General features: G+C 44.4%; 3 protein-coding genes across 6 annotated transcripts in view; 2 read left to right on the forward strand and 1 right to left on the reverse strand.

The window, feature by feature from the left end:
- LOC144593470 (opsin-5-like) overlaps nucleotides 1–1,998 on the forward strand; it is a 12,978-nt gene extending 10,980 nt beyond the window's left edge. Inside the window, exon 6 of the mRNA XM_078399084.1 lies at nucleotides 1–1,998. This exon is cut by the window's left edge and continues 3,464 nt beyond it. The gene's annotated coding sequence lies outside the window, so the exon portion shown is untranslated.
- Nucleotides 1,999–13,251: 11,253 nt separating this feature from the next.
- On the forward strand, nucleotides 13,252–45,640 carry vit (vitrin). 3 transcript variants are annotated; one of them, XM_078399086.1, is made up of 21 exons: nucleotides 13,252–13,365; nucleotides 17,130–17,311; nucleotides 18,737–18,796; nucleotides 19,049–19,205; nucleotides 21,343–21,476; nucleotides 23,281–23,358; nucleotides 23,741–23,923; nucleotides 24,598–24,657; nucleotides 24,790–24,852; nucleotides 26,089–26,154; nucleotides 27,222–27,296; nucleotides 28,887–28,955; nucleotides 30,680–30,910; nucleotides 31,278–31,343; nucleotides 31,837–31,893; nucleotides 32,354–32,410; nucleotides 32,792–32,939; nucleotides 33,617–33,720; nucleotides 36,674–36,900; nucleotides 38,777–39,290; nucleotides 40,992–45,640. In XM_078399086.1, exons 2-21 carry the CDS (start codon nucleotides 17,278–17,280, stop codon nucleotides 41,168–41,170), a joined length of 2,562 nt encoding a protein of 853 aa, XP_078255212.1. In that variant the 5' UTR covers nucleotides 13,252–13,365; nucleotides 17,130–17,277; the 3' UTR covers nucleotides 41,171–45,640. The 3 variants fall into 3 exon arrangements, with proteins under 3 accessions (XP_078255212.1, XP_078255211.1, XP_078255213.1); XM_078399085.1 differs by having other exon boundaries at nucleotides 17,175–17,311; XM_078399087.1 differs by lacking the exon at nucleotides 31,278–31,343 and having other exon boundaries at nucleotides 17,175–17,311.
- A 1,144-nt stretch (nucleotides 45,641–46,784) lies between these two features.
- Nucleotides 46,785–119,744, reverse strand: strn (striatin, calmodulin binding protein). Of its 2 annotated transcripts, none has more exons than XM_078399088.1 (18): nucleotides 119,048–119,744; nucleotides 78,473–78,576; nucleotides 72,914–72,987; nucleotides 69,781–69,859; nucleotides 68,899–69,069; nucleotides 67,227–67,377; nucleotides 65,137–65,281; nucleotides 61,407–61,517; nucleotides 57,193–57,336; nucleotides 56,905–57,041; nucleotides 55,629–55,804; nucleotides 53,963–54,010; nucleotides 53,391–53,512; nucleotides 51,866–52,033; nucleotides 51,266–51,403; nucleotides 51,019–51,123; nucleotides 49,461–49,547; nucleotides 46,785–49,057 (listed from the first exon to the last, which is right to left on the reverse strand). In XM_078399088.1, exons 1-18 carry the CDS (start codon nucleotides 119,288–119,290, stop codon nucleotides 48,888–48,890), a joined length of 2,373 nt encoding a protein of 790 aa, XP_078255214.1. In that variant the 5' UTR covers nucleotides 119,291–119,744; the 3' UTR covers nucleotides 46,785–48,887. The 2 variants fall into 2 exon arrangements, with proteins under 2 accessions (XP_078255214.1, XP_078255215.1); XM_078399089.1 differs by having other exon boundaries at nucleotides 65,143–65,281; nucleotides 119,048–119,742.
- Between the last annotated feature and the right edge of the window lie 8,027 nt (nucleotides 119,745–127,771).

Genomic DNA, 127,771 nt, shown 5'->3' on the forward strand with positions numbered 1-127,771 from the left:
TAGATTATATTGTTACTTTTCATTGCATAAGTGGCTGGTTTACACCACTTGCAATTGCAGAAGCATATTAAATCACTCCAGACCTCATCAACCCATCAAGCCAATACCAAAGGACACAGAGTGCTGGAATAACTCAGCCGGTCAGGCAACATGTCTGGAGAACATGGATAGGTGACTTTTCGGTTCGGGACTCTTCTTCAGGCAAACAGTACTAGCTCTCTGCACTTTCTCTGGTTCCTGTAAATAGTTCCTTCTCAAAGATTCGTCCATTTTCTTCCCAGAGTCCACTATGGGATCCCTCCTCTGTCACTGTCTCTGTTGCACTCCCTGTTCGTTAACAGTTCTCCACACAAAGGGATTTCTCCTAATCTTTCTCTTTGCGATTAGCCTCTAATCCTGAGCAAAGTTTAATCCGTCAGACTCGCCATGGTCTGGTCATTTATCTCGTTACTGTTTGTCGATCTCGCTGTGATGTTGCCGCTGGGTTTAATCTTATTACAGCACCGCCTGCATTTCAAATGAGCCTCTGACATTGGCATGCCTTGATGTTGCCCATGGTGCTGTGGAAATTCAGATCTGTCTTGTGCATGAAGGAATTGCAGATGCTGGTTAAACCGTAGACACAAAAAGCTGGAGTAACTCAAAGTGCTAGACAGCATTTCTGGAGAGAAGGAATAGGTGATGTTTCGAGTCGAGACCCTTCTTCAGACTGATCAGATAAGTCTTCTTCCCCGCTCACTCTATAGAAGAAATAGTTTTTTCCTGATTTATCTACACTTGTAATCATTTTCAATTCCATTATCAGACCTCCCTTTTCTGATTGAAACAACTTTAACTATTCATGATAAGTAAAGCCTCATGCCTGCTGGTATTCTTTAATCAGCGGGTGGTGAATCTGTGGAATTCTTTGCCACAGAAGGCTATGGAGGCTAAGTCAATGGATATTATTAAGGCAGGGATAGATAGATTCTTGATTTGTATGGGTGTCTGGGGTTATGGGGAGAAGGTAGGAGATTGGGGTTAAGAGGGAAAGATAGATCAGCCATGATTGAATGGCAGAGTATACTTGATGGGTCAAATGGCCTAATTCTACTCCAATCACTTATTATCGTGGACGAAATCACTGCCCCTTCCCTGATAACAGAGTAAGACACTGAAGACTGGAGACAATAACCTAGCGTGCAGGGAAAAGCTGCAGCGATCATTCAAACCTTCCTGTGATATTCACAGACCAGCAATTCAGACACAAACTGGGTTTTCTTTTCACTTTGCTCACGCTGAGCACACAATAATTACACGTACATTAAAATACTGCACACATAAGCACACGCATGCACTCACGAAAACACAGCAAAGACACACAAACCAAACACAAAAACCACAAACACAGCAAGCACACCTCAGAGACACACACACACGCGTGCACAAAGCAAACACACATGCTCGATATACACCTCACATACACACACACGCGTGCACAGAGCAAACACATATGCTCGATATACACCTCACAGACACACATGCACAGAGCAAACACACATGCTCGATATACACTTCAAAACACACGTGCGCACACACGCACACACACAATCACACTAAAATGGAGTGTTTCAGCAAGTGTGTCGTGTCGGCAGCAGCAAAGATCGGTGACTGAACTTCACGGTGACAGATTACATTGCAGAAACCGTGGATATGTTTAAATGCCTGTCTGTTCCTCTATTTCTAAACGTGCACCCAGCTTTAAGTCATAAAGTTGTATAGCACAGAAACAAGGCCACCAGCCCAATGTATTCAGACATCCCATCAGCCCATTGTATTAAAGTCATCCCTCAGCCTCCTTCGCTCCAGGATATATGTCTCTTTCCAACCTCGAAGGTTCTCTTATCTTGGTTGGATTTTATAGTTTGGTGACTAAAACTGCATGTAGTTTTTCAAATGCAATATAAACAGTTTTGTAACGTCGTAACATGACAACCCATTGATCTATTCAAAATAAAGTGCTGACGGAAAAAAAAAGAGGTTTCAGTTTATTTGCCCACAACCTTCTGTTAGACACGCACAGCATAAAATCTGATGCAAAGAGCTGGTTCCCTGGCTGATTGGCAGCCCAATGGGGATTGAGGCTTCTCCTGCGAGATTGAATTGCACTGTTTGACAATTACTAACCAACGAAACAATGGAAAGACTGAGATTGCATTTCTCACCCATCCTTCACCTTCACACCCTCAGGAAGTCCCAATGCACTAAACAGACGATATTGCTTTTGCATGTAATCAGTCTTGTGTGGGAAATGCAGCAGCCAATTTGTCACAGCAAGCTAATGACCAGCTTTTTGGAGATGTACGGGATAAATATTGACCTGGACTCCAGAGAGAATTTCCCCTGCTGGTCATCAAATTGTGCGGTGGACTTTGTTTAATATCTCACCCCCCAAGGTGTCACATTGTCACATCCAGCAGTTTGACAATGAAAAGGTCAGCCTGAATTATGTCCCTAAAGTGAATCCAAGGACCTTCTGCTTCAGCTTGAGTGTGGGCTGGTGCCTCAATGTTCAATGGTGCTTTATTGTCACACGTACCCTGGTACTGTGCGTCCTTTTTTTTGCATACAGCTCAGTAAAAATCTTACTGTACACAGGCGCAATTATACTTAAGTAGAAGAGTGTAGGAATGCTGCCATACTCCACCTCACCGGTGAAGAGCTGCCGCAGGGGATCCCAATCCTCTACAGAACTGACGGTGGCTCTTCAACCTTAATAGGTTAGAGGCCAAGAGCAAAGTCAGCAACACCGCCATCATGGAGCTTCAGTACGCGGGCGGCTGCGCCATCGCAGCACACTCTGCACAAGACCTCCAGGGCATCCCGAATGCCTTTGTCAAGGCATACAGAGCCATGGGCCCAGCCTTAAACCCAGGTCCAACATCACCCGCCACCCAACCAGCCGTCTACCCAGCACACTGTAAAAGTGGACGACACCACTTCTGAAAACATTCATCACTTCCCCTACCTTGGCAGCATTCTTTCCTTAAAAGCTGACGTCGACTCTGAGGTCAACCATCGCCTGAGTTGTGCCAGTGGAGCCTACGCCAGACTCAGGAAAAGAGTCTTTGAAGACCGAGACCTAAAGGCTCAAACAAAACTGCTGGTCCACAGAGCCGTTGTCTTCCCCACCCTGTTGTGTGGAGCCGAGTCATTGACCACCTACAGCAGGCACCTGAGAGCCCTGGAACAACACCATCGAAGATCCTCACGAAAGATTCAGAGGATCAGCTGGGACGACAAACGCACCAACCTCAGCGTTCTGGAGGAAGCCAACATGGCCAACATCACCACCACAATAATGCAGCACCAACTCCGATGGACAGGCCATGTCATCCGCATGTCCAACACACATCTCCCTAAACAGATCCTGTACTCTCAACTGAAGGGAGGTCAGCGAGCTCCCGGCGGTCCAAAGAAACGCTTCAAGGACAACATCAAGAACAGTCTGAAGAAATTCCACATCCCATGGAGCAACTGGGAGCACATTGCACTGGACAGGTGCTCCTGGGGGAAATGCGTGCAGAAAGGAGCTGCACGTCATGAAACAGAACCACGCCGTGCCGCAGAGACTAAGCGACAGCACCACAAGGAGAGAGAGAAGGAGCTCAAGCACTACCAACCATCACCTGTCTCCTCTGTCCACGCACCCAAGGTATGTGGATCACGGATCGGCCTCTACAGACACCGACCTGCAGGCCCACAAGTACACGACCCTATGGAGAGGACAGCTATATTCGCATCAAGTGACCGCCGATGATGATGAGGAATGGTAGATTACACTGCAGCAGTGCACAAAAACCGCCACATTTTTGCCACCATTTGTCCTTTAAAACTGTCTCCTGACAAGAACATAGTTAAAATTGTGTCCTAGATCTATTACAATATCTCTGAACTATTGATTTTAGTTTTAGTTTTAGAGATACAGCGCGGAAAGAGGCCCTTCGGCCCACCGAGTCATTGCTGACCATCGATCCCCGCACACTAACTCTATCCAAGTCACACTAGGGACAATTTACAATTTTACCAAGCAGATTCACCTACAATGATCCGCATGGTGTCGTTGAGGGTGGCGTCTAGCTTGCTGGTATGAGCGCTGCGGCACCATGCTGGGGCGGGGTACTCAGCGGCGCTGTACACGAGTGCAAGGGCACTGGTTCGAAGAGTAGATGTCCTGGCGCCCCATGACGATCCGCTGAGCCCAGCTCATGCTCATACCCGAGGACCAGAGATGAGGATGGAGGGAGCTGGTGACAGTGGACATAAGACCAAGGGCCGGCAAGAGAGCAAACTGGGGCCTTACCTACCGAGCCATCAAGGTCAGCTGCAGGAGGTGCCTTGGGGGCACAAAGGCTGAAGGTGGACGGGTGAGGAATGGTACGCTGGATGTTTGGCTGGACAATCTAGATGGAGGTGGCGGCTGGAGGCCATGCAGCAGCCTGGGGCTCGGATGGATCGGACACTGCTCCAGAAGACCGAGCACGTGGACTGAAATTTGAAATTGGCGCTAAAACCTGGCGGCTCTTGCATGCGGTCTCAGTGGACTCTTTCTACACATTTTGTACTGGTTTTGGATTGTGCTCAGGACTGGCAATACGTACTGAACTGTATGCAAAAAAAGAATTTCACAATACATCTGTACATGTGATAATAAAGAACCATTGAACCATTGACCACAAAAGTCTGCGGCTTACCCAACACTGGCGAGAGAAAGGAATGTGCAAGGTAGCTTCCCTTTACTGATTTAACTGAGTCAATTTAAGTCTACTTAATTGTTTCCTGGTGTGCTTTTAAGTTTTATTCTTTTCAAATTTTTGAAGTTTGTCTCCTAAAGATTGTATTTTTAATGTTAATGGTTTTAGAGTGTATTTACAATGTTTTTGAGTATTGATGAATTCTGTGATGTGATTTCCACAAATCCCTTACTAATCCAAGAGGCTTTTATCCTCCTGTTCTGCAATCCTTTGGAAACATTCCATTCACCTTCCTAATTCCTTGCAGTATCTGTCTGTTCACTTGCGTTTTGTTTACTGGGCATCTGGATTTTGTGGGGGGCCATCATTGCTTTATCATCCATTTGAGAATACCGCTTGTCTGTCCAGATGACAAAATAAATAGCCCACTTTTCCCCGCTTTGTACTCCATCTGCCATCTTTATGCTCCTAGCTCCTCACCTGAAAGTAAAGAGAAGACTCGATGGGCCGAATGACCTAATTCTGTTCCTATGTCTGATGGTCTTGTGACGAACACAAAGAATTTCTCTCTGTGTCAATAGACAATAGACAATAGAAAATAGGTGCAGGAGAAGGCCATTCGGCTCTTCGAGCCACCACCGCCATTCAATGTGATCATGGCTGATCATTCTCAATCAGTACCCCGTTCCTGCCTTCTCCCCATACCCCCTGACTCTGCTATCCTTAAGAGCTCTATCTAGCTCTCTCTTGAATGTATTCAGAGAATTGGCCTCCACTGCCCTCTGAGGCAGAGAATTCCACAGATTCACAACTCTCTGACTAAAAAAGTTTTTCCTCATCTCTGTTCTAAATGGCCTACCCCTTATTCTTAAACTGTGGCCCCTGGTTCTGGACTCCCCCAACATTGGGAACATGTTTCCTGCCTCTACCGTGTCCAACCCCTTAATAATTTTATACGTTTCGATAAGATCCCCTCTCATCCTTCTAAATTCCAGTGTATACAAACCTAGTCGCTCCAGTCTTTCAACATATTACAGTCCCACCATTCCGGGAATTAACCTAGTAAACCTACGTTGCACGCCCTCAATAGCAAGAATATCCTTCCTCAAATTTGGAGACCAAAACTGCACACAGTACTCCAGGTGTGGTCTCACTAGGGCCCTGTACAACTGCAGAAGGACCTCTTTGCTCCTATACTCAACTCCTCTTGTTATGAAGGCCAACATTCCATTGGCTTTCTTCACTGCCTGCTGTACCTGCATGCTTCCTTTCATTGACTGATGCACTAAGACACCCAGATCACGTTGCACGTCCCCTTTTCCTAACTTGACACCATTCAGATAATAATCTGCCTTCCTATTCTTACCACCAAAGTGGATAACCTCACGCTTATCTACATTAAACTGCATCTGCCATGCATCCGCCCACTCACACAACCTGTCCAAGTCACCCTGCAACCTCATAGCATCTTCCTCACAGTTCACACTACCACCCAGCTTTGTGTCACCTCCATACTGCCTACTGGGCGCCGAATCATAGTCAAGCAAATGGATGCCCCCCTCACCTGAATCATTGATATAAATAGTGAAAAGCTCTGAATCCTCTAAAGCAAAATACTGACCTGAAAATTGATCATTTATTGCAAATATGTTTTCTGCCACTTAATCAACCCTCCATACATCCTCTTAAATCTCCCTACACCTACGATTCTTTATTTTTGCACAATCATTTTTGTAAAATGCCTTTTGAAAACCCAGATAGGCTTCAACTAACCATTATCCCCCATCTACCCTGCCTCATCCTCTTTCACATCCTTTATTGGATTTCCTACGATGATCACACCCTTATAAAACTCAGTTGAATCCTATTAGTCTTCTCAAGTGTCCTGTTACCTCTTCCTCAGTAATTGATTCCAGCCAGATCCCAGCTAATAATGCTTGGCTAATCAGCCTGTTGTCGCCTATTTTCTGCCTTGCCCTTCTCATTAATAGTCGCCTTATATTTTGTTACCTTTAAATGCACTGGAATCTTGGAAATTTAGGAATTTTACAGCCATTAACTATTGATCAGCTTCTTCTTTGAGAATCCCAACAAAATTAGCTGTTGGCTTCAAAGGTTTCGCTAGTTTTTTATTTCTCTTAATTTCTAAGGTAATTTTTACTTACTAAGAAAGCACAGGAGAATGAGACGAGTTCAGGTAGGCAGTTTGGTCAACATTGATGTGTTGGATGGAAAGGTCTGTTTCCATGCTGTATAACTCTATGGTTCTATGGCTGTCGTACATTCAATTATTCACTCTTGTTAAATATTTGGTTCTCAATTATTTCTGGTATGTTTTTATGGGCCTTCCACTGTTAACGCAGATAAAAAATAAATTAATAATATTTCTTTCATGTTCAGGGCAATGATGTTACCCTATTATAAGCCCTCGTCATCTTGATGTTCCCTCGTTTACTTGTTTTCTATTCTTGCAGATCAGTTTAGTTTATTGTCACGTCGACTGAGGTACAGAGAAAAGCTTTTGTTGCTATCCAGTCAGCAGAAAGTCAATACATGATTACAGTCGAGCCATCCACAGTGTGCAGATACACGATAAGGGAATAATATTTCCCTCTCTTACACACTTTTGGGAGCTCTCAATGTCTGAGTGCACATTTCCTGCTAACTCATATGATTTATTTTTTTCCCTTTTTGTTAATCTTTTGCTGATTCTAAAACACTCACAGTCCTAAGGCTTACAATATCTCGCAACATTTTAAGTTGCTTTTGATCTGGTATTATCTTTCATCACTTTTGTTAGCAACAGGGTGGTAATTTATCCGAGAGTTCATAAGGTCATAAGTTATAGGAGCAGAATTCGGCCACTCGGCTCATCAAGTCTACTCTGCCATTCAATCATGGCTGATCTATCTCTCCTTCTTAACCCCATTCTCCTGCCTTAACCCCATTCCCCATAACCCCCGACACCAGTTTAGAGTGTCTATTTCACCATGAAAGGTATATTAAGAATATCCAATTATTTGTTAAATGTTTGTCATTATTAATCTACTGTCATATTTTTAAATTTAAATTCATATTGCAGTTTATCAAAACCTTGTCCTATACTGATTTATTTAATTTAGGACTCTTAGCTTTATTCAATATAAAATTATATTGTATTTTGATCATTGTTCCAAAGAGGATTGTTTACTGAGTTAAAAACAAACTGCTGGAAGAGTAATATGTAGTGCATTCAAAGAGAGGAGAAGCCTTTTCAAATCGCATTGAGTACAGAGAGGCACTCTTAATTAGGAATCCAGTTAATAAATAATTCTCAGTGACACAAGAGATAGCATGAAATCCTGAGTTAAAATACTGACCAAGACTACACTAGTACCACCTGTCTGTGTTTGGCCTATATTCCCCTAAACCTTTCATATCCATGTACCTGTGCAAATCTTTTAATTGTTGTTATAGTACTTGCTTCAACTACCTCCTCTGGCAGCTCATTCTGTACACCATACAGTGTGAAAAAATTGCCCCTCAGGTTCCTATTACATCTATCCCCTTTCAACATAAACCTATGCCCTTTGGTTCATGATGCCTCTACTCTGGGTAAAAAACTTTGTGCATTTACCCAATCTATTCCCCTCATCATCCTATAGATGTGCATAAGATCACCCCTCACTCTTGGAGTCTCCTGCACTCCAAGGAATAAAGTCCTAGCCTGCCCAAACTCTTCCTACAGCTCAAGACCTGGCAACATTCTAGTAAACCACGTGGGCTTGCCCCAGGTGCTCCAGTTCCCATCTACATTTCAAAGATGTGCTGATTGGTAGCTTAATTGACAATTGAAAATTGCCCCTGTAGTGTAGATGGACCATCCTGGTCGCACTCTCATCTCACTGTTACCATTGGAAGAAGATACAGGAGCCTGAGAACTGTTAGCTCCACGTTCAAAAGCAGCTTTTATCAACTATCTGGTTCTTGACCTAACCAAAGGGTGGTGGGTTTACAGAACTAGCTGCCAGAGGAGGTAGTTGAGGTAGGTGCTATTGCAACATTTAAGAAACATTTAGACAGGTACATGGATAGAATAGGCTTAGAGCGATATGAGCCAAATGCAGGCAGGTGGGAGTAGAGTGGAATACTGTAGATGGGACATGTTGGTCAGTATGGGCAAGTTGGGCCAAAGGGCCTTTTTCCACGCTGAATGACTCTATGACTCCACAACGCCCCCGCAGCACTGATCACTATCGACTTTGTACAACTAAGGCTGCTCCACCCACATTGGTTTTTTTTTTGCACTATCACGGTCTGGTTTCCTTAGAATAACTGATAATTTCAAAATTATGTTTATCATTTTTGCATCGAAGATGCCTGTAAAGCTGCAGCAAGTAAGAATTTCATTGTTCCACTTCATATCTGGTGCGTGTGACAAATCAACCATCTTGAAACTCATAAAACTAGATGAGTGGAAGAATCTGGAAGGAGTTGATGAGAATGTGTGGAGGATAGAAAATGGGATTAATGTGAGATTAGTGTCAATGAGTGGTTGATGTCGACATGTACTCGATGGGCTCCAGGGCCTGTTTCTGTCCTGGGTCTTCATGACTGTAACTGTGACACTTTTCCCTCATTTAGCTTTATTAACTGAAAATCCCCCAGGCCACATTCTGCTTAACATTACCCAATTCATCACAACGCTCCTTGGCCCTGACTTCACCCGACACACACGGGACAATTATTAAATTCTATGACATCTTTCCCCTCTCACCTTAAACCTATGTCCTCTGGTTCTTGATCCCCCTACTCCATGTAAAAGATTTTGTGTGCATTTACCCTAGCTATTCCTCTCGTGATCTTAGACAGCTCTGTAAGATTACCCCTCATTCTCCTGCGCTCCAAGGAATAAAGTCTTAGCCTTCTCAACCTCTCCCTACAGCTCAGGCCTTTGAGTCCTGGCAACATGCGCGCAAATATTCTCTGCACCCTTTCCAGTTTAACAACATCTTTCCTGTAACAGGGTCACCAAAATTGAACCCAATACTTCCAACGTGACCTCACCAATGTCTTGTACAATTGGTGGATGAGAAAGTTGGATAGCGTTGAACTAGTGTGAACAGATGATCAGTGGTTGGCGTGGATGGCGGGCCAGATGGTCTGTTTCCATGTTGTATCTCTTAGCTAAATAAAACGGTCTGATCTTTCATATTGAATGGTCGTGAGTGATACTCTCACCTGGAAATGTCCTAATCCGGGGGATGAGTGTGCCTTGTGGCTTTCTGTGGCGAGAGGAACATGGAATCCTTCCAAGGTCATGACCACCTTATCTTTGCATATCTTTGACATTTGATTCCAACAACAGAACAATCTTTGCTCAATCACAGTACACAGAAGCATTGATAAAAGCCATTAAGAATCTAAATCTGCTGGTTTATTTGAATGCAGCAAGACTTGTATTAACCTGTCCTCCTTTCTGAAGCATCAAGCCGTCACGTCACGCTTTGCAGGCAATGAAGTATTTCTCCCAAGTCACGAAACTGCAAAGCCGATTTGTGCACAGCAAGCTCCCAGGCGCATGGGAGGGGAGAATGGTGAAATCATCCCAGGCTGGGGCAGCACGGTGGCGCAGCGGTAGAGTTGCTGCCTTACCGCGCCGGAGACCCGCGTTTGATCCTGACCACGGGTGCTGCCTGTGTGGAGTTTGTACATTCTCCCTGTGACCGCGAGGATTTTCTCCGGGTGCTCCGGTTTCCTCCCACACTCCAATGACGTACAGGTTTTGTAGGTTAATTTGGCCTCGGAAGGAATTGTAAATTGTCCCCAGTGTGTAGGATAGTGCTCGTGTACGGGGACCACTGGTCGATGGGCTGAAGGGCCTGTTTCCGCGCTGTATCTCTAAACTAAACTAAACTAAAAGATGAGTCCATTGCCCCATCCAGTCTATGGACCACCGAGGGCCATCCCATTCCCTCGCTACTTTTGCTGTCACCCATTGTCCCACATTCACATCATCTTAAATTTCCACCCTCCACCCAGATGCCACTACCCACCTACACACTAGAGGCGATTCACAGATTAAGATACCGACCAACACGTCTTTGGGACGTGGGAGGGAATCCGAATGCCCGGAGAAGCCCTGTGCGATCACAAGGCGAGCGTACACATCCCACACAGTGCCAGAAGTCAGGGTTGACCCAGGTCTCTGGGTCAGGGTAGACTCAGCTCTACCAGCTGCATCGCTGTCCCATTAAACAACCACAGAGGCCCTGCTTCCAACCTGGCGTTCCCTCCATAAAACGTGCACATTTTCCAACAACAGGAAATAAAACTATCATCAACACTTGTTATTGGCAAGCTGGTCACATGGAGAACATGCAAACTCCACACAGACAGCACCGGAGGCATTGAACCTGGGTGTCCGGCGCTGAGGCAGCAGCTCTACCTGCTACGCTATTATGCCACCCCATGGATTGAGCAGTGGAGATGGTATTTATAGATTTAATTGAAGGACTGAATGCTAAATTAATGTGTGTGGATCCAAGTCGTTATTTGGTGCTGCGAGGCTCTCCAACCACTATTTAGATCACATGGATTACTCTCACACTTAGTGTGGTCTATTTCGACGTGGATTTCAAACTACTCCGGTGAAAGATGGTCAAACTAAAGGCTACAGTCAACAACCAATTGTGGTTTTCTACTGGTTGTGGGGAGGTCTCGAATAAATAAATGGATTGATGTACCATGTAGCTTTCAGAAATAGGCACCGGGGCCACCAGTGCAGGCCACGGGGCTGCCTCGTGTGGCGGGGCCGGTAAGAGGAGGGAGGGAGGGAGGGAGGGAGGGGAACGGTTACCTAGAATAGGAAACATTGCTTTCTCTCTCAGTTCTGCTGGTCTTTGACCTGGATCGTTTACATTGTGTGTGTGTCTCTCCCCAGATACTTCCCGATCTGCTCTTTCCAGCGTTTCATGTTTCTACTAGCTAGTTAATGCACTGTTCCATTGGTTTTTAAAGACTCTGGAAGGTTCTATTTATTCAAATAGAGGGAGATAGGAAGCCGGAAACAAAGGGCTGTCATTGGAAAATGTTGGAAGCCATGATTTACATGTGATGTCCCAGTTCAAAGCAACCAGGCAACATGGTTTTGTGAAGGGGAAATCATGTTTCATTAGTCTATTGGGGTTCTTTGAAGAGGTAACGTGTTCTGCTGTAAAGGACAACGATGGATGTACAATTATCTAGATTTCCAGAAACCATTTGAAAAGGTGCCCCATCAAATATAACTGGAACATAAAAGCTCGTGGTGTCAGAGGTAACATGGTATAGATAGGCGTGCGGGAGGGTTTACACCAAGCATAGACACAAAATGCTGGAGTAATTCAGCGGGACAGGCGAAATGGAATAGTTGACGTTTCGGGTCGAGATCCTTCTTCAGACATCACTGGCTAGTAGGAAACAGAGAGTGGGCATAAAAGTGGGCACAAGTTGTGACAAGTTCCCACAGCGATCGACAATGCAGCCTCCATTTTTTAAACTTTGCACAAACGATTTGGACCAAGGCACTGGAAGCGCGATTGGCAAATCTGCTGAAAACACTAAGGTACAGAGGAGGTTACGTTGTGAAGAGGACAGGATGAGGCTACAAAAGGCCGGCGTTTGTAGAACTCGGAGATGTAGAGAATTCTAGGTGTGCTTGGACATGATGTATGGTCATTTAACACGGGACCAGATCCTTCGGACCAACCTGTCCATGCCGACCACGTTGCCCCATCTACCGCTGGCCCCGCCTGCGTTTGGCGTAAACCCCACTAAACGTTTCTCATGGACCTGAACTGATCCTTACATTTACATCAACACGTTGGGGACAATTTACAGTGGCCGACGAACCTAACAACCTGCATCAGGGTCAGGGTTAACACGACCCTGCACACGGGGTAGACCAATGCCACAGTGAAGACGTGCAAACCCCGTACAGATAGCACTTAGTCGGGATCAATGGCCGGGTCTCCGGCGCTGTACGGCAGCAACTCTACCCTTCTTATTTATATTGGGAGTATATTGGGGAAGGTTCAGACCAAAGCCCAGAATGGACAAGGTGTCTAATGAGGAAAGATTGAATAGGCGATTTAATTAAAACATCTAAGATCCTGAGAGTGCAGGATCTTCCCTTTCTCCTCTCTCTCTTTCTCTCTTTCTCTCTCTGAACCTCCCTCTCTCTCTCTCTCTGTACCCCTCTCCCCCCCTCTCCCTCTCCCCCTCTCTCTCTCCCCCTCTCTCTCTCTCCCCCTCTCTCTCTCTCCCCCTCCCTCTCTCTCCCCCCTCTCTCCCCCCCCCCTCTCACTCTCTCTCTCTGGACCCCTCTCTGGTGCTGCAGGTTTTACTGCCGCGGTAGCCCGCCCCTCCTTACTCTGCCGCGCCCCCTCACCCCGCTCTCCCTCCCCTTCACTCGGGGCAGTTAATCGAGCCGAGCTCAGCGGGGCAGTGCTTGCAGCGCCGGGGACCTGCGGCGAGAATGCGAAGTGGCCAGCATCGCTCCTCCTTGTTCAATGCTCCCGTTCATCTGGCTTCGCCTATGAGACACAGACTGAGTGTCAGAAAGAGTCAGTGTTCTCTCGCATCGCCCGCTTCTCCCTGCTACAACCAGTCGGTGAGTGTCATCAGATGAATAACACTTTAATCTGTAAATGCCGTACACCTGATGTTGCTTTCTGTGCACGTTGGTGTGGCGTTATCCTGCCCATGTTATGTGGGTGTCCGTTCGCTGGATGTGTCTGTGTGATGTACACCCATGCAAGTTTCTCTCTAGCTGTGTGTTTCGGCGTCTGTACTATATGTGCACACGTTACAGCAGCTCGCAGAATCACCCTCCCATTTTCTTCATTGCACATTACTACCATTAAAAATCCACATCGGATAGAAACATAGAAACAGAGAATAGGTGCAGGAGGAGGCCATTTGGCCCTTCGAGCCAGCACCGTCATTCATTGTGATCATGGCTGATCATCCACAATCAGTAACCGGTGCCTGCCTTCTCCCCATATCCCTTGATTCCACTAGCCCCTAGAGCTCTATCTAGCTCTCTTTTAAATTCGTCCAGTGAATCGGCCTCCACTGCCTTCTGTGGCAGAGAATTCCACAAATTCACATCTCTCTGGGTGAAAACGTTTTTTCTCGCCTCACTTTTAAATGGCCTCCCCTTTATTCTTAGAGAAATGCATTTTTTTCTAAAAAGCCCATCTAGGTCTCGCGAAGCTAGTACCGACAGGAATTAAATTGCCTGCAGCCAAGAATTTTATTGGGAGAAGTTTGAGTTATTGAACTTGACTGCCAAGTTAACCGTGGGAAGATGCGCCACACTCTGCCCACATGCGGTACTGCAGCTGAACGCCTGCATCTGGGCCACGTTCCAACGATTGCATTTTATTATTTTTATGATAAAACTAGACCAAGTGGACCCGTTGGGCCCAAACTTCTCCTGCATTGGTGCAGCACCCTCTCCTCCCCCACTTCCCCCTCCCCTCGCCCCCTCCCCTCTCCCCCCTCCCCTCCCCTCTTCTCCTCTACCCCTCCCCTCTTCTCCTCTCCCCCCTCCCCTCCCCTCTCCCCCCTCTCCCCCCTCCCCTCTCCCCTCCCCTTTCCCCCTCCCTCTCTCCACCCCCTCCCTCCTCCTTTCCCTCCCCCTCTCCCTCCCTCCTCCCCCTCCCTCCTTAGGAGATATTTTTAAACTTTAAAATGTGAATAACTTGTAAAATATAACACCAATTTCAATGAAACCTTCCATTAGCACCAAAAGGACGACGGTGAGTAAGGTGGGCCTAAAATTGTCGCGCTATCGTGTACCGTTTTGGCTGTAGTTCAGGAACAAACAGACAAACAAACGAGAGTTTTAGTATATGGATGATTATTATTTTTCCTGTTATTATTAACGATACTTTTAATAAAATGCAATCATTGGAACGTGGCCCAGATGCAGCCGGAAGTGTTAATTAGTGTTTTATTATTATGCTATTATTATTATTAAACTGCTATTATTAAAAATACTAAATGATAAAATGCAATAATCCCCATAGTTATGTTATAAAGCTACTATCCATATCGTACAGTGAGCAGGTGTGGGACCACATCTGGAGTACAGTGCAGAGGTTTGGTCTACTTATTTAAGAAAGGATTTACTTGCCATTAAGGGAGTTCGGCGAAGGCACGTCAGGCTTGATCCTGGGACGAAAGGAGGGAGCGGGTCGACAGGATTTGCTGCACTGGAGTTTAGAGTCTGAGATCCTGCCAAAATCGAGACCAAGTTGGGAGGCTGGTACGGGGAAGGTGACCCCTGGCTGGTGCCTGGGACGACAGGTCGCAGCCTCTGGATACAGGGCAAGGGATTTCCCCTCCTCCTGTCCCTATTACCGTTGTAACTCCACATTCCTACCCGTTCCCCATAACCCGGGACTCATTGGGAACCATACATCTCTCCTTTATTTTATCCTGAACCTATTCAATGCCGCCGCCTCCACAGCTATCAATGGCGGATAATTCTCAAATCCCTCAGAAAAGGGTCTCGACCCGAAACGCTACCATTCCTTCTCTCCAGAGATGCTGCCTGTCCCGCTGAGTTACTCTAGCGTTTTGTGTCTAACTTCCCTCAGAAAAGAAACGTGTCTGCCTCTTTATCTTTTTTTCACACAAAGGGTGGTGGGTGTGTGGAACGAGTTGCCGGAGGGGGTACTTAAGGCTGGGACTATCGCAACGTTTAAAAAACAATTCGTCAGGTACATGGACAGGACAGGTCGAGGGAAAAGGGCCAAACGCAGGCAGGTGGGACTCGTGTAGCTGGGACATGTTGGCCGGTGTGGGGAAGTAGGCCAAGGGCCTGTATCACTCTATGACTAACTCCACCTTAAACTGGTGATCTATTCTGAGGGCGTGCGCCCTCATTATAGACCTGTCCACCAGAGCAAACATGCTCATAACCTGTCGGACAGTTTTGCTTTTTTCATTCTGGTCACCCGAACTTCAATAAGCGAGCCACTCAACAAAAAACTGTCCACATCAGATCGACCCTACCACCACCAAGCCAAAAAAACACCTCGATAACTTGCTCTGCACTGTCAAAGTTCTGTGTTCTCGACCTCCCTTTGAGATGAGTCCCAGCCACAGCTCACCAATAACATCCACATCTTCTCCGTCTAAAGTTGTAGCCCCTCCCGAAGGCTTCAGCCTCTGCTGTCGTGTCTAGTTTGTTAGTGAGCAAGAGCTGTTCTGTCACAAGATCGTCTGTGGATATTTAAACCTGCCTGCACTGTCTCATTCCGGGCTTGAGGTAAAACATATATTGAGATTGATTGCTTGATTTAAGGATACAGCATGGAAACAGGCCCTTCGGCCCACCGAGTCCGCGCCGCCCAGAGACCACCCGTTCATTCACCCAGTTCTACTTTATCCCACTTTTTATGCATCCGCTCCCTACACACTAAGAACAATTTACAGAGGACAATTAACCTACAAACGCCATGTCTTTGCGACGTCAGAGGAAACCGGAGGTCACAGTGAGAATGTGCAACTCGTCACAGACAGCACCCGAGGTCAGGATTGAACCGGGGTCTCCGGCACTGTGAGACAGCGGCTCTACCCGCTGCGCCACCTAATCATTACGTTGCAGCTTAGCAATATCATTCCCTCAAACACTGTCACTAATGCACGTTGTGCTGAAGTTGCCGACCTCGCCATGGCTCCTCCATGGACAGTGCACTAAATAGCTGGCACACTCTGCCCGCGTCTGGCACAACGACCACTCTAACTGACCCTGCCAACAGCACCTCTCCCACACCTGGAACATCAGTCCATGAGGGGGCACAACTTCAGTCTTGCCACATCCCCTCCTGTTCCCTGGAGCTGAAACGAGGCTTCAACCTTGTCGGGTGCACCCAGTGTGGCGGGTGGGAAGGGAGGGCGGCTATTCTCTTAAACCTCTATAGGTGTAGGTTGGAGAGCACGCCGACTGCGCACATCACAGCCTCGGTCGGCATCTCCAGCGCCCGGGAATGAAGACGACAGACAGTGGTAGACACTGGCTGGTCCATCACGGATACTGACCTCCCCACCATCGAAGAGATTTGCAGGAGTCACTGCCTCAAAAAAGCATCATCAAGACCCACACCACCCAGGCCACGCTCTCATTTCACTCCTGCCATCGGGAAGAAGGTATAGGAGTCTGAAAACATTGGTCACCAGGTTCAGGAATAGTTTCTTCCCAACAGCCATCAGGCTCTTGAACTCCACACACCGCTAACCTCAACCATGAACTTCTATGTACTATTTTTTATTGCATTGAGGAACTTGGGTTTTATTGCACCAGTATTGTATTTAATAATGTATTGAATGTTTTTGTCTATTGTATATTATCTGTATTTGTAGGCCTGTTATGCTGCTGCAAATAAGAATTTCAAATTTCGTTGCCAGTATTTCGGATGACAGCTCGTTATTTCATCTCATGGTCAGAAGAAACCTTGTTCATGGAGTGAATTGGCCGCAAGTCTAACATTGCCGCATCCCCAGTCCCACCATGCGGTTCTCTGCTGCAGCAGCCTCCACGCTCGGTATGTGAGCCTCGTCCCTCCTGCCCCTACTCTGAATGGGTCAGTAGCTGAAGGGATGTGATACTCAGCTCAGGTGCCGTGTAGTTACTCTGTATCCGACATATTGCCCCATAAGCAACTGACTGTTACATAAGTTCAGATGTGACAGGAGCAGAATTAGGCCATTCGGCCCATCACGTCTACGCCGCCATTCAATCATGGCTGATCTATCTCTCCCTCCTAACTCCACATCTCTTGCCTTCTCCCCATAACTCCTGACACATGTAGCGCAGCGGTAGAGTTGCTGCTTTACAGCGAATGCAGCGCCGGAGACTCAGGTTCGATCCTGACTACGGGTGCTGCACTGTAAGGAGTTTGTACGTTCTCCCCGTGACCTGCGTGGGTTTTCTCCGAGATCTTCGGTTTCCTCCCACACTCCAAAGACGTACAGGTATGTAGGTTAATTGGCTGGGTAAATGTGAAAATTGTCCCTAGTGGGTGTAGGATAGTGTTAATGTGCGGGGATCACTGGGCGGCACGGATTTGGAGGGCCGAAAAGGCCTGTTTCCGGCTGTATATATATGATATGATATGATATAATCAAGGGTCTATCTCTGCCTTAAAAATATCCAATGACCAGGCCTCCACAGCCTTCTGTGGCAATGAATTTCACACATTCACCACCCTCTGACTAAAGACCAATCGCCCCATCTCTGTTCACACCCGTGTTATTGAAGCAGTCTGATGTAGGATTATTTTACAGTCTATTGCACGATTCATCATGGGTGCCCATCCGTGTTCATTGCATGCTCCTGTGCAAGAGGCCATTGTTTATTCCATGCTCCTGTGCAACTGGGCAACGAGTGTCTTTTTTTGGATGCTCCAGTGCAAGCACCCACTAAATGACTATTGCATGCTCCAGTGCAGGCATTCGTTCAGTGGTCATTGCATGCTCCAGTGCAGGTGTCCATTGTTTATTGCATGCTCCAGTGCATGTGTCCATTGTTTATTGCAGGCTCCAGTGCAGGTGTCCATTGTTTATTGCAGGCTCCAGTGCAGGTGTCTATTGCTTGTTGCATGCTACAATGCAGGTGTCCATTGTTTGCTGCATGCTCCAGTGCAGGTGTCCATTGTTTATTGCAGGCTCCAGTGCAGGCGCCCATTGTTTGCTGCATGCTTCAGTGCAGGTGTCCATTGAATAATTACTGCATGCCCCAAAGCGCAGTAGGTCGTTTCCTGCACTCTCATCAAACCCTACATTCTCTATCCATACACCATTTGCACCCAGCTGGTTGCAACCGATCAGGGCGCGGGTGAGTTCTCCCTGGTGGACTGACTCAACATTTAGCGCTCACTAATACAGACAACCCGCGCAGCTTGTGTTCCGTCCTCTTGCCCAGGCGTGGCTTGTGTTGACCACCGCTTCTCTCTCTCTCCCCTTCACAGCCCTGCTGCTGACCCTGGCCGCCGGTGTGAGCGGGAAGGAGCGGAGGAATAAAAGGCCATGTAGGTGCAAAGTTTCCGCAGCACCCCGACCAAACACTGCACAAAGCCATGAACCCGGCGCCGGCGAACTGGGAGGGGAGGGGGGTGGTCCAGGGGTGGGGGCTGTTCAGGGGTGGGGGCCGGTCCAGGGGTGGGGGCTGTTCAGAGAGGGTCGAAGGTGCCCTGGGTGGAACTGATTCCTGTGGCTATCTCAGACTGTTTCCCTGTCTTTATTACTGCGACGTTTACCACCACTTGTGTTGTTTGCTGCAGCGGTGCCTCAGATAGACTGTGATATCCGAGCGGGCAAGGTGAAGGTGTCGGAGTTCGTGGCGCGATGCCCGCCCGGGTGCATGGGCACCAAGCAGGCAGTGTGGGGCACCGATATCTACGCCTCCGTATCCAGCGTCTGCGTGGCTGCCATCCACAGGTCAGCCGCTCTTCCTTCCACTTCACCGGGCGGCCCACTCTCCGCTGCCCAGTATCCACCTTCACCGAGCGGCCCACTCTCCCCTGCCCAGCAGCTGACAGCCACCTTCACCCCATTTCACTGGGAACCAACTACGGGGAGACCACTCGGCCCTGGGCACCCCTGCTCTCTCAATTCTCTGGGCTGGTCCTTGGGGTGGGAGTTATCAAACAGAAACAAGTCAGGTAGCATCTGTGGAGAAAGAAACAGACTTCATATTTTTGATTGAAGACCCTTCACAAGAAGAAGGAATAGTTAGAATTCAAATGTGGTTTAAGTTTGAGAGGAGTGGGAGGAGAGGAGCGCTCGGAGGGAGATACGCCGGAGGAAGCAAACTGACAGGGGCCATGGTGGTGCTGGTTGGGAAAGGGTGGAAGTCTGAACAGGAGTAGGCCATTCAGCCCATCGACCCTTCTCTGCTCTTCTCCACGATACTGGTTGGTTTCCAGCCCCAACTTCCTGCCCTCTCCTCTTATCCCTTGGCTCCCTAAATGCTCAGCAATCTATCGACATATGTTATGAATAACTCAGTGATGTGGGACCTAACCAAAAGCATTCAGAAAAGCCACAGGTTCCCCCTTATCATAGAAAGAGTACTGTTGGGTTGTATCACTGCTTGAGTGAAAACAACACTGCCAAAGACTACAAGAGGTTGGAGACCCAGTCGATCACACAGACCATATTCCCCACCGTTGAATCCATCTGCACTTCACGCTGCCTCAGAAAAGCAGTCAACTTTATCAAAGAGAGAGAGTAGGGAAAAAACTGCAGATGCTGGTGAACAAAGAAAGACACAACGTGCTGGAGTAACTCAGTGGGTCAGGCAGTATTTCTGGAGAACATGGGTAGGTAATATTTTTTGTTTGCGTGCAAAACAGTCAAAGAAAAGAGTGGAAGATTATAATCAAGCCGTGTACAGCTACAGAATAAACGGCACGACATTTAGTGCAAGATAAAGTCCAACTAAAGACAGCTCAAAGGAGTCCAATGAGGTCGATAGGAAGTCAGGACCGCACTCCAGCTGGTGATAGGACGGTTCAGTTGCCTGAAAACAGCTGGGAAGACGCTGTCTCTGAATCTGGAGGTGTGCATTTTCAAACTTCTGTCCTTCTTGCCTGAGAGGGGTGAAGGAGTGACTGGGGTAAGACTCATCTTTGATTATGTTCGTGGCATTGCCGAGGCAGCGAGAATGTGACTTTTTCCATTTTTTGCTCCAAGGACCTGAATTGTTGCTCACGGCTCACACCATGATCAATAGTTACGCCTTGAATTCTCTTTGCCTAAAGTTTTGAGTTTCCTTCCCAAAGCTGTCCATCTCACCACCCCTTTAAGATGGTACTTAGAAGGTATTGGTTTGACAAGGCGTGGGTCCACTGCACTGACGGTTACTTTGTGCCAAACAGGCTCCTGTAATAGTTTCGCTGAACACCTACACCTTGGCCTACCGGTTGCCAAACATTTCAACTCCCCTTCCCATTCCCATACTGCCCTTTCTGTCCTGGGCCTCCTCCACTGTCAGAGTGAGACCACATGTAAATTGGAGGAACAGCACCCTCTATTTCGCTTGGGCAGCTTACAACTCAGCGGTATGAACGCTGATTTCTCCAATTTCAATGTTTTGTTCTGGCCTTCTATATCAAAAAGAAACTGTTTCACCCAGAGAGTTTTGAATTTGTGGAATTCTCTGCCACAGAAGTCAGTGGAGGCAAATTCACTGGATGAATTTAAAAGAGAGTTAGATAGAGCTCTAGGGGCTAGTGAAATCAAGGGATATGGGGAGAAGGCAGGCACAGGTTACTGATTGTGGATGATCAGCCATGATCACAATGGCAGTGCTGGCCAAATGACCTCCTCCTGCACCTATTTTCTAAGTTTCTATTCAGTCTGAAGAAAGGTTCTGACCCGAAACATCACATTCCTTCTCTCCAATAATGCTGCCTGACCTGCTGAGTTGCTCCAGTATTCTGTATCTATCTTACTGCCCTTAAGGGGGTTATGAAAGAGGGATAACGGAGATAGGAAGGGGTGGAGGGAGGGATGGAGAGTGGATGATAATTGGGACCTGGGGGAATGACTAACCTGCCGTTGTCTCCCACAGTGGTGTCATCAGCAGTGGAGGAGGGAAGATCCTTGTCCGGAAGGTTCCCAACAGTTCCAGCTACAAGGGGACCTTGTCCAATGGTATCCGCTCCCTGTCCCTCCCCCGGTGGAGAGAGTCGTTCGTTGTGTTGGGTAATTATCGCCGAGCTTCCTTTACTGAGATCCCAGGCAGTTCTGATCTATTTCATCAGTGATTTTGTCAGGTGACCGGAATGAAGGGTAAAAACATAAGGCTTGTTTCTCAGGTGGCAGGATGCTAAGCCGAAGAGATAGGGATGGGATCAGAATGATCTGATTCCTAATTGTCTTCTCATTATGGTTAAATTGAAGGAATGGTAAGATCCCAATACTAGCAGTGCAGGGTCCTCGTCCACCTAACCTATATTTAGAGCCATTGCTGGGAAACAGGCCTTTCAGCCCATCCAGCCTGTGCTGACCTTCAAGCATCATTTACATAAATCCAATATTATTATCTTCTCCCACCGAATTCCCCCAGAATCTACACTTGGGGGTAATTCACCTACCGACCTGCACGTCTTTGAGATATGGGATGAAACCAGAATCCACGCAGTCAACAGGGAGAACATGTAAACTCCACACAGACAGCACCGGAGGTCGGGATCAAACTTGGATCTGAAGAAGGATCTCGATCTGAAACGTCACCTTTTCTCCAGAGATGCTGCCCGACCCGCTGAGTTACTCCAGCATCTGGTGTCTGTCTTTGGATCTCTGGAGCTGTGAGGTGGCTGCTCCATGAGGTTTGCCTCTGTGCTGGTCATTTCAACAGTGAATCTCCCTCTCTTCATGATTAACACCAACAAATCTGTGCAGTGTTGCTGGGCGACATGTGATGTTTTTTATCAGCTGTGGCTGGAATCTCCATTGGCTTATTTTCAATCGTCACATTAGTGGGGGTTTCACATTGACTGGACGTCTTCCTGGAGATGGTATCACAGGACTTTCCAATCCCATTGGAGCAGCCTATATGCTGCACACACTGATTGAACCTGTTTCTCACCCTGCTGTGCATCTGACAACAAACCTAACTTGTTTATATAACTAATAAGCAGAGATGCTCAACCATACCGTACCAACATGGAACAGTGCAGCACAGGAACGCCACACACTGTTGTGCTAAACATGATGCCAAGACCAACTCATCTCCCCAATCCATATCCCTCCATTCCCTGCATATCCATGTGCCCATCCAAAAGATTCCTAAACACCATTATTGTTACAGCTTCCACCACCACTACAGGCAATGTTCCATGCACCTACTACTCTGTGTCAAAAAAGCGTCCTGCAATCTCCTTTAAACTTTGCCCCTCTCACCGTAAATCTATGCAGTATTTGACATTTCCAAAAGGTTCTGTCTGTCTACCCTATCGATGTCTCTCACAATGTTATGTACGTGTATCAGGTCTCCCCTCGGCCGCTGGCGTTCCAGGGGTTGGGAACTGTTTATCTTGCTTTGACCCGTCACATCACAGTGAGGGGGTGCCTGGAGGAGTCACTGTGATAGATGTTTGTGTTAAAATTGTGTGTCTTGTGTCTTTTACTCTGTATTGTTGTGGCTGCGTGGCAAATGATTTTCGTTCAATTCATTTTGAATGACAATAAAGGCATATTATTTATTATTTGTTACGGTCCCTGTCAGAATGGAGGACCTGGTCGCACGGTGTGATCCAAACACCGGTCAGAAAGGTGTGGGCTCCTGTTTCAGGTGAAGCGCCATCAGCTGTGCGGGAACCACAGCCCCTCAGCACAACACTCGTCCTTGGCGATCGCAGGCTCGCCGAGCGGTGGGACCTGTGGTCTGACCCAGAGCTGAGTGCGCTCCACATGCAGGGTGGGAATGACATCGCTGGGCTGCTCCCCTCTGCTCTCACCGGACATCGATCTCACAGCTAACCCTCCTCCTGGTCTGTTCCTCCAGCTCCCAAACTACAGAAAGGAGTGACCTACCCATCGATCCTGGAATTCCTACCTCCAAGACGCTCCACTATACGAACCGGTAATTTGACTGGTGCTTGTGTATGAATGAGTCTATGTGAGTGAGTTTGTGTGTGTGTGTGTGTGTGTGTGTGAGTGAGTTTGTGTTTGTGAGTGAGTTTGTGTGTGTGAGTGAGTTTGTGTTTGTGAGTTTGTGTGCGTGAGTTTCTGTGAGTGAGTTTGTGTGTGTGAGTCTTTGTGTGCGTGTGTGTGTGTGAGAGAGAGTGTGAGAGTGGCAAGGGGAGAGGGGAGGGAAGGGAAGAGGGGAGGCTAGAAAGGAGGATGGCAAGGAGCGTGGTGAGGGGCGGGGAAGAGGGGTGGGGTGGAGGTGGGAGAGGGGGTAGGGTTAGGGTGGGTCTGCGGCCCTCCGTTCACTGACCTTGTTTCTCTCCGGCTCTGGGTAGCAGCGAGGCTGAAGACCACAGCAGCACCGGCACCCACCAGCGTCTCCATCACCCGGCAGCCCATGACCCTGCGGCCGGCTCCGCGCCAACTCCCCCCGACCCAACTCCCCCAGCCCGAAACCCCTGGGGCGACCTCCGCCTCTCGACAGCCCGCCTCGCCGTGGCCTGGAGCAAGGGAACCAGGTGAGTGAGGTGGGGTTTGTCGGGGTGGGACATGGATCAAAGGGGCACAGGAACAGGCCATTGGAAAAAGGCTCTGATGGTCTGCCCTATCTTTGCTTCTCATTCTCCCCCCCCCCCCCCCCCCTCCCGACCGTCCACTCTTGACCCTCCCTCTCCGGCCCCCTCTCTCTGCGAATCTTCTCTTTCGGACTCTCTCTCCCTCTCCCCATCTCCCCCTCCTCTACCCTCCGCCCCTCATCTCCCCTCCCCCTCCTCTCCATCTCCCCCCTCCTCTCCCTCTCCCCCTCTCCCCATCCTCTCCTCCATCTCTCCCCCCTCCTCCTCTCCCCCTCCCTCTCCTCTCTATCCCCCCCTCTCTCTCCCCCCTCCCCCTCCCCTCTCGCTCTGTCCCTGGACTCTGTCGCAGGACTATTCGTTAACGCTCTCTCCTTGAGGGCTGTCCCTTAACACTGTGCCACTTGTTTCCACAACGCACTCCTGTGGCGCCGCTCTCGTTGGGTGAATCTTGTTAACCCACGTCGAGCGCCTTGTATTTGTTCCAAGTTACGGTCTCCCTGCTGTGGGCTTTGGGCAGCGACCAGGTAAGTAGCGGGCACTGTATCTCTGTCTCTCTGTTGCCTCTGGCATACGATGTTATCAAAGTCCAGGCTGACTGAGTGAACTTTCTTCACCAGCGTTCCGGGAGTCGGGATTGTCCGGGTTTGCCGACAGGACCTACCCTCTGCCGCATGCAGGTACCGCACCGTCCCCGCACCTCCCCTCCCCTCCCCTCCCCTCCCCGCACCGCCCCTCCGCTCCCTCGTCTTCAGTGTGTCTGTGTGTGGGTCTCTCTGTGTAATGCAGCGCCTTGCTCTTGTCGCCACCAGGGGTCCACCGGTCACAGCCGGCCGTCGCGGTGCGTCAGACGGGAGGCCTGGGCACCGCTCACGGTGGGTCACTCACAATGTGTGGACCCTACCCCAGACACAACCCCTGCACCCAGCACCCCTGGCACCCACCACCCTGCACTCCTGCACCCAGCACCCCTGCACCCCTGCACCCAGCATCCTGCACCCAGCACTCCTGCACCCTGCACCCAGCACTCCTGCACTCCTGCACCCAGCACTCCTGCACCCCTGCACCCAGCACTCCTGCACCCAGCACTCCTGCACCCTGCACTCCTGCACCCAGCACCCTGCACCCTGCACCCAGCAATCCTGCACCCAGCAATCCTGCACCCAGCAATCCTGCACCCTGCACCCAGCAATCCTGCACCCTGCACCCAGCACTCCTGCACCCAGCACCCCTGCACCCAGCACTCCTGCACCCACCACTCCTGCACTCCTGGCACCCAGCACTCCTGCACCCAGCACTCCTGCACCCAGCACCCCTGCACCCAGCAATCCTGCACCCTGCACCCAGCAATCCTGCACCCTGCACCCAGCACTCCTGCACCCAGCACCCCTGCACCCAGCACTCCTGCACCCTGCACCCAGCACCCCTGCACCCAGCACTCCTGCACCCACCACCCAGCACACCTGCACTCCTGGCACCCAGCACCCTGCACCCAGCACTCCTGCACCCAGCACCCAACACTCCTGCACCCAGCACTTCTGCACCCACCACCCAGCACTCCTGCACTCCTGGCACCCTGCACCCAACACTCCTGGCACCCAGCACCCTGCACCGAACACCCAGCACTCCTGCACTCCTGGCACCCAGCACTCCTGCACTCCTGGCACCCAGCACCCCTGCACCCTCTCCACACTCGCATCCCTTTATTTATCTGCTTTTCATCTTGCTTTCTTTCCCTCTTTTCACCTCCTTTTATCTATCTCATTCTCCCTTTATCTACCTTTATTTCTTTTCTCTCTGCTTTCTCTTTCTTTTTCTCTTTTCCGCTTCCTCTCTTTTTCCTCTTTCTCTCTTTCTCATTCCCCTCTTTCTTATTCCCCTCTTTCTTATTCCCCTCTTTTTCATTCCTCTTTTTCTCATTCCTCTCCTCTCTCTCTTCCTCATTCCTTCTCCTCCTCTCTCTCTCTCTCCTTTCTCTCTCTCTCCTTTCTCTCTTTCCCTCTCTCTCTGGACATAGCCTGGTCCTCCCGCCCCCCTCCGGAGAGAGTTGGGAGCAGTGGGCTGCTGTGATCCCTTCCCTCACCCTCTCGCTGTGACTCTTTTGCCCTCAGGTCTCACCAGACAGGCTCAGCTGGCACCCAGATCGGGTTGGCTGGTTCCTCCGGTAAAACAACGTGGTAAGTGAGCCACCGCCACTCATCCACTGTGCGCCCGTCGCTCCGTAGTCACAGCCCCCACCCACAGCATGCACGTTCACAACCTATGGGGAGATTCACAATGAAGGCCAGAGCTTCATCCATCACTACAGGGGTTGTTTATTCACAAAATGCTGGAGTAACTCAGCAGGTCAGGGTCAGGCAGTATCTCAGGAGAACTACATGGGTTATACTACATGGGTTGTGGCTTCCAACACGGGCCCCTCTCTGGCTGTGGAGCACATTGAGACGGCCTTATCTTGTGCAAAGCTTCCCAGAACGGCAAATACACTGTCCTTCACACATTCCACTGGCTCAGCGATTTTTGCTTAAAAAAAATGCTTCAGCGAGATGCATTATTGTGAGGGGCAGCGGTGGTGGCACATAAACATATAAATACAGCGGTGGTGGCACATAAACATATAAATACAGCGGAGAAATAGAGCGCTAGGTTTGGAGTTTGGAAGACTGATAATTCTGTGAAATATAACGCTCGTGTGGCCCAGATATGGTCACACCACTCTGTATGTGCACATGCGCACATGTATGTATATGTGTGCGTTTTTGCATTTGTGAATGTGTGCACACATGCGTATGTGCACTTGCATGTGTGCACACAGGTGTACATCTTTGTGAGAATCTGCGTGCGTGAGTCCACGTGTGCGAGAGACTATGCATGAGAGTTTGTTCATGTGTGTATGTGTGAGTGTATGCACAAGTGTGTGTGTGTATGTGTGAGTGTATGCACAAGTGTGCGTATGTATGTGTGTTATGTGTGAGTGTATGCACAAGTGTGTGTGTATGTATGTGTGTTATGTGTGAGTTGGGGAGATGATATTGACACAGATTATTAATGTACTGTGCGAGTTTTCTATCTGTGAGAGTTTGATTCCTGTGGTTTAGTGGGAGGTGGGAGGAGAGTTGTGTTGTCCCTGCGGCGTTAAAGCCTGCCCCTCCTCTGCCCTGCGGTACCATGGTGTCGAGGCTCCCCGCACACGTCCACAGCTTCATTGATGGTGTTTAACAGGAGACTCTCCCTGTGCCCGCAGCCGACTATGCTGGCCTGTCCCCCGACCCTGCCAACTCCTGGAGTGAAGTGAAGACCCACGGCCACGCCAACCCAGGTCAGGTTCACTGAAGCACGAACTAACCCCCGCCCCACTGGGTTTGTTTCCCTGCAGTACCACGGGGAGAGGGGCTGCGAGTGTGTGTGTGGGGGGGAGGGGCTGCGAGTGTGTGTGGGGGGGAGGGGGGAGGGAGAGGGACTGCGAGTGTGTGTGTGGGGGGGAGGGGCTGCGAGTGTGTGTGGGGGGAAGGGGCTGCGAGTGTGTGTGTGTGGGGGAGGGGCTGCGAGTGTGTGTGTGTGGGGGGGAGGGGGGAGGGAGAGGGACTGCGAGTGTGTGTGTGTGGGGGGGAGGGGCTGCGAGTGTGTGTGGGGGGGAGGGGGGAGGGAGAGGGACTGCGAGTGTGTGTGTGGGGGGGAGGGGCTGCGAGTGTGTGTGTGGGGGGGGAGGGGCTGCGAGTGTGTGTGGGGGGGGAGGGAGAGGGACTGCGAGTGTGCGGGGATGAGGGGGGGGGGGGGATGGGGGGGTTCAGGTTAGTGCACGTTGGGTGGGATGGGAACAGGATGTGCCCTGGTTGGGTAGGGGTGGGTCTGTCAGACATAGTGACTTTGTTTGGTGCAAGCGGATGGATGCAGATAGTTTGATGTGACACGGTTGGGAGGGAGCGTCTAAAGGTCTTAACAGGATGGGTGCAGGGGGGTGGGATGGGTGCAGGCAGGGGGTGGGATGGGTGCACGGGGGTGGGATGGGTGCAGGCAGGGGGTGGGATGGGTGCAGGCAGGGGGTGGGATGGGTGCACGGGGGTGGGATGGGTGCAGGCAGGGGGTGGGATGGGTGCAGGCAGGGGGTGGGATGGGTGCACGGGGGTGGGATGGGTGCAGGCAGGGGGTGGGATGGGTGCAGGCAGGGGGTGGGATGGGTGCGGGCAGGGGGTGGGATGGGTGCAGGGGGGGATGGGTGCAGGGGGGATGGGTGCAGACAGTTGGTGGGATGGGTGCAGGGGGGTGGGATGGGTGCAGGCAGTGGGTGGGATGGGTGCAGATGAGTGGATCGGTGCAGGCGAGGTGATGGGTGCAGGTGAGTGGATGGGTGCAGGCAGGGGGATGGGTGCAGGCAGGGGGATGGGTGCAGGCAGGGCGATGGGTGCAGGCAGGGCGATGGGTGCAGGCGGTGGTATGGGTGCAGGCGGGTGGAGCTGATGGTAGGTGGAGTTCAGGATGATAATGTGGATTGGAGTCTGTGGAGGACGCTTTCCTTCCCCACACAAGGGTGGGCTGCTCCACATTGTGCAACCAGCCCAGTTCTGGTGGCCATTCAGCAGTGGGAGTTGCAGAGTTGGGACCTCTCTCGTTGTCCTGCAGGAGTGTGGCTCCAGAGAAACAGTAACATGTGGACAATCCCTGCTGCCATCCTCCCAAAGTCCTCTCTGGACATCCAGCAGGCTCTGACCATCATGGTGGTGAGGAGTTGACATCTCACCCCTGGGTCAGGACCCAAGGATTGGGAAGCCTTGCTGCCCTGTGCCTGAGAGGTGATCCAACAACCAGTGCTGGCGTGTGTGGGCAGAATCCCACCTATTGCCTTGTCCTCCCACCCACCACACTCCACGCACTGTAGATCAGGCCGGGCTAACTGTTGTCACACTTACAGCTTACAGCTCCAACCCAGGGCTGACTGATTACGAGAAGTGGGTACTGGGCCTCGATCAGAACGCTCGCAGTAAGTACACTTGGTACCTTTGTGCCGATTAAATAAAATAGTCCAGCAGGCCTGGCAAGTTATCAGCAGTAGGGGATTGTCCTTCTCACCAAGACTTGGTTTTTCGAGCCAAAACCTCAAGGATTTTCAGAGCAAAGTCCTGGCCAAATAGGAAAAGGTAGCAGATCAGAGAGGTCCTGGATCAGAGAGGTTTAAGGAATGCAACACGGGAGGTGGCCAGGGGTTGACTTAGTCCAAAACTAGACGAGGGCAGGCTTCCCGTCATGAGGTGGGAGACCGGTGGTGGGGGCCAGTGAAGCTCTCAGGAATGGTATAAAGCAACTCCTCCTGGAGCATCATTACATGAGGGTGCATTCTGATCTCCCATCCTTCCAACTGTTGGGATGGACCACAGGTTCTCCTGACTTCTCTCACCGTGCTGTTGCTGGACTGATTCTGGGATTGTGGAGACAAGTGTTCGGATTCCCCTTCCCACTACCCTCGCCCTCCTCCTTACTCTCCACGCCCTCTGAATCCCTCACTCCCCTTGTTTCTATGCTGTGTCCTTCAATTCAAAATCCATCGGGAAATGGAGGAGAAAACTCTTCCCCTGGTGAGTGTTGGGAATGTGGAACTCGCTGGCTCTGGAAGGATATGACTGAGTAGCAGGATGCATTTAATGAAGGGAGGGGGTGGGGGGGGGGGAGGTGATGTAGGTGGGAAAGCTGAGGGTGAAATAGGGTGTTTGTGGCTGTAGTATAAACCCCAGCATGCAGCAGTTGGGCTGAATGGACTGCCGTTATGTTACAAAGACAATACCATTCAATGTGACCTGAGACAAGACAAGACAAGAGCAGGATGATTCAAATCTGTGGTGGTGCCAAATTCTTCCTGCTCTGTGCATGGGTTTGCTGTAAGCTATCAGTGTTGACCAGGTTATGGTGATTAGTCTGTGTCATGAAGGGCAGTGAAATGGACCAGACTTTATAGGACCAGAAATTGATCAGATTTAGTCCAATAATTAGCCACAAAATGTTGGAGTAACTTAGTGAGTCAGGCAGTATCTCTGGAGAAAAGGAATAGGTGACTGGAGTACTGTGTGCAGTTTTGGTCTCCAAATTTGAGGAAGGACTTTCTTGCTATTGAGGGCGTGCAGCGTAGGTTCACTAGGTTAATTCCCGGAATGGTGGGACTGTCGTATGTTGAAAGACTGGAGCGACTAGGCTTGTACACGCTGGAATTTAGAAGGATGAGAGGGGATCTTATTGAAACATATAAGATTATTAAGGGATTGGACACGTTAGAGGCAGGAAACATATTCCTATTGTTGGGGGCGTCCAGAACCAGGGGCCACAGTTTAAGAATAAGGGGTAGGCCATTTGGAACGGAGATGAGGAAAAACTTTTTTAGTCAGAGAGTTGTGAATCTGTGGAATTCTCTGCCTCAGAGGGCAGTGGAGGCCAATTCTCTGAAAACATTCAAGAGAGAGCTAGATAGAGCTCTTAAGGATAGCAGAGTCAGGGGGTATGGGGAGAAGGCAGGAACAGGGTACTGATTGTGAATGATCATCCATGATCACATTGAATGGTGGTGCTGGCTCGAAGGGCCGAATGGCCTCCTGCACCTATTGTCTATTGTGACATTTTGGATCGGAACCCTTCTTCAGATCCTACTTTGGTATAAACCAGCATCTGCAGTTCCTTCATATACATTTAGTTCAATAATTGTTCTGTTTAACTTGGCAGACCACCGAGTCCAGGATCAACGAGTCCAGGATCAACGAGTCCAGGATCAACGAGTCCAGGATCAACGAGTCCAGGATCAACGAGTCCAGGATCAACGAGTCCAGGATCATCGAGTCCAGGATCATCGGGTCCAGGATCATCGAGTCCAAGATCACAGAGTCCAGGATCATCGAGTCCAAGATCACAGAGTCCGGGATCCAGGCTTAGGAACGTTCAGCTCTTTAGGCCATGGTATGTGGCTCTGTATTTCACTTGTTGATTGTGCTTGTGCCAACTTTCACAGCTATGCAAGTGAGCATAGACATTCCCCTCACGATTTAACATTTTGTTTAGTTTAGACATACAGCGAGGAAATGGGCCCTTCGGCCCACCATGTCCACACCAACCAACAATACACTAGTTCTATGTTATCCCAGTGTCACATCTTGCACACTGGGAGCAATTTACCTACAAACCTGCACGTCTTTGGCAAACACATTGACAGGGCAGCAAATAGCGGCATTTTCTAATGCACTGCGGGCTGCTAATCAGAGACTCCCCTGGCGTGATTAATATTTCGGGGTCACAACAAATAAATGTTGCTATTATTTCATTGAAGGTCAAAGGCTTGCGGCACCAAGGAACAGGCCATGGGAATACAGCCCAGAGTCGCCCACAGTGCAAAGTACGTGAATCGTTTCTGGTGTTACATTTAACTTGTCACAAGATAATGCATTGCTGACTTTCTCTTGTGTTTACATTCACAAAGAAATAGCCATAAAAAAATCCTTTGTACAGAAGGCTGCCATAGAAACACAGGAGAAGGCCACTGGCCTACACAATGGTTAATCCCTCCTCCACTAATAGATGTTATTCTGCTGATTAGTTACAGTGGCTGTTTATCTGTAGATTGATGTTTGGTTTTATTCCTTTGAAGTAGTTATTCCATCTCATGGTGATTGCCATTTTGATGTGGACAGTTTGAATTTTCTGAAAGGACTTTCCTGTATCTTAAGTCTTACGGTAGAACACACTTTGGCAGATGTGTGAGACATTGTATTGTGGGGTTTTAAGTTGAATAGGAGCATAATGTCTCTTCTCAGAGATCTAAAGCCTTGGCATTGCTATCCTCATTAAAAATCCGAGTTAAAACTTTTGGTTGCCTTATTCCCCTCCAGATCAGAACACCGATGAAACAGAGATTAATTTTTGGAAATCGGACTTTGATGCCAGGGGTGAGTTAAACTTTGAGCACATGGTTACAACTACTTTGTATAGTAAGGCAAAGAAAGCTACAGGACCAATTGCAGGTAAATGTGGTGTAGTACTGATAAGTACAATGGTTGGCATGGACGTGGTATTTATGTGCCATACGACGCCATGTAAACTTAGATAATTCGCTGACTTCTTTCGTTTGGTCTCCAGTTTATCAGGACTGTTTCCTGCAATACCTTTAAACAAAACCGGCAAGTACCCTGTCGGTGTTTTACTTGAAAGGACATTATATCCTGCACTGCAGTGGGATGTGATATCCCGCAGTGCATCCCAGCTAAAAGTAAAATCAAAGATACATGGATAGGCACTTTGGGACGCTCTATAGATGTTGTATCCTGACTAGCTGGGGAATCATTGGGGATGAGGATGAGGAAGGATTATTGTTGGTAAACACTGATTTTAGGCTTTCTCCTGTACTAGGTTTCAGCACAAGAGACCAAGACTTCATTGAGAAGCCGATTTCCCGAGGAGATCCAAGTACGTACACATTTTTGCCTTATTGTTGACTGTAAAGAGATTGAACAAAGTTATATTTTACCACTGGCCACGTGGACCTCCTGATTTTATGAAGCCAAGCTCCCAACAAGGAGCTCCACCTGACACGCCAGAGGTTTGGTAAACGAATCTCTGGGTTGGGGGGTAATCTTTCTCCACCATTGCAGCTTGCTCATCACCCCTCTCCATCTCATCTGGTACCCCACCTCTCCCTCTGCCTCTCCTCTTTATACTGGCTATCTTCTCTCTCCACTCATAGCACTGATACAGGGTCTCGACCCAAAACGTCGACAAATCCTTTGCCTCCACAGATGCTGCCTGACCCACTGAGTTCCTCCAGCAGTTTGTGTTTCTCGCTTGCAGATTGCAAGGTGGACCTGGCATTCCTGATAGACGGAAGCTGGAGCATAGGAAGGCGAAGATTTGGAATCCAGAAGAAGTTCTTGATAAATGTTGCAGAAACCCTTGATATTGGGATTGTGGGCCCGCTCATTGGCATTGTTCAGTTTGGGTGAGTAGAATCAACAGCAAAATCAAAGCCTTGAGCTGTGGAACACCCTTCCCTTCCTCTCCTCGCCATCTTTTTGAAATTTATCTCCTTAATCAAAGTGACAAAATCATGAGAGGAATAGATTGGGTAGATGCACAGTCTCTTGCCCAGAGTAGGAATCAAGAAACAGAGAACATAGGTTTAAGGTGAGGGGAGGGGGGTAAGATTTAATAGGAATCTGAGGGGTAAATCTTCCACATGGAGGGTGGTGGGTGTATGGAACGAGCTGCCGAAGGAGGTAATTGAAGCAGTTACTATTGCAACGTTTAAGAAACATTTATACAGGTACATGGATAGGCAGGTTAAGAGGGATATTGACCAAATGCAGGCAGATGGGACTAGTGCAGATGGGACACGTTAGTCGGCATGTTCAAGTTGGCCCGAAGGATCTGCTTCCCACAGACCCGAAGGATCTGCTTCCCACAGAGTATGCCTCTATGACTGTGCCACAAATTTTTGATCATCTAATCTAAATTTAGTTTTGGAGCGATCGAGGGATGTTCTGCCAATTCAGAGACACCATTTTGCGACGAAGAATGCAAACAAAATAAGGAGAGCACTTTAAAACATTCTGGCTTTGTGAAAGGCATAATTTTCCTTATTGAATGTTAATGGAGAGCAATATTTTGTCATTACAGGAGTAACGCTAGCATTGAATTCAACCTGCAGACCTACCAGAACTCCCGTGATCTTAAAACCGCCATCGAGAAGATTCCACAGAAAGGTGGTCTCTCCAATGTGGGTGAGTGTGATGTCCTTCGTAAGAGCCAGCAGTCTATCCCCTTCCAGAAGGAGGTTCTTTCAGTGTCTTGCACAGGGCAAGGCTTCACACTGTGTGCATGCTGGTGTATCAAAGCCACATTGGTGATCTTGTGTTTTAAGGAACCTTCTCAGAAGCTGATGACCAGCTTGCTGTCATCCATTTACAGGAGTTCCTTCACCCCGATTAAAACACGTGCTGCTTAGGGGTTACTTTATTTTTGCTTCACTGGTAACTAACCCTACCCACTCCACTCCCCACCTCGCCTCCAACAACCTCACTCAGTTCACCCAGCCTCACTTGTTTCCCACCCAACCCCTCAAACGATGCTCTTCGCCCACAACCCCATCTGCCTCGCCAGCATTTCCCCACCAGCCTTCCCATCACGCTTCCACCAGGAGATAGATCCTTTGTTTGAGTTGGCAGCTGTGTCAGCTCAAAACCGTACTCTGAAATTCCCAAACTCTGGAATTACGTCTCAAACCACTCTACCTTTCTTTCCCTTATAACGTTCCATAGAGACCATCTGTGGTAAAAGTTACCTGCTTTACTTCAGAAGCCTATACAGTATAGGTTAGCTTAAAGAGCATTATTGTTACTACTACTAATCCTTCCGAACCAGAAGGTTGTGGGTTCAAGTCTCTCAGAGACTGGAGCACAAATGTAAGGGCGGAGCTGAGGTGGTGCCTGGCCTCCCTAGAGGATACAAGAGAATCATCGCTGCTATTTCACAGCGAGCAGGTGTGATCACCCAGATTGATATCCGTCTCTTCTCTAGATTATTCCACCTACGCTAATGACTTAGACGGAGGGATTAAAAGTACCATTAGCAAATTTGCAGATGATACTAAGTTGGGGGGTAGTGTGAATTGTGAGGAAGATGCAATAAGGCTGCAGGGTGACCTGGACAGGTTGTGTGAGTGGGCGGATACATGGCAGATGCAGTTTAATGTAGATAAGTGTGAGGTTATTCACTTTGGAAGTAAGAATAGAAAGGCAGATTATTATCTGAATGGTGTCAAGTTAGGAGGAGGGGGAGTTCAACGAGATCTGGGTGTCCTAGTGCATCAGTCAATGAAAGGAAGCATGCAGGTTCAGCAGGCAGTGAAGAAAGCCAATGGAATGTTGGCCTTCGTAACAAGAGGAGTTGAGTATAGGAGCAAAGAGGTCCTTCTACAGTTGTACCGGGCCCTGGTGAGACCGCACCTGGAGTACTGTGTGCAGTTTTGGTCTCCAAATTTGAGGAAGGATATTCTTGCTATGGAGGGCGTGCAGCGTAGGTTCACTAGATTAATTCCCGGAATGGCGGGACTGTCGTATGTTGAAAGGCTGGAGCGATTGGGCTTGTATACACTGGAATTTAGAAGGATGAGGGGGGATCTTATTGAAACATATAAGATAATTAGGGGATTGGACACATTAGAGGCAGATAACATGTTCCCAATGTTGGGGGAGTCCAGAACAAGGGGCCACAGTTTGAGAATAAGGGGTAGGCCATTTAGAACGGAGATGAGGAAGAACTTTTTCAGTCAGAGGGTGGTGAAGGTGTGGAATTCTCTGCCTCAGAAGGCAGTGGAGGCCAGTTCGTTGGATGCTTTCAAGAGAGAGCTGGATAGAGCTCTTAAGGATAGCGGAGTGAGGGGGTATGGGGAGAAGGCAGGAACGGGGTACTGATTGATAGTGATCAGCCATGATCGCATTGAATGGCGGTGCTGGCTCGAAGGGCTGAATGGCCTACTCCTGCACCTATTGTCTATTGTCTATTGTCTATTGTCTAATGTTGGATCTTGCTGTGTGGATCTCTTGCATGGCAATTGCGACTGCATTTCAAAACTACTTTGGCTGGGACATTTTGAAGTGGATGTGCACGGTGCCATAGAGATAGTTTCTTTCTGATCAAAGCAGCGTTTTCCTACTTTGGTAGGCACCACTCAACTGGATAAAAGTCCCCTTCGTAAGTTTGATTATCTTCGACAATTGTCCTCAAACGAACAAGAAACTGCCCATGCAATGAATCGGAGGATCAACAACCTCACACTGGAACCCAGAGTCCTCAGCTTGCACTTGTGGGCAGCCAGTCCTGTCCTGCAGGAGCAAGGGAAGCTCTGTTTAATGAAATTCTCATAAAGCCACCAGAATGGGTTTCTCCAGGGTGCTCCGATTTCCTCCCACATCCCACAAAATCACAGGATGGTGTGTGCACTGACCGCTGAAAATTAAGCCGAGTGTGTGTGGTAGAATCTGAGGGGGAGTTGATGGGAATGTGGAGAGAATAAAGTAGGATAGGTGTAAGATTAGTGAATGGCCTGTGTCCTTGCTGTCTGACCCTATGACCTCCGAGATCCATTTTCAGTGCACATGCGCATGATAGGCTATCAAGTCTCATATTAATGTGATGACCTTTGACGGGTTTGAGGTGGAGAGTCAACAACACGGCTTTAAGGTTAACTGCCTCAGATAGGGGTCATGAAATAGGTTACGGATGATGACACTGGACAGTGTCAGTTTTCCTTTGTTCTATGTGCCATGCAAAAACTTTCACTTTCTTTCGCTCTGCTGCTAACATTCTCCTTCCAGTGGTCCATGTGATGCCCTCCTCTCAGTCTGCCTCATTCCAGAGCTCTTACTTCCCAGTCTTTCTCTGCAGCTGTCAACACCAGGACCCTAGTGGCTGTACAGAACGGTCAATCACTCGGGTTCAATTCTGATTCCCCCCCCCCCCCAATCTTTGCACATCCCCAATCCTTTCCACTCCCCCAATCCTTTCCACTCGTCACTTTAATTACATGTTTCATGTAATTTGTGTTTTTATGACTGTTGGCAGATCAATTTCCCTCCTGGGATAAATAAAGTTTTATCGTATCGTATCGACACGGGAACAGGGTTTGGCTGCAGGTTGGAAACCGATCACAGCAAGGATCCTCTCTTTTTGCAGGCAGAGCTCTGAGCCACACCATCGGCAGCTTCTTCTCCAGCGAGCAAGGGAACCGTGGAGGGGCCCCCAATGTGGTGGTGGTCCTGGTGGACGGCTGGCCCACAGACAAGGTGGGGGAGACCGCTCGCCTCGCCAGGGAGTCCGGCATCAACATCTTCTTCATCACCGTGGAAGGTGCCGATCAAAACGAAAGGCAGAACATGGTGGAGAGTGACTTTGTGGACAAGGTGAACTCACAGATTCTGCAGCAGTCTAAACTATGGAGCATGTTAGCATTTAGGAAACACTCCCTTCAGCCAAATTCATCCAGGGTGACCAAATTGCTCAATCGAGTCAGTTCCACTTGCTTGTATTGGGCCATTCCCTCCAAAACATTCCTATCAATGTACCTGTCAAAACATCTTTTAAATGTCGTAATTGTACCCTCTATTACTCCCTCTGCATGTTCCATTTATGCTATGCCCTCTGAGTGAAATAGTTGACTCTCAGTCCTTTATGCGTCTTTCCCCTCTTGCCATAAATCTGAGGGAAAGGTTTAGAGGGATATGGGCTACGTGCAGGCAAATGGGATTAAAACAAGAACTGTTATCCTTGGGATCTTCAATGGTGGCTGCATCAGCCAACGTAATGCAGCCACCATTGAAGATCTGTCACTGCGATGGGTCATCCATAAACTATCAGTATGAAGAAGGGTCTCAACTCAATGTCACCTATCCATGTTCTCCAGAGATGCCGCCTGACCTCCAGCAATTTGTCTCCTTTTCTGTCTTCATAGCATTGCTCTCTGCGCTGTTCTCATAATCTACAGGAATCTCCAATCCCCTCTTTTCCATGACCTGGACTAGACTTACCTTATTTTTGTTGGCTTTGCTGCAGAGCATGTGAGGGGAAAGTGTGCAGTTTAAAATATGGTGTTGGTCTGCAGTAGGGTTTGCTGGCCCTTTAATACACTTCTTGTGGCCACAGATCAATTTCAATGCCAGTTTTCCTTTCTGTTCTCTGTGCCATCCAAAAACTTTTGCTTTCTTTCTCTCTGCCGCTAACTTGCTCCTTCCAGTGGTCCATCTGATGCTCTCCTCTCAGTCTGTCTCATTCCAGAGTTCTTTCTTCCCAGTCTTTCTATGTTGGTGTCAACCCAGTAGGACCCTTGTGGCTCTACAGAATGGTCAATCACTTGGGTTCAATTCTGATCCCTGGTGCTCTGTGTGGAGTTTGCACGCTCACGCTGCAACCAAGTGGGTTTCCTCCCACATCCTAAAGATGGATGTAAATTGACAACTGTAAGTTAACCTTAGTGCTTTGGAGTGGTAAAATCTGGGGGATTTTAGGGAGATGTAGGGAGAATAAAATGGGATTAGCGTAGATGGGTACTTGATGGTCAGTATGGAGTCAGTTGGCCTGTGTCTGTGCGGCATGACTATGATTTGAATTAGGGAGCAATGAGTTGTTTAAGAATAAGAACTTTCCCTTTTAAGACAGCAGTGTGGTAAAACATTTTCATTTCTGAGAGTTAATGATTCTTTAGAATTCTGTTCCCCGAAGAACCACAGAAGCAAGAGTGAATTTTACCAGAATGTATAGAGGATATTTGCTGCAGGGAGACCTGATAGTATATAAAATTATGAGGCATAGATAGGGTACAGTCAGAACCTTTTTCACAGGATGGAAACAAAGCTAGATGTCATAGCTTTAAGATGAGAGGAGCGAAGTTTAAAGGAGACGTGTGGGGTAAGTTGTTTTGACAGATGCAGATATGATAATGGCATTTAACAGATTTTTGGATAGGCACATGGATGTGTAGGGATTTGGGGGATATGGATTATGTGCAGGCAGATACGAGTTGGTCTTGGCATCATATTTGGCACAGACGTTGTGATCAAAAGGGCCTGTTCCTTTTTCAAATGGGTCTAACTTATATGGGCATCTTGGTGAGTGTGAACGTGAACGTGTTTGGCCAAACTCATGCTGTACAACACTGACACTAATTTGAATGTTGGTACATGTTGATTCACGGGATGTCGGGCTGTGAGTGGTTGGATGGATGGGGGCAATACTAGGGTGGTGCATGGTGGGTCTGTAACCTTCTCTCTCTTTTCACACCAGTCTGTCTGCAGGACCACTGGCTACTTTGCCATCAATGTGCCCAGCTGGTTCCAGCTGCAGCATGCGGTGGCTCCGCTGGTCCACAGGGTGTGTGACACCGAACGCCTGGTCTGCAGCAAGACCTGCCTCAACTCCGCCGACATCGGCTTCGTGGTGGACGGCTCGAGCAGCGTGGGCACCGGCAACTTCCGCACCGTGCTGGAGTTCGTGGCCAACATCAGCCGTGAGTTTGAGATCTCAGACACTGCCACCCGGGTGGGCGTGGTGCAGTACACTTACGAACAGAGGCTGGAGTTTGGCTTTGGGGAACACAACACCAGGGAGGCAGTGTCCAGCACAGTCAAGAACATTAGGTACTGGAGCGGTGGCACTAGCACAGGAGAAGCCATCACCTACGCCTCCAAACATCTCTTCAGCAAGTCCAAACCCAACAAGAGGAAGCTCATGATTGTCATCACTGACGGCCGCTCATATGATGATGTGCGGACTCCTGCGCTTGCTGCCCATAGGAATGGTAAGTCACTGCAGGGAGGAGTGGAGTGCACTCTACAAATTCTTCCTTTGGGTAATTGTCCCTTTTCACGTTTGAAAGCTTTTCTTCATCTGTCTCCACCCGACTTTCAGACAGGTCCAGATCACAACTTGCTGAGAGAAAAGGTTTTCAACTCCACCCTTCCTGGTTCACTTTAAATCCAAGCATCCCAATCTTCTTAAAAGTGAGAACAGATTGTGCCTTATTGTGGTTACATACTTTATAGCATGCAAAACAGTGTTTCACTGTACCTCAGTATACGTGACAATAAATCCTAAACTTAGCTGGAAAGGTGTGGTGTTCTGGTGTTCACGGAACCAGGGCCTTTGGCTCACCAAGTTAATGTCACTAAACGAGTACCCATTACACAAATCTTGCCCTAAGCAATTTTATTCTCCCCCTATTCGCATCATATCCTCACCGTTTACCCTCCCCTCCAGATTCAGCCACATGCACTGAGGGCAATTTACAGTGGCCAATCGATTCGCCAATTTACACGTCATTTGGGATGTGGGAGGAAACTGGAGCTTCCCAGAAGAAATCCACGGTTACAGAGAGAATGTGCAAACTCCACAGACAGCAGCAGAGATCAGGATTGAACCCAGATCTCTGGAGCTGTGAGGCAGCATTATGCCACTGCGCTGGCCAAATATATGGCTGGATTAAATGTCTCAGCTTCTGTGGCCTAATGAAAACAATTCTGGCTTCTTCTATCTCCATCCTGCTGCTTTTCTACTAAATTTATTAGTGACACACCATGACAATAGTGTGATCTAGGCAAATCTGAGCTTCAGTGCTTACTGTAGACAATCCAGTCCTTCCCAAAGACTGGTACCATGGATCAGACTGGGCCTCATCTATATACTAAAACTCTCGTTTGTTTGTTCCTGAAATACAGCAAAAATGGTACACGATAGCACGACAATTGTAGGCCCACCTTCCTCACCGTCATCCCTTTGGTGCTAATGGAAGTTTCATTGAAATCGGTGTTATATTTTTAAAATTATTCACATTTTAAAGTTTAAATCTATCTCCTTGGGAGGGATAGGATAAGGGGGGTTGAGGGGGATGGGAAGGAGGGAGGTGGGAGGAGAGGGTGCTGCACCAATGCAGGAGAGGTTTGGGCCCAACGGGTCCACTTGGTCTAGTTTCTCTATAAAAGGAAAGGTTGAGGGGTAATCTGGTAGGTTACCCCTTTTTTATGAAGGAGTTTGGCTGGGTACATGCAGAGAGAATCTTTCCCTGAGTGAAGTTGTCCAAATCTGGGGACCATAAATATAAAATGTCTGATAATAATTCAACAGGGAAGTTAACAGGGAACATTTTCACCCAGTGAGCAGTTAGGTGAATTCACTGCAAGACTAACATTTAAACTCTCTGTTGGAGTAGTTGATTGTAAGTAGCTTCGATACATTTAAGGAAATATGTGAGATTTAAAAAAAAAAGCTGTGTTAATAGTATAAGGGAATGGAGTAAAAGAATGTCATACACCATATGGTGTCAAAGTGACCTGTTCTGTAAGTGGAACACAAAAGGCTGGTTGAGTCTGAAAGCTTCTGAACCAAAATGTTGCCTATCCATGTCCTCCAGAGATCTATCTGACCCTCTGAGCTACTCCAGCACTTTGTATTCTGTCCTATTCTGTAAGATGTATAAACTGTCTTAACTTTCTTCCTTCTGCAGGTGTGATTGCGTATGCAATTGGGATCGCCTGGGCGGCGACGGATGAATTGGAATACATTGCCACAGATCCCGACAAGGACCATTCCTTCTTCGTTGACGAGTTTGACAGTCTGTATAAATTTGTGCCTCGGATTGTGCGCAACATTTGCCAAGAATTCAATTCACAGCCTCACAACTAAACAAACCACACAAAGGGCTGCAAAACCTTTAGCTGCTCAACTTACACTTACCGTCTTAAAGGCCAGTTTTAAACTATCTAACCAAGGGGGGCTGACTTTGTCCCGTCTTCCGGTTTTCTTGCTGACACCAAGCTTTTTAGAGGCATGTAGATGCAAAGCAGGGTGATCTATTGAGGATCAACCACATAACCTACATCCATGTTTGGGCAGGAGGCACTCATTAATTCACCTAATCCTACCATTGCAAACTATCCCTCAGGTTTGGCGATCCTGTCCTAAAATCCTTGAAGATTCCTCATTTGGGAATCCCAACCATGACAGCAAAGAATCGCTGGCTGTCGCAGGCCCCACTCCTGGATCCCTGGGGATATGAATGGATCAGGCAGGATTGGGTAAATCAATTCCCATTATAGGCACTTGACATTGGTCTGGGCGAGTCAAATGGAACAACTTGTGTTCTTCCTGCGTGAGGCCTATTGGTGGATGGGGGTATGAGGGAAAGGGCAAAATGGCCCAAGAGGCTTTCCCTCTCCCCAAAAGGTAACTATGTGTAGGAAAGGTATCAAGGCCCGAGGAAGAATATTCTGCTGATGGTGACGCAGTGCAGTAGATGATAAAGGATAGAATTCATGGAAGAAGCTAGAAACCCATACCACACTTGCTATGGTGGGTGAAGTGAGTTTTCAGATGATCCACATACTGGCATTCCCCACTATGATGGAAATAAGATTACCTCAGGCCTGGAATCCTGGTGGTCCCCAAGTATAAACATGCAAACTAGTCTAGAAAAAGTCAAAGATGTTATATAGTGCTGGAAGGAGGTCCCGAGGCATCCCAAAGCACCTTACAACCCCGAGCTTACTTTGGGGTGAGGAGTATAACCCTTGCTCAGGAAGGCTCAACAAATGAAATGGACGTCATTCCAGTTTCAACCCCAAACAGCTGGTTCAGACTTCATCTTGGAAAACAGGAAGCAGCACCCTTCTGTGAATAGAGGACTGACTGTTATGTACATCAACAGAACGATGCCCAAGCAGTCAACGTTCATTTCCAAATCTGATCACCCTCCAGTGTGCAGTGATCTTAGAATAGGGATTAATAACTTTTCAGCACCAAAACCTGGCAGGTGCTCAACATCAAGACCCAGTTGGAAAGGATAATCAACCCATAAGGCTCATTATTCAGTCGCAAGTAAAAGTTCCAGTGGAGACAAATTGAATGGAGTATATTAGACTCTCAGTCAAGAAGTTGGGAGACTCAATGCCACAAGTTACGCAGTCAATATATTGTAATTATTTATGGAAAACAAAAATTATTGAAGTTGTACAGTGGTTGATATATTTGAATGACAAGCTGGGCCATTTCAGAGGGCAGTTTGTCAACCAAATTGCTGTTCCGCTATCTAGCACCTTGAATATTTACACAGCAGCAGGCTCATTCCAACAGCAACACTCAAACCTGCAATTTGTTGCTGCCAAAGTGAACAAGATCAACAGGAATCACATGTTGGCTTCCTCCAAGTCACCTCCATCCAGACTTGGGAATATATTCTTGCTGCCTTATCATCACATGCTCCAAATCCCAGAGCTTCCTCTCCAACTGCAGTCATATAACCATATAACAACTACAGCACGGAAACAGGCCCGTTCGGCCCTACCAGTCCACGCCGACCACTCTCTCTGACCTAGTCTCATCTACCTGCTCTCAGACCATAACCCTCCAATCCCCTCTCATCCATATACCTATCCAATTTACTCTTAAATAATAAAATCGAGCCTGCCTCCACCACTTCCACCGGAAGCTCATTCCATACAGCCACCACCCTCTGAGTAAAGAAGTTACCCCTCATGTTACCCCTAAACTTTTGTCCCTCAATTCTGAAGTTATGTCCCCTTGTTGGAATCTTCCCCACTCTCAAGGGGAAAAGCCTACCCACGTCAACTCTGTCCGTCCCTCTTAAAATTTTAAAAACCTCTATCAAGTCCCCCCTCAACCTTCTACGCTCCAAAGAATAAAGACCCAACCTGTTCAACCTCTCTCTGTAGCTTAAGTGCTGAAACCCAGGCAACATTCTAGTAAATCTCCTCTGTACCCTCTCCATTTTGTCGACATCATTCCTATAATTTGGCGACCAGAACTGCACACCATACTCCAGATTCGGCCTCACCAATGCCCTGTACAATTTTAACATTACATCCCAACTTCTATATTCGATGCTCTGATTTATAAAGGCAAGCATACCAAACGCCTTCTTCACCACCCTATCCACATGAGATTCCACCTTCAGGGAACAATGCACAGTTATTCCCAGATCCCTCTGTTCCACTGCATTCCTCAGTTCCCTACCATTTACCCTGTACGTCCTATTTTGATTTGTCCTACCAAAATGCAGCACCTCACACTTATCAGCATTAAACTCCATCTGCCATCTTTCAGCCCACCCTTCCAAAAGGCCCAAGTCTCTCTGTAGACTTTGAAACTCTACTTCATTATTAACTACACCACCTATCTTAGTATCATCTGCATATTTACTAATCCAATTTGCCACACCATCATCCAGATCATTAATGTAAACGACAAACAACAGTGGACCCAACACAGATCCTTGGGGTACTCCACTAGACACTGGCCTCCAACCTGACATATAGTTGTCAACCATTACCCTCTGGTATCTCCCATTCAGCCATTGTTGAATCCATCTTGCAACCTCACTATTAATACCCAACGATTTAACCTTCTTAATCAACCTTCCATGTGGAACCTTGTCAAATGCCTTACTGAAGTCCATATAGACAACATCCACAGCCTTGCCCTTTTCAATTTCCCTGGTAACCTCTTCAAAAAATTCAAGAAGATTAGTCAAACATGACCTTCCAGGCACAAATCCATGTTGACTGTTTCTAATCAGGCCTTGTTTATCCATATAATTATATATATTGTCCCTAAGTATCTTTTCGATTAATTTTCCCACCACAGACGTCAAACTAACAGGTCTATAATTGCTAGGTTTACTTTTAGAACCTTTTTTAAACAAAGGCACAACATGCGCAATGCGCCAATCTTCCGGCACGGCACCATCCCCGTTTCTAATGACGGTTGAAATATTTCCGTCATAGCCCCTGCTATTTCTGCACTAACTTCCCTCAATGTCCCAGGGAATATCCTATCAGGACCTGGAGACTTATCCACTTTTATATTTTTCAAAAGTGTCCGTACCTCCTCTTCTTTAATCCTCATAATTTCCATCACTACTCTACTTGTTTCGCTTACCTCACATAATTCAATATCATTCTCCTCGGTGAATACCGAAGAAAAGAAATTGTTTAATATCTCCCCCATTTCTTCCGGCTCAGCACATAGCTGCCCACTCTGACTCTCTAATGGACCAATTTTATCCCTCGCTATCCTTTTGCTATTGACATATCTGTTGAACCCCTTGGGGTTTACTTTTACATTACTTGCCAAAGCAACCTCATATCTTTTTTTCGCTTTTCTAATTTCCTTCTTAAGATTCCTTTTACATTCTTTATATTCCTCAAGAACCTCATTTACTCCCTGCCGCTTATATTTATTGTATATCTCCCTCTTTTTCCGAACCAAGTGTCCAATTTCCCTGGAAAACCACGGCTCTTTCAAATTATTATTCTTTCCTTTCCACCGAACAGGGACATAAAGACTCTGTACTCTCAAAATTTCACCTTTAAATATCCTCCATTTCTCTATTATATCCTTTTCATAAAACAAAATGTCCCATTTCACTCCTTTTAAATCCTTTCTCATCTCCTCAAAATTAGCCTTTCTCCAATCCAAAATCCCAACCCTTGGTCCAGATTTGACCTTCTCCATAATTATATTGAAACTAATGGCATTGTGATCACTAGACCCAAATTCCTCAATTTCCTTTTTCTGTGTAATTTGTCAATACTTTGAAAGAGAAATAGTAATAGTAAGTTCTCATAGATGCAATTTAAAAAATAAATAAAGTCAATTTTAAATCCTGAAGCTCTCCCTGCAGTAGTAGTGTGGAAGCACCTACAGTCCAAGGTGGTGACTCACCACCTTCTTCCAATTCAGGATGGACAAAAATTGCTGGCCATGTTACCAATTTCTGCATTCTGAAAATCATTTAAAAACATCCCTAAACTGACCTCAGGTGATCAAACATATAGAAAATCTTGCCCTACCGATGGTGCCCACACCTCAAAAACAAAATAATTGCATTTGCTTTTCAAGTACTGTTGTAATGGGAAACTAAGACATCTGCATTCACCGTGACTGATTTAGTGCAACAATTCTCTTGCTTAAAATGCTCACTTGAAGCCAAGAACTGCTGTGTTTGTGTACAGTTATTTTATTTACTAAAATCAAATTTTGGACATCTGCAAAATAATTTTAAAAACACAGTGGTCAAGATGGTTCTGAAAGACCTTGGCCCTCATGTGAATTGTACATGATAACCAAATAAAAATTACGGGCATTTTAACTCTGTGATGTGTGTATTTATTGACCAAAATGAGTAAAAAAGATTTAAAGCATGTTGTTGGATTCAGAATATGATGGAGTAAAGATTACAGCAAAAAGGTTAACATGGATATAAGGGACAAATAGCCTCCTCTTATGCTGTACCCAATCTATGGAAATATGTGCTGGTCAAAAGCTGGATATCCTGAAGTGAGTGGCCCACCTCATGCCATCCCAAAACCCCACCACCATCTACATAGCACAAGCCAGGAGTATGAAAAATAATTATCACTTACCAGGATGAGCACAGTTCAAAAACTTTCAAGTTGCTCCAATTCATATCATATCATATCATATATATACAGCCGGAAACAGGCCTTTTCGGCCCACCAAGTCCGTGCCGCCCAGCGATCCCCGCACATTAACACTATCCTACACACACTAGGGACAATTTTTACATTTACCCAGCCAATTAACCTACATACCTGTACGTCTTTGGAGTGTGGGAGTCTGGGGCAAAGCAGCCTGCTCGACTGGCACCTCACCGACCACCCTAAGCATTCACACCTTCCATCACAAGCACATGGTGGCTACAGTTTACACCATCTACTTGTCTCTGCTCCTTCAACAGCATCTCACAAACCTAAGGTTGCTGTGACCAAGGACAAGAACATTTTGTTCACTTAATTTGATATCCAGTGCACACCAATTTCTTCCTTCTGCTGTCTGGTACACATTGTGACACCTAGTATACATTTGGTACACCCTTTGGGATGAACTAGAAGGAAAAAGTGCTGATGTCCTAATTCTGTTCACCATCCAGTCCTTCAAGATGGTCAAATTTAAATTGGACTCTGTATAATTACCTAAATATAACAAACTGTAACACAACACAATGGTTCAACTTGTACACTGCAATTGAAAACAAACCAAATACAATGTGCCAAACGATAAAATAGCTTTATTATGGACAGGATGACAATATTGCAGAGGTTGACAGTTTATTCATGATAAACACCTTGTAGTGGAAAATATTTCTAGCTGAGTGGAGTCTTTCCCCAGAGTTAGACAGCTTTTTCCCTACAGCTGAAGAATTGGACCCAAGAACACGTCAGCATATAAATGTACATGGAGCTGGTGTGGGAGTGGGGTGGGCTGGGAGGGGCAAATCATACAACTGCCACCCTCAACATGAACAAGATAAAAATTCTTTATGGACCGTCAGTTTCATCAGTGAACTGATGACATAGGTAAACATATTTGTTTACATGAGGAAGAAATGGAGAATTACATTTTAAAGGCCAACCAAAACAAAAACATATGTTCAAAGGAGAGTTAGAATGAAGAGCCAGTGGGATCTGGATGAAAAACCTCTTCAGTCCTTTATTTTGATCAAATGCATGTGGGTATAACCAAACGAGTAAGGTTTAATTGAGGGGAGAATCCATTTAATGATAAACATCGCTCAAAATGTCATTACTTGAAATAGTGATGAGGGTTTGTTATGAAGACTGTTTTGTTGGAATTTCATGGGATCACCTTTCAGAAGCTTTTTTAATTTTGTCACATGATGTCTAAAAATGGCTTGGCTAAATTTATACATTGCAAATGCATCAATTTCTGAAATATCAGAATTTTATTACCAATAAAATCTCTCACTTTCCATTTCAGAAAAGAGATGAATACATCATAGAATAACAATTGCATTTTTACAAGAAAATTATCTTTTAGTAGGTATCAAATAACCATGATGCTTAGAAGTCTCTCCTATGCAATTTGATCAAAACATGATCATTTTTCAAAAAAACGCAGGTAAAAGTAGCATATGTGCCCAACTCTCAAACTCACTCAAGCATTGATGCTCCTTCCAAATACATACCACTGTCAGTATTAAAGTTGGTCCTTTCTGAAATAGTTTATCTGCCCATAAATTCATTTTTAAAATAGATTTCCTTTCCTAAATAACTTGCTACTGGACCAAGAAATGGGGGATTTTAGCAAGCTAACTTTAAAGCAGGATTCCCTATTTGAAATAGCAAACAGCTGCAACTGTTGGCCAATGTCAAACATGCTCAATATTTAAACATTTTTAAAAAGGAATTAGTTGCTTTGATTTAATGCCATTTTGGCCTCCAGGATGAAGAATCATTACTGTAAAATTATCATACTCTCATGTCCAGTGGCAGTCACAATCGTGCCATTAAAAAAGATGGCCTGTCACTTGAAAACCAGATTAGTAAAATCTCTTAAAATAGCCCTGTGCTACATTCTATTCTCATACCATCGCCCAAGGCGCATATACCTGTTCAATGAAGTGTTAATGCCAAGGTTTATGAATTACAAAGAAACCCCAAGAGTAAAAACACCCCAACAATAATACTATTAAACATTCCATTGCTGTGTTTACAATATGTAGTCCTCCAGATCATTAAAATTAAAATGAACTTTTTAGTGAAAGAATTAGACATTCAAATACCCGATGTTAAAGTCCCAATTAAGACACAAATCTACTACTGTGCTTAAAAATTATACCTTCTTATAACTGAAGTTAAAAATGTCAGTGTTTATCTAAGTGCTAAACAAATGCCTTAAATGTATAATTATTCACAACTCCAAATGCCATTAAATTTACTGACGATTCAAATTTACCTTAAAACTTCATAAACAGTCTTTAAGGAGAAATGAGTTCACGGATCACACAGCTGCTGGCACAAGTCTAATACAGTCAGGCAGCTAGAACAATAATCAACTACAGATATTGTTTCCCCATATGTAAACATTCAGTTTTATTGTACAATTGTTTAAGAGGTTTTTATATTGTTTTGCAAATGTTTGGCATCTTGTCTTCGAAAATACTCTATTGTTGGACTTTTACAGATCCCTTTAACCTGGAATTACTGCAGCTTGCCTCTCCACTCAATAGACATTCCTTGCTAGCTGCCCAGCACAGAGAACAGACTTCACCTTTCATACAGGTACTGCTTGATGTGCCGAATTCTCTAAGAGCAGGAAATATACTCACACCCAGTTTTATCCAGGCCTGCCTGGATAAACAGGGCAGCTCCAGGATAAGAGACATTAACTTAAGGAAAAACATAAACAACAAATCCCTTGGACCTAAGCACAGCTGTTTCAGAATTGCAGTCTCCGCAATCCAAGTATCAGGAGTGCTGGGCAGCAAATGTTATCCCCATGTCTGGCAGTGTCATAGACACCATTCGAAAATAGAGGGTCTGAAGTAGTATACAGAAAACTATCATACAAATACTTTGGCCAGTGCATCTGCCCCAGCACTAGCAATATAACATTTGGAAGGATGGAATGCCACATTATGGATGGACTCGTCAAACTTTTTACGATGTGCAGTGAACTCCTGAATGCAGGTCTTTGTCTCGAGGCTCCACAAACGAATTGAAGAGTCATGACCTTTTAAGGGTGAGCAAAAACATAAATTATTGGTAAAAGACAGTATTCAACAGACACCTGAAAAGTTGGATTATTTCCTTGGTCAGTAATGCATCGATAATTATCCCTGTGCTAATCCAACCACATAAATAACTTGACAAGAAATCAAAACTATAAAGTTTTGAGCGTACCATCTTCATATCTCCAACAGGAAATCCCAGCCATTTGGCAGGTTTACAAATTCTCAGAACATGCCTGCCAAGAGACTGAATGAATTGGAATAGCAGTAATTGTGTCAGTTAAAATGAGATTTGGATTGTTACTTATGTAGCTTTCAACTTGTTTCAGGAGGGTGCTAAGGGTTAATGGGAAAGTACACGCAGATTATTAACGTATTTATGATGTGATTTAAGTGGATACTTACTGCCAGACATCAGATACAAGCCATTTGGATCCACAGCTAAACATGTGACAGCATCTAAATGAGCTACCATTGAATGAAGAATTTTTCCTGGAAATAAATATAGTTGACATATTAGAAATGAGATGAATGATGCAGTATAGAAAATAGTCATTTGGTCTATTGAGACTGTAAAAGTATTAGATATTCAACTGAAGAAATCAACTGTAATACCATTTTCCTACGTCCTTATATTATATTCTGACACCCTATTTAGATTCAAATAATTCTCCAGGCTGACATTTAAGTGTAAAAACCACTGACATTGCGCTATTACAGATGCCATCATTTGGATAGAATATTAGAGTCCTATTTACCTTTTCCAATAACTTTAAAAGCTCCCGGGGCACTAAAATGAACAAATTTGCAGTGCAGAAAAAACCCAACAAGGCCAATCTCTCTGAATAACTTTCCCTTTTATGAAAGCTGGTTAATATAACTAAAATAAGAAATAAATTACGCATATTTTTATTCTGGAGGAAGCTGATACCACAATTCCAAATAGAATTTGCTGTTATCAAATTCACCTGCTTTTTAAGCTTTGTTTGTTCAGTCTAATAAAATCAATTACCATGTCAAGGATAAGAATAATGGATTTATATTAAGCAGTTATGGTTAAGGACCAACCTAAATCGCAGCATGAACTTTGAAAAAACCCCAATGTGGCTCAATTGCTTTACTACTACTGACTTTCTGTTTATTTAGTAATTTGCAAAATGTTTGGAGATATATTTGGTTCCAGTGGAAAGCAGCATAAACAAGGTAAATGCTTCTACTATAAAGACTGGAACTGGCTGAATATCTTACATATATATTTTAATTTATACTCTGTTAATTTATGGCAATGAGCTCCAGCCCTTCCTCAGCCATGTCATTTTTCACCAAGAACAAGGGAAAGATATGGTGTGGAGAGAAGGGGAACTTATTCACTTAGTTTCACACCGTGACTGGGGAAGGCACAGCCTTAACACATGACATGATCCATCATCAGAATCAGTCACAAATGGCCAGCCTTCTTTTGTGGTCAATGTGATCCAAAATAATCTCTCAAATGGATGTCAGGCCACATCAGGAGAACAAGCCACTTTAGGAGTTGGTGCTCAGCTTGGGATTGGTCACATTTCTTCTGAACATGCAGCAACAAGCAATGGTAAATGGGATTAGAGTAGACAGTACTTGGTTGTGTGGACTGAAGGGCATTTCTGTTTCTTATGAATAATTCCAGCAATTTATTAGCTTGCTTCAAAGAAGATACTATCAAAACCTTTTATTTAGCCAAATATGCCTGACCGTTTGGGAAAGAACTGTTTTAATGGCAATACCAAGAAGACCAACAACTCCACGTGAAGAAAAGCACTGGCGAATATAAATACTTAATTAATATAAATACAAGTATTTAAAAAGTGGGGTTTGTTCAGCTGGTGGTGTTGGATAGCACTTAAAAGCCTTCTCAATGGCCATGCACTAATACAGGAGTCCCAAGTATTAGCAAACAAGAACAAACAAACAAAGAACTTCCTACCTGTGTTATTGTCAAAGAATTTTATGTATCTGTCCTCATGGGCTGTTATAGTGAGAGGAAGCGTAGGATGACTAATGACTTTATTAATTTGGCATGTAGATGAAGCTGAATGAACAAAAAAATATATATATTTAAAATATAACATTATCTGGATTCTTATTTAAATCACTTTTTATAATACAGTTTACAATGTTGCTAGTTTTACTATTTTTGATAGTGAGAAGTTATTTTACTCTCAAAGACGTACCATCAATACTAGACTCAAAGGTGAGGAATCGTTGGCATGTCTCCATGTCAAATATGCTGGTCTGTCCATTTACAAATGACGACACCAAATGAGAAGGATCGCTACAGACTATGTCAACAGAGGTAGGGATTCCACATTCTACAGGGGAAAAATAAAATTGTACATTCCTGTTGTTAAAAATTGGTAATGCTGAATGTAGTCTTTTATTAGAGACGAGATGAAATGTAAATAGATTTTGCATACACCAACTAAAATATTAAATATCATGGTTGATATGAAGACCCAGATTTCTACCATGCTCTTCTGGATTGTTATTGACCGTTGGCAAAAAGATTCTCCATCAGGTGAAGATATTACAACAGTGCTACTGGGTATGGAGTCCCAGGAATTAAATGCGATTTTGATAACTATGTTTAATGCATAAAATACATCTGTGAGCATTTACTATTACCATCTTTCAATCAATATTTCGACACAAATTTCAGAGAAAAATTCATATGATGAACAACTTTAATATGTGGGCTAAATCTCAGTCTATTTATCCTCACCCTCTAACCCAAATAATATATTATCATTCAATAGGGCAAATTAAGTCCATACCTTTGTTTTCATTGAATACACAAAGTGATGGTGCAATTTCAGTTGTGTTCCACAGCCGCAGAGTACCATCAGCTGAACCAGACAGTAGGCGTTGATGAGCTGCACTATACACCAAGCCCCATATGGCATCACTATGTCCTTCCAATGCACCCCGCAATACCGAAGGATCTGTAAATAGAATTTCTTAATTCAGACGAGAGCAAGGTTACACTCTCAGGTCCTCTTCCACATAGATTTACCTGCATTTAAGAGTCATACAGCACAGCGTCCTCGGATATATCTGATCAGGCCCAGGAGATTTATCCACCTTTATATGCCTTAGGATGTCCAGCACCCCCTCGATGGTAATACAGACCATCTCATTAACTGTCCTAGGTCCCCCAGTCTTTATGTCTTTCTCCATGGTAAAAACAGAGGAGAGATACTAATTGAGGACCTTGCCCATTTCCTGCAGCTCCACATGGAGATGACCGCTTGGTTTTCTAAGAGGCCATATCCTCTCTCTAGTTACCCTCATTCTCATAATGGACATAACATCTCTTTGGATTTCTCTTAATATTATCTGCCAGAGTCATCTCCTGTCTCATTTTTGACCACCTGATTTCCTTCTTAAGTATGCACATCAGTTCCTGAAACTACTCCAGTTTACACTTGATCCGAACTGACTATACCTGCCCCTTGTCTCCTTTTTGCTGACCAGAGCCTCAATTCCTCTCATCATCCAGGCTTCCTTATTCCCACCCGCCTTACCCTTAGCTCTAAGATGAATATGCACGGGACATCTTGTCATCACACGTTTAAAAACATCCCAATTTCCAGATGTTTATTTGTTGGAAAAACAACCTAACTCCAATCAACTTGAGCAAGTTCCAGCCTAATACCATTAAAGTTAGCATTGCCCCAATTCAGAATTTGAACTAGTGGGCTGCATTGTCTTTCTCCATAACAAATTCTAAAGCTAATAGAACTGTGGTCACTGTCCCAAAAGCTCACTCACAGACACTTCAGTCACTTGTCCATCCTGATTTCCATAGAGTAATTCAAGCTTTTCCCTCTCCCTTCTAGGGGTCTCTACATATTGCCTGAGGAAACTCTTCTGTACAGATATGACAAATTCCACCCCATTTAAACCCTTGACACATGGCAGTTGCAGTTGATATTGGGAAAGTTAAAATCCCCATGTATGATAATCCTATCTGTCTTGCAGCTGACTGCAATCTCCTGGCATATTTGTTCTTCTAACTGGTTGACAGCTGCAGGAACTTGTAAAGATCAACAGAACACCACAATGAAAACACTAGTGCAATGTCACACAGGTAACCCAAGAGTACCGATATGCGAGTCTTCAAATTGAAGATTACATGACTGAAGTCAATCTTTATGAGACTTTGAGGTTATCAGGGTGACCTACAATATGATTAAAAGGCAATAGTGCAATTTTTGTGGCCATATTTTACTTAAACAGTTTTCAAAATAGCAGGCAGTACATAAAATAGCAATAGACAAAATAGGCAGACATACGCACCATATGAATCATAGGGATCAACATTGGAACTGGGTGCATTCCAACACTGGATCAATCCATCAGTTCCTCCACTGAAACATTGCTCCCCACTGGTACTCATCACAACACATAACACTGGGCCTCTATTCAACACAAAGGAATTAAAACAAATTTAATTCTCTATCCCTATGTGTTTCAAATAGTTTCTTTTGCATTACAGGGTTGCATAGGGGTTCCATTGCAGAGAACTTTCTGTGAGCTGATTTCCCCCAAGTCAGAAACATGTCTTCTATAATTACCCCAGATCATATCACCCAGTGTCTATTTGCTACAATTCTTACATTTCATTAAATGTTCAACATAACAATATCCATAATTAAACTAATGTAATATGTACTGCATCCAATCATCAATGAATATCACAAAACATTTTATTATTGTTACTGCTTTAAAATAATTACTATTAATATTACTTTAAAATGTATACTTTAAAAATGTATGGGGGGATTTATATAAAGTCATATTCCCTAAGTCAGGCCATCACAACCCCAGGGAGCCCCTATATATGAAAACTGCTGGATATTCCAGCTTACCTGTGAGCCCTGAACGTGTATATGGGTTCTACATCCAGTGATGTACTCCTGTGTAAAGAAATAAATAATATAATTGTTATGTTGTCATATGACATAGCAGAATCCTAAATGAAACTTTCATAGTTAGAGCAAAACAAACCAAAAATCTACAAATCCAATTAATGTTCTCGTAACAGATAACTGACATTTTTTTACTTTCCTCTGTACGAATCTACACAATGACTACCTATAGTTTAGATTTATTATTGTTGCATGTACTGAGGTACAGTGAAAAGCTTTGTTTTGCATGTTATCCAAACATATTAGATATACCATACATAGATACAATCAGTTCAAACTGAGCAAAGGAGAATATACAGAGTGCAGAATATAGTTTTCAGCATTGTAGCACAGTAGTTCCTTGGACAAGTCCAATGTCCCCAATGGGCTAGAGGTGAATCCTGAGGTGATAAGTGGTGAAACAGTACCCTAGCTTATGGAAGGACCATTCAGAAGCCTCATAATGGAGGGGAAGAAGCTGTTCCAGAGTGTGGCGGTGCACGCTTTCAAGCTTCTGTAGTTTCTGCCGGATAGGAACAGGGAGATGAAGGAGGTAAATTGGTTTGGGATTATGTTGGCTGCTTTTCCGAGGCAGAGTGATGTGTAGATGAAGTCATCCATCCTTTTGTTGCTCTAAAGCTTAGCTTGGGTTCTACATGGACACTAACAATGTTAAGAGTACAAACGTTGACAAGAGCACTGGACGGAGGTAGATGAAAATTATGGATTTTAACATCAATGCAGCATTTGATTGGGGAGAGTATCAAGGGGCCTTAGTAAAAGTAAGATAAAAATTGGTTTGAGGGGTGGAAACACTCCAATGGTTAGAATTACACCGAATCCAAAGATGATTGAAGGCCAATAATTTCAGCCCCATGGCACTCATGCCTGAATTTATCAGGGCAGTGTCCTTATCCCAACCATTCTTCAGTTCTTTCATCAATGAACCCTCCATCTTAACCTGCAAGTAGGAACGTTCACTGATGATACACAATATACCATTCCCATTTGCTGCTCCTCAGAAAATGATGCAGTCCATAAGCTGCACACAGCATAATGTGGGCAAGCCGGACTTGGGCAAAGTGGCATGTAATCGTTCTCCCACATAAATACAATGCAATGACCATCTGTAATGGAAGCCCACAGCACAGAGCAACTAAATCAAAATTAGTCATTACAATTACAGATTGGTTCGGTCGATAACTCAATTGATTCTTCAACTAAATTTGCTTTTCTCCATGTCATTGCAATTATCTCAATTTTCAACCCGTTTCCCCCTCTAACTGATTTATTTTAAAAATCACAATCACGCCACTGACCAGCACATCCCACAAACAAAAGATACAATACAATGGTCTGAAAGTGATTTAAAACATTTTTAAAGCACATTAATGAAATGAATGAATTCTGTTGTGAATAAAATGCACGTTCTAAATAATTGAAATTTATTGTGCAGGAGCAGCGTTGTAAGTGAATAAAATATTCTTAGTTTATGAATTGACATCAAAAGCCTTACAAATTAAGCCTTACAAATTAGTCCAAAACAAAAACTCAAAATGCATCCAGGTTTATGTACTTTAAATTTAAATCACATCAAGGGTGTATTGGTGTGTTTCATCATTCTTACTTTTTTGCTGGAGTAGTTTTTTGTAAATTCCACAACTTCACCGTGTGATCTTCTGAGGCAGTTACTAGAACAGGTTCAACCGGGTGAAACGCAAGGCCTCTTATCCCATCAAAATGACTCCGTAACGTGAATTTAGGATTCCAAGTCTTTCTTAATGCATCTTTATTGTTTGCGATCTGCAATGAAAGTCCAAATAAACTTCAGAATGTAATTATCAAGAGTAACACATAGATCAATTATGGATTTCCGCCCTGGTTTAACCAAACTTTTGAATCATATCGTGCAACACTGAATTTGGCCAACTGAGCCAGTGCCAAGTCTATGGAAAAGCTATTTGATTTGTTCTATTAACATTCCACATAGAGTCATAGAGTAATACAGTGTGGAAACAGGCCCTTCGGCCCAACTCGCCCACACCAGCCAACAATGTCCCAGCTACACTTGACCCACTTGCCTGCGCTTGGTCTATATCCCTCCAAACCTGTCCTATCCATGAACCTGTCTAACTATTTCTTAAACGATGGGATAGTCCCAGCCTCAACTACTTCCTCTGGCAGCTTGTTCCAGACACCCTTTTTGTGAAAAAGTTACCCCTCGGATTCCTATTAAATCTTTTCCCCTTCACCTTGAACCTATGTCCTCTGGTCCTCGATTCCCCTACTCTGGGCAAGAGACTCTGTGCATCTACCCGATCTATTCTTCTCATGATTTTGTATACCTCTATAAGATCACCCCTCATCCTCCTGCACTCCATGGAATAGAGACCCAGCCTACTCAACCTCTCCCTAAAGCTCACACCCTCTAGTCCTGGCAACATCCTCGTAAACATCTAAGCACCAAGGCAAATTCCTTGTATGTCTACATACTTGGCTAATAAAATGTATTCAATTCAAATCTTTTCGGACCCCTTTCAAGTTTGACAATATCTTTCCTATAACATGGTGCCCAGAACTGAACACAATATTCTAAATGTGGTCTCACCAACGTATACCTTTTAAAAGTATTTATCCAATTTCCTTTTGCAAGTTCTGATAAACCTCTTAAACCAAGTCTATCTAACTCTCTCAGTATTTATCAACATTACCAACTATGAAAACATAAATAATGAAGCTATAAGCACACACCAGAAATTGTGCGTTCTGCTCAAGTGATTTACCCTAACCAACCCCCCCCCCCCCCCCCTCACTCCTCCTGTGTTGTTAACATAGAAAAAGTAGGCAGTCTGGTGGCTCCTAATGCTATTGAGCAATTAATGAAGAATTTACATCGAACTTACATCATAATTTAACGGGTCTGCTTCATTAGCAACTGTAAGGCCGGCCAACTCCCCAAGACCCAATGCATTCTCCAGTGCTTCGTCTGTACCCATAATAAAGGATTTTCCTGATCCTGGCAGGAAGGTCAATGCCTCAACTACCAGAATTAAACAAAACAAAATTGTTAATTCAATATAAATTTGAGAATACTACTATGGCACAGAATACGTTGTTGTTTTAAAATAAAACTATTTACATTGACCAGCATTTAAGACTTTGAAAAGATATACATTTTTCCGATAACCTACCTTCTTCTGTCCTGCCGGTTTCATTCTCAGTTAGTCGTGTGCTAGTTGGTCTGGGTGGAGAATTTACTGAAGACTGCAGTGGAGGATGTTCATCTACATCTCTTAAAGTAGCCAACATGTCTTGTAACTTTGATCTGTTCGGCCCTGTTAAGAAGTAAAGTAAAGCTTAAAAGTAACGTTGGATCCTTCATCCTATCACCCTATGAAAAGTGATGGAATTGTATAATTTCAGGTCTGCCTATTCTTAAAATATTATAGACAATAGGTGCAGGAGTAGGCCATTCAGCCCTTCGAGCCAGCACCGCCATTCAATGCGATCATGGCTGATCACTCTCAATCAGTATCCCGTTCCTGCCTTCTCCCCATACCCCCTCACTCCGCTATCCTTAAGAGCTCTATCCAGCTCTCTCTTGAAAGCATCCAACGAACTGGCCTCCACTGCCTTCTGAGGCAGAGAATTCCACACCTTCACCACTCTCTGACTGAAAAAGTTCTTCCTCATCTCCGTTCTAAATGGCCTTATTCTTAAACTGTGGCTCCTTGTTCTGGACTCCCCCAACATTGGGAACATGTTTCCTGCCTCTAATGTGTCCAATCCCCTAATTATCTTATATGTTTCAATAAGATCCCCCCTCATCCTTCTAAATTCCAGTGTATACAAGCCTAATTGTTCCAGCCTTTCAGCATACGACAGTCCCGCCATTCCGGGAATTAACCTAGTGAACCTACGCTGCACGCCCTCAATAGCAAGAATATCCTTCCTCAAATTTGGAGACCAAAACTGCACACAGTACTCCAGGTGCGGTCTCACCAGGGCCCGGTACAACTGTAGAAGGACCTCTTTGCTCCTATACTCAACTCCTCTTGTTATGAAGGCCAACATTCCATTGGCTTTCTTCACTGCCTGCTGTACCTGCATGCTTCCTTTCAGTGACTGATGCACTAGGACACCCAGATCTCGTTGAACATCCCCTCTTCCTAACTTGACACCATTCAGATAATAATCTGCCTTTCTATTCTTACTTCCAAAGTGAATAACCTCACACTTATCTACATTAAACTGCATCTGCCATGTATCCGCCCACTCACACAACCTGTCCAAGTCACCCTGCAGCCTTATTGCATCTTCCTCACAATTCACACTACCCCCCAGCTTAGTATCATCTGCAAATTTGCTAATGGTACTTTTAATCCCTTCATCTAAGTCATTAATGTATATCGTAAATAGCTGGGGGTCCCAGCACCGAACCTTGCGGTACCCCACTGGTCACTGCCTGCCATTCCGAAAGGGACCCATTTATCCCCACTCTTTGCTTTCTGTCTGTCAACCAATTTTCTATCCATGTCAGTACCCTACCCCCAATACCATGTGCTCTAATTTTGCCCACTAATCTCCTATGTGGGACCTTGTCGAAGGCTTTCTGAAAGTCGAGGTACACCACATCCGCTGACTCTCCCCTGTCAATTTTCCTAGTTACATCTTCAAAAAATTCCAGTAGAGTTGTCAAGCATGATTTCCCCTTCGTAAATCCATGCTGACTCGGAATGATCCTGTTACTGCTATCCAAATGCTCAGCAATTTCGTCTTTTATAATTGACTCCAGCATCTTCCCCACCACTGATGTCAGACTAACTGGTCTATAATTACCCGTTTTCTCTTTCCCTCCTTTCTTAAAAAGTGGGATAACATTTGCTATCCTCCAATCCACAGGAACTGATCCTGAATCTATAGAACATTGAACAATGATCTCCAATGCTTCCACTATTTCTAGAGCCACCTCCTTAAGTACCCTGGGATGCAGACCATCAGGCCCTGGGGATTTATCAGCCTTCAGTCCCATCAGTCTACCCAAAACCATTTCCTGCCTAATGTGGATTTCCTTCAGTTCCTCCATCACCCTAGGTTCTCCAGCCCCTAGAACATTTGGGAGATTGTGTGTATCTTCCTCAGTGAAGACAGATCCAAAGTAACGGTTTAACTCGCCTGCCATTTCTTTGTTCCCCATAATAAATTCCCCTGCTTCTGTCTTCAAGGGACCCACATTTGCCTTGACTATTTTTTTCCTCTTCACGTACCTAAAAAAACTTTTGCTATCCTCCTTTATATTATTGGCTAGTTTACCCTCGTACCTCATCTTTTCTCCCCGTATTGCCTTTTTAGTTAACTTTTGTTGCTCTTTAAAAGAGTCCCAATCCTCTGTCTTCCCACTCTTCTTTGCTATGTTATACTTCCTCTCCTTAATTTTTATGCTGTCCTTGACTTCCCTTGTCAGCCACAGGTGTCTCTTACTCCCCTTAGAGTCTTTCCGCCTCTTTGGGATAAATTGATCCTGCAACCTCTGCATTATTCCCAGGAATACCTGCCATTGCTGTTCTACCATCTTCCCTGCTAGGGCCTCCTTCCAGTCAATTTTGGCCAGCTCCTGCCTCATGCCTCTGTAATCCCCTTTGCTATACTGTAATACTGACACTTCCGATTTTCCCTTCTGCCTTTCCATTTGCAGAGTAAAACTTATCATGTTGTGATCACTGCCTCCTAATGGCTCTTTTACCTCTAGTCCCCTTATCAGATCAGGATCATTACACAACACTAAATCCAGAATTGCCTTCTCCCTGGTAGGCTCCAGTACAAGCTGTTCTAAGAATCCATCTCGAAGGCACTCTACAAACTCTCTTTCCTGGGGTCCATTTCCAACCTTTGATATTGATTTGATTTTATTCTTAAGCATTGGAATAGCAAAGTGGACAAGTAAGGAAATAACAGAATAGGGTCAATAATCTTTGTCAGAACTGCAATTCCAAATCATGTTAAATACTGACCAAGATATAACCTTTATTTTTAGATTCCAATTCTCGTCCATATGTAAATCAAAGCATCAAATAAGATGGAAACTAATACACAGCCCATCCAAGAAATTGCAGCCAATTTACTTATTCTAATCCTAAGTAAGCATATAAAACTATTGCAAGGTATTAAAATGTACCCTATGTTGGAGTAGACTAGGACCAGATACACTTGGAAACAACAAATTTGCTCGATTACTGACCAATGTTTATACTGTAATTGTGCATTTGTTGAATATCTTTGCAGCTTTCAAGTTGTTTTGCCCCAACACTCTTTGATGATGCTCATTTGCATGATGGTCCAATTCTATACTGCTATCATTGAGTCCGTCCTCACCTTCTCCATCATGGTCTGGTTTGGCTCAGCCACCAAGCACGACATCCGGAGACTGCAACGGATCGTTCGCACAGCTGAGAAGGTTGTTGGCTGCAACCTTCCCCCCCATTGACGAACTGTACACTGCAAGGGCCAGGAAGCGAGCGGGCAAGATCATCTCTGACCCCTCTCACCCTGGCCACAAAGTCTTTGAAGCACTTCCCTCTGGAAGGCGACTCCGGACTGTCAAAGCAGCCACAGCCAGACATAAAAACAGCTTTTTTCCACGAGTGATAGTTCTACTCAATAACCAAAGTCTGTAGTCTCTTTTTTGCTCTGGTTTATTTTCACCCACATGTTTAGACCATAATGTTGTATCCTTATTGTTTTGATGTGGTTATGCTTTATTCTTAATTGTTAACTGTATGTTTGTGTTGTCATTTGTGAGCGGAGCACCAAGGCACATTCCTTGTATATGCATACTTGGCCAATAAACTCATTCATTCATTGCAAGTGATACCATGTACTTGTCCCTTCTCTGGAATAGGTTCAAGGTGAGAGATTAGGTGTGGTGGACCATCATTTCATAGATGGAATCCGTAGTCCATAATTTTGATCACCACAATAACTTATTGAGTATTGCTAGTCACAAGATTAAAATTTATACATGAAAATAAAACTTCCTTCCACCAACCAGTCTGACGACAGAATTAGGCACTGGACATGTTAAAGTTTTTTCATTATAGAGTTATAAAAGTTTAGTTGTTTATCAGCACACAAAACTAAAATCTATGACATTAAGTCATGGAAAATAAATGGAGATTGCAGAAAAATAAAGCAGCAGGCAAATGATAAAAGGAATTAAATGTAGTTTTAAGCAACAAGTTCCCACAAAAATGTTAAAACAAGGCAATGGTGAAAGAGATGATCAAGAATAGCTCAGACTAAGCAGATGGTTTTAAAGGAACAGGAATAGTATCTGGATACTTTTGTTTGAAAAGTGTGGTAAAAGAGAGTTTGAGCCAAAGGTATACCAGATTTCATACGCACTTACTCTTCACCCCCTTTTTCCCCTTTCGCTCCTTTTTGTACTGCTCCTTGAGTTTTGTTATTAGTCCCTGGTCCACGTCCCAGCTCTCTGGTGTGGGACACACATCTTCCTTGTCTAAACACAGCATAGTGAAACAAATCAGAGAATGCCTAATGGAACAATCCACCTCTTACACCATTAGCAGGTAGTTCCAAAATTGTCTGTTAAAAACATCACAGCAAGTTCATAATTAGAGCTAAACGGTCATATGGTTCCACAAAAATGATCTCAGCAGGGATTATCTTAATAACCAAAATACAATTAATCATAATTGATGTTAGAGTTTTGTTATATTTGAGTCTTGAATATAACATCACATTGGCTATTTTAGAGAAAGGAGAGATAATCCATCAATGGAATATGGGATTTATACATTACATACTCACTCGCACACACATTTCTGGCAGTAGTTACAGATTTTTTTGCAAGCTTTATTAGAAAATATCCATGCAAAGCACCCCAAATACTTTACTGGCAATAATAGCCATCTTGAGCATCATCTCGGCATGGCTCTGTTACGCCTTCGCTACAGCATCATAAGTTTTCACCATTTTATAGAGTTAATTTTACTATATTAGTTACTTGTATATGGTAGTGGTTTCATAAAACCTAAGCACGTTTTCAAAATTCAACCAACCAGAATCAAAAATGATTTGCAATATAACATTAATCATTTGTTCCACAGGTAATCCTTGGATTACACAACTCTCGTTGTCCTAACATCACACATTTAGTGGATATTTAGTAGTAATCCTTTGTACATAGTAAATTTGCAAACTTTCCTCCACAGCTATAACTCCTGCACAGTTCCTCACAGGGAATGCACTGGTTTATATTTCCAATGGCACAGATCACTCCCAGAATTTGTTCAATTTACACAGGAGATACATAAGCAAGAGCCACGTTTTAATGATTTTTAACACATATCACTCATACTTAAAAGGTTTTAATGATGGTATATCTTTTTACCACTGACCGACACTGTCATCACTGGGTTCTACCATTTAACTTCAATTACAACTGCTTCTCATATCAGCTCTACATAGGGTGGTGGAACAAGCAATTTAGTCAATGCTTTCAAAAGGGAACGAGTGGGCATGGGAAGACAATATGCAAGGATCTGGAGAGAAAACAAGGGAATGGGACTGAAAAGGTTGCTCTGTTAGGAACTGACATGAACTCAACAGGATTCTATGGTTGAACAATTATGCAAAACTTGAAATGTTTTCTTCGTCTACAAATACCCTGGTAGCCTTATCACATTCTAGCTTTGCAACCTCAGCCAGTTCCGAAGATCATTTAGAGACTCTCTATGTCCCCCCCTCCAGTTTTCTGTGCATTCTGCTGCCAAATCAGTCAATTTTGAACAAACTCCAATTCCACATAGTGACATTTTTCTGTCACAATGTTCTATTGTCTCACTTCCCAACACAAATTTCAATGCTCTCATCTTCATTTTAACACTATTCTCGGCCTCATCATTTCCTATTCCTTCCCTCAACTATCTTCAGTGGCATGGTCCTCATAGATCCAGATTCCTTTTAATGTACTTTCCTCCAATTTACCTTGAGCAAGTGTTATATTTTCATCAGCAACCCTCTCAAAATCTGAAATGAAATCCCACTGAGAAATTAATTAAACAGTTAAGATAAATAATTAAAAAAAAACACTCATCTAGAGGTTGCTTGCATTGAATGCCTTGCATACTGCACCACTTCTTAAATTCGGGTCTGCTGACACAAAAGGAACAATTTCAGAAGCAAAGTACCCAAAGCACCCATTGGGAAATATTTTTTTAGGCTATGATTTTTTTAGGCTCCAGTAATTTATTTATAAACCTTCTTGAAAGGTCTAAAGAGATCATCAGTTTCTGGTCCTATACCATTAAGGATTGCTGAGACCAGTGCCTAAAAAACAAACCTGTACATTTGATCAGTGTTTTATTTGGTTATCACCAAATATCTGACAAGCCCATCAGTACTATAATCAATGCAACAATGAGGAAATATATTTCGGTAAGTACAGAATGTTTCTAAATTTTCCTGACTTGTAGGTAATGAAGATGCTTCAAGAAGTTATATATTGAGCCATATCCAGTCAATGACCACTCTGGCAGCCACAGCAATTCAGATGAATTTCTGGTCGAAGATAACCTAGCTACTGCTCCATCTTGTACCTGCATTTTGGAAAATCTGACCATTAGGCAGTGCCACTTCTCCCCATTTGCAAGCAGAAGAGAGCAGGTTTAGTAAAGTCATACAGTGCTGTTCTGAGGAAATAGATGATCTCCTATGTGACTGCCTTGAGTTGGTGGACTTGTCCATATTCAAGGATACAACAGCCAACCTAAATGAGAATGTCACCGCCATCGCAGACTTCATCAGTAAGTGTGGCGAAGAATGCATGCCACAGAAGTCGTTAAGTGTATCCAACCAGAAACCATGGATGAACATGTTAGACCCACTCCCTAATGAAATCCTGGAATCCTGATGCCTTCAAGTCAGATAACTCTGACCTGTACAGTAAATCAAAGTGCAACCTTCGCAAAACCATGAGAAGTACCAAGAGACAATTCCAGACCGAGCTAGTTCCAAACAAACCAAACTGAGATCCGTCGATTGTGGCATGACTTCCATGCTATAATGGGCTACAAAGTTAAATTGGACAGAATTGCTGGCAACAACGCATCCCTCCCCGACAAACTCAATGCATTCCATGTTCGTATTGAACAGAAAGTCTACAGAATGACAACGCCCACCCCGATAGCCATGTAGATATCTGTACCCAGGGCTACTGTTGCAGTCATCAGATTGGCCCACCTGAGAGCAAATCCGCGAACATCAACCAACCCGGATGGATTTCCCGGCCATGGTTTATCCTTCCAGACCTCATACCTGTTCAAGCTCCACAACACAACTTGGTTCCTAGACTGGTTTCTCCTCCAAATACTTACAAATGAACTAAATTATATTCAAATATCTTACAATGGCCTTCAAAGCCAGCTATATAATAATGTACTCTTTCCATTAATTCTCTTCCACTGTACCGACTCAGGTCTATGCTTTGTCCAAAATTATCTACACCTATAGTTAGAACTGATATAAAGATGCAAAACAACAATTTCAACAAACTAATAGTCCACCATCCAGATATCATTATCGATTGTTTTGATTGTTTGCCTTTCAAATGGTAAATTATCGGTATAATAAACTGACGTAGTACCCTCTCACATACTTCCAGTAACTTTAACCTGCTGCCTTTTTTGAAGCACCGAGTTAAACTCGAACCATTGTTATTTTCTTTCATTTTCAAACAGGGAGCCCAATGTTACAACCAGGCAAATCAGAGAATGTCATTAATAAATATGATGCACAAGAATGACAATTATTTTTTATTGATCACTTATTTTTGTAAAGCAAAGAACATCCTCCAGCTCATCATGAACCACTGAATCATAAAAACCAGAAAGATACAAGAGAGGAACTAACAATTGTCATTAGTAGCCTAACTTTTATTTCAGGTAGGCACACTTCCATAAATACTTAAGTATATTTTACATCCCAATTTTTATGAAACATCTAACCTGAAGATGCCCATTTTTAATGTATACCTTAAGTGTGTAATCATTTTTAATACATAACAAAAATTTAAAGTGAACAAGTTGATTGTTTGAATTCAACAAGATATCAAAAACTTTTACCCCATTCTGTTCCATCGCCTGCACTCCTGGACTCTCCTGCTTCTTCCCCATCTTCAGTAGTTCCTAAGAAGTCAAACTCTCTCAGTGCTTCCACAGTGTCCATATCTTCTATTGCATTAGAAGGTGCAACGTTATCAAACTGCGAAAGGAAGAGTAATCTAATCAGCAAGTGACAATCAAGCTCTTTGGAATTTAGTAGCACACTATAAAATAGAGTAATGTCATGGAAGAATCATTCACCGTTAAAATCAGACTTTACATACCTTTGCTTGCTTTGCAGCTGTCATCACATGTATAGCGTATGTTCTGTTTATATTCAAAATTTATTTAATTTATAGACATTGTGTTATTGATCTACAATGTTGAGCCTTTGCACAAGTATAATGTTGTGATATTTATTACTGCTGGAATAGGATCTCCCTATTATTTTGTGAGGCAATTACTGTTCAGTACAATTCCTGATGCCCACCATCAGAGGGTGCTGCATCATAACATCAGCTGCAGCAAAGTCCATATACTGGAAAACGCAAAGTGATTATTTTAAAATGTGTTAATAGTTCTGCTCCCTTTCCATTTTCCTCCTCATTTCCATTCCACTTTCTCCCTTTAACCATGCTAATTCTACTTATTTTAAATATTATAATTTGGTCTGATTTATTGGAATCCCAACCCACTGCTTGTTTTTAATACATTTCCCGTACAAATGTATTTGTAAAAAACAAGAAATATGAAACAAAAAGATCTCTATAGAAAATTAATCCGGGTAATAAAAGCATGGCAACAGCCAGAGTTATTTTTGGCAAGATTGCTTTTGGAAGTGATTGCCATCTTCGTTTCATTAACAACTCACTAAGTGTGGGATTATTGGTGGGGAGGTCTGATTTGACTGCTTTGTAAGTTCTCCATGTTTTAAGTTGATTCTCACTCTAGTGCTTAACTGATTTTATAATAGATTTTAAACAGAAAAGCTTTTGAATTGAAGAAGGCAATGTTGGGACTGACCTGGAAGCCAACACTAGAATGCATCCAGGTTCACATTTTTTAAAATTTACTCCAGTTTAAGACCGCAGTGTGGCAAGAGAGTGGAAATCTTTGTACTATACAGAACTTGCACGGAGGAACTGTCCAGAGGAATTAAATTCAAATGGACCTCATTATGTTTGATATAGTTGCTGAAACCGAGAAGCAGCTACATTGCTTACTTCAGAAATAATCACAATGATGGGAAACTAACAAGACAAAGTTTGGGAAATTAATTTGCTGGAAAGAAAGGACCACCTAAGGAGGTCTAAAACGATATTCAAGATATTCAGATATTCAGGATGCAGACAAGGACACAACCAAAGATCCAGAATGGGAAGATCACAAGCAGCACTACTGAGCTGGTGTGGTCCGAGGGGATTGGACTGAGGTGGAGGAAGTGAGATGAAACGTGGCAAACATGGTAAATGTATTTAGTGGCCTGAAGAAGGGCCTTGATCGGAAACATTCTCTAGAGATGCTGCTTGACCCACTGAGTTACTCCAGCACTTTGTCTTTGTATTTATTTAAGTGGCCTTGTGGCTCTTCCTGGGAGTGTCATAAAGAATCACAATAAAATGACATATTGGAGCAAGTAAGAAAGATTATGGTAAACAAAAGCTAATGAGCAAGATAAAAACATTCAAAGTAAACTTGAAGTAAATTTGAAGAAATGTACAATAGATATGGCACTTGACAGAGGGGAAAGAATGTAATTAGATAGTTAATTTATTGTTATTCAGAAGATTGCATAAACTGAAAATAATCAGGTCACTTGCAACTGCTTCAATGGTTTGAAACTAATCCCTTTAAACAGTTACTTCAAAGCCATTGGATTTCATTGCCTGTTCCTGTGCCGTATTGTTCCGTTACAAAACATAAATGATTTCAAAAACGACTATATTTTGTGGATTTTTACACAAATTAGGAATATGTTTTACACAAAAGGACCATTATTGAGTATCGATGGAAGAAAAACATGAAATTAATTTTACACATTTTTCATTCGGATACTGATATGAAATTTTAACTTATTTACTCATATGCCCAAATATTTAACCTACCGAGGTATCAATAATGGTCTGCTCTTTTCCATCAGACTCATCATCTTCATCTTCATCGCTAAATACCGCTGCAGCATTTTCAAGAAATTTAAATGTTTCCAGCGCATCTGCTGAATCGGTCGGAAGAGGTTTAACTTTCTCTCCGGAATTTCTTGGGGGGGGGGGGGGGGGGAAGGAAATCACATCATCTGTTTAGTTCATAGATAACTTGCAGCAAATGTGAGATCAAAAAATATCACATTGTTCCTGTGTTGACTGATAAAAGGCAAATTTTCTCTTTCTTTCAATGATTCATTCCTCTCAAACCTCTTACATCATTCCCTAATTCTATTAGACTTGCTCTATAACAGACCATTAAGGATATATGTGAAAATTTTCTGGGGGCATGTCTTTCATATATCTTTAAGAGTGAAACAAATACAAGATATTTTCTACGTACGTTTCAAACCTACAGATATAAAACAGTATGTTCTCCATGATTTACAGAACTGATTAAAAATGTAGGGATTACAAAAAAACAGCTAGAATAGTTCTTTTGTTGCCATTATATGCTAAAGATATTCTCATAATTATAGAGGTCAGCAAGAGGCCGTTCTACTCACATTGACTCTTTGCAAGATAATCTTTTTACATATCATTTTGTTCCAGTTATTATGACAGCACAATAATGTAATCTCCTCACAAGATAAAAACTGTTATCTTAAACATTTGACAATCTGCATTCCCTACATCATATATGAAATTTAAAAAACAGAAAAAATCCATCCCACACACTAAATTTATGCAATACATCTTTAGGCGATACTTAATTTTTCATGAACTCACATCTTAGCCTACCAGGTAAGATGTTTTTTGTAATGTCATATCACATCAACAACTTTTAAGATAAATATTAATTAAGAGTAGCAATAAGGTAAAAATTCAATGAATGTTCAAATTAGAATATAGAACACAGAGGTATGGCACAAGAACAGGCCTTTTAGACCACAATGTCTATGCCAAACATGACACCAACTCTTATCTGTTTGCACATTATCCACATCCCTCCATATCCATACGGCTAACCGAAAGTCTCTTAAATGCCACTAAAATATCTGCCTCGACCAGCATGGAAAAATAATTGTCTTTACTTCAGTCTTTAGTGTCACCCCAAAGAAAATGAAAGCTTTTTGTTTGAGACTTGAACAATATTTTTCACTTCACATTTTTCTATTACATTAATGCTAGAATTTTGCTTTATTGACCCCAACAATCACATAATAGCAAATATGCAACATCAAAAACAAATAATTCAAAGTTTAAGCATTAGGTTTAAGAATGTAAGTTTTTGGTCTCGAGCCAAATGAAAACAATTAAATACATAAAATGTTGGGACTAACGGAAAGGTCGAAGAAATGGTTGGGCCATCATGCAAGTCAAATTAATTCAGAGTAAATCAATGCAGTATATAGTGATATTATACATTTGCATTATGGGTGAAAACCTGCCTGTTCGCCTCTAATGAATTTTGAAAAAATCCGGAATAGTGCACAAAAAAACTAAAGAAGTGACCCAACATACTATTGGCACAATTTTAAGAAATCTAGTACAAAAGATTGAAGAGGAAGTACACTAAATCTAGATTTAAATTTAGATCTAAAATAGATGCACTTTGGCAGTATAAGGCACTTACCCAATCATGTCTGTCCTTTTTAATAGTGTTTCACCACCATTGATAACAGACTCCAAATTCTTGTTTTCTGATAATTTGTCTAGATCATCACCAGTGAGGCCAAGTAGTGCCCGTGCTCGCCTTGACTTCACATCTATTATGGTATCTGTATAACCCACCTCCTGCAAGTATCTGATGAAACACAGTGGATTGCAGCATTTTTAAAACATGAGAATCTTATGAAGCTTCATCACAATTTATCCAGCAAATTAGCTAGCTACAAATGATGCACTATTTTGAAAAAATGAGGAAAATATACCACCTAGAAATACTCTACACCATTCTGCTTTACTGCTGCGAGTGCTAACAAAAAAAAAAGTCATTCGTACCAGCTGCAGATTGAAAGTGATGAGTCTCTTTCAGTACCAGCCTCTATAATCACAGGAAAATGAAAGCTCCCAGTACTGGGCTATTGTTAACAATTCAACATTCATTACATTGTCGACACCAAAAAACTCAGCGGTTTCCTTGTTTGGATCTGATGGAAGGGGGAATGTGGTGTGGTGGTTAGTTGGTGGGGGAACTTCCAACAATATTTATTCATAGCAATACAGTTGAAGGGACATCTGAATATCAAATTAAAAATCCATGATGAAATAAGCTAAATTGACTGCGAATTAACAAAGGACAGCCAATCCCTCAAAAAATATTTTATATAATGATTCTGCACAGAATAATAATATCTAAAGTTAAAATTAAATGGTTACTTTTCAACTTGTTATATTTTTTTCAAATTTAAACACAAAATTGAATGAAAAGCTTGTTTTTACAGTTAAGGCACCGACAATTGAGATATTAGAAACAAAATAATTTTAAAATAGATGAGTAATTGCAAATACTCACTGACGAAGCAGCTGCCTCCCTTGCTTCCATGTTAATTGATTATTTTGTGTGGTCTGTATTTCATTTTCATTCCCTTCATCTAGAAAGATATGAGTCAGATTGAATTCCTCATTAACAAACCAACTAATATTAAGAACAATGCTGTAGGAATAATGATTTTAAAAGAGTGGTATGTCTACAAGTTGTGCTTCCCAATTGCACACTTACATAGGGTAAAGTAGTAATCTGGTCCTTGGCTTCTAATTGACATACACACAAGCTAGAGATGGCGGCGGCATTCAGGTCTCTCCCAGAATCAACTGTCTGGGTGATTTTTCAATTTCAGAACAAGTTTACTGATCAGCTCTGTACTAAAAGTGGAACAGAAGGCTTTTTTCAAGCCGTGCTCTTGGAGTTCATCACTGTTTAACTGTTTTAGTGCTGCATTACTGGTTAATATTCTTTTAGACATCATGTTAATCAGTTTTCTGATTTTGGTGAATGTAAAATATGTCGTTAGCACTATTTGAAGAACGGTCCACCTTGTCCTGCTAAACATCCATTTCTCCACCAACATCACATATGGACGATTTCTCAACCAACATTCAGTCTGAAGAAGGATTCCGAGCCGAAATGTCACCTGTTCCTTTTCTCCAGAGATGCTGCTTGAGCCACTAAGTTGCACCAGCACTTTGTGTCTTCCTTCACATAATGGATAAGCTGGTTGCTTGCCATTTGAGACTACACTGAACAAATTGGCTTTCCTACTTGCTTAAATAACAGTATCTGCTCTTCATAAATGCTTCATTCATTGTGAAATTGTTTTAAGAAATGCTGAGAATGAAAACAATGACAAATACAAATGCTCCTTTTACTTTTACTCAGCTGAAATAGGCCAAGACTATCTCCGAAGATGCACTTCACCAGCAGCTCCAAATGCCTGAGAAATTACTGCACAACTATTGTTACAGTTGCAATTCCTGCATTAGTGATGCAGCCCCCTCAGGGAAAGGTGCTGTATAAGTGCTATACAAAATCGTATGACCTTCAACAAGTAATATTCCATTAACTAGCTCAAATCTAGTTCTTATCATTAACTTACCATGATAAATGTCTTGAAGTTTTAAACTCAAATTTTTAATCAATTAAATTTGTACCTTTATATTCATTGCCTTTCTGTACTTACTGTATATTAGAAAATTGCTACATGTGAGATCACAAAGGAAATAAATCTGAAACAAATCTTGCAAATTTAGGCTCATGAGCCAAGGTGAGGTTAAGAAAAGAAAAACACTTCGGTCACCTTGTGGTGACACACTGCATACTCTCACAATGGACATAACTGAACATGAAAAGACAGTGCTGGAGTAACTCAGCGGGTCAAGCAGCATCTCTGGAGAACATAGATATGCAACGTTTTGGGTCGGGATTCTTCTTCAGATTGTGGTAGGGGGTGGGAAAATGTTGGAAGTGGGGAAGGGTGCGCGGAACAAAGTCTGGCAAGCGATAGATGGATATAGGTGGGGGGGGGGGGGGGGTTGTCTGGCAGATAGGTGGACAAAGGCCAGAGAACAGAAGACAAAAGGCTGTGAGATAAGGAGAGAAGATGTGTGAAATATGAGGTCAGAGAAAGTCCAAATTACACATACAGTAGGAATGTCATCATGACAACATTAATTGGTTTGGAGCCAAAAGCAGTTGGGTGTTTCTTTGTGTGATGTGAACATTACTAGCAAGATTTGCATTATTATTATGCATCTCCAATTACAAATTTCAGAGAGCTATTAAGAGCCAACCACAATGGTGATGTAGACCAGACTGGGTAAAGACAGATTTCTTTCCTCGCAGGACATTACTAAATCAGATGAACTTTCATGCTAACCCAGTGGTCTGCATGAAATAATGCTTCCACAAACTTACCAGGAATCAGTTTGAAATAGTCAAATGGCATTTCCATATTACCAACAGAACAATTTTTTACCATAATTTACCCCAATTTTTTCATCAACATTGGAATCAAATCAACTGAGGTGAATAATCCCTTAAACAATTGTGGCATCCACCACTGCAACAAAAAAAAAGCCTTGCATATCTTCTTTCCCTTTCTCACTTGAAGATATGCCTTCTAGTCTTTGACATATCCAACCTAGAAAAAAGGTTGTACCATTTCTGTCTCTCACAATTTTACATACTTCTAACAGTTTCTCCTCAGCCTCTAACACTCCAGGGAAAATAACCCAATTCTGTTCATCCTCTCCTTATAACTAATACTTCATCCAGACAATATTCTAGTAAATTTCTGCAGCACCATCTCCAAAGCCTCCACATCCTGCCTGGAATGAGGCAACCAGAACTGTATGCAATAATGCAGATACAGCCTAACCAAAGGTCTATAATTTGCATCATGACTTCCTGATTCATATTCAATGTCCCGACCAATGATGGCAACTATACGATGTGTCTTCTTTACCACTATCTACTTACGTTGCTATTTTACGGAAACAATAGACTCGGACCCCAAGATCCCTCTACATCAATGCTATTAAAGGTCTTGTCATTAACTGTATACTTTCCTTTTATATTTGACCTCCCAAATGCAAAGTCTCACACTTGAATTAAACTCCATCTGCCATTTCTCCACCTATTCTGGTAGTTTATTTATATCCAGCACAGATCCCAGCAAATTCTACTAGTCACAAACCTCCACAGACCTTCCACTGCAACTCTGTCTTTTCCGAGCAAGCCAGTTCAGAATCCAAACAATCAAGTCACTGCAGATCCCATGCATCTTAATCTTTTGGATCAGCCTAACATGAGGGACTTTATCAAATGCCTTACTAAAATACATTCTAGAAGTTACTAATGAATCTTTAACTTTATGAATAAAACCTTTGGGACATAAAATGCTCTGCCAGAATCCAACAGAACCAGTTATAATTTCTTCTGCCCTTATGACATCTTAGGCAGAGGCTTATAGCTATACAACATCTTTTGGCCCACATCTTTCAACATGAATTACAAATTCATTACTTACTTGTACTCTAAGCTCAGTAACTTGACATTTTAGATGTCGCTGTCAAAACTAACATAACAGTACCTGCAAATATGTTGGCTACTCTCGTATGGAATGCTACCTTCAGCAAGCATATCTTACCAGAATCATAATTTGGAGGCTTCATATCTCCTTGATTCAACTCTGTGCCGTATTTCAATTTATGGTGTTTAGCTCTGAAAGGAAAATGAGGAAAAAGGTTTATCGGAGCGCTGAGGCACCCATAAGGTGATATTTCACTGCAGAATAACAAATTAAGTAGCATTAGTATTACACTCAAATTCTATGGAGTATACCAACATTCAAACTATTAATTGAACAAAGAAAACAAGTGCATATTTTGTTCATGTGGTTCAAAAAAGGTGGAAGAAAAGGTCTTCCATCTTTTTTCCAGAAAACTGGAAAGTTTTGCATTTTCAGAGAAATACAAAACAGGAAACTGTAGAATGCTATAAATGAATTCCATACTGCAATAACATGATATCTAAGCAAGGTTAAAGCATTGCACATCCAATAATTCTCAAGAACTTCATTCTTTATGACATTTTGAAAACTGCACCAGATGGAAAACTTTGAAGAAAATAGGAAGAATGATAAGCAAGCTTGTGGTGACATGCAAACTGGTGGCATTGGATAGCGAAGAGGATTGTCTAAGACTTCAGCCGGATACAGATCAGTTGGGTGGAACTTTGGCAAATGGGATTTCATCCTGACAAGTGCAAGATGATGCATTTTGTGAAGTCAAACAGGGATAGTACATATACAGTAAGCAGTATGTCTTCAACAACTGTTAACGAACAAACAGGCCTAAAAATCCAAGTCTACAGTTCCCTGAAAGTGGCAACATTAAGAAGGTATAAGACATGTTTGCATTTATAGGTCAGAGCATAATTGACAAGAGTTGGGATGTTATGTTGCTACTTTACAAAAAACTGGTTAAGCGACACATGTAGTATTGTGTGCAGTTCTGGGCGCCACATTACAGGAAAAATGTGATTGTGCTGGAGAGTACAGAGGAGGTTCACCATGATGTTGCCTGGACTGGATTACTTTACTTTTGGGGGAAGATTAGGTAGGTTGTGTTTGTTTTCCCCAGAGTGAAGGAATCCGAGGGGGTGACAGAAACATGCGAGAGATAGATAGGTAGTCAATTTTCTTTTACCTTGGTAGGGATATCAAAAATACGTGGGGAACGAAGGTGAAGGTAAACTTTTTGGAAAAAAAGTTAGATATCTGGAAAAAACAAATGCTATAGCATGGCCTACACAATGCTTTACTAAGTAATTTCAATATTTCCCCACTGTTCTTTGCCCTGTCTGGCGATTAATGGTAAATTAGGACATTTTACCAACTACATATTTTTAAGGGTTGCACAGCATTGACAATGAACGTGTGAAATGATTTGTGTATATGCATTTTTATCGGTCACTTGGTTCATATTTAGTCAACATTAGTAAATTATTGAACACTCAATTCTCCATATTTGTCTAACCTACAAAAGGTAAAATTGTACTGTGCCAAAACGTGACTGTCAACCATTGTGTAGTCACAAGGTTTCACTTCATACTAACATGAGTCATCTAATGCTGCACTATGTATAAAATTCATTTGCAAGTCCATTCTTGTTTTAGGTATTTGGCAATTCCATATATAATCATATCATTGTATTGCCCAAGTATTTTTTTCTTCAAAGAATTATAAGGCTGGTTCAATGTGACCTTCCTTTTTAAAATTCAGAAAACCAAATGAAAAAAACTTCAATTTTTAATATATATGTATATATTTGCATTTGCTCATCACAAATAATTTGCTTCTTTCTATTTTTGCACAAAAAAACGGGATCTTTGTCATCACATACATTAAGCTAATTGGTCTTAGATTATTGAATTAGTTCTATGTTTGAAAATTTATTGAAATTCATTTTCTGTTATTCAGTCCAGCCAAGTTATTTTCATGATATAGAAAACAAAACGGTCTGAATGAATTCCATTCTGCAATAACAAGATATCCAAGATTTTTAACAGATACAAGCACGTCTGATCTATAAATCAGCTGCAATGCAACCATGATTTTTGCAAGAAATTTGCCAATTCATCTAACGCAGCATCCTCTCTACAAGGGAATGATGACACCTGTCAACTGGCAAGAAATAAGGTCTCTTCACCCAACCGGAAGATTTGAAGAATCCTCTCTGAGACATGCAATATCTAAACAAGTATCTAAAACATGAAGCTAGTTAATTAATTATTTTTTAAAGTAATCAGGAGTTCTTCCAGTTTATTAAATTAATTTATTATGAGGTGGTGTTGTGGAATTTAACTAATTCTTCAGTGACAGTAAACTTGTAAACTGTGATTTGAGTCCACAGGGCTTTGAAATGTACATGTTCTTGAGTCTGAAGAAGAGTCCCAACTCAAAACATCACCTATCCATGTTCTCCAGAGATGCTGCCTGACCCCGAGTTACTCAAGCACTTTGTGTGTATTTTTTTTGTAAATTAGCATGGACAGTTCCTTGTTTTTAATTTGATTTGTTATAGGAAAAAAATGGTCTTAAAGTTCTCATTAGAGTAAAATTAACCAAGATAGGAGTACTCATTACAAAGATAAGATAATTACAATAAGATATTCATTACAAAAGCTGTAATGTTATATCTGAACAGAAGTCTGAACAATTATCAAGGTTAATCAGTTGCATGATCTGGATGAATTCAGAATAGACCAGATGATGCTTGAGTCAAGTGCTTCAAACATTCCATGTTAGAAAATGTTTTAAGAATAGATCGATATATTACTAAAGCTCTCATCTTGTATATTCGTATATCAGTTTGTGTGTTCCCGAAACACAGCCAAAACGGTACACGATAGCGCAACAATTTTAGGCCTACCCTTCTCACCATTCGCCTGCGGTCTCGATTGATCAAGTTTCCTTACATTTTAAAAGCAATTAACTTAATAAACTTTAATAAATGCGTTCCACCCCCCGCCGGGAGGACCGGCAACCGTCCCGGCATGCCCCGTGCAGCGGGGCGGCAGATGATCAAAGAAGATGGCCGTCGCCGTCCAGCTCCCACTGCAGGAGAGGTTTGCACCCAACGGGTCCATGGCTTGCTCTGGCCGCCGTGATGCCTGCCCGAGGCTGGGGTAAGTGGCTCCCTCTCCCCTTGCCCGCCCACGGCCCCAGGGGAGATCCCCCGGCCGGTAACGGGTCCACGGGTCATCAGTTGGGGGAGGGTTGCCAGGCCTGCAGGAGAGGTTTGGACCCAACGAGTCCACGCCCGGCTAGTACACTATAAAAGTTGAACAAATATATATTTAATCTTCTTAATTCTATCATAGTACAGCAGGTTTCTCATGGGGTGGAGGGGTTTGTGGGGGGTGTGGGGTGAATGAACAGAAATATCCAGTTAAAAAAAGGATTATTAAAAGTAGTGAAAAACTGGATTTTGCATTGTCGACATAGAATTTTATTCATCAAATATCATGAGTGATATCCCTAGGAGTACTGGATATAGGTATACTCAAAAATATTTTTAATCTTCTTAATTCTATCATAGTACAGCTGGTTTCTCATGAGGTGGGGGGTGGGGTGGTGGTGAAGGTGAATGAACAGAAATATCCAGTTAAAAAAAGGACTATTAAAAGCAATGAAAAACTGGATTTTGCATTGTCGATATAGAATTTTATTCATCAAATATCATGAGTGATATCCTTAGAAGTACTGGATATAGGTATACCCAGTCATAATTTGGTGGATATTCAGAGGATAACAAAGAATACGTAAAGATCTTGCTAACTTAAAGTAAACAGAAAAGAAAGCCTCTTAAAATAAATAAGTTAACTCCAGTCCTCATCTATTAGAAAAAAAATCTGCAGATGCAGAATATCTCAAATAAAAGCAGGAAGTACTAGAAAGGTCAGGCAGCTTTTGTGGAACGAAGAAAGGTTAATGTCTTGGATCACAGAGCGCTTCATCGGAACTGATAAAGAGAGAAAGTAAGTGTAGTTTTAAGTTGCAGTTCCCCAACATTTATTTCAATTTAAAAGAGCAAGAAAATGGAACAGGCCACCTGGTCCTAACCTGCCCCACCACTTGATATGATCATAGCTGATCTACACCAAACGTCAACTGCTCCTCTTCACCAAGTTTCCATAGTCTTCAATATTTCAAAATTGTATTTACCTCATCTTTAAATATTTCCAACATGCTTGCTTAAACAACTCATTTGGGTAGAAAGCTTATGTGATTCACTAGGCTCTATGAGAGAAAAAAATCTACAATATTCTTTCTTGGGTAATCAGACTAAAACTGTGCATAGTACTCCAGTTGCGGCCTCACCAATACGGTGTACAATTGTAACAAAACTTTCCTAATTCTAAACTATGCAATAAAAGCCAATATGCCGGGGGTTTTTTAACTACTTGCTGCAGAAGAACTCCAAGATCTCTCTGTAGTTCAACCATTTGCAGTTTCTTTCCATTTAGATAATAATGCCTTTCGATTCTTTTTACTACAGTGCGTGACCTCACACTTTCCCACATCATGTTCCATTTGATGAGATTTCCTTCAATTTGTACCCCGTTTCAGAGTCACAATATCTTCACCCTAACTTGTTTCACCCTTTGCCATTTATAACAAAAGGTCTTCCATCTGAAACATTAATTATTTCTCTTGCCTGCACTGCTGTGATCACATTGAATGGCGGTGCTGGCTCGAAGGGCCGAATGGCCTACTCCTGCACCTATTGTCTATTGTCTGAGCGTTTTACCTCAACAATCACATTGGTTCATTAATCTTCTTGTTTTGTTAGCCACTTTACCACTTATTACATTCTGGTCACAGTATCATGGAATGCCCTTTTTTTATCTGGGTGGTTAGTTCTGCCAAACACACTCCATGAGGCTCATTGAGAATAAAGCAGTTAGTTTTATTTATCTGTCTAATCATTTTAAACTTCCAACATTGATGCACTGTAATTGCAACATGTATAGTCTACAAAATCGACTCAAAAAAATAAGTCAAGGCCTCTTCCAAAAGTGTTATAAAAATGAACACAGGAGTTCCATGTTCTCCATTAAGTTCATCATCATCCTGACTGAGATATATTTGTTATACAACCCCCTGGGATCAAAATCTTATGGTGAGTTTTCCAGATTATAGCAGTAATACAACTACATTCTTGAGCAACCTGAATTGGAAAAAATATGCATCACCTTTATCAATGATCACTACCCGCTAAGAAAGGATACTAATTTTCGATTAAATAACTGAACTCCAGGGATAAACAACAGCCTCGTCAATATGCAGAATTGTGTGTGAGGGTCCCAAGTGATTGTCAGCTGTACCAAAATTACTTGTTCAATCAATAGTCTTTCAAATATTACAAAACTGACTTGCAGACTGTCTTAATAAAAGGGAAATAAATAGCACAGTAAATAATTTCAAAAGGTGTAAAGCAGATTTTACATTCAACTGCAAGCGTAGAACACAAAGCATTGCACAAACCTTTAAAAAAGATAATTACAAAAGAGTTGTCTACAATCCCTCACTAAATCGCAAACATTGTGTGGAATTTAGTTTAAACTGTTATATTTCTTTTTACACGAGTACATATGTTAAAAATATTTGGATTACAACACAAATATTTTTTTAAAAGCACACCTTTCTTGCTTTAAAGCATATTCAAGCATTTTAATTCTTCTGACTAAATCCTTCTTCAAGTTCTCCTGGCCTTTTCTCTCTCCTTGTAAGAAAGAAATCTGTGCCTAAAAGAAAAGAACAGAAGAGCATTAACTATCTAAATTTAAGATGTTTGGGGTGCAAATTAGCACCTTTCCAGATTTTGAAGCAATGCAAGTTTCTCACCAGAAGATTGAAATGCTTTTTTTGAACAAGGTACATGAATGCAGTTGGTAAATATAAGCAATTAAAGAATGACTATAAATCACATTAAATCTTAAGCAATATCACATTGACCTTATTTGTCAATACATTAGGTTCCTTCTGAGACCTGGCCTTTATCATAAATGTACCCCGTAATGTTTCTACAAACTTCCTACTTCCCTTCAGCTTATAACTCCAATATATAGGCATCCATGCCTAGTCTCTGGCACAATGGCCAGGAATTCAGGTGTATCTATTCATTAAAGATGCCATATACATATGTTTCAAATAAATGTAAAATAGCTCAAACCCGGAGAATAAAAGTCCAGTTTTTAAATTTCGAATCACTTCAATTGAATATCTCCATTCACTAGAGCAGTAGCATTTTGGTTTGAAGGCATCACCAAAATTTAGGGAAGGTTATTTTGTTCTAAAGCGTTGCCATTATTCATAAAATGAATAAAATTTTCCTCATTGACCCGCTTTCTTAAAAGGCAGGATGAAATTCAAAATAGTTAAAAGTTCATAAACATACATGGAATGAAAGTTGCATACTGGGCCCAGAATTAATACACAGAATATGATGGAAGGTTCAGTTTAGTTTAATTTAATTAAGAGATACAGTGCGGAAAGAGGGCCTTTGGCCCACCGAGTCCACACCAACCAGCGATCCCCACACACTAACATTGTCCTACACACACTAGGGACAATTTACACTTATACTAAGTCAATTAACCTACAAACCTAAGGTATCACAAAATGCTGGAGTAACTCAGCGGGTCAGGCAGCATCTCAGGAGAGAAGGATTGGGTGACGTTTCGGGTCGAGACCGAAACCCTTCAGAAGAGTCTAGACCCGAAATGTCACCCATTCCTTCTCTCCTGAGATGCTGCCTGACCCGCTGAATTACTCCAGCATTTTGTGATACCTTTGATTTGTACCAGTATCTGCAGTTATTTTCCTACACAACCTACAAACCTATATGTCTTTGGAGGGTGGGAGGAAACGGAGAGAACATACAAACTCCTTATAAACAGCACCCGTAGTCGGGATCGAACCCGGGTCGCTGGTGCTGCAAGCGCTGTAAGGCAGCAACTCTACCGCTGTGCTGCCGAAGGTCCCAGACCTGAAACATTAGTATTTCTTTTTCCACAGATGCTGCCTTACTTGTTGAGCGTTTGCAGTATTTTATGTTTTTATTTAAAAAAAATTTTTTTTTTAACATTTTCATTAATAGTAGATTGAATTTGCCATTAGCATAATGTGTTACATTGGTGTTATGTATTACATAATGTATTACATTGGATGACAAATAAAGCTATCTTGAATCTTGAATCTCTTGAATGTGCCAAGATAGACAAGGCTCGCGGAATATGGACTGTGAACATAAAGCAACTTCAGACAATGCTTTGAGTCAAGCAGTATAATGCCCCTGTCATTTTCCTGCCAATAATCTAGTATCTACTAGACCAAGTGGACCCCCGTTGGGCCCAAACCTCTCTTGCATTAGTGCAGCACCCTCTCCTCCCCCACTCCCCTCTCCACCCCACTCCCCTCTCCATCCCCCCTTATCCTCCCTCCCTCCCTAGGAGATAGATTTAAACTTTAAAATGTGAATAACTTAAAAAATATAACACCGATTTCAACGAAACTTCTTCCATTAGCACCAAAAGGACGACGGTGAGTAAGGTGGGCCTAAAATTGTCGCGCTATCATGTACCGTTTTGGCTGCAGTTCAGGAACAAACAAACGAGAGTTTTAGTATATAGATAGATGGAATAAATTAATAGATGATGACATTCATTAGTGAAGTATTACTGTATAACTATATTGGGAAACTAAGGAAATTTAGCATGTTTCCATCAAGTACTAATTTTCGAAGATGGACACAAAATGCTGGAGTAACTCAGCAGGACAGGTAGCATCTCTGGAGAGAAGGAATGGGTGATGTTTCGGGTTTGAATTTAAGTGCAGGATGGAAATTCTCCACCTCTGCTACATTGACGACTGCATCGGTGCTACCTCCTGAACCCATGCAGAACTCACTGACCATCAACTTCACGTTTAATTTCCATCCTGCACTCAAATTCACTTGGACATCTCCGACATTGCCCTCCCGTTTCTAGATTTCACCGTCTCCATCACAATAGAGACTATTAACCACCATCTATTACAAACCCACTGACTCCCACAGCTGTCTAGACTACACTTCTTTCCACCCTGTTTCATGTAAAAACTCTGCACTTTTGCACTTGAATGATATTTTGCACTTGAATTAAATTTTGCACTTGAATGAAATTCCACACTCCCACATAAACCATACTTTAGCTGACCTGGGACTACTTACAAGCTTTGGAGGTTGTCTTCAGCATCACCACTTAATCATCGTTGAGTCCCTTGCTATTCTCCGAATTTAGTGCTCCTGCTAAAAAATAGTTTCTGCAGTAGCAAAGGATCTCCAGAGGCAGAAATGATTACCCACAGTAGTTATGATTGAAGATAATTATAAATGCTTCAGTTACGATTTTTTCACTTAAGCGTGAAGACTCTGCCATTATTGCTATTAAGGGACATTCACCACTCTCCTTCATCTCCTTTTAGCAATTTAAATGACATTGATCGTTCATATCTGATCCATTGGTTTTGTGATTGTTTGGTTGTATGTTGCCTTTTTGATTTGTTCAGCGCTCAGGCAGATATGTATCATACCATTCTAGGAATTCCTCAGCCTGTTCTTACTCTTTCTCACTCCCCTTTGAAATACTTGCTTGATGGTGATGTTATAATATGGGATGCAACAAGACTGCATATATACAATTCTGTATACAATATAATACAATGCTGTTGTTGCCTCATAGATGCTACACACTTGTTCCAAGTCTACTGCACTTAGCACAATGCAATGGTGTGAAGACATCAAGTAGTTTTTGTGCAGTTTCTCCTTTTCTCGGTTAATTGGCCTCTGTAAAATGCCCTTAGTGTGCAGGGTGTGAATGTGACAGTGGGAATAATGCAGAACTAGTTTGAACGGGTGATCAATAGTCGGCATGGATTCGATGAGATGAATGACTTGTTTCCATGCTATAATGTTCCATCAATCAATCAAGAAGGAAACCAACCAGATTAAGACTGTATCAAGTTCTTAAAAGTGCTTGCAATCAAAAGGTAGTTAAGTCCTTCAGGAACAAGCTATGCTCATGTTCATAAGTTCCCCACCCAGATAACTGTTCTAGTACAGCTAAAGTCCTTGCTTCTCTCAAAGCTTTTTCTAAGCAGTAATCAACTTGGACTATCTGCATCAAAGATACTAGAGTACCAAGATAAACCACTCCACTCTGAAAACCGTAGTAGAGCATGGGTAAATTTCAGCGCCATTTTAGTAGGCAGATTCTGTGTGCTAGACTAGGCAGTGTTCATAACTCTCTGCGATTTCCTCATATTTAAAATGTCTGCAAACAATTATTTTTGTTCAACTTCTTGGATAAGTTGATAGTTGACATTTATAACAATTTCTTGAATAGTTGCTGCTTCATGATCTTTAAACTTTGGATGTTACTGATTGAATATTTGCACTAGAGATCCACTCTGTCTGTATCTGGCCAATTGATCATATTTAATGAAGTGTTCTTTGCTTTCTCTGTTCATTTTAATTTCACCTCCACGAGCTGTATCTCTTTTTGTTTTATTTTTAAAAGTCATGGAAGCAGAGATTAGGCATTTGCAAACAATAGAACTCTACTGTATCCACAATATAATTGAAAAGACATTTAACTTAATACTTAGAGCCAAGAAAATTTCAATTGGTGAATTGATTCGTTAAAAACCCTTGACAGACACTAACATGACCAATGCTGCCTGACGTGGTACAGAAGCATGAATCCAATTCAAATAGACAGTGTTGGAATAAACCACCGGGTCAATAGACAATAGGTGCAGGAGTAGGCCATTCAGCCCTTCGAGCCAGCACCGCCATTCAATGCGATCATGGCTGATCACTCTCAATCAGTACCCCGTTCCTGCCTTCTCCCCATACCCCCTCACTCCGCTATCCTTAAGAGCTCTATCCAGCTCTCTCTTGAAAGCATCCAACGAACTGGCCTCCACTGCCTTCTGAGGCAGAGAATTCCACACCTTCACCACTCTCTGACTGAAAAAGTTCTTCATCATCTCCGTTCTAAATGGCCTACCCCTTATTCTTAAACTGTGGCCCCTTGTTCTGGACTCCCCCAACATTGGGAACATGTTTCCTGCCTCTAATGTGTCCAATCCCCTAATTATCTTATATATTTCAATAAGATCCCCCCTCATCCTTCTAAATTCCAGTGTATCAGGCAGCATCTCTGGAGAAAAAGGATGGGTGATGTTTCAGGTTGGGACCCTTCTTCAGACAAGGGGGGGGGAAGGTGAAGAGCTAGTATAAATCAGGACCTGAACTTTTCATTGGTTAGCCGATATGCAACCATGTGCAACCATGTATCTCTCGCACACAAAATGATGTAAATCTTACCATGAATGACAGAAATAAAAAGTGTTATCCTTGTTTATGAAGTTCATTTTTGAATTATGTAAAATTGAAGGGGGTTGGTGCAATATACTGCTTACCCACAAATGTGCCGTTATGAGACATTCACATTTGAAAAATCCATAAATCACAAAAAAAAACAAGAACTATGTTATTTGACCAACTTATCGGTTGAATTTAAATATGAAATTTTTACAGGTTGTAGGGTAGTGGGTAAGGATCGTGTTAATGCATGTAACTCATTTTTCCTAAAAGTGAGGGTTAGCACTATATTGCACCGACCCCCTCAATTATATGTTAAATTTAAAACTAAACTATGGTAATAATGTACATTATTCATGTCAATAGACAATAGACAATAGGTGCAGGAGTAGGCCATTCAGCCCTTCGAGCCAGCACCGCCATTCAATGTGATCATGGCTGATCATTCACAATCAGTACCCCGTTCCTGCCTTCTCCCCATACCCCCTCACTCCGCTATCCTTAAGAGCTCTATCCAGCTCTCTCTTGAAAGCATCCAACGAACTGGCCTCCACTGTCTTCTGAGGCAGAGAATTCCACACCTTCACCACTCTGACTGAAAAAGTTCTTCCTCATCTCCGTTCTAATGAAAAATTAAAGTCTAATGTCTAAAGCTAGCCGCTCTGTATCAATAGACAATAGACAATAGGTGCAGGAGTAGACCATTCAGCCCTTCGAGCCAGCACCGCCATTCAATGTGATCATGGCTGATCATTCACAATCAGTACCCCGTTCCTGCCTTCTCCACATACCCCCTGACTCCGCTATCTTTAAGAGCTCTATCTAGCACTATCTTAGTGTAGGTATGTATGCATTACATTTTATTACACTAATATAGAATGAAAAGAATGAAAATATATCTTGACATGTGTTCATAGTTATTTTAGGATATATAATATTAGAGGATTTCTGGAAATAAGTTTGATGTCACTGATTGCGAATGTGTATGGGTAGGCTCTAATGAAATGTATGTGAGAGAACAGTGATCATGATAGGGAGAACCATGTGCTGAGAAGTGTGTGCATGACTGATTTTATATATATATAATATATATAAAACTTGCTCGCTCTCCAGGAACACCAAGTGAGGCGTGTGCTCAAGTCGGTGAACCCAAGGAAAGCCGCAGGATCTGATGGTGTACTCGGTAAAGTACTTAAAGCTTGTGCTGACCAGCTATCAGGGGTCTTCACCAAGATCTTCAATCTTTCCCTGACACAAGCCACCATACCAACTTGTCTGAAGTCAGCTACCATCATCCCTGTCCCTAAGAAGCCAACCATAAACAGTCTCAATGACTACAGACCAATCGCATTAACATCAGTAGTCATGAAATGTTTTGAAAGACTAATTTCATAGCACATCAAAGCCAGCCTCCCTCCAAACTTTAACCCTCATCAGTTTGCTTATAGAGCAAACAGATCTACGAAAGACACCATCGCCATAGCCCTCCACTCTGCATTGAGCCATCTGGAACATCCGGGGAGCTATGTAAGGATTCTTTTTATTGATTATAGCTCAGCTTTTAACATGATCATCCCTGACATTTTAGTCGACAAGCTGTCGGACTTAGACTTCCCCCCTCTCACCTGCGCCTGGATAAAGGACTTTCTCACTAACCGCCCACAAACAGACAAAATGGGCCCCACTGCTCCTCCACCCTCACACTCAACACTAGCTCTCCACACGGCTGTGTGCTGAATCCACTCCTCTATGCTCTGTACATTTATGACTGCACTCCCATCCACTCCACAAACTCCATTATTAAATCCGCGGATGACACCACTGTGGTCGGACTCATATCAGGAGGAGACGAGGCAGCGAACAGAGATGAGGTCCTGAATCTGCCAGAGTGGTGTTCTGCGAACAACCTGGCACTCAATACCAGCGAAACAAAGGAAATGGTCATTGACTACATCAACGCTCTACATCAACAGGGACTGTGTCGAGAGGGTTTCCACCTTCAAATTCCTGGAAACGCACATCGCGGAGGACCTCTCCTGGTCTGCCAACACTTCAGCGGTGGTAAAAAAGGCCCAGCAGCGATTGCACTTCCCGAGAGTGCTAAGGAAGAACAGAGGAGAAGCTGCAGGTGGCCTTCTACCGCTCCACCATCGAGAGTGTGCTGGCATATTGCATCACAGTGTGGTATGCCGGTTGCTCAGCAGCAGACAGGAAAGCTCTACAAAGAGTTATCAAAACTGCCCAGAATATCATCGACTGACATCTCCAGCTCTCGGTGCCTCTGTAGAGCCAGGAAAATAATCAAAAACCCCTCCCATGCTGGACAGTTCCTGTTCAACCTCCTGCCCTCTGGTAGGCAGTACAGGTGCATCAAAAGCCGGACAAACAGACTCAAGAACAGTTTCTATCCCTGGGTCATCAGAACTCTAAATTCCTCAAATATTCGCACGACATGATAAATGCTGTTATCCATTCCACTAATTTCTTTTAAAGTATTTATTACATTTTAAAGTGCAATATTCTCCCAAGAGCAATATTATACCTAGGAGTGATAAATATATATTAATTTACTACTTTAAGCATTTAAATGACATATTGGATGTGCTTTTAATTTGTTTGAACTTGTTTTGGTTGCACTGATCAGGAGCAGCTCTCCTAATTTCGTTGTATCTCTAAGTACAATGACAATAAAGGCTTATTATCATTATTATTATATACTAGACCAAGTGGACCCGTTGGGCCCATTCCTCGTAGAGGGGGGACAGAGAAGGAGAGGGTGTCACTGAGCGAGCCCTGGACCCAAAGCCTCTCCTGTATTGGTGTAGCACCCTCAACCCCCCCCTAGCCCCCCCCTCCTCCCCCCACTGACCCACTCCATCCCCCCTACCCCACTCCCACTTGCCCCTCCCCTGCCCCCACCCCCACCAGCCCTGCCTCCACCCCCATTCCCCCCTCCCCACCCCTACTCCCCCCACTTCCCTACCCCTCCCCTCACCGCCACTACCTCCCTCCCCTCCCGTCACCCCCACCCCACTCTCCCTGCCCCCACCCCACTCTCCCCCCACCCCCAATCTTCCCTCCTACCAACCAATAGACAATAGGTGCAGGAGGAGGCCATTCGGCCCTTCTAGCCAGCACCGCCATTCAATGTTATCATGGCTAATCATTCTCAATCAGTACCCCGTTCCTGCCTTCTCCCCATACCCCTTGACTCCGCTATCCTTAAGAGCTCTATCTAGCACTCTCTTGAATGCATTCAGAGAATTGGCCTCCACTGCCTTCTGAGGCAGAGAATTCCAGATTCACAACTCTCTGACTGCCCCCACTCTCCCCTCCTCCCCACCCCCACTCTCCCCTCCTCCCCATCCCCACTCTCCCCACCCCCACTCTCCCCTCCTCCCCACCCCCACTCTCCCCTCCTCCCCACCCCCACTCTCCCCTCCTCCCCACCCTCATCCTCCCCATCCCCACTCTCCCCACCCCCACTCTCCCCTCCTCCCCACCCCCACTCTCCCCTCCTCCCCACCCCCACTCTCCCCTCCTCCCCACCCTCCCCACCCTCCCCTCCTCCCCTCTCCCACTCTCCGCCGCCTCCACCCCCACTCTCCCCACTCTCCCCACCCCCCACTTCCCTCGTCACCACACCACACCCACTCTCCCCTCCTTCCCACACACACTCTCTCCCACCCCCACACTCTCCCCTCCTCCCCACCCCCACTCTGCCTTGCCCACCACACCCACTGTCCCCCTGCCCCCCACCCCCACTCTTTCCTCCCCCCCCCCCCCCCCACTCCTGACAATATACCACAGTATCATCATTCTTGGCAAGTCTGGTCAGACAGTACTTATGTCATGGCTAAATCCAGTGTACAGTCAATGCCTGTTCTGCTTTATTCTTATTGTTTGGGAGTAGCAGCTTGACACCTAGCCTACTGGGTCATTTTTGAGGACAGTTCAAAGGCAACAATATTGTGTGGGTGTGGAGTTACAATTAAGCCAAATCAAGGTAGAAAAGAGAATTTATTTCCCTGAAGAATGTAACTTGGTCATTACTGATACTAGCTTCTTCAGTTTAAATCTACTTAAGTGAAATAAACTCCATAGCTGCCATGGTAGAATCAAATTCATGTCTCCCAAACTGTACTGTACAGCACAAAAAGAATGGAGAACATAAGATCAATACTACAGTATTTTGTTCAAAATTATACTCAATTATACTCAGAGCCCCAGTCATTGAATTCCACAGCCATTACAAAACTCATGAAATCAAAATTTTTAAATGATCAAGTAAGATCCTTGTATATTAATATATTGAAACTGCTCAGATTATTTTGGACCATTTTAAGACACTGATACAGATTGCAGTTCGATATGAAAACAAAGTGCATTGATGGTTAGTGAATTAGTAATCCAGTGGCTGAATAGCTTACATTTCATTGTGGCACATGGTGAAAACTACACTGAGAATATCAAAAACCAGAATTAGTTCAAATGCGCGTGAAGCACAAAATCATTTCTTACACTAATGCTCTCAGGGAAGACGTCAGCTTCATCTTGTGTGTTTTATTTGTTCAAAACCACAGTATTCAGTTCTGTCCTAAGTGAACAGCAATGTATCAATTCTTCAAAGTAATGAGAGAAATAAAAGAATGTAAACCTTATCTGAAATACTCACATCCCAAGAAAATGTCTTGTACTATAACTCCCAAACCCAATGCAACCGATTCTATTTCCAAATTGGATAATTTGTATTAATCTTCTGAGTTCAAGGAATCAGAATTTTCAACATTTAAAAAAATCTAAGTTTGCAGACTTTGGTGGAACGGGAATGGTTATAAATTTTTATTCTAGGAGTGTACGTTAAGTAGTTATGAAAGTAATAGCACTTGAAAAGAATGTGAAGATAATATTGAAAATTGCGCTCAGAACAACAGAAGAAATTGAATACTTCACGGATTCAACTTTTAGGCACACCGTCAAGATACTTCCTGAGCTCCTGGTAACAAACTCTGAATAACCTACATTATTGTGCCACAAAGCAATATGTTAGAATAAAGTTTAAGGTATGAAGTGACAGCACAGCTTAGTTTTCCCACAGAAGTCAACAAAACCGCTCAACAGTGCTTCATGTAACAGCCAAAAAAGATTTGAGTGATGAATTATGATAAATGCAAACGCCTCTAAATGGTTTGCCACTGTGTACAATCCTCATTAAATTCATTGAATATACATGTTATACCATAACTATGTGCTCAGTTCATCAAAGAGCAAAGTGAAGAAAAACAGCTTTATGGATGAATGAATGTATGAAGGAATGAATGAATGGAGTTTATTGGCCAAGTATGTGCATATACAAGGAATGTGCCTTGGTGCTCCGCTCACAAATGACAACACAAACATACAGTTAACAATTAAGAATAAAGCATAACCACATCAAAACAATAAGGATACAACATTACTGTCTAAACATGTGGGTGAAAATAAACCAAAGCAAAAAAGAGACTACAGACTTTGGTTATTGAGTAGAACTACTACTCGTGGAAAATAGCTGTTTTTATGTCTGGCTGTGGCTGCTTTGACAGTCCGGAGTCGCCTTCCAGAGGGAAGTGCTTCAAAGAGTTTGTGGCCTAGGTGAGAGGCGTCAGAGCTGATCTTGCCTGCTCGCTTCCTGGCCCTTGCAGTGTACAGTTCATCAATGGGGGGAAGGTTGCAGCCAACAACCTTCTCGGCTGATCGAACGATCCGTTGCAGCCTCCGGATATCGTGCTTGATGGCTGAGCCAAACCAGACCATGATGGAGAAGGTGAGGACGGACTCAATGATAGCAGCATAGAATTGGACCATCATTGCCTGTGGCAGATTGTGTTTCCTCAGTTGCCGCAGGAAGTACATCCTCTGTTGGGCCTTTTTGACTGTGGAGTCAATGAAGGCCCCCCATTTAAGGTCCCAGGAGATGATGGTTCCAAGGAACTCCAATGACTCCACAGATGTGACTGTGGTGTTGTTGATGGTGAGTGGGGGGAGGGGAGGGGGAGCTCTTCGAAAGTCTACAATTAGTTCCACTGTCTTAAGAGCATTGAGCTCCAGGTTGTTACAATGGCACCAGGACGCTAGCTGTGTCACTTCCCGTCTGTAGGCAGATTCCTCCCCATCCTGGATCAGTCCAATCAGGGTTGTGTCATCTGCAAACTTGAGGAGCTTGACAGAGGGGTCTGTGGAGGTGCAGTCGTTGGTGTAGAGAGAGTAAAGGAGAGGGGAGAGTACGCAGCCTTGCGATGCACCTATGCAAAGGGTCTGCAGGTCCGAGATGTGCTTTCGCAGCCTCACATGCTGCTTCCTGTCTGTCAGGAAGTTGATGATCCATTGACAGAGGGGTTCAGGCACAGTCAACTGGGAGAGTTTGGAGTGTAGTAGTTCTGGCACAATGGTGTTAAATGCAGAGCTAAAGACAACAAACAGAATCCTGGCATAGATCCCCTTGCGGTCTAGGTGCTGGAGAATGAAGTGCAGGCCTAGGTTGACTGCGTCATCCACCGATCTATTGGCCCTGTATGGGTCAGTATGTCTTTCAAAGGTCTTCATGACTACAGAGGTCAGTGCGACAGGCCTGTAGTCATTAAGACCAGTGATCCTTGTCTTTTTGGGTACAGGGACAATAGTGGAGACCTTGAAGCAGGCAGGGACAGTGCAGGTTTGCAGGGACTGGTTGAAAATGTCTGTGTAGATCGTGCCAGTTGTTTGGCACAGAGGTTGAGGGTAAAGGGGGAAACGTTCTCCGGTCCTGGAGATTTCCGGCTTTTCTGTTTCCTGAATAGCCTCTCCACCTCCGCAATTTCTATTGTTGGAGATGGAGAAGTGATGTTGGGCAGTGGACGAGACTGTGATTATGTGCAGATTGGTGATTGCAGAGGGGTGGGGGGGGAGGGGCCAGTCTTTGCAAACTGTAGTCAGTCTGTGAGTATGTGTGAAGGGATGATTGGGTGGGGGGGGGGATCCCAGGATTATGTTTCTGTTTCTCGAACCTGCAGTAAAATTCGTTCAGGTCGTTGGTCAGCTGACGATTGTCCAAGGAGTGGGGGGGGGGGGGGGGGGGGGTTCCTTTTGTAGCTGGTGATTTCTTGCAAGCCCTTCCAAACTGAAGTAGAGTCATTAACTGAGAACTTGCTCCTCAGCTTCTTTCCTTGGCAGCTCTGATTCCTCTTCTCAGCTTGTACTTGGCCTGCCTGTAGAGGTCTGTATCCCCGCTCCTGTAGGCCTCATCTTTTGACTGGCGGAGCTGTCTGAGTTCTGCTGTGAACCAGGGCTTGTTGTTGTTGAACCAGATCCGGGTCTTCGTGGGATTGCAACTGTCCTCGCAAAAGCTGACATAGGATGTCATAGTGTCTGTGTACTCATCGAGGCTTGTGGTTGCTTCCCTGAACACATTCCAATCAATGCAAATAAAAATCAGTGCAAATCAATCAAAAAATAATTCTACAAGCTGCATAATAAAAAACACCCGAGACCAAAACAGCTCAGATTTTCAGTCATTATCTATTACCAAAGTTTCACCAACAAAATTTGAAATTATAACTGAAAACCTGTAATTATGACAATTTAATTGATCCATCTTATCCAGACTGCTTGTCTTTGTAATTATTAAATAAATTACATATTGTATCTATGCTTATTTGTTTTCAATTACATCTTTGCAGCCAATTTGAAAAGGGATACCAATTAAAATAGGTTGCACACGGTACTTTGGATGAGAGTTGTTTCAAAATGTTGTGCAATCAGAACAATCTTATGTCTCAATATTTGTTGAATGTGGACAGTTAATATACAGCTACATATTCATTACCAACACTTCAACAGTTGCTGGCTTATGTCAAACATTTGACTAAGATCATTTATAAGTAAACCTCTGCCTCCTTTTATTCGGTCCTGTTTGAACAAATAAGTACAATTTGTCAAAGGGTCATTCTGATGAACGCCCGTACAAAACTGCCAGTTGTCAACTGCTTGGGATCCGCACTTCAGGCTTCCGAGGACATTCAGCCAAATATGGGAAGTCTGGACATGAGATACTTGCACATCTGGCCTCCTGCTCTGCTGCTGGACTTGTGTTTTTTTTTTAATAGTATTTTGGATCTCTGACCATCAGACACTAAAAAAAATTCTAAGGCTTTTAGCAACGGCACATGTGCATAGTTCTCAGCATGCCACCAGAGGGCTATTCACCACCCTAAGCTTCCTGACTTCATAATAAAGGCTAATGTGTATCCGAGAAAGAAAAATATCTCATTGAACATGGTGATATTTCTTAACTATTTACTTTATTTGACAATATAGAAATGACTAATGGTTGCCAGCAACAAGGAAATATTTAACTCTTTCCCGAAACAGGTTCATGTTAACCCTTCATACAACATCTGCATACAGTATCCAGTCAGAGAGATTTAAGGCATCGTAAGCAGATATTTAATGCAAGTGTTTGTTCTCACTTCATAGCTCTTGGTCCACTGTACAGAGCTACAGTGAAAAAGCTTTGTTTTGCGTGCTATCCAATCGAATCAGTTATTAATATGCATAAATACAATGAAACCGAACTCAAGTACAATAGGTAGGCCAAAGGGAAAGATAGAGTGCAGAATATAGCAGTCAACATTGTGGCACATCAATTCCATAGTCCACAATGGGGTAGAGATGAATCGGACAGTAGCATAGCTTATGGAAGGATTGTTCAGAAGTCTGATAATAGAGGGGAAGAAATTGTTCCTGAGTTTAATGGTGCATGCTTCCATGCTTCTGCATCTTCTACCCACCAAGAGTGCAGAGAAGAAATGAATGGGGGTGAGGCAAGACTTTGATTTTTCAAGGCAGAATGAAGTGTAGGTGAGACTCATTGGTCTGTGTGATGGACTGAGATACATCCGCAACTCTGCAGTTTCTTGCAGTCTTGGGTAGGGCTGTTCCCAAACCAAATTGTGATACAACCCAAAAGTTTGCCTTTGATGTTAAAGCACTGTGGATTTATACCTTTACCATTCTTTTCGGCAGTTCTTTGAGCAAAATATTCTTAATTATTTTAAATCTTATGAAAACAAGCACAACGTATCCAACTTAATGTCATAGCTAAAATTCTCCACACACACCTCCACCTTATCCAGTCTAGTTCAAGCATACATACTTCCAGCAAAGATCAGAGCTCCATTGTGAACTGATCAAGGCTTTTTTCTAACTCAACTTCTTGTATTTTTCTCCCATTCTCAAAGACATTTAATCATCTTATATGAAAGACCTCTCCCATCAAAGATCTCTTGACACTCGGTTCAGGATCAATTTGCTCCTCAACATTTCTCTGCATTTCTTTCCATCATCCCTTACCTTGTTAGGCTTTCACATCACCTCAACTCTCTAGAATGAATTCCATTCATGTGCTTTCTTGCCAATACTGTGTATTGATATGTTATTGCAACATTGCCTTATCATTCTCCCAGAAAGCCTGTTTGTACATTTTTAATTGTGCCCACTAAATGAAAGTCTGAAAAGGTGATAAGAGATTATGTGGCAGCAAACAAAACTCCAGGATGGTGCCAGGATCTAGGATGTCTCAGAGCAGCTGCAGAACATTCCCAAGGGAAATGGCGAGCAGTAATATGTCAACGTGCACAATGGCATAAAATGACATGGATAGGAAAAGGGATGAAGTCCTGCAGAGTGAATAGAGTGAATATAGGAAGCTAGGCAAAAGGCTAAAAAGCTGGATCTCAAGTGTAGTAATCTCGAATTACTCCCGTGCCATGTGCTGTTGAGGGCAGGAATAGGATGATAATCGAGGTCCCCCCGACACCGGTGAACATCCAGGGAATGGACATCGAGAGGGTGGATTCTTATAAGTACCTGGGTGTCTACCTCAACAATAAACTGGACTGGACTGAAAACACTGATGCGCTATACAGAAAGGGCCAGAGCAGACTTTATCTGCTAAGGAGACTCAGGTCCTTTGGAGTGCAGGGGGCACTCCTAAGGACCTTTTACAACACGGTGGTGGCATCGGCCATTTTCTATGGAGTGGTATGGTGGAGCAGCAGCATTTCAGCGGCGGAAGGGAAGAGACTCGATAAGCTGGTCAGGAAGGCCAGCTCTGTCCAGGGTTGCCCCTTCGACTCAATGCAGGTGGTGGGAGAGAGGAGGATGATGGCAAAACTAACATCGCTGCTGGACAATGACTCCCACCCCATGCAGGACACTGTCACTGCACTGAGTAGCTCCTTCAGTGACAGACTCCTTCACCCCAAGTGCGTGAAGGAGAGATATAGGAGGTCCTTCCTTCCCGCTGCTGTGAGACTGCACAACCAGCATTGGTCCCAGCAGATGAGTCGACAATAACAGCCAAGAACACACAGAAAACTGATGACAATTTATGTATCTTTTATTTATAATGAATGATCTCTTGTTCTCTTGCTATCCACTTTGCTGTTGTAACACTGTAAATTTTCCCGGTGTGGGACGAATAAAGCAATATATTATTATTATTATATTATTAAATGTGTGACTGAGGAGTTAGTGCAGGGGGCAGCTATTCAATTTTCAAATTCAAATTTTTGGACCTTTAGGAATTCTTCTGGGGTAACGGTGACCTGTACAAGCATTGCAATATCCTGGCAGACAGATCTGCTAGTGTTACTCAGGAGGTTTTGAACTATATATTGGCAAGGGGGGAGGGGGGAATGGGATCCAAAGCAGCAGAGTGGCAGGTGGAAGGATGGAAGTCGGTATAGACATTGGCAGGGAGCTAGGAAAGATGGCGAGATTAAATTGCATTTAATTCAATGCTAGTGGCCTGACATGTAAAGGAGTTGACTCAGGGCATGGATAGGCAACTGGGGTCAGAAGAAGGGTCTCGACATGAAACGTCACCCATTCCTTCTCTCCAGAGATGCTGCCTGTCCCGCTGAGTTACTACAGCTATTTATGTCTATTAACTGGGGTAATATAGTCATTACAGAAACCTGACCAAGGGAGGGACAGGACCGGCTGCAAGTTGGGGGTAAAAGAGAAGTGGTTATTGATCAAGAACATCATGGCAGCAGTCCGATGAATGTACTGAGGTACTAGTTTGCCTATAGGGATGAAGCTGAAAAATAAAAAGGGGGCAATATGGTGGGTGTATGGAACAAGCATTCAAAGGAAGTTGTTGAGGCGCCGGTCCTCCAAGGGGGGTGGGAGAGCGTGCATTTATTAAAGTTTATAAGGAAAATTGTTTTTAAAAAGTAACAAAAGTGGGTTTATTCCATCCACGGGGAATGGTGAGTAAGGTGGGCGTAGAATTGTCGCGTTATCGTGCACCGTTTTGGCTATGTCAAGCCCCAAACTATATAATGCACATACAAACAGAGAGTTTTAGTGATATACTAGACAAAGTGGGCCCGTTGGGCCCATTCCCCACTCCCCCATTCTCTCCTCCCCCATCCCCACCCTCACTCTCCCCACACTCTCCCCTTTGGCCCGTCCTCTTAGGGTTTCCATTGTATCCGGGAGGGGGGAGGGAGTGAATGGGGGAGGGAGGGAGGTTTGGGGGAGGGAGGTGTGGAGTGATCGAGGGGGAGGGAGTGGTGGAGGGAGGGATGTGTTGATGATGGAAGGGGGGAGGGAGGGGGGGAGGGTGATGAGAGATGGGGTGGTATTTGTGGAGGGGGGAGGGAGGGGGAGAGAGTGGGGGGGGAGGGGAGGAGGGAAGGATGGGGGAGAGGGGAGGGATATGGACCTCCCCTTTTCCCAGTACCCCTCTTTCCCCCACCACCAAGTCCCCTCCGCACGACCCCTGTTGTCCCATTCCCAGACCCCCCCCCATTTTCTCTCCCCCAGACACACTCTTAGCATCAGTTAAAGGCCCGGGGGGGTGGGGTGCGGGGGATCGGATCAGTGAAAGGTCCGGGGGGGGGGGGGGTGCGGGAGATCGCATCATTCAAAGGCCCGGGGGGGGGGGATAGCGGGGAGATGTTCTCCCGGGTGTGGGAGAGAGGAGAGAAGCAAGGGGAGAGATGAGAGGTGAGCCGGTGATCGCGGGGTGGCGCGGCGTCCATTTTTTTGGAGCGGGTGAGGAGATGCCGCGCATGCGTGCTGAGCACAGAGTGAGGAGATTCCGCGCATGCGTACTGACCGCAGCCGCACCGCAGTGCCCCTCTTCTGTCAAAACTTCGATAAATGATGGGGGGCAGCGCTTTTAAACCTCTGTAACTTAAAAAGTATGCGACCGAATTAAATAAAAACGTCATTTTCCAGCAGCAAACCGCATGGTGATTAAGGCGGAACAAAAATCGTGGCGCTACAGTTCACCGTTTTGCCGAAATTGCCGTATTCAGCCGACATCAGTGAAATATATATACATACAAGATCTGAGTTTTAGTAGTATACTAGAACAAGTGCGCCCGTTCAAAGCGGGCCCTTTGGGCCCGTCCCCACACCTCCCATTTTCTCCTCCCCCAGCCCCACTCTTACTCTCCCCACACCCTCCCCTTGGGCGGTGAGGTAGTGGTGGAGGGAGGGAGGTGTTGAGGATGGACCCGGGGGGGGGGGGGGGGGGGGATAGCGGGGAGATGTTCTCCCGGGTGTGGGAGAGAGGAGAGAAGCAGGGGGGGAGAGGAGAGGTGAGCCGGTGATCGCGGGCTGGCGCCGCTAACGGCGTCCATTTTTTTGTTGCGAGTGAGGAGATTCCGCGCATGCGTGCTGAGCACAGAGTGAGGAGATTCCGCGCATGCGTACTGAGCACTGCCTCACCGCAGCGCCCTCTATCGAAACCTCAATAAGGGGGGGGGCATTGCATTAAAACCTGTGTAACATAAAAAATATGCGACAGAATTAAATAAAAAAATCATTTTCCAGCATTGGCCCGCGTGGTGATTAAGGCGGTACAAAAATCGTGGCGCTACGGTTCACCGTTTTGCCGTATTCAGCCGACATCAGTGGAATATATATACAACGCTACAAGATCTGAATTTTAGTAGTATATAGACTAGCAAAGCGGGAGATCGCATCATTCAAAGGCCCGGGGGGGGGGGGGGGGGATAGCGGGGAGATGTTCTCCCGGGTGTGGGAGAGAGGAGAGAAGCAAGGGGAGAGAGGAGAGGTGAGCCGGTGATCGCGGGCTGGCGCCGCTAACGTCGTCCATTTTTTTGGTGCGAGTGAGGAGATGCCGCGCATGCGTGCTGAGCACAGAGTGAGGAGATTCCGTGCATGCGTACTGAGCACTGCCTCACCGCAGCGCCCTCTATAGAAACCTCAATAAGGGGGGGGCAGCGCTTTAAAACCTCTGTAACTTAAAAAATATGCGACCGAATTAAATAAAAATATTATTTTCCAGCAGCGAACCGCGTGGTGAGTAAGGCGGTACAAAAATCGTGGCGCTACGGTTCACCGTTTTGCCGAAATTAGCCGGAATCAGTGAAATATATATACATATATGCAGGTGCAGCTCCTGAAGGGACGTGTGGTGGAGTTGGAGAGGCAGTTGGATGACCTCAGGGCCATCCGGGAATGCGAGAGTTTCCTCGACAGGACCTATTGTGAGGCTGTCACGCCAAGGGTCCAGGTCGAGCGAAGGTGGGAGACTGTTTCCGGGGGGAGTGGACGTGGACTACAGGACACCCCAGTGGCTGTGCCTATTGCAAATAGGTATACCCTCTTGGGAACTGTCGGGGCAGAAGACGTTTCCAGTCCGAGTGGCGGACCTGTTGGCAAGGATACACGACAGGGGAGACCGAAGTCTGGAAGAGCCGTAGTGGTCGGTGACTCCATAGTCCGAGGGACGGACAGAAGATTCTGTGGCAGCAGGAGGGACTTGAGGATGGTCTGTTGCCTCCCTGGTGCCAGGGTTCAACACATCACAGACCGGCTTCAGAAAATCCTAGTGAGGGAAGGCGATCAACCTGAAGTCGTTGTGCACGTGGGCACGAATGACGTCGGGCGGAAGAGGAAGGAGGTGCTACAGCGGGAGTTTAGAGAGTTGGGAAAAGCGCTGAGAAGTAGGACGTCGAAGGTGGTTATCTCTGGACTGCTACCGGTACCTCGTGCTGGTGAGGCCAGGAACAGAGAGATAGAGGGTATGAATTTATGGCTGAGGGGCTGGTGCAGAGAGCAGGGATTTAGATTTCTGGACCACTGGGATCTCTTCTGGGCTAGGGGTGACTTGTACAAAAGGGACGGGTTGCATCTTAACAGCAGGGGGACAAACATTCTGGCAGGCAGGTTTGCTAGTGTGACACCTGTGGCTTTAAACTAAGTAGTGGGGGGGAGGGGTTAACAAATTGTGAATATGAAGATGAGGTCAAAGGGAATACAGGAGATATTGCAAAAGACTCTCGGAAGAATGGGAACAGAAGTTCTAGAGCGGAAAAGAAATTAAGGGCAGGGCCAATTGTGAACGATGTGAGAGAGGAGGTAAATACAGAAGTTAAAGTGTTGTACTTAAATGCGCGTAGTATAAAAAATAAAGTGGATGAGCTTGAGGCTCAGTTAGTCATGGGCAAGTATGATGTTGTAGGGATCACTGAGACATGGTTACAAGAGGACCAGGGCTGGGAACTGAATATTCAGGGGTACACAACGTATAGAAAAGACAGACAGGTGGGCAGAGGGGGTGGGGTTGCTCTGATGGTAAGGAATGATATTCATTCCCTTGCAAGGGGTGACATAGAATCAGGAGATGTTGAATCAGTATGGATAGAAATGAGAAATTGTAAGGGTAAAAAGACCCTAATGGGAGTTATCTATAGGCCCCCAAACAGTAGCCTCGACATAGGGTGCAAGTTGAATCAGGAGATAAAATTGGCGTGTCAAAAATGTAATGCTACGGTGGTTATGGGAGATTTCAACATGCAGGTAGACTGGGAAAATCAGGTTGGAAATGGACCCCAGGAAAGAGAGTTTGTAGAGTGCCTTCGAGATGGATTCTTAGAACAGCTTGTACTGGAGCCTACCAGGGAGAAGGCAATTCTGGATTTAGTGTTGTGTAATGATCCTGATCTGATAAGGGGACTAGAGGTAAAAGAGCCATTAGGAGGCAGTGATCACAACATGATAAGTTTTACTCTGCAAATGGAAAGGCAGAAGGGAAAATCGGAAGTGTCGGTATTACAGTATAGCAAAGGGGATTACAGAGGCATGAGGCAGGAGCTGGCCAAAATTGATTGGAAGGAGGCCCTAGCAGGGAAGACGGTAGAACAGCAATGGCAGGTATTCCTGGGAATAATGCAGAGGTTGCAGGATCAATTTATTCCAAAGAGGTGGAAAGACTCTAAGGGGAGTAAGAGACACCTGTGGCTGACGAGGGAAGTCAGGGACAGCATAAAAATTAAGGAGAGGAAGTATAACATAGCAAAGAAGAGTGGGAAGACAGAGGATTGGGACTCTTTTAAAGAGCAACAAAAGTTAACTAAAAAGGCAATACGGGGAGAAAAGATGAGGTACGAGGGTAAACTAGCCAATAATATAAAGGAGGATAGCAAAAGTTTTTTTAGGTACGTGAAGAGGAAAAAAATAGTCAAGGCAAATGTGGGTCCCTTGAAGACAGAAGCAGGGGAATTTATTATGGGGAACAAAGAAATGGCAGACGAGTTAAACCGTTACTTTGGATCTGTCTTCACTGAGGAAGATACACACAATCTCCCAAATGTTCTAGGGGCCGGAGAACCTAGGGTGATGGAGGAACTGAAGGAAATCCACATTAGGCAGGAAATGGTTTTGGGTAGACTGATGGGACTGAAGGCTGATAAATCCCCAGGGCCTGATGGTCTGCATCCCAGAGTACTTAAGGAGGTGGCTCTAGAAATAGTGGAAGCATTGGAGATCATTTTTCAATGTTCTATAGATTCAGGATCAGTTCCTGTGGATTGGAGGATAGCAAATGTTATCCCACTTTTTAAGAAAGGAGGGAGAGAGAAAACGGGTAATTATAGACCAGTTAGTCTGACATCAGTGGTGGGGAAGATGCTGGAGTCAATTATAAAAGACGAAATTGCTGAGCATTTGGATAGCAGTAACGGGATCATTCCGAGTCAGCATGGATTTACGAAGGGGAAATCATGCTTGACAAATCTACTGGAATTTTTTGAGGATGTAACTAGGAAAATTGACAAGGGAGAGTCAGTGGATGTGGTGTACCTCGACTTTCAGAAAGCCTTCGACAAGGTCCCACATAGGAGATTAGTGGGCAAAATTAGGGCACATGGTATTGGGGGTAGGGTACTGACATGGATAGAAAATTGGTTGACAGACAGAAAGCAAAGAGTGGGGATAAATGGGTCCCTTTCGGAATGGCAGGCAGTGACCAGTGGGGTACCGCAAGGTTCGGTGCTGGGACCCCAGCTATTTACGATATACATTAATGACTTAGACGAAGGGATTAAAAGTACCATTAGCAAATTTGCAGATGATACTAAGTTGGGGGGTAGTGTGAATTGTGAGGAAGATGCAATAACGCTGCAGGGTGACTTGGACAGGTTGTGTGAGTGGGCGGATACATGGCAGATGCAGTTTAATGTAGGTAAGTGTGAGGTTATTCACTTTGGAAGTAAGAATAGAAAGGCAGATTATTATCTGAATGGTGTCAAGTTAGGAGGAGGGGGAGTTCAACGAGATCTGGGTGTCCTAGTGCATCAGTCAATGAAAGGAAGCATGCAGGTTCAGCAGGCAGTGAAGAAAGCCAATGGAATGTTGGCCTTCGTAACAAGAGGAGTTGAGTATAGGAGCAAAGAGGTCCTTCTACAGTTGTACCGGGCCCTGGTGAGACCGCACCTGGAGTACTGTGTGCAGTTTTGGTCTCCAAATTTGAGGAAGGATATTCTTGCTATGGAGGGCGTGCAGCGTAGGTTCACTAGGTTAATTCCCGGAATGGCGGGACTGTCGTATGTTGAAAGGCTGGAGCGATTGGGCTTGTATACACTGGAATTTAGAAGGATGAGGGGGGATCTTATTGAAACATATAAGATAATTAGGGGATTGGACACATTAGAGGCAGATAACATGTTCCCAATGTTGGGGGAGTCCAGAACAAGGGGCCACAGTTTGAGAATAAGGGGTAGGCCATTTAGAACGGAGATGAGGAAGAACTTTTTCAGTCAGAGGGTGGTGAAGGTGTGGAATTCTCTGCCTCAGAAGGCAGTGGAGGCCAGTTCGTTGGATGCTTTCAAGAGAGAGCTGGATAGAGCTCTTAAGGATAGCGGAGTGAGGGGGTATGGGGAGAAGGCAGGAACGGGGTACTGATTGAGAGTGATCAGCCATGATCGCATTGAATGGCGGTGCTGGCTCGAAGGGCTGAATGGCCTACTCCTGTCTATTGTCTATTGTCTAAATATATATACATACAAGATCTGAGTTTTAGTACTATATAGACTAGAACAAGTGTGCCCGTTGGGCCCGTCCCCACACCCCCCATTCTCTCCTCCCCCAGCCCCACTCTTACTCTCCAAGTGTGCCCGTTGGGCCCGTCCTCCTGATCTGTGTATGTCAAGTGACCACTATAACCCTCTTTTTTTTTTTTTTTCCTAATCAGATGTGCAGCACTTTGGTCAACATGGGTTGTTTTTAAATGTGCTATACAAATATAATTGACTTGACTTGACTTGACTTGACTTGCAATAACAAAACAATCAGTGCTTTTCTGGAAATTTTTCGAAACAATGTAGCCATCACAAGCTGAAAACTAAATCCTTTTCTGGAAACTTTTCGAAACAATGTAGCCGTCACAAGCTGAAAACTAAATCTGCACCGCAGCGCCCCCCTGAAAAAGGGGGGGGCAGCGCTTTAAAACCTCTGTAACTTAAAAAACACGCGACCCAATTAAATGAAAATATCACGGCCGAGCGAGCGCGAGATTGGCGATTGAGGCGGTGCGAAAACCGTCGCGCTAGGGTCCGCCGTTTTGCTGCAATCGCTGTTACGAATATATCAGGCCAAACCACAAAAAAATATATACACAAGATCTGAGTTTTAGTATTATATAGATAGATAGATAGATATATATAGATATATTAGCAAAACAGGCAAATGGGACGAGCTTAGATGGGGAATATTGGTCAACATAGACAAATTGGGCCAAAGGGGCTGTTTCTGTGATGTATGCCTTTATGCTGATCTATGATTCCGTGAATGTTGTTCTAACTTGTTAAAATTACTTCATGTCAAATAATGTTGACCAGAACCAGTCCAACTAGGTTATGACTGAAACAAGTAGTTTTGCATTAATGTGATCATCTGTTAAAATAGATGATCGATGATAGCGCAGATGCAAGCTGATGTACTATACGATAAAGGAGGAGGATACAGATGTACACCAGCTATCTATAAGGGAAAGGTTATGAGTGGAAGGGAACTTAGAAGTAATAAAACAAGTCAACCTGTGCTTTTTTAAAGTTTCAACCTTATGAACAATAATTTTGAAAAATTTGGGAAAGGGCGCAGGGCTGTGTCACTGCCTCCAAATCCTACTTATTAATTTTCAGTACCTCTATTAGTCATGTACAAATTCATATTAATCCTATCTAGGTCATCCCAATGATGGCATTTCCTTGTGTTTAACCATGTAAATCACACAGGATTGCGGGGGTTACACAATCATCTACCAATGAAGCAACATTTCCATCTGATTGGATCATGTTCTTGGTACTTGCTGGCACTATGCTGGCAATCTCAGAGGCCCGAAAAATGCTAGCAACCAGAATGCAGCAATTGACGTGCCCAAATCAATAATTCCTCCAGGACAAAAAATTATCCCATCTTACTTCTGAATAGTCAAGGAGGCTGGTGTGGAATCAATCATGTCAGACCAACCAACACTCTGTAATTGGAAGATCAAAGGTAAGACCTTCAACCAAAATTACACATGCTTTTTAAATTGGAGAAACAAAAGTACACAACTCTTCTGAAATATTTTAGACCAGCAAAAATACATGACATGTATTTTCTGGTTATAATTATAACCCTCTTGAATAGTGCAGTAAGAGATTGTACTCTGTGGTCCTAATTTGACCATTAAAATAGTCAAGGCAACATATTTGTACCAGAAACACAGAAAATAATGTTTTGTTTCAATTACAATTTTGGCCAATTAAATCCGTCTTAGGTTTGTATCACTCAGTTTGACTGACAGGAAGCAAACTGATTACAGTGACTCCAAATTATTTTAGTCTCGGCAGAAGGCCAATGACAGAAAACAAAATATGAAAATAGCTTTTGAAAAAAACAACTATGGAAATTGATCTAACCATTTCACAGGTCAGTCTGTCAAACTGGGTAACATGTTTCGCCTTTAAACTTCAGCCATAACTTGCTCAACTATAGCCATACATATCATATCATATATATACAGCCGGAAACAGGCCTTTTCGGCCCTCCAAGTCCGTGCCGCCCAGTGATCCCCGTACATTAACACTATCCTACACCCACTAGGGACAATTTTTACATTTACCCAGCCAATTAACCTACATACCTGTACGTCTTTGGAGTGTGGGAGGAAACCGAAGATCTCGGAGAAAACCCACGCAGGTCACGGGGAGAACGTACAAACTCCTTACAGTGCAGCACCCGTAGTCAGGATCGAACCTGAGTCTCCGGCGCTGCATTCGCTGTAAAGCAGCAACTCTACCGCTGCGCTACCGTGCCGCCCATGGCATTGCCAAGCATTGATTAAAAGTAAGGCTATCCTTAGGCGTTATTTTATGAGGTTTTTAATCAAGTTTTGAATGCTTATTAATTCAGGCTACTAGTGACTTTTTCCTAAAGTACACTTTTTATTTGAAAACAGAAACCTGGTACAAACACAGAAGCTATTTCAAAGGCAAAATCTCTCCTTTAAAAACAGATTCTCGAGTTAAGGTATCATATCATATCATATCATATATATACAGCCGGAAACAGGCCTTTTCGGCCCTCCAAGTCCGTGCCGCCCAGTGATCCCCGTACATTAACACTATCCTACACCCACTAGGGACAATTTTTACATTTACCCAGCCAATTAACCTACATACCTGTACGTCTTTGGAGTGTGGGAGGAAACCGAAGATCTCGGAGAAAACCCACGCAGGTCACGGGGAGAACGTACAAACTCCTTACAGTGCAGCACCCGTAGTCAGGATCGAACCTGAGTCTCCGGCGCTGCATTCGCTGTAAAGCAGCAACTCTACCCCTGCGCTACACAACGACAAACCTAGAAACTTGGTTTCTAGCTGAATACACAGCTGAATACACTGCATTTGTGGGCCCACCTGAAAGCATGACTTCCATAGAGTGAGGATTTCAGTGATAGTGAAAGTATTAAACAAATATTGTAGAGTAACTGGGCAGGTGAGATAATACAGCCAATGAATGTGGAGATTGATGGAAACCATGGTCACCACATCTACAGTAAATGTCTACAACTTTTGTATCATTGCACCAGAAATGATGAACTGGAGCCTGTATATATGAAAATTGACAATACACAAGGGGAGGGCGAAAATAACTGGAAGTTTCAGGAGAGATGAGGTGCTATAGAACTACAGTCATAAAGAAATTCACCAACCTAATTGCTGGGCTGAGAGGATTGTCCTATTAAGAGAGCTAAACCAGTTAGATGTGTGAAGAAAACTAGGGCGGCAAGGTGTGGCTGCGGTAGAGTTGCTGTCTTACAGCACCAGAGACCCAGGTTTAATTCTGACTGCAGTACTATCTGTACGGAGTTTGTACATTCTCCCCATGACCACGTGGATTTTCTCTGGGTGCTCCGGTTTCCTCCTACACTCCAGAGACGTACAGGTTTGTAGATTAATTGGCTTGGTAAAATTGTAAATTGTTCCTAGTGTGTGTAGGATAGTGTTAGTATGTGGGGATTGCTGGTTGCCATGGACTCGGTGCACCAAAGGGCCTGTTTCCATGCTGTAATCTATATTCTAAAACTCTTGTTTGTTTGTTTGTTCCTGAACTACAGCCAAAATGGTACACGATAGCGCGACAATTTTAGGCCCACCTTACTCACTGTCGTCCTTTTGATGCTAATGGAAGTTTTATTGAAATCGGTGCCATATTTTTAAAGTTATTCACATTTTAAAGTTTAAATCTTTCTCCTAGGGAGGTAGGGGAGGTGGAGGAGGGAGGATAAGGGGGGTTGAGGGGAATGGAGTGGGGGGGGGGAGGGGAAGAGGGGAGGGAGAGGGGGTGGGGAGTAGGAGAGGTTTGGGCCCAATGGGTCCACTTGGTCTAGTCCAAGCTAAACTCAACTCAATCCACTGCAATTCACCTACTGCTGCAACAGGTTCACGGCAGACACCATCTCCCTGGCCTTACACTTATCCCTGGAACATTTGGATAACAAGCACTCCTATTTATTGACCATAGCTCCACGTTCAATAACTTAATTCCAACCAAACTCATCTCCAAACCCCTGTACCTAGGACTCAATACCCCATTTGTAATTGGATTCTCGATTTTCTGACCCATAGACTGCAAATCAGTAAGAATAGATGACAAAACATTCTCCATGATAATTCTCAACACCAGTGAGTACACCATAAACCTACATTCTCAGCTCCTCACCTTACTCTCTATACACTCATGGGTGTGCAGCCAAATTCTGCTCTAACCTTTATTTCTAAGTTTGCAGATGACACAACCCTAGTGCGACGCATCTCAATGACGAGACATTGTACAGGAAGGAAATTGATAGCTTAGTATCTTGGTGTCAAGACAATGACTTCTTCCTCAATGTCAGAAGAATTAAGAACCTGGTCATTTACTTCACAAGCGAGGTGGAGTACACACCTCAGTGTGCATCAATGCAGTTGAATTAAATGGAAATAATCAAGAGCTTCAAGTTCTTAGGAGCAAATATCACCAATTTGTTCTGGTCCAACCATGTTGATAATATGACCAAGAAAGCATGCTAATGCCTCAACTTCTTGAGAAGACTAATGAAATTTGGTTTGCTTTCAACAATGCTTATCAATTTCTTTAGATGCACCATAGAAAGCAACCTATTTGCATGCATCACAACCCAGTTTGGCAACTGCTCTGCCCAAGACCACAAGAAATTGCAGAAGTTGTGAATGCAGTGCAGTCCATCATGCAAACAGCCTCCCACCTAGCCCTTTGCCTCATCAATACTACCGCTGCTTTGGGTGCGCAGGAAACATAACCAAGAACCATTCACATCCTGGTCACATCCTCCTCTCCCATCCAGTAAAAGATACAAAACCATGTAAGCATGCACCAGCTTCTACAAAAACAGCTTCTTTCTCCATGTTATCAGATTCTTGAAGGATCTCACACATGCTATGGCTGAATTCCTGATCTCCCATCTATCTCATTGTGGCCTTTGCACTTCTTTTAATCTGCACTTTCACTGTAGCTGTAACACTTCATTCTGTTTCATTCTTCATTTACACTACCTGATGTACTCATATGTGATATGATTTGCCTGCATAGTATAGAAAGCAACATTTTTCCACTGAGCCTCAGAGCGTGTGATATTAAACTAACAAAATATTCCTCCCAGACATACATGAGAAATTATATTGGAAAATAAGGAGATGGCAAAGTGATTAAATAAATATTGTGCCTAACTTCTTGGAAGGACATACAACCCCTGTGGAAACAGCATAGGACTACAAGTCTAGATTAAATGAGCTGAAACAATTTAGCAAATGCAAAAAATTAATGGAACTGTAAACTAATATATTCTCAGGACCTTACAACCTGCACACTTGGTTTTTGAAAGAGGTGGTTATTGCAATAGTGGATACATTGGTTATCTTCAAAAGTTCGTTGAATTCCACAGCAGTTCCCATAGATTAGAAGATAGCAAATGTAACCTTACGGAAAGCAAGATAGCAGTGAACTTTAGACTAATTAGCTTCAGACAAGTTGTGGGAAAAAACCTGAAACCTAATAATGAAATGGTTTCAGCGCTGCTTAAAGATAACATGATTCATCAGGGTCAACGCAGCATTATGAAAGAAAAAGCATATTGGACAAATCCGTTGGAATTTTTCCAAAGTTGCAACAAGCTTAATCAGAACAAATCAATGGATGGGCTGCACTTGGATTTTCTGAAAGCCTTTGATAAGGTGTCACAAAACAGATTATTAAACAAGATTAGAGCATTTAGTAATTTAGTGTTGGGGTGGGGGGTGACATAGAAGCGCCACAAGTGACTCAGCATTCCTCTGGAAATGAAAATATTCATGGTTATCATTCTTTTTGTTTGAAAGCTGTTATTTTTAATGCTAAATCTTCCTAAGGAATGTCTTCACAAGTTTTGGTTTATACACAGGCAAAGCACTTCTATTTGCATCGAGAATGTTTCAGAGAAGGAAGTAGAGCATGTGCATGTTTCAGTTGTTTCACAAGATTCAAAGCCTGCTCAAGAAACTGATGGCACACCTTCAAGGAAATAACTGCTTACGTTTTAAAAGTGGACATGCTTAGTTGTGCAATGTAAACAACATCAGAATATTTTCTGTATGCAACTATCTAAACAGATCTTGTCAGCTTCAATTTGAACTGCAAAATTTCAAGGCTGTTCTGAAAAATGCATTACCACATGCTTCATAACTGCATCATATAAAGCCAAGCATATTTCCACTATAGATTCAATTTATCAATTCTCTGTTTGGATATTTAAAACGATTTTACTTCCACATAATCCTGCAACTTTCTCTGCATCAAATCCATTTTCTCCCCATCCAGGTATCTCGCATTATACTGGAAAAGGGCATTACCAATTCTTAGTAGAGTGAAACTGCATACACAACAGATGCGCATTTCCAAATACATCCTTTCTACCTAAATTCAGTTTTCCTTCATCTTTGGCAACAGTAAATGGGAAGAAATGTTAAAATTCTTAAATAATGTTCTATTTAATCTATATTCCATTTGAAGGCATAGTAGAAACCTGGTAAATGTGTATGTTGACTCATAGTTACAAAACCACATCATAAAGCCACATACGCTTCAGGCAAAAAACTGGAAAACTCGCTGGTACAATTACAGCAAATATAAACTAAATTATAATGATTTAAAGAACAGATATTACAATCCAAATACACAAATCTTGTAAGATAAGAGAACCAACATCAGCATCTTTGGTCAATGGCAGGACACTTTCTCACACGGCCAAATAACAAACAGCTGAAGAAGAGATGTTATTCCCAGTTGCATCACAGCAAGAGATTACCAAATGAAAAGAGGTTCCAAGGATATTGTCAAAGCTTCCTTGAAAAAAGGTGCTGCATAACCACTGATTCATGGGAATCCCATAACTGCTCAAAATATAGAAGGTGACAGCATGAAATAGAGGAGGGCACTGAGAACCCAGAGTCCATTCTGGTTCATGCACTCATGCAGAAACCCAGATTAAAGAGTGGAAGGAGCATACATCAGGCCCTACCCAGTTTAAGAATGTCCAATTTACGTATAGACCATACATACGAATTAGTGTTTGGGAGACCAACGGTATGCATCTGCTGGCTTCTGCAGGGCTACTAGTATCTTCTTCTACACTCAGTTCATGGCCACATTTCTGATTTGCGAAATGTTCAGGTTACCAATAGTGCACAGGAGCTGAACTCCCAGTTGTAATCTGGGGGTGGATTGTAACTTCCAAACTGACCCTCTTGCCTGCAGTCAAGCACCTTCTCTCCTACCAGTCGCAGAGCCTGCAGATCCCACACTGGTCTCATCAGCTTCCTCAGAACTGGTGTAAGCAAATCATTCTCAATTCTAAGGGACTGCCTAAGAAGCAAAACAACTTGCATGGCATTGTATCAAAACTTTTGTTTATTGAACTTTTTTTTGTTTCTTATGTTATCTTTTGAATACTGTGTTTACAGACCTGTTATGCTGCTGCAAGTACAAATGTCATTGTTATGACAATGAAACACTATTGACTGAGTACATTAAAAATATTTCAAAAATATACAATCTATAAAATTAGTCAAAATCTGATTTTAACAAATCCATACTGGATTTCTCTAAACAATCCATTCTTATACAAGTGATTGCTAACTCTGTATCTGACGAAGACATTGACACATCAGATATTCAGTCACACAATCATTTGCAAAGTTCGGCCCCAAATTAAAAACCTTTTTCAATTTGCTATTAATGGGATAATCTTGAAATGGGGAATATAGTTACAAGATAATGGGGTGGTCTTTTATAACAATCTCCTCGCAAAGGCTATTGATTTTCTGGAATTCTCTACTCTGGAGGGTTTTAGAGGCGAGACCATGGGGATAAAGAGGCGATAAATGTTTAAAAGATGGGCGAATTGAGAGGCCTGGGAACTGGCACAGAAAGAAATGCGACCCGGGGCAGCACAGACACAATAATATTGATTGGCTGAGCAGTCAAGTAACCTACTTCTGTTGCTATGTTCAAAATTTCTTAATATAACTGAAATTATTGCTTAATGAAAGATGATAGTTTCTCTCACATACCATCACCACCAACCATGTTCATGCCCCACTCATCCTCACGGGGGGTATAATTAACTTGTCTGATAACCTGGGATTCAGCAGGAAACCAGGGCACCAAGGGGAAATCCACTGTCACATGATGAACAGACAGTGATCAGTATTGAATCCCAAGTCACTGGTTGTGCCAGGCAGCCAAACTACTTACTGCTGCACCACCATGACAGAATGACTGGCATTCAGATCTGACATATGTTATATGCCTCCAGATTACCTAAGAAATTAACAGATGGACTACATTCCAATGTCCTACTTTTCAGTGCAACTTATCTTGCTCTAAGATACCAGCTTTCATATTCCATATTTAAAAATCATGAGCCAAGCCTTGTGCTGTTCGAACAAGTTATGTTTTTATACATTAATTTTTACATCAAAATGTCTAAGCATTTTACACAATACGTTACCTTCAGTACTTCAAATTATCTAACTATGTATAAAGGGGTCATGATTGTTTCTGAATATTGGCTCGCTTGAACCCCAAACTATAGCATTTCTCAAGCAATCAGAGATGCACTGCATAGCAAGAAATACAGCCTCAGTGTCACCAGGGTGCTATTAGCTTTAGCAAGGCGGAAATTGACAACCAGGGGCATTTTTCCTTTATCTTTTGGACAAGGCTACCTGCTAAAAATTCTCAAACATTTTCGTTCTCATCCATTAAACAAGACACAGCCTTTTAAACATATTATGGGAAGTTACTGATCTGGTAAATCAGCAATGAAGTCCAACCAAAATTAACATTCTGTTTCCCACCCCCTAGCATAATCTAGAGATGTCCGTATTAATTGTAAAATGATCATTAAAATCATTTCCATTATTAAAACATTTGGAAAATATCCCCAGTCTTGTATGCTAAATTATAATTGCTAATGCAGTCTATAAAATTCCACAAAACAAAATTAAATGCCGATATGTTTAGACATTCCTACATTATGAGTCTTCCACTGAATCTGCAGTAAACATAGACAACTGCATAAATATTTGATAAAACATTAATACTCACTAATTTGTGAGGTTTTTTCACCACAACTTTAATTTGTTGGTTTCACACACATTGAGCATCCTTGCAAATATTATGTTTCATTTAAAAACCTAAAATTTGGCCTAATTATTTTTAGGCATTCAAAATCAACATCCCCCCACTGCATTTAAAGTTAAACCATGAGAGTTCTGCATCCCATATCCATGAGAGTTCACCATTATCAGTTGCAAAGTCGGACATACAATAGGCAGACTTATTTATTTTCGCAAGACCTGAAACATCACCTCATCAAGCAGGCATTCTTGCTCTACCTAGTGAAAGAGCACACTGCATTGGCTAATTTATCTTTTGCAATGCCCAATGGCTTTTAAATTAACAATGGCATATGACAGAATATGGTTTAGCTGCAAGATTTGCAGGACACATAGGATATGCAGCTCTTTAGTTCTTATATCCTACAGTTTCAATTTAAGGCTGAATTCTGTAAAAATATTTTGCAGCTCAATCCAAACGAACACTAGTTGGTATAAAAAAAATGGGCAGCATACCTCCAATTCTAGACATTAACCATACCCCAGATTTACATGTGGAAAGATTCACTAATATTCTCCATATATCCATTATGAGATTTATTTAAAAAAATGATTGTCCAATTAGCAGACCCACACTCTTGAACCCTTGCTATACAATGCAAGCTGCAAATAAATCACCTCCCTTTCCCCAGAACCAAATGCATTAACCCAAATTGTTTTTGTTTCTCGCATTCAATCTAAATAGTGTCCAAAAGGTGTATATTTCTATCTATCTATCTATCTATCTATCTAATCTTACTAAAACTCTGACTTGTATGTATATCTGTAACAGTGATTTCGGCTGATTTCTGCAAAACGGTGAGGCGTAGCGCCACAATTTTTGCACCGCCTTAATCACACCGCTGGACGCTTGCCGAAAATGATATTGTTATTTAATTCGGTCGTATATTTTTTAAGTTACAGAGGTTTAAAAGTCTTTTTTCAAATCTCTCATTTTTCCGGCTGATTTTCGGCAAAAACGGTGAACCGTAGCGCCACGATGTTTGCACCGCCTTAATCACCACGCTGAACGCTGCTGGAAAATGATATTTGTATTTGATTCGGTCGTATATTTTTTAAGTTACAGAGGTTTTAGTTTTTTTAAAAAAATTCCAGCCGTCTTTTCCATGGCCTTCAGCGTGTGACGTCAAAATGCCCATGCACCCCCCTCCTACTGATTTATTGAAGGCTTTCAGCGTGGCGCTGCTGTGCCCCTCGCTTCTCTCCTCTCTCCCACACCCGGGAGATCCTCTCCCCGCTATCCCCCCCCCCCCCCCCGGATCTTTCACTGATGCTCTCTCCCCCCCCCCCCCCGGACCTTTCACTAATGCGCTCCCCCCTCCCCCCCCGACCTTTCACTGATGCGCTCCCCCCCCCCCCCCCCCGGATCTTTCACTGATGCTCTCTCCCCCCCCCCCGGACCTTTCACTAATGCGCTCCCCCCTCCCCCCCCCCGACCTTTCACTGATGCGCTCCCCCCCCCCCCCCGCTATCCCCCCCCCCCCCGGATCTTTCACTGATGCTCTCTCCCCCCCCCCCCCCCCCGGACCTTTCACTAATGCGCTCCCCCCTCCCCCCCCGACCTTTCACTGATGCGCTCCCCCCCCCCCCCCCCCCCCGGCCCTTTGAATGATGCGATCTCCTGCAACCCCCCCCCCCCCCCGGACTTTTCACTGATCCGATCCCCCCCACCCCCCCGGGCCTTTAACTGATGCTAAGAGTGTGTCTGGGGGAGAGAAGATGGGGGGGGGTCTGAGAATGGGGAATGGGACAACAGGGGTAGTGCGGAGGGGAATTGGTGGTGGGGGAAAGAGGGGTACTGGGAAAAGGGGAGGTCCATATCCCTCCCCTCTCCCCCATCCCTCCCTCCTCCCCTCCCCCTCCCCCCTCACTCTCTCCCCCCTCCACAAATACCGCCCCATCTCTCATCACCCTCCCCCCCTCCATCCTCAACACCTCCCTCCCTCCACCACTCCCTCCCCGCCCAAGGGGAGGGTGTGGGGAGAGTAAGAGTGGGGCTGGGGGAGGAGAAAATGGGGGGTGTGGGGACGGGCCCAACGGGCCCGCTTTGAACGGGCACACTTGTTCTAGTCTATCTATCTATCTATCTATATATAATACTAAAACTCTGCGGTCCAACATTCCGTATGTATGTATGTATATGTGTATGTACGGAAGATTACTTACAAACCCTACTCCTCCTAGACGGTACACCAAAGCGCTACGATTTTTGTACCGCCGTATTCACCATTAACCTGGGCAACTATTGTAAGTACTTTCGTTCAAATTGAAGCTACCTTTTTAAAGCTAGAGAGATATTAAAGTTTAAATTTTTCATTTCTAACCCTTTTCTTCAAGGGGCTACATTTGTTTCCAAAAGTTTCCAGAAAAGGATTTAGTTTTCAGCAAGGATTTAGTTTTCAGCTTGTGACGGCTACATTGTTTCGAAAAGCTTCCAAGAAGTCTTTTTTGTTATTGCAAGTCAAGTCAAGTCAAGTCAAGTCACTTTTATTTGTATAGCACATTTAAAAACAACCCACGTTGACCAAAGTACTGCACATCTGATTAGGAAAAAAAAAAAAAACATCTGATTAGGAAAAAAAAAAAAACGGGCACACTTGGAGAGTAAGAGTGGGGCTGGGGGAGGAGAGAATGGGGGGTGTGGGGACGGGCCCAACGGGCCCTCCCCAACGGGCACACTTGGAGAGTAAGAGTGGGGCTGGGGGAGGAGAGAATGGGGGGTGTGGGGACGGGCCCAACGGGCCCTCTTTTCTAGTATAATACTAAAACTCTGCGGTCCAACATTCCGTATGTATGTATGTATATGTGTATGTACGGAAGATTACTTACAAACCCTACTCCTCCTAGACGGTACACCAAAGCGCTACGATTTTTGTACCGCCGTATTCACCATTAACCTGGGCAACTATTGTAAGTACTTTCGTTCAAATTGAAGCTACCTTTTTAAAGCTAGAGAGATATTAAAGTTTAAATTTTTCATTTCTAACCCTTTTCTTCAAGGGGCTACATTTGTTTCCAAAAGTTTCCAGAAAAGGATTTAGTTTTCAGCAAGGATTTAGTTTTCAGCTTGTGACGGCGGCTACATTGTTTCGAAAAGCTTCCAAGAAGTCTTTTTTGTTATTGCAAGTCAAGTCAAGTCAAGTCAGTTTTATTTGTATAGCACATTTAAAAACAACCCACGTTGACCAAAGTACTGCACATCTGATTAGGAAAAAACAAACAAACATCTGATTAGGGAAAAAAAAAAAGAATGAAGGCTATAGTGGTCACTTGACATACACAGATCAGGAGGACGGGCCCAACGGGCACACTTGGAGAGTAAGAGTGGGGCTGGGGGAGGAGAGAATGGGGGGTGTGGGGACGGGCCCAACGGGCCCTCTTTTCCGGGCCCAACGGGCACACTTGGAGAGTAAGAGTGGGGCTGGGGGAGTGAGAATGGGGGGTGTGGGGACGGGCCCAACGGGCCCTCTTTTCTAGTCTATATAATACTAAAACTCTGCGGTCCAACATTCCGTATGTATGTATGTATATGTGTATGTACGGAAGATTACTTACAAACCCTACTCCTCCTAGACGGTACACCAAAGCGCTACGATTTTTGTACCGCCGTATTCACCATTAACCTGGGCAACTATTGTAAGTACTTTCGTTCAAATTGAAGCTACCTTTTTAAAGCTAGAGAGATATTAAAGTTTAAATTTTTCATTTCTAACCCTTTTCTTCAAGGGGCTACATTTGTTTCCAAAAGTTTACAGAAAAGGATTTAGTTTTCAGCAAGGATTTAGTTTTCAGCTTGTGACGGCGGCTACATTGTTTCGAAAAGCTTCCAAGAAGTCTTTTTTGTTATTGCAAGTCAAGTCAAGTCAAGTCAAGTCACTTTTATTTGTATAGCACATTTAAAAACAACCCACGTTGACCAAAGTACTGCACATCTGATTAGGAAAAAAACCCAAAACATCTGATTAGGAAAAAAAAAAAAAAAAGAAGGCTATAGTGGTCACTTGACATACACAGATCAGGAGGACAGAGTAAGAGTGGGGCTGGGGGAGGAGAGAATGGGGGGTGTGGGGACGGGCCCAACGGGCCCTCCCCAACGGGCACACTTGGAGAGTAAGAGTGGGGCTGGGGGAGGAGAGAATGGGGGGTGTGGGGACGGGCCCAACGGGCCCTCTTTTCCGGGCCCAACGGGCACACTTGGAGAGTAAGAGTGGGGCTGGGGGAGTGAGAATGGGGGGTGTGGGGACGGGCCCAACGGGCCCTCTTTTCTAGTATACTACTAAAACTCAGATCTTGTATGTATATATATTTCACTGATTCCGGCTGATTTCGGCAAAACGGTGAACCGTAGCGCCACGATTTTTGTACCGCCTTACTCACCACGCGGTTCGCTGCTGGAAAATAATATTTTTATTTAATTCGGTCGCATATTTTTTAAGTTACAGAGGTTTTAAAGCGCTGCCCCCCCCCCTTATTGAGGTTTCTATAGAGGGCGCTGCGGTGAGGCAGTGCTCAGTACGCATGCACGGAATCTCCTCACTCTGTGCTCAGCACGCATGCGCGGCATCTCCTCACTCGCACCAAAAAAATGGACGACGTTAGCGGCGCCAGCCCGCGATCACCGGCTCACCTCTCCTCTCTCCCCTTGCTTCTCTCCTCTCTCCCACACCCGGGAGAACATCTCCCCGCTATCCCCCCCCCCCCGGGCCTTTGAATGATGCGATCTCCCGCACCCCCCCCCCCCGGACTTTTCACTGATCCGATCCCCCGCACCACCGCACCCGGGCCTTTAACTGATGCTAAGAGTGTGTCTGGGGGAGAGAAGATGGGGGGGGGGGGCAGAGAATGGGGAATGGGACAACAGGGGTAGTGCGGAGGGGAATTGGTGGTGGGGGAAAGAGGCGTACTGGGAAAAGGGGAGGTCAATATCCCTCCCCTCTCCCCCATCCCTCCCTCCTCCCCTCCCCCTCCCCCCCAACTCTCTCCCCAACTCTCTCCCCCTCCACAAATACCACCCCATCTCTCATCACCCTCCCCCCCTCCATCCTCAACACCTCCCTCCCTCCACCACTCCCTCCCCCTCGATCACTCCACACCTCCCTCCCCCAAACCTCCCTCTCCCCTTCACTCCCTCCCCCCCTCCCGGTTACAATGGAAACCCTAAGAGGACGGGCCAAAGGGGAGAGTGTGGGGAGAGTAAGAGTGGGGCTGGGGGAGGAGAGAATGGGGGGTGTGGGGACGGGCCCAACGGGCCCGCTTTGCTAGTAGATATATATCTCAAATTGTGTGAATAAATTGAGTCCTCAAATCTAACAGCTCACCCAGAGGTCAGATCATCAAAAGCAGAGAAACAGCAATCAGGACTATACAGCTACATCCCACTATTTCAAGTGCATTCAACAGAACAGAATGGGTTCATTGATCACCCCATGCCAATATTTTCCACATTGTGCTTTCCATGAAATTAAATGTGACAGTCCCTTTCAAAGATGTCAGCTTTCATGCAGAATAAAAGAGGACCTAATCTAGAAATCGAGTAATGAGCTAAAAAAAGTCTAATTAAAATCAATTCTAAATACATCAACTTAAATTAGGCAGAAGCAAGGACACCATTTTTACATAAAGATTATATATAAACACTCATGGCACATTTTTCCCCACTCCAGTTACATTTTGGTAGAATATTACTGCCCTGTGGCAACTCACAACCCCAGATGTCACAAGTGACTATGGTAACATCACCAGAGGTTATAGACACAAGAGACTGCAGATGCTGGAAGTAAAAATACAAACTGCTGGAGGAATTCAGCAGGTCAGGCAGCATCTGTGGAGTGAAACAGACAGATGATGATTTGGGTTGGGACCCTGCTTTTGACGTGAAACATCATCAGCTTAAGACTCAAAGTGCTGGAGTAACAGTGGGTCAAGCAGCATCTCTGCAGAACATGGATAGGTGATGTTTTGGGTCAGTACCCCCTTTTCAGACTGACAGTGGTGGGATAATGATGGAAGAGACGTGGGGCTAGGACAATGCAGAGCAACTAACAGCTGGATACAGGTATACAGATGAGGGGGGTGATAATCAGATGGTTGGACAAAAACCAGAGATTAAACAACAAAAAGTGAGATAAGCATAGAAGAGGTGAGTGAGACTTGTGAAACCAGAGTAAGAAACAGAGGTGGAAGGGGACAGGGGAGAAATGTGTATGAAAGGAGGGGAGGAGGTTGTTTGTAAGTTGGTTGCATAAAGTAGTGAATTCAAGATTCATACCAATTGGAATACGAGGTGTTGTTCTTCTAGTTTGCATCTAGCCTCGCTGCGGCAATGGAGGAAGCCACAGACAGAAAGGTCAGTGTAGGAATGGGAATGAAAATGGTTAGAAAACAGGAGATCCAGCAGGCCTTGTCGGGGCAAGCATTTACAAACTAAAAGGTATGAACATTGAATTCTCCAATTTTAGGTAACTAATCTACAAATAACCTCCTCCCCCACCACACTTTTCCCCCCTCTCTCTTCCCTGTGTTCCACATGGACTTACACCCATATTTCTCCTTCTTTATCTGGCCTCAAAAATTGCACTTCTACTATCCTTATATGACACTTTTTTTCTTTCATCTCTGCCCTTTGTCCATCTAGCTACCTTTCAAAAACCGCCCTCACCCGTATCCACCTATTACTTGCTATGCTTTGTCCTGCCCCAATCTCTCTTCCACCCCCCCCCGCCCCGCCCGCACCACAATCAGTCTGAAGGGCCCCGATCCAAAACATCATCTTTGTCATGTTCTCTAGAGATTCTGTCTGACTCGTTGTGTTACTCTTTCCTGATATTGATTCTTTTTTTGGTAATCTAGCATCTGCAGTTCCTTGTGACTCCATGCCGTCTATTTATTTCCCTCTACAGATGCTGCCTGACTCACTTAATTCTTCCAGCGGTTTGGTTTGTTTTACTCATCAGAGGCTACAACTGGCACAAATATATCAATTAGGTTCCAGCAACTAAAATGAAGTCAGTGTCAGGAGTGGAAGGCAGAATCAACAAAAACTTGTACTGCTTACAATAAGCGATTTTTAAATTAGCTTTCCTCAACAGAAACAGCAGAGGTCAAATCCTCAATGTACTGTCATTGTACTTCAACGATGTTGGTAGTAAATTTTAGTTTATAACTCTTCAATATAATGCAATGCACCTAACTAATTTCCAACTGCTCTCTCGATTATCACTGTTGACAGCTCAAGCCTTACCAGTTTATTTTAAAAAGCCATCTTGCTCTAAGCTCTCCAAGTTTAGAATGTCAATATTTTGAACTATAACGTCACATAGTTTTCAATAGTATGAAAACATCAAATAGTTTAGATAAACACAATTTTTTTGTGAATTAGTAAGGCTTTTCTTGGGCTCGATAGGGTACAGAAAAGTGGATACATTGGATGGTGGTATAGAGATACATGTTAAAAGCAAACAAAACGTATCCAGAACAATAAGCTCAATTTTAGAGTTAATTCATGGTTACCCTGAGTAATATTACTGGGATTGCATATTACTGAAATATCAAAACAGGCCAATAATGTGTACATTCTACATACTTGTGGGCAAATTAAGGACTATTAGTTTTCAATTTGTTTTTATAGAACTGTAATAGGGAATTACTTCATATCCTGCAGGATCTTGAAAACAATAAGCAGACAATATTAATAGAACCAAGTGCATCAACAGTACCATATGGTTACTTCCTGACTAAATGCTAAACGATTAAGTTTGCTCAGTGAGATGTGGAAGCAAGGATGCTCTTTTAGTTCTGCTGTAATCTAAAATGCAAAAGATTTTTAATCCTTCATTTACTATATTTTAATGGCCTATCAATTTTACCCTTGGTTTCTCCCTGGCCATGTTCTCATTTCGCGACTACCAGTGGGAAGAAAATAAAGAAGCCTGAAAACTATGATCACCAGTCATAAGAATAGCTCTTCCCAGCAATCATCAAGGGTCTTGAATACCATGCAACACTAACCGCCAGCAACTACGAACTTCTATGGATTGTGTCTTTGGATGCACTATGAACTTTGTTTTTTTCACTATTATACTTACTTAGGTTAACTAGCATAACGATTATTAATATATATATTTTTTTAAATTATATTTTTTACTTGTGTGTATGGCAAGTAAGAATTTCAATGCTGATACATATGCCAGTTTAACACTCTTGACTCCTAATGACTATTTGAACTTAGAAAGATTGTTAAAGACATTCCAAGCTGATGAACACAGCCTTGAATTGAAAAGACTGTGCTATGTTGCAAGGCATGCAGGATTCAGTAATGTTGCATACAGTTCACCCACAATCACACATACACTTCTAAACCCAATAAAATAAAAAAATACTATGTGAATTCGGGCGCAAGATATTTTTCTTGTTGTAACTTGATCAAATGTCTCAGATAATTTTCCAGAAGGTTGATACATTGGGTACATTGATTGGAATTTGTAATATAGTAAAAGCAATTAAAAACAACTACTAAAATGTTTTACTTCCTCTGGAATGTCATTGTGTAACCTCTGGTTACAACGACTCACAAAGAAAACAATATGAAACACTAATTGCAGAACCAGGTTGTTTTTAAAAGGCAACGATAACTCAATAAACAATAAACCTGACGTTCTAATAAAATGAAATCGATCCAGATCAAATCTAGGTAGATCAACGTAACCAGCAACTGAATGTAAAAGCAGATCGAGTTGAGGAAGAGCAAGGGGAACGAAGCAATTGATCAACACGATTTGCCTCAACGGTTTGCAGAGTGATACAGGCTGCTTGCTGTCAATTGTGACACTGCCATCTTTCAGAGACGGCTGCCTCTGCCCTCAAATAATTCTCTCCTTTCCAGCATTTCATCGACCCTCTTTTGAAAGATGTTTTTGAACCTGCTTGTTCTACCGGTTCTATAACACGGCACTGTAAATTGCCTCCATTCCTGGCATTTTTTGCCAGTGATCTTAAACCACCCTCCTCCGGGTTGCTGATCCTCGCCGCACACGTCTGGACAATACTATCTACGAACACCCTTTACTTCATGGAAGGAAAATGCACACCCACCCCACCCTCTCGGTCTCGGCCACCTCCCACCCAACCCCCGGTTGACAGGAGGCGCGGGGGTGACCGTACGCCATCTAAAGCTTCCGAGTGCCGCCTCACCCGGGATGCGAGGCCGAGGCGTGAAACGCGGCCTACCTCCGTTCGCCCACCCACACACACATCCATCCACCCCCCCTGCTCCCGGTGCGGTAGCCCTACCTGTAACTCCGCCCTATCCACTTCCCACTGCGTCCTCTCCACCTCGAAGCGGGCCCACTCATGCTGCAGGAAGTGCAGAATGCCCGGGATGTTGTACTGCGGCCGCTGCGCTTCGCCCTCCACACCCAGCTGCTGCTGTACCGGCGGCGGCAGGCTCCGGCCGCCGAGGCCCGGACCTCCGGCCGCGCCGCTCAGCACCGAGTTGTTGCCAAAGAACACCCCGGCTGCTGGGTGTTCGTCCATGGCTGGGCCCCAGAACTCTTCGTCCGTCCCCTCCACCTCCACGCTGACGGCTGCGCCGCCGCCGGGCCGCTCCGGTGATGGGTCCGGCCGCTCCCTTCCCCCTCCCGCTCGGGGCGGGCGGGCTGGCTGGCTGCGCGCCTGGGGCCGGCCGTTAGGATTTAAACCGTGTCGCGCGTTCCATGGCCACGGCCAGGACCGAGTCGGAAGGCGATCGAGGCTGGGCCACCTCCTTCTGCTCCCGCCGCCGTCCTGCAATCGGATTGCGGCCACTCACTGACGACTCGCCGCCGCTCGGCAGTGCCCCTCCTCCCCGCCCGCTTCACTCACTGACGGATCGAACCAACGTCTGCCCTCGCACTCCACCTGTCAGTCACTCACTCCGGGCCCCACCCCGTTCATCTGTCAACAGAGGGGAGCGCTCCCCGAGACCTCGCCACTGCCGCGCATGCGCCACATCCACCCGCCGGCTCGCCTCCCCTCCCGTTTTCGCCCGCCATGTGCGTCACGAGCCCCGGCCCGCCCCCCTCCTGTCCTCGCCCGTCGATTGCGTCACCTGCCCTGCCCTGGCCCCGCCCCCTCCGCTTCCCTTCTCATGAACAAGGGGACCTCTTGGGAGCGCATGCGTACTCGCGCCGGCGAGAATGGCATAGCTGTCGTTAAGTGGCTGGGTCAGGACCAGGGGGAGGGTCTGCTCACGTCCACGGCGTCCTTCCCGCAACTGTGCAAAAACGGCAACGAGAGGATGTAAGTGTTAGTATGTTTATTTGTCCTCTTTTTGAGGATGTACCAAACACTTTTTCAACCAACGAAGAACTTTTCTCAAAATGTCAAGATGCTGCAAATATTCGGGTCAGTCAGCCTCTGTGATGGGAAAACTCATATTCAATGGTGAGTTAGCACCAGAGTTGGTTGTCAAGAAACAGTCAGTAGTCTTTTTATTGTCGTATGCACCAAAAGGAAATAATGTAGTGAGTCCAGACGAGTGGTATTATCCAAATACTTTATTGGTATAAAACCCGTGACAAACGCAACAGACTTCTTTCTGGACGAACACTAACTGCATATCATCATATCATATATCTACAGCCGGAAACAGGCCTTTTCGGCCCTCCAAGTCCGTGCCGCCCAGTGATCCCCGTACATTAACACTATCCTACACCCACTAGGGACAATTTTTACATTTACCCAGCCAATTAACCTACATACCTGTACGTCTTTGGAGTGTGGGAGGAAACCGAAGATCTCGGAGAAAACCCACGCAGGTCACGGGGAGAACGTACAAACTCCTTACAGTGCAGCACCCGTAGTCAGGATCGAACCTGTGTCTCCGGCGCTGCATTCGCTGTAAAGCAGCAACTCTACCGCTGCGCTACCACTCACTAATCTAATCTAACGTTTGACGCCAAGCATTTAAATACTTCGCGCTTCCTCACCCCGTGACCGTAACCCAATCCGAGGGTTCTATTACCTGGCCAATCCCTATGTCCCTACATGACCCCCCCCCCCCCCCAGAACCCTCGAAACCATACCTCACGGGCGGCCGAACCTCCCGCCCAGAACGTGTACGGATGGGGGAAACCGATACCCCCAGCGTGACAGGAGGCGGGGTGGACGCCGCCGCTGGAGGCGATGGGGGGTCCACTAGAGCGGAGGGTGCAGGTGACGGGGGGCACTTGATGAACAACGGCAGCCCGGGACCAACCATAGGCGGCGGAGGCCCAAGAGGTGGTAAATTGGGCGCCGCTGACGGGACCAGTCGAGCAGCCACAGGCCGGCCCCGGCGCGGCGGCTGAGCCACCGACACGGGGAGGTCCTGGTCTAAATGGGCCGGCTTGAGACGGGACACTGAAACCAGCTCCTGACGATTTCCTACCTGCAAGGTGAAGGTTACAGTCCCTCTTTTGAGCACCTGGAACGGGCCTTGGTAAACCGGCTGGAGGGGTGGACGGTGGCAATCTTTCCGAAGAAACACGAAATCACAGCTCCGCAATTCCGAAGGAACGTGAACTGCTGTGCTTCCGTGACTAGAGGTGGGGACTGGAGCCAGAGAACCCACTCGTTCCCGGAGGGAGCCCAAGACTGACGTAACGGATGGCGGCAAGGCGGGAGTGGAAGGGAGAATGTCGCCCGGCACCCGCAGGGGCGAACCGTAGACGAGCTCGGCCGAAGATGTGCCCAGCTCAGCCCGCGGGGCCGTACGGATGCCGAGGAGGACCCAAGGCAGCTGGTCAGCCCAATCGTAACCAGTCAGGCGAGCACAGAGGGACGCCTTCAGCTGCCGATGGAAACGCTCAACCATCCCGTTGGCTTGGGGATGATAGGCGGTGGTCTGCTGTAATCGAGCACCATACAGCTGCGCCAGCGCAGCCCAGAGAGACGAGGTGAACTGGGCTCCCCGATCTGTAGTGATGATAGCCGGGACCCCGAAATGAGCCACCCAATGCAACGCCAAGGCCCGTGCACAGGAGGCCGCCGAGGTGTCCGACAACGGGAGCGGCTCCGGCCAACGAGTGAACCGATCAACCACCGTCAGTAGATGAGTGTAACCCCTAGAATAGGGCAATGGACCCACCAAATCCACATGGATGTGGAAAAAACGGGCGGGGGGAACCTCGAATCTCTGGTGTGGGGGCTGGACATGACGATGGACTTTGGAGGTCTGGCACGGAATGCAGGCGCGTGCCCAGGCTGCCACCTGCTTTCGCAGGCCATGCCAGACAAACCGGTCGGCCACCATGGCTGAAGTCGCCCTGATGGACGGATGTGCCAGGCCATGAATGGCCTCAAAAACCTTACGCCGCAGAGCGGCAGGCACCACCGGGCGAGGGCGTGGGAGAGTAACGTCGCACCACAACTTGGTACCTGTGGGGCCACACGCCACCTGCTCTAAACGCAGTCCCGAGGTTGTGGAGGCGTACACCGCGGCAGTTCCTTCCAGGCGCTGAGCCTCCGCTAGCTCCTGGAAATCCACATGTTTACCAACCACGGCTACGGAGGGAATGGCCGGCCGGGACAGGGCATCAGCAACGGCATTCAGCCTACCCGCAATATGACGGACATCGGTCGTAAACTCCGAAATGAGGGTTAGGTGTCGCTGCTGGCGAGCCGACCACGGATCAGAAACCTTAGCAAAAGCGAATGTCAAAGGTTTGTGATCCGTGTAGGCCACGAAAGGACGGCCTTCTAAAAAATAACGGAAGTGGCGGACTGCTAAATAAAGGGCCAGGAGCTCCCTATCGAACGCACTGTACTTGAGCTCCGCTCGAGAGAGCTGCCTGCTGAAAAACGCAAGAGGCTGCCATTCACCGTCAACCTGCTGCTCCAAAACCCCACCCACCGCCACGTCTGAGGCGTCCACCGTCAGAGCTGTGGGGGCGGAGGAGCGCGGGTGCACCAGCATGGTGGCATTGGCGAGGGCCTGTTTGACCGCAACAAAAGCCGTCTCCGCAGCTACGGACCATACCAACTCCACGGGGTTACCTGCGAGACATTGAAAAAGGGGGCGCATAACCCGAGCTGCTGCAGGCACGAACCGATGATAGAAATTGACCATGCCCACAAATTCCTGCAAGCCCTTGATGGTAGTCGGGCGGGGGAAAGAGCGGACCGCGTCCACCTTAGCTGGTAAAGGAGTGGCACCGGCCGGAGTAACCCAGTGACCCAAAAAATCCACCGCGGACAGGCCGAATTGGCACTTGTCCGGATGGAGAATCAGGCCATGGTCTTGCAGCCTCTGGAACACCGTTGTAGGCCCCTCCCTCGGACGTCTGCGACCAAGGAAAACGCCCATAGGAAATCTGCCCCCAATATGGCCTGGCCCACATCCGCAACGATGAATTCCCAACGGTAAGTCCTGGACTCGAAGGACAGGGACATGGTCCTTTTACCGTATGTACGGATGGTGCTACCATTCACTGCAATTAGGGGCGGGCCCTTTTCCCCCACTCGAACTTCACAGTCATAGGGGGGCACAATACTTACGACCGCTCCCGTATCCACTAGGAAAACGATCCCGGTACTCTGATCCGTAGCGTAGAGGCGGTGGTTACGGCCAACCGAGACTGCCTCTACAGTCGATCGGCCCAGGCGTTTCCCGGAAACGAACACGGGGATCTACAGCTTCGTGCCTCGCTGCCCCACCGCCGATGGAAAGAGCACCAGCCACGCCTATCCGGCTCTGTTGGTCGAGCCCGCTGCCAATGAACAGGCGCCGCCGCCCTCTCTTGGCGTGCCGGCTGCGCAATAGCGGCCGATGCGTCGCTCTCCCGGCCGCACCCCCGACTGCCGCTGGCCCTCGAGACCCGGTTAACGGAGCCGTCTCGGGCGTTGAGTTCCCTCACGAGCGTGTCGGCCTTCTCGGCGAACGCTACCGGATCTTCAAAAGGGACGTCTGCCAACACCAACCTGACGTCCCCAGGTAGCTTCTCCCGAAAGGCCGCTTCGAATATCATGCACGGCTGATGGTTGCCCGCCAAAGCCAGCATCTCGGACATCAGCTCCGACGGCAGCCGCTGCCCCAGGTCTGGCAAATGGAGGAGCTTCAGAGCCCGCTGGTTCTGGGCCCAGCTGAAGGTCCGCAGCAGGAGCTTCTTGAGCCCCACGTACTGGTTCGTTTGGGGTGGACTGGTCAGGTATCGGCTGACCCGCGCAGCCACCTCCGCCTGCAGACAGCTCACCACATGATGGTACTTCTCCTGGTCTTCCTCCACCTTTTTAAGATGGAACTGTGATTCTGCCTGCACAAACCACAGGTGCGGCTGATGGGCCCAGAACGGCGGTAGATGGATTTCGCCCGCGCTCGCTCCCGCCTGCGACATGCTGCTGCTTTCTTCCTACGTTCGAGGTCACCAATCTAGTGAGTCCAGACGAGTGGTATTATCCAAATACTTTATTGGCATAAAACCCGTGACAAACGCAACATACTTCTTTCTGGACGAACACTAACTTCACTCACTAATCTAATCTCTAATCTAACGTTTGGCGCCAAGCATTTAAATACTTCGCGCTTCCTCACCCCGTGACCGTAACCCAATCCGAGGGTTCTATTACCTGGCCAATCCCTATGTCCCTACAATAATGTAATTCTTTTTAAAGTAAGCAGTTCAATTCAAAGGCGTAAATTCAAAGAATTCTGCTGGAATTCTTTGAAGAATAGTAGGACGGACAAAGGAGAGCCTGTGCAGTGGATGTTGTTTACCTTGATTTTCGGAACGCCTTTGATAAGGTGCCATACATGAGGCTATTGAGGAAGATGAGAGCCCATGGTAACAAAGGTCATGCCAGTGACTGTTTGGAGTTCCGCAAGCTGAGGCGCAAACGGTGCTGAGGCCGGTACTCTTCACGTTGTATATTAATGATTTCGATGAGGGGATGGAAGGCTTTGTGGCCATGTTTGTGGATGATACGAAAATGGCTGGAAGGGAAGGTAGTGTAGAGAAAGCAGGGACTCTGCAGAAGGACTTGAACTGGTTGGGGGAGTGGACAGAAAAGTGCAGATGGAAAAAAGTGTAGCAAAGTGTGGAGTCATGCATTTTGGTAGTAGGAATCAAGGTGTATAATACTTTCTAAATGGGGAGAGAATCCAGAAATCGGAGGAGCAAAGGGACTTGGGAGTGCTGGTGCCTGTTTCCCAAAAAGTTAATCTGCAAGTCGAATCGGTAGTAAAGAAGGCAAATGCAATGCTGGTATTTATTTCAAAAGGGCTAGAATACAAAAACAGGATGTAATGTTGAGGTTCTATAAAGCGCAGGTCAGACTGCATTTGGAGTATTGTGAACAACTTTGGGCACCATATCTGAGGATGTGCTGGACCTAGAGAGGGTCCAGAGGAGGTTTACAAGAATGATCCCAAGAATGAGTGAGTTAACATGTGATGAGCGTTCGACGGCACTGAGCCTGTACTCGTTGGAATTTAGAAGAATGAGGGGAGGACCTCATTGAAATGTACTGATTGTGAAAGGCTTGGATCGAGTGGATATGGAGAGGATGTTTCCACTAGTGGGAAAGTCTAGGACGAGAGGTCAGAGCTTCAGAATTAAAGGACATGCCTTTAGGAAGGAGATGAGGAGGAATTTCTTTAGTAAGAGGGTGGTGAATCTGTGCCACAGAAGGCTGTGGAGGCCGTCAATTGATATTTTAAAGGCAGAGATAGATAGATTCTGGATTAGCACGGGTGTCGGGCGTTATGGGGAGAAGGCAGGAGAATGTAGGAAGGAACTCCAGATGCTGTTTTAAATCGAAGGTAGGCACAAAATGCTGTAGTAATTAATCAGGCCAGGCAGCATCTCTGGAGAGGAGTGGGTGACGTTTCAGGTCGAGAGCCTTCAGACTGAGAATGCGTTTATGGGGGAAGAGATAGATCAGCCATGATTGAATGGTGGAGTAGACATGATGGGCCGAATGGCCTAATTCTGCTCCTATCACTTATGGCCTTATGAGATGAGGCAGTGAGATTGACTGACTGGTGGCCACAGTCAATTTTATATTTGAGGAAGTCTCGCATAATAGACTTTAAAAAAAAGTAGAAGTCCAAGGGAAGTAGAAAATTGGATCTAAAATTGCCTCTGTTCCAAGTGAAGGATAATGGTTAATGTTTGTTTTACTGCCTGAAGAGCTCTTTGTAGTAGGATTCTGCGGTGCCAAGTCAACTGTTTATTGTGAAATATATTTAGCTAAGGTTTGATTGACAATGAGAATGGTAGTTATCAGTGGACTAGCAAGATGCTTGGAAAAGAGAGAGATGAAATTCAGCCTGGGAAGTATGAAATTATACATTTAAGAGGGTAAACTGGGCAAACAAATACACAATAAATGGTAGGATGCTAAGAAACGTAGAGTTGAGCAACATGGGAGGACTTTCCAAAAACACTGAGGATAGAAGAACTGCTAAATAAGATGAAGGCAGCATATGAAATCTTTTCCATTATGAGTTGTGGCATACAGTATAATAGTAGGGAGTTATATTAAAACTACAAAATGCTAGTAAAGTCCACAGATGGAGCACTGTGTTTGGAGGCTTGTCGGGCGGCAGGGCCAATAACCTGCCCGAAGGGTCGTCAATCAGTGGGACCGGGAGGGAGCTGGAGATGTCAGATATGAGGAGTGTGGGCTGGTAAGGGGGTGAACCGGGGAAATGCCTCCAGTGTGTTAAAATTTGGCTGCAGGAGGCGCCCCTGGGACACAAAGATGGCCAGACTGGCCGACAGGACTCAAGTTTGAATAATGGCGCCAAAAATGGTGGTGCCTGCATGTGTAATATATGTAAAAATAATTTCACTGTGCAGTTGCATATGTGACAAACAAAGCACTGTTGAACTATAGCAAGGCAGTGAAAAGATTAGGTCATTTTCCAAGATTTCAAAGGATGTTGCCAAAACTAGACATGGTCAAGAGTGTTTAATGTAGTGGTCCTGGAACAATTAAATTATTTGGTGCAACTGTACAGACATGTTAAATGTAACAACACAACAATAAATATACAGTAAATTATGTTCTGTTAGGTAAGCCAGACCTTAATAGTGCAAGCCAAAGTACACAGTGAAGCCTTTTAGAAGTCCATGGTACTTTGGTGCTGAGGAAAGGTTGTGGTTGGGGGTTATGCATGGTGCTTCAGGAGCCTGATTGATTAATGGGAAGAAGCTGCTCTTGAATGTGGAGATAATGTTTCTCGGGCTCCTCTACCACCTTTGCAGTGATTGCAATGAGAGGAGAGTGTGGTTAAGGTCATGTGGAATTTTGATATTAGGTGCCTTTTTGAGGCAGCACTTGCAGATCCCTTCTGTGATGGGGAGTTCAACGCCCATGAGGGACTGAGCAATGTCACTTTCTGCAGCCGCCTGCGTTTTTGGGCATTTTTACCCTGCTGGGCTCGTATGCATCCCTGATAACCTTTGCCCTGTAATTGGCACTGTGTTCTCAGCTATCTTTGCTCTATTCCTTCCTAAACCATGCAGGTTCTTTATCTCCTTTTAAGACATCCTTTAAAACTTTCTAAACTGACCAATTAGGACATGGTGTGAAATTTTATTTATGGTCTATGAAGTATCTAGGGTGATTGTATGAGGTTTGAACAACTGTTGTCATTCTTGTAGCTCTCATCCAAGGCTTGGTTGATACCGGAGTCACATTTCTTTTTCATTCCAGTACTGAAGATACCCAGCAGCCAGCATGCTTCTGTAGATCTTCTGCCTTCACAGACAAGTGTGTTTCTTCCTCGGAGCAATATTCTCCATTATTAAAACAGCTACCAAACATTCCCGAGAAACATTTTTTGTATTATTAAGCCTTAAACTCGGGTGACATTTTGTTATTGTGGAGATACTTACAGTGGAGGGAAGACTGGTAGATTCTGTTGTTTAATTGGAGGTGGTCACTGCTTTTTTCTCTTCCAATATTCCCCTGTCTTGTCCCAATTCAGGCAGCCACAGTCATGCAGTTGCCTGACTCTCTCTGGAGTTGTGGTGTTTTTGCAATGGGCCTAAT

This window comes from Rhinoraja longicauda, chromosome 5 (assembly GCF_053455715.1).
Source record: "Rhinoraja longicauda isolate Sanriku21f chromosome 5, sRhiLon1.1, whole genome shotgun sequence".
Classification (NCBI taxonomy): domain Eukaryota; kingdom Metazoa; phylum Chordata; class Chondrichthyes; order Rajiformes; family Arhynchobatidae; genus Rhinoraja; species Rhinoraja longicauda.

Bases quoted from the DNA above. Each gene is read 5' to 3' on its own strand.
- vit (XM_078399086.1), top strand. From the start codon at position 17,278: ATGCGGTTCTCTGCTGCAGCAGCCTCCACGCTCG. The intron at 19,206-21,342 runs GTCAGCCGCTCT...TGTCTCCCACAG, and splicing joins TGCGTGGCTGCCATCCACAG to TGGTGTCATCAGCAGTGGAG. The intron at 32,940-33,616 runs GTGAGTAGAATC...TTGTCATTACAG, and splicing joins ATTGGCATTGTTCAGTTTGG to GAGTAACGCTAGCATTGAAT.
- strn (XM_078399088.1), bottom strand. From the start codon at position 119,290: ATGGACGAACACCCAGCAGCCGGGGTGTTCTTTGGCAACAACTCGGTG. The intron at 65,282-67,226 runs GTAGGTTAAATA...TTCCTTTCGCAG, and splicing joins AGACCATTATTGATACCTCG to TTTGATAACGTTGCACCTTC. The intron at 55,805-56,904 runs GTAAGTTCGATG...CTTTCATTGCAG, and splicing joins CAGACCCGTTAAATTATGAT to ATCGCAAACAATAAAGATGC.